A 142,768-nucleotide genomic window follows, 5' to 3' on the forward strand; every position below is an offset into this window, starting at 1 on the left:
GTACCAGGATTGCAGGAGGTGACTACAAGTGTCAGTATTGAAAAAGTGGTCGTATGAATGGACAGACCACGGAGGAAACAAGCCTGGTTAAAGGCCACCCAAGAGAGTGGCCTAGCTGTGGGCATAAAGAAAGGTGTGTAGAGGCCGCCTGAGAAGCGGGCACACACGCTTCACTCGGTCCTTTTTGTTTGCTCCCCCAGTGTGTGAGATGCGCAGGTGCACTCCCCGAGTGTCCCAGCTATGCAAAGAAGTGGCGTGAATTTTTCTTCTTACAAGTTTTTTGTCTCCCGGTTGTATTGCTAAGAGATAAACTGGTGGTTCCTTATGAGAAGGTCGTTAAATGATCAAAATATTACTGTGCCTGGTGGTCCGTCGTGCTAGCCCGCTTTAGCCTGTGGGCTTTTACGTGGAAGCACTTGTGCGTGGCAACCAGACCAGGCTGCTATGCCTCAAATGCACTATGCCCTGAACTACTGCTTCTCCTCTGCAGAAGCTGCAGCACCCGCACATCGTCAAGTACTACGTGTCCTTTGTCGAGAAGGACGAGCTGAACATTGTCCTGGAGCTGGCAGATGGCGGTGACCTGGCCCAGCTCATACAGGCAAGTGTCTGCCGGCCGTCCCAGAAGTTTCGGAGCCTGCCCCGTGCTGACAGCGCTGTCTCCCCCGCTGCAGGGTTTCGGGCAGCAGGGCAAGCTGATCCCCGAGCCGACAATCTGGAGGTACTTCTCGCAAGTGTGTGCGGCGCTCAAGCACATGCACATGAACAGGATAATGCACAGAGGTGGAGCGCCTTTCTCTTCTTCCTCCCCCGTTTGCTGTGCAGTGCTCCCTGCATGGGTGCCTTAAATGAACGCTTAGAGGTAAACTGCAGCGAAAGCGTTGACCCTATGGTCTGCCTAAAAAAACTGCAAGGCACAGCTGGAGCGTGTTTTCTTAGTCGGCCATTAACACGCCTTCCAGTTCGTCCTGCGGGGGCTGCCCTGCAAACGAGGAATTTCATAATTACTTACGACAAATGTACAGCCAGGCATGCCTCTTTTCGCACCCACATTTTTTTTTTTGCCATCTGTTCTGATGTGGAAGCAAAGAGCTGAGTTTGTTCGGAGCGCTGGTCTCTTTCTTTGTCGTCTATTATGCACCTTCTATCATGGTGCTGACGGCATATACTGCTGCTCAGGGCAGGCGTAGCAGAAGGGTTTGCTGAAAGGCTTGTTGGTTTAATGTAACTCCAAGAAAACAGCGCAGTCGATGGGCCTAAGGAAGTGCTTAGTCCCGTTGCCTGTGCTGTTTTCTTGCAGGTGTGACAGTTTAACTCTGAGAGGCACCCTTACACGCAGCTTTTTTGAGTGTACCAGTGCTTGCCGCGGACACTGGGCTGCTCTGTCTCCCAGTTACAACCGTGTTTAAGAGTTGCTGCTTAACCCCGAGGTCAGAGGGATGCGTGCTTGGTGACTTCCACCGAGTGTGGTGCCGTGTGGTCACGAGGGTGGTGCTCGCCTTTGCAGACGTCAAGCCTTCGAACGTGTTCATCACGCGCGATAAGATGGTCAAGCTGGGAGACCTAGGCCTGGCACGCTTCTTCAGCCCCAAGAGCGTCGCGGCAAGGTCTCTAGGCAAGTACCGTATCTTCTAACTCACTCCGATTTCTTTCACCCGGGAAAAAAGAAAAAATGCAAAAGTTATCTTTGTGGGCAAGCGGTTGTAGGTGCAAGAAGTTCATTTATTATCACTTCAGGATAGAAACGCAACACACTGCATGGCCAATGCCTGTCCCGTTTACATAAAACAAAGTGCCTCAGTCAGGATGGTTGCAAAAGGGTGACAAAAAAAAAAGAGAGAAAGAAATCAGAGGGTACTTCCATCGCAAACTAAGCAGTTCGAATTCTCATGCTTGGAGTGAAATCATACATAATTCAAGCAAACCTACATATATCAGAGAAAACAAAAAGTTGCATGCTACAAACATCTGCACAACACTTATATGGGGAATTACAAAATCACGCGGCGGAAACGAGAAAAAAAAAAGATAAAGCTGGCAGTTAAAAAACGGCACATTATTAGTGACAATTCGGATGGTGCATGAACACTATGCTGTACATATAAACGAAGCACAAGTTTCAATGCAAGTTGATCAACAACAATACCACTCTTCATTAAAAGACATTCAAAAGTTTCAGGGCAATGTTTTGCATCAGTTGGTCACCATAATTTGTTCTGGTCAAAGAGTCCAATACTCGGGTCACCTTGTGTTGCAATAATGTTCTTTTAACTGTTAGGTTGGACATAGTTCGAAGAATAAATGGTTGCAGGAATGTTCTTTAACTGTTAGGTTGGACGTAGTTCGAAGAATAAATGTTTTCCTGTTTCGTTCAGCAACCCATGCCTTGCATAAACGGTAATTATAGTAACTGTTCACACTGAGCTGAAGGATTAGAGCATAGAACTGGTTGGGTGGTCGGCTGCAGTGTTGGATATAATTCGAACAGCTTTATTATGTAACCTAGATATTTTGGAAGTAGTTGTGACCATTGTTGTGCCCCAAACAAGAAGACAACAGTTTACGTACAACAGGGACAGCGAGTGATAAATGAGTAGCTTTGTTTGCATTGGAAATGGGACACAATTTCAGTAAAGCAATCGTGTTACTCTCTACAGTTTGTTTACGACTTGCATGTGTTCGGTAAAAACTGAGGCTTTAAAACTGGCTACAATCTCCACACAATACACATTCAAAACTAAATATTGTTTTTGTTTTTTCAATGTGTTTACCTTTTTCACGAAAAATAATGGCCTTAAACTGGGCGGTTCTGTGGCAACATCCTGGCAAAGAAGACAGTGCCAAGGCACCGCTGCCCTGTTGCCCCCCAATATTTTCGTTGCCTGGCACAATGACCGGCATTCAGTTGTTACAAGCCTTTCACTGTCCCCATCTCGGTGCTGTCTTTTGACAGAACGCTTTTAGGTGAAAAAGGCTGTTGAATACAACGAAACAGCTGAAAACTGCTCACAGCAAAGCTGAAGCGACGTTGAGGATCTTTCACACTTTTTGCGGGTACAGGGAACCTTTGAGAAAGACAACGATGGGGCACAAATACCCCTGCCCAGTTGATGGCGGGCTGCCAATTGAACGGCCCTTGGTGTGTGCTAGCAAAAGTGTTCCAGAAATGGCGTCGAGAGCCCGCCATGTGTGCAGTACAGGAGTGTGTTGTGGCTTGCAGTGGGGACGCCGTACTACATGTCACCTGAGCGGGTGATGGAGCAGGACTACGAGTACAGCTCCGACGTCTGGTCGGCCGGCTGCCTGCTGTACGAGGTAAGAGCCCCTCTTCGGGTGGCAGCCGAGCCGGGTGCAACACGGGGGCCCGATCTCGCTGCCCGATCTCCAGGTCGACACTGGCACGGGCCGAGCGAGGATCAGAGTGAATGAAAATAACTGCAGTAAAAGCTTGTGAATTCGAACTAGGTTAATTCAAACTGACTCTTTCGTCCCGGCACAGCCCTGTATATTTCAATTGGGGGAAAACTCCCGGTAATTCGAACCCGCCGGTATCCAGTACGGTTAATTCGAACCTGGATCCCCTGGTTACCAATGCTCCTTGCAGAGGAAATCAGCACAGAGTGATTACAATGTGTTGCAAATCCAGACCAAACAAAATTTATTAGAGATGCAAAACAATGAAACAAACAAACAAAAAAAAAACAGCGTAGCGCGCACACTACACTGCTTCACTTTGCTTCGTTCGTACGGTGTTTGTTCGCTGTACGAGCTCCATGAACAATATTTGCAAAATCACCTGCCACAAACGTGTAGTAGCGCCTAATTCACGATAACGAGTCCAGAGGTGTGGCTTCTTTATGTTCCGCCCACACAGTGTGGCGTGATGTCCGTTCATTCTAGCGCCCACCTGCTAATTCATACTCTGTTTAACTCGAACAATTTTATGCTCCCCTTCGAGTTCGAATTAACCAGCTTTTACTGTATTTAATACTGTATGCAGTTGGGCTAAGTGGGATAAAAGTGCGACAAGCAATTACAGAACGCCTGTCAAGGCGGAACTGAATCCAGGACCATTCTCAGACTCTGTCTGAATCCGAGTCAACCAAGGCCATGGTGACGAAAATTGTGAGAGAAGCAGCAGGAACAGCCCCTCAAGGAACTTGCAGCCAAACAGAAGCAACTTATGTGCATGGTGTCCACTATTCATGCAACCATGGCTGCTATGGAAGATGAAATCAGTCAGCTAGAGCCTTGTATGGAGTATGAAAGAAACTGCCAAGTATGAAAGAAACTGCCTGGGCATGAATCGGGGAATGCTAGAATTTGCAGCTGAGGTGGACAGTTTGGGAAGAGGAGTAATTTTTTGGGGTGACAGCATCGGAAGATGTCAACTCAATACAAGGAAAGGTAACTGCCTCTTCGTGAAAACTTGTTATTGCTGTAAAATCTTTGGAAAGGATACGGAGAGCCAGCTACCCCTGCAGCCCCTGGCCATTTGTTCGCAAAGCTTTTGATTTCACTGCAAATCCTTTCTTGCAGGGGCACACTAAAAGGCACAGAGGTCTCGGTGTGAGAGGATTTCTCAGAAAGAGTGTGGGACTAACGCAATGGCCAAGCTGAAAGTGGATGGCCAGTCTTCAGGAGCACTAACGTTCAGCACGTACGATCATTCTGGGCACTTGTGGACACGTGCAGAAGGGGGGGGATCCACAGCGACTGAGTCCCAGCAGACTCAACGTGCCGTCCGCTGTGCCTGACCGCCAGAGCTGAGATGAGTGGGGAAACCTAGGTGCTGCTGCTGCTGTTCCACCGCTGGTGCTTTAGAGGTCTGCTCGTATCGCTTTGTGCTTGCAGATGGCCGCATTGCACTCTCCGTTCGCCAATGATGCCAGGAACCTGTTCTCCCTCCTGAAGAAGATTGTGAGCAGTGAATTCCCCCCTATTCCAAGCAACCTCTACTCGGACGAGGTGGGTTTTCACAAGTGCTTGTTGTGAGCAGCTGGCCAGCACGCTTTCGGGAAGGAACTGTCGCGGAACAAGAGTCGGGGATAGGTGTGTGTGTGTGTGTAGGGTGGCCACCTTTCCCCGAAAAAAAAAAACAAGAAAACGGGCCTTCGGTGGAAAGGGCGGGGGGCGTGGTATATACAGTTGAACCTCGATATAACGAACCTCGATTTAACGAAATTCGCGATATAACGAATTTTTTCAAGTTTTCTAACAAAATTTTGCTAAATGCATGTATTTTTGTCTCGATTTTACGAAGTAATTTTGTGCGGCGCTTTCGATTTAACGAAGTCACGGCAAGAAAGGAAGAACGAAATTCCGGTCGAGGCACGTTTTATTTTGCCTCTCAGGCCCTACATTGAAAAAATTCAGTACTCAAATTGACTCTTGAAGGCTAAAATGAAAGAAAAGCGGTGAAATCTACGGTTAACAACAATTAAAAGCGAAGAACGAAGCTGCACAAACCGCTAGCGGTCATAGACGGTTTAATAGTGCACCCACTATTTTGACGTCTCCATCGTTGCCTGCGCCAGCGCCCTCTATGCTTAGGCTACCGAAGCCTACTTCAAGCTTTTTTTTTTCTACGCGTCATTGCTCACGGTGCTGCTGCGCTAGGTTGTGCTCGCTGATAACCAAATTAATATTTTGTTCGTGCATCGTTAGGTGAGTCTTGTAAGCAGCATGAGCACTCCAAGAGAAAGAAAAGTGTTCCGAACAAGAGCCTGAGGAAGCTCGGTGAAACTGACAGCCACCGAAGTGTGATGGATGCCATCGATGTTCTGCGGAGGCACGCAGGTGCACACGAATGTTTAAGACCTTGTTAGCGCTGTCAGCATACGAGCGTCACGTAAAGCCCGCCCTGGTAAAGAAACGCCAAGCACTGCTTACGGACTTCTTCACTACGGCTTGAACATCGAGTGCTGGTGGCAATAAATTGCTCTCTTTGAACGTGGTCATCTTCGTTTCACCAGCGTTCATTAGACAGCTGCGGTGCGGAGAAATCAGTTTCGTAAGGGCTCAGTGGGCATAAAAGTAATTGCTTAAAGGGACACTGAAGTGAATTTGTCAAGCTCCCGTTTTTGCTTGCACTGCGTAAACTGGCACAAATTAGCACACTTTTCATCGTTTATCCGGTTGACAAATCGGTAATTATTTTACAAAGCGCGAAAGAAGAAAAACTACCATGCGCGGTTTGCGGCGGCCGCACCAACTAAGGCTGTGACGTTGAGAGGAGGGGCGCCGTGATTGGACGATGCCCAAGGTTAGCAATCACACAAGTTTCGGTTTCGGTTCTGTAAAACATAACCAATGGCTTTGTTGGATGGGCATTCTCAATATCTCAGTAATCATCGTACCGCGCTTCTGCCATGTTGTCGGCTGTAAAATGCACAAGAAAAGCCTCCCAGGACGGCTTGTAGTCGTAGCATTCACTAGCCGAGACCTACGCAGTGCATGAACGCCCTCCGCGTACCCGCAGACGCCCAAATGTCATGCGCTTTTCCCCCATATTTTGAGCTTGCCTCCCTCATGCCTGTATCGTAAAAAGCGTGTTCGCACCAGGCCAAGGGTCTGTTCATTCTGGCCTGTGCCCACTGCCTGCAAGCAGTCGGTGCTTATGGCAACAGCACGCCAACGAGAACTCGCTAGCGCGCCAGTGCCAGCCTGCGCGCATTTTGTGAACTAGTTCGTGTAGCCATGAACGTTGCGGCCCCAAAAAAGGTGAACTCAATATAGAAAACATCGGCAAAAAACAAAAAAGTTAACTTACAAAAAAAAAAAAAAAAAGCACGTACCCACGGGGATTCGAACTCGTGACTCGCAAAAGATTTGCGGTGAATTCCGAGCGCCCCAGACCGCTAGGCCACGGAGCCGGACGCGAAGGCCTTGCTAATATAGGGTATATATTGTACAATCGGTTTACACTTTTATTTAGTTTTGGCATTTCAAGCCGCTTAGGTGACTATTTGTTGTACTGCGATCGTGCAGTAAGCGTCGCCCGAGTTTCCACAGTAGCTCACGTCTAGCAATTGCATTTCGTAGACGGAAAAGCGTTCGCAGATGCGTAGTCGTGCTGCTGACCGCTGTGCTTGTTCGCCCAGCGCAAAAAAGTGCTTCCCGCGCCCTAGTTTTACGCTGTACGGTAAAAATATCAGTTGATTTTATTTGCTTAGTACCTATATTGACTTCGCTGACTCTTCTCCCGCCTTCAAGAGGCCTTATATTTTCCTACTGGCGTACCAGTCAGCGAAGCGTCGCATGTGCAGCGCTTGTGTGAAGCGACCTTGACTTGGAGCTAGATACAGTGTACAAACAAACCAAGTAAAGAAAGGCACATTCTTCCATTCACAAACGTGTCCTGGCTTCGTTTCAACTAAGCGAACGAATTGCGACCAAGCAATTTTTTTTAACCTCCTTGATTGCGACGACCCGTCGGCGGCCGGCGGACGAAACGCTGGGCCGACTGACTCTGTCGGCCGGGGAGCCGTGCAGTAGCGCAGCCGTGGCGCAGCCAATTGCCAGCTCATCCCCTCCTGACGTCACACGAAAACGCCACAGAAAATGGGCGAGCGTAAAGAGAGGAGGACAGCGTTTTCGAATTAGTTTTTCTACTAAATAAAATCGCGTAAACGCGCCTAGAGTGGTCGAAACATGGCCCTGGGGACTCCGGACTACAATTTGCGCTAGTAATCCCGCAATGTTTACATATCACTTCAGTGTCCCTTTAATCGAATTTGGCCGGATGATTTTTAATGTAAGCTTTCCGCTTTCCGGATCACGTAAGCGCTGCTCCACACAGTGAAGCGGTCCGCGTGTACTCCGCTCAACTCGCAATCATGGTTTTATCTCGAGTGTTGTGGTTGAATCACGCGCCCATACTGCGGAGCCCTTGTACATGAAAAAAGTCTTTCGAAAGTTTCATAGCAGCCTTCCGCTATTGGCCCGCCGCGCCTAAGCCTACCACTGAATGGACGAAAAGAGGCGTAACTTCGAACGAGCACCTCGGCGGGGTGAAGTTCACGGGACATGGACGCGGGTTCAATTGACTAACAGCGGCATTTAGTAGTGACCGAAATGAAAAAAGAAAAAGTGGAAACCTAGTCTGCTATCATATTTAATGAGGCGTTGCGGAAAAAGCACCGGTTTTACGATGACACATGAACTACCGTCGGCTATCCGAATTCCATTGCCCAAGTGTTGAAACTCTTAATTCACACAATTTTCGCGGCCAGTTTTAGTACAAATTTCGCTTTAATTGGAGAGGTAACTACATAGCAGTTGTTGCCTGGCGAGGGCCAAAGTGTTAAAACCCCAAACACTGGTTAAATGAACTGTAAAATCGAAACCTCGATTTTACGAAATTCTCGATTTAACGAAATTTGCGGCCCCAAGTACGACTTCGTTATATCGAGGTTTAACTGTATACAATGTTTAATTTGTGTTGAAAAAAAAAAGACGCCATGTTTTTGACATGCAGTGCCATTTATTGTAGTGTTTTCTTAGAAAGGAATCAACATAACATTTGCACTGAAAGTGATTGAGAGCTTGGTTATTGCTCTGTATGTGCTTCACTGAAAAGTAACCGCAATGGCTGGCTGCGGCGGCAGCATTTCGTTGTTTTGCTCCTCCCTTAGGTCCCCCTTCATCTCGGGCAGCGCGCTCGCCCACGTATTTTCTCTGCTCATGTGTCTTTGCGCAGCTTGTCGACACATATTTAACATCTTAGTTATTGAATTGATGCTTATAAAACACCAAAACATATAATCACAGCACGATGGCTGAAAAACTGGCCAATGACGGCTGGTTTTAAGTATGGACCAGCAACCAGCCTGCTATTAAAAAAAAAAAAAACGGTCGGACCGGTCCAAAACCAGGCAGGTGGCAACCCCATGTGCATGTGTGTGTGTGTGGGGGGGGGGGGTCTCGTTGAGAAAATGCAGAAAGATAGGTCGGCAGTCTACAATGCCAAAGGAGGCATAGCGGTATGGTTAGGCTTTTTTTTTTTACTACGATTAGTGAAAAGAACATTTTTAAGTTTACATAAGAAAGGAAGAAAGGAAGAAAAATACGAAATTGGCAAGGCATCAAATCGAAAGGCATGGGTTCAGTCCTCACTGTGGACGCACGTTTTTCTTCCTTTCTTTCTTATGTGAATTTAAAAAATGTTAATTTCACTACCCGTAGTAAAAAAAAATGCCTAACCCTACCCCCCCTCCCTCCCCCCATTCCTCCTTTGGTGTTGTAGACTGCGTGTGTGTATGTATGTGTGTGTGTGTACGTGTGCACGCGCAGCCGCTTAAAAAGCGGTAGGGCAGTTGATGAACCTGTTGCTTCCGGCAGCATGAGCGATAACCGCTGCATCTGCTTACCGCTGTGACGAACGGTTGCGAGAGAAGCACATCACGGGCATAAATGGCACAGCCAACACCTATGTTGCTGCCCTGTTGCCTTTTAAGCGGCAGCGCGCCTATGACTGTTTGTGCGTGGAACGTTTGGGAGCACTGCAATAAAGACGCACAAGCCGGCGTGTCACGTGATGTTTTTTTTTTGTATTCTGCGGGAATCTTCAGTAAGATGAAAAACACTAATACTTAATAAATAGAAATGCGGAACTTGTTTATTCGGACGTTTTGCAAACCGCTCTGCAACTTTCTAATTGGGATTTTTTTTCCTAGCTTCGTTGGTTTAAAAGTTGGCTAATTAAAACTGAATAATTATCTAATTAAGCAAAGCAAAATACAAAAAAATTGTGAGACACTACATACAAAAGTGAGCAACATGCATTTGGTCGTGTCGTCTTACAGTGTATCAACATATTTTTATTAAACTCTGGCTAAAGTTAGCTGAAACATCCTGTATATAAAGTTCAGCCCCCCCTCCCCTCGGGAAAATGAAAACTTGCCGCCTATTCGTGCGGTACATCGGCCGCAAGGGTAACAAAAAGCAAGCAGCAGGAAACAAAGCACTGTGCAGTTTCCAGTGTGAACAAAAACAATTGAATGCCTATGCACTGCTCATGCACAACTAAAAAGACAATTCAAAGCAAATGTATCAAATGTAAAAAGTATAAAAAAATTGGCAAAGGCAGGGGTACGAAGAAGACGTGCATATCATGAACAAAAAAGGCAACAGAAATAATACATGCACTGAAAGGCACTGTTATAAAAAGAAAGTTTTTATCTTTTGTTCAAATTGGAAGACTTTGTACGGGCGCGGCAAGGAAAACGCAAACGGAGATAGAGGGCTCACCACAATTGCCCTTCCACCTTTCTTGGCGGTGGCTTTGGCCACCGGCTGCCAGTTGCATAAACAAGAGTCTGGACGTTGTAGGGACGTGGCCAGAAAGTGGCTGAGGACTTGCCACTGCTTCATCTGTTCTCTTTGATAGTATCCAGAATGTCTGTTTAGTGTTTGCAACGGGAGGTGTATCGTTTTTATGTGGGACCAAGCAGTGTTTCTAATGAACCAAGCTTGCATTCATTGCTATGTGGACAAACTTGTGTTTTGTCTCCATGCCCCCCCCCCCCCTTTTTTTTTGTGGCTAAGTTGAAGGGAGACCCAAATGAATGGTGTGCTGTGACAGTTTTTGAGCCCTGTCGCGTGTGTCACATGACGCGCGACCAGTTGCGGTGAGGGCAGGTGCGTGGTAACATGGGCACGGTGCGTTGTCTGCCAGCCTGCTGTTTTTGGGGACAGGAAAAGTAGTGCTTGCGTGTCATGCCAATGGGCATGTGCTGGCTGGACAGTGCAATCTCTGCTCAAATGCTCTTTGTGCATACCGTGATGAGTCAGGCTCTCCTTGTTTTGGTTGCTGCCAGAACCACAGGGTCCATCCTAAAAGTAAGGAGGCTGAGTATATCCTTCGGCACAATCGTTTAGTATGCCTAGTGTTCTTGACAGCGGTCGTCGACGCAGCGAGCCCAAAGAGTTCTACATCGTTTGTAGCTGTCTCACGAGTCCTTTTCTGGAATCTCGTCAAGCGCAAGCACCTTCGTTGTTGCCCTTTGGTCGAGGCTATATGGTGACTGGAAAAAGTGTGTGTGCTTGTGTGCGTGCGCGGGGTGAATCCCTTGACAGCAAGTGACATGTGCAAGCGAGTGTTGTCGGAGTCAGAACCCGTGGTGTTGCAGTCTCTTGACGCATGCAGCAAGCGCCGTCTCAGCCGCTGAATGGCTTCCGCGCAGACACTTGCACTTGCCGCTGTCCCTTGGGGAACGAATGCCCTTGCAGTCATCAGACAGACAGACAAAGAACTTTATTCAGGTCCTGAGGAACTGCCTTGGACCGCCCCTGTCAAGGGGAGTCCGTGACAGTCGCGGGTCGCTCCCACGCAGGGACCGGAAGGCCGCGACCCTCCGCTCTCTCGCAGGCCCTCTGTCAATGGGCACCCAGACTGTTGCTTTTCGGGGGCGTCTTCTCTTTGTGCCACTTGAACATTGCATCATTGCCGAACGTCTCGGTACAGGGCTTTCTCAGTCTGACGCAAAACTTCACCGTGTTGCAACTTTTGTTCCATTGTTGCCTTAACGCAGCAACAAGACAGAGGTGCACTCTCAAGCACGTCGTCGTTCTGTTCGCCTGCACCCTCACTCCTACCTGCTTATGTGAACTTGCAGTTTATGCAGGAAAGGGTTCGGGAGCCATGGTTTGTGCTGGTTTCAGAAATGTGCAAATAATTTGAGTCAGAGTCAAAATAGCTGAAATTCAGTAAAACTTGGAACTTGTGGCGCAAGTTGGTCTCAACGTTCAGCCAAGGCCTTTTTGCCACAGCATCGATTCCTTCGGTGAGCGGAGGAAAGGCTGTGCAAGAAGGCCGGTGCGCAAGCTTTGTGAGGACGCAGTGCAGCGAGCGTGCTAGCACTGTAGCTCTGGGCAGTGTCGTGTAAAAGCGAATGGGGCACATTCACGTCCTCCCTCGTTGGGCGTGATCACAAGGCTGTTGGTACGCGAGTGACGGGGACGATTGGGTGAGCAAATAACGATGGCCGCCTGTTGTGTGTTGGCAGCTGCGTGCCCTGGTTGCTGTCTGCATGGACCCGGACCCCATGAAGCGGCGCGACGCGGTCTACGCCAGTGCAGTGGCCAGCCACATGTGTCAGCGGTGGTCAGCCCTCCACAGCAGCTGAGCCCTTCTCTGCCCTTCGTGGTGCCCCAGCACGGTGCCCTTGCCGGACACCCAGCGTGACAAAAAGGTCGGGGCCGCACTTGCTGCACTAGCCGGAATGATGAGCAGCAGCCGTGAGCTTGGCGCATTATCGTGCATTTCCCCGGAGAAGTTGCATTTGTTCAGCCGTTCTGCTTCAAGAGCCTAATGGTGTGTATTTTCTTAACGGTTTTTAATAAAGCATTTACTTTATGAAGCTTTTTCTCGTTGTCGATGACCAAGCTATGCTGTAGAAGTGAGTTTTTTAGGAAATTGGTTCATTCAGTCGGGCACTGCATGGTGTATTGTTGCTGTTGCTTTATGCTTTCAACTCTGCATGCGTGGGGCCCTCTGGATCGCCTGTTTTGTCCCCTGAATCAACACAGTGTATCCACTGTGCAGTAGGAACACCTCGATTCTGTTGTCATTGGAGTTTTTTTTTTTTTTTTTTTTTTTTCCTGAGCCCGTCTGTAAAACTTTATTCACAAAATACATTTGGCACCAAAATGTAACCCACGCACTGCCTCTGTAGAGGTTCTGCACAATTCTTGGTCCAAACAGCTCCTAGTGAATAATGGTTTTTCGGAGAGAATCTGTGCTGTCCAGGCATATTGCAGTGATTCAGCTTGAGCTTTAGCGAGAAAGTGGCACATTCATGGTCAATGACTCGTCTCTGCATCATTTTGATTTCAACGTGTAATTGCCAAAAATACAGGCATTTAGTCCAAACCAGTGTGCACAGAGCCTGGAGGTAGATGCTCTACAAACATCAGGGAACCTTGAAGCTGCCCCTTCCATAATGTGAATAAAAAATGTAGCGGGTTTTTGTTAATTGCAGTCATTTAACACCTGGTGTGACCCATTTGGCAGTAAAGTGGAAGGCACGTCAAAAAATGACACCCGATAGCTGCGTCTCCAGGCACCTGCACTTGTGGCTCAAAACAAGACACTGACGAAATGGCTGTACACACATTCTCTTCCGTCTCGCTGCAACAAACAAGCTTGAGGCTTCCCAGCTGGTCAAAACAAATGCTTTGCTCAGCTGGTTCTGGGTTCCAGACGAAACACCTGACCATTTCTGGCACTGTAGCCAGACATTTTTTCTGATCTGTTAAAAGTAGAAGTTTCTTCAGCTGAAAGAATTCATAGAATTGTACGTAAGGTACCAAACAGATCAAGGCCTGTGATCGACTACCGCGAGAAAGAGCACGTTCTACAGAACTGCTTTAATTTAAAGGGAATGCTGTTCTCTATTTCGGAAGACTCTTCGAAGACTGCACATGAAACAAGAAAGAAACCATGCTATCAGAACTAGGGGCGGTAAAGTGAGCCTTGCCTATAACAAAATTAAAGTAGACGACGTGTTGTACAAAATGGGACAATGATGTAAACAGGTTCCTGAAAGGCATGACAATCTATTCGAGTGGGCATCGCCCCAACGGAGATTAGTTGTGACGAGCTATTTCGATGCCTAAATCTTAACGCTTGAAGCTTTGGGGGGGGGAAAAAAAAAAAAGACTTGGAAAGTGTCGCCCTAGTGCACAGTGCCCCACATTATTGCGGTAACGGAAGCTTGGTTAAATTCCGACATGGACAACAACGATATTTCACCGCCCAGGTATAAATTGCATCGTAAAGAGAGATTCTGGGCGGGGAAGAAGAGAGAGAGAGAGAGTTCGTAGCCAAACTTTTCCAAGAGTCGTACCTAATGTTACCAGGTTGCCTGGCGTCGAATGCAAATTGCTCAAGGTATTTCTTTGGTTGGTTTCTATCGCCCACCATCTGCCGACCAAAAGTTCTTCAAAGCAATCAGTAACTTTCCATGTTACTGTAGAGAAGTCTTATAATTTGTTTTTGGCAGGGGACTTTCACATGCTGTCAATTGATTGGAGTAAAAAATTTGCAGAGTCGCTTAGCGCTGCTGCTGAATTTGTACTTGATGTCATTTTTATCTCGGGCACATGATCAGCAAAGGAGGCCTGTCCCCAAATGTTGACAAGGTGGCAGCCAGTCTGCATGCTGTTGTGCCACAAGACGTCAAGGAACAAACTTCAGAGTTTCTTAGGACTTGTGAACTTCTACAGGTGCTTCTTGCCCAATCTGCGCTTTCAGCGTTGGGTTCGTCTAGACGAGGGCGTTTTGCTTTTTTCCCACCTGACGCTAACGCTGGTTCTCCTGAAATGAACGGATCACGTGGGACACGAGGCAGAGTTCTGCGCTCCTTGGAACAAGACGGCAACATGTAGGTTGGGTAGGACGGAAACTGAGTTGGCACGGCTGTTGGAAGCAGCAACTTGCGTTTCATTCCTACCTTGTAATTGTCTGTGGTGAAATGAAGCAAACACACAATGGTCCTGGAGCTTGGCTGCCATTGGCTACCCTTGTCGCTCCCTTGTCGGGAAATGTTCCGCAGCCAGGCATTCCGGAGGTTTTCCTTTGACGGCAGCTCATCGTAGCACAGTTCCGAATTCCATTAGGTATTCGATTCACAAAGCGGCACACAACAATTTTTAGGCATCGCGTGCAGTGTAATTCATTCACAGACTAGTAAACCTAGCAGCAGTCATGAAAAAAAAAAAAAAAAATCCCGCCATCTCCACGAAGTGATGATGATGAGAAGGGCGAAGCCAAAATGCTTATCGGTAAAACCGTGAAACATTCGCCCACACATCATATAAAGACTCGACACGTAGTTATAGGTCTTCTTGACGGCACCATCTGAATGAGTGAAGGACATAAGGTGCGTTCGTAGCCATGCTCGCGTCTCGGTTTGTAGCGCCGTGGGAAGAGCGCCACGTACCTCCCGTCGCGGCCAGAGAGTTGTGGGATCGAAACTGGGTGCCGCCGCGTCAATGGCACTCGACATGTTGTTATAGGTCTTCTTGACGGCGCGCACCATCTGAATGAGTGAAAAACATAAGGCGCGTTCGTAGCCATGCTCACATCTCGGTTGGTAGTGCAGTGGGAAGAGCGCCACGTACTTCCTGTCGCGGCCAGAGAGTCGTGGGATCGAAACCGAGCGCCGCCGCGTCAAGATCACCACTCCTCGCTCGCAAAACTTGAGACTTCCCACCGCTCCGTTGACAAGCCCATCGACGACGTCAATGTTTGTGGTGATCATGTAGGGCTTGTTTGGGACGATGAGAATCTCCATGGGTAAGTTGGTAAACTCAGTGTGTGACATTTTAGCCACCTTGGCCGTCGTCTTCTGCAGAGCGTCTTGTGTCATGTACCCCCGGTACGTGTCTTGAGCTCGCAGACGACGAACGACAACTTTCTTCTTCCTTTCCTCCTTGTTGGGTAGCAACGAACGCGTTGAACGTTTTGACCTCTTCGGCCAATCTTTGGTTGGCTGAAGAGGTCATCCCTGCCACAATCATCATCAGCGGTATGAACACGGCAGCAACGAGGGACGGGACAGGGCCCGAGCAAGAGGAGCTTCGCCCCTAAAAAACGAGGTTTCATGTTGACCGGACGACAGCAGGGTAAGTTTCAAGAGTAGAAATAATGCCACCTTTGCACGAGGCGGTGCGAGCACGGGCAAAGCGCTTACTTCGCCCATAAGCAGCACCCCCACCTCCCGCCGTGCCCAGTGAGTCAACTTCTCCTTTCACAGGAGTTTTTTTGTTCGCAAGACGACTCTGCAGGCTGCACTAAAGGGGGGAGATGGACCGGTTGTGTCACTTGGCTCCTTCGTACCGTGAATTGCCATCGCGCATTTCGTTTTGCATATCCCAGATGGCGCCGTCGCTCCAAGATCCGCTTGCACGTCCAAATTAGCCACCCCATTGGCGAAAATTGTTTTTATTATTTTCAGAAGAAGCAGGTACGTACCGTCGCCGTTTCCGGCGTCAAACAAAATTGACCACAAACCGCAACCTTTGTGTGAAGCTTGAGCGCGAACGGAGCAACGGTTCGCTCATGAAAAAATTTTAAAGGAGTACTGACGTGAAATTTCAAAGCTGAGATAGCAATGTAAAAGGGTTCCTTTGTATATGGAGAGATCTCCCAGTAAGTCTCAACTGTAACCGTTCACTATAACATATCTTAAATCCATTTTAATCTTTGACTGCACGAGAAAGTTCATACATTGCCTCCCGTATTTTACAATGCCAAACCCATCACCCGCTTCCCAATGGGAGTGAATGGTATGCCTGCAGTGCCCGCATGTCGCAAAGCGGGGCCCCAAGCTTAACCGGGCTCATCGGATCATAACTAAATTCGAGAGCGGCTTGTGCCTGGTTGTCAAGGCAACCAATGTTTAAGATTGTCAAAGTAACGGCGCTCTCGCCAGTGATAGAAAACTCAGCAATGCGGCAAACCACGTTTTGCCAATGTTGCCGCTTTCCACCATGCCTAGCCCCAAGATTAACCAGTCATGTGACTAAAACACTGGGAAGGCTAGAAATTGGGGGAGAGTGGCCGGATTAGAACGAAAGGGCTTGGTTGGCCGCGCAGGCCTCATGCGTTTGGCATTGAAAAAATACAGGAGGTGACGGTTCATAGCGGATACCCTTTCACAATCGGTATTGGCATGATGCCATGTGCTCCTCCTGGCCCCTAACTGCCGACGTGATCACCCTTGACGTGGCCAACGTGATGGCTGCGGTTGGCGCGCGCTGCTCGGCGTATGTATCGCGTCACGGGTTTTGGGACTGACATCATGCTGCCAGGGCGCGTGGAGATGGTGGACATGCGCATCCACATCGGCAGTGGTGCGACGAGAATGGTGACGTCGCAAGTGCCCTCCTGTCATTGCGTTTGGTGTTCGTTTAGTCGAAACCAAAACTGACACAAATAAACGAGGCTGTAAATAATTATTTACGCTGTTATCAACCATCCAGTGTGCCATTCTATGATTAGTGGGCTCGTAAGCACCTATAGCAGCGACAAAAAACTTGAAATGAAAATTTTGTGTCAGTACTCCTTTAAAGTAGACGTTCGCCAGCATGAGTGTTGCGTCCCATCGATTGTGGCTGCTTACACGCCTGTACATTAGCAGCCAGTCCTCGACGCCAATGTCATTGGTGCCGCAGAACATTCCCGGATCACGAGGGTGAGTGAGGACGATGACTGGAGGGTTGGCCATGGCTGCTGTAGCTCGCGGATCGGAGGAATGAGGCATCGAAAGGTCACTGAGAGAGATTTGATGGCCGCTCCGAAGCTCTGTTGTCACCGGTGGGATCATTACAGCACCTTCACCATGAGATGATACATCACAGAATACGCGTAAAGATACATTTACAATATTTACAGCAGAAGATGCACCGTGACAGTAGGTGTCGGCACAGCTGAAACTGCCATTCCAAAAGTCTACCTCTTTCTCTTTTCCTAGGCTCACGAGGATTGTGCCCCTTTGTGGGAATTGACCATACAACCCATTGCAATGTATTCCTTTTTTTCTGCTCTATGCTTACCCCCTACGCACGAAATTTGACTTGAATATGCTGGAAAACATTTCTGATTCGCTTTCATGACGACATCTGCCAACGGTTCATAGTATAGGGGGGCCACTTGATTGACACATCTGTTGCAATGCGGGGTGGCCTTCTGTCCTCCAAAGCATGGCACCCGGTCGGTGCAGGCATCGTGCAGAGAGAGAGAGAGAGTAAATTTTTTTTTTCATTTTTTTGATTTTCATTTTATTCATATTTATTCATTTAGCTGCAAGCACTACCCACTGCATTCCTCAAACAGCGGCAGTGAGCTTGGGAGGAAAAGCAGGCAGCCTCCTGTTGGCAAGAAGACCCGAGTCACAGCCTGTGACTTTGCAGGAAGGCAGGGAAAGGCTGCACAAAAATGTGCTCACTATGCGGATGAATGCCAGATGCGAAGACACCGCGAGGTGTTTTTTCCTTTGTCCTTCATGATGCATGCGTGGCACTGCTAAATAGTTGCACATTTGCTCCGTTTCTTTGCGCTGGTTTGGTTCTTTTTGAGAATACAAATGCGAGATAGTACGAATATTCGCAGCTACCCTCTGAGGCTTGTAAACCGAGATTTTGCCCAACGTTCCCTCTGAAGCATCGGCTGGTTCAACTAAGCTTGCCAGGAGGGAAGACCACAAGCCGACATTGAGTCACTCAGAAAGTGCATGGCAATGCAAAGCTCGTCGAAAGTGGCACACAAAAGAAGAAAAAGCGAGAAATGTTTCGTCTGGGCGCACAATGTGCCCAAGCCTTCTGAAGTGGGCCAGCGAAAGCTTTCGGAAGCCCTCGTGAACCTGAGCTATTTCCGAGAACACTCACACGTACCATGTTGTCTTTAAAAGTGCTTTTCTGTTTGAAGTAAAAAGGCGGTTTATGTGAGCCAGCATCACTACCCGATAGCCCTTTGACGGACTGTTTGACCATTTCGGTGATCCATCAGATGACGAATGTGCCCACAGAGGCCATTTTACTGCCCCCGAAAAGTGCTGCAAGCACCTCATTGCCCGTTTCACCAGTGCAGTCGGTTTTGCTCACACACCCACGGGGCAAAGTGCGAGGCTTTTATTGAAACAGCTGGCCCATATTGAGAACCAGTCACTAGGCAACCACGGGTAACAATCTAAAGGCCGACCAGAACTGGGCAGCACAGGAAAATGCTGCTCCGACCTGGTCCTCCACCTTGCCTGATCGGGCCGATTGGTTTCGTCGCACAAGCCCAGCTGGACAAAGGTCACTTCGGCGTGCCACCTTAGCAGCCGGGCCAAGGCGCACCACCTTCAGGACGTTGACTGGGCCAACAGAAGAGGAAGTGTGCCGCGCGTGTTCATTACACGGGGTCACATGAGCGGGCGGCGCCTGATGTACTTGTGGTACCAGAGGAAGGCAGTGGCCGCACTCAGAGAGTACCTGCAACACGAGACCACCCCCCTCATTGGCACACAGCAGCTGCCCCTCCTGCCCAGGGGCACCCCAGGGGCCACAATGGCGAGAGTGCATGGCTAATGCAAGGGCTGCAGCAGCAACAGCCACGTGTTGTCCCGTACATTCTCCGAACGAAAACAGGACACTGCCTAGCAGCAGCTCAGCCATAGTATTTTTTGGGGCACTATGTACGTTTGAGTAAACTTTCCCCATAGCTGGCTCTCCTCACCATTGCGAGTCTTACAGGTGCACCCAACCGTAGTCCATCGCCCCCCCACCCCCGTTCCCCCCATGGCCTTTCCCCTCCTATTCGCTCTCCAGTCTGCGAGTCACCCTCATGTCAACTTTTCTCCCCCTTGCCGCCAGTTTAGTCGTTGCTGCACCTCCAAAGCTCCTTCCGCGTCGACCGCTGCATTCAGTCACTTGGGCGCTGACGGCGCGTGCCTTTAGACGCGGGAGTACGTACGCTTGCTGCGAAATAAAGTTCAATGCATTAGCGGTGACCACAGCCTTGTGCAATGCTTGGTCAAATCGGAGCAGGGTTGCTCGTACGCAGCAGGAACTTGAAACAGCCAAAGGTCCCTGCCTTTTTTGCACCTGAATATAGTTTTACTTCACTTAATACATTTATCTTTTGATTCCTCACAGTTGTGGCGTAGTTAAAGCTCAACTACTTCACCTTTTATAGAGTGGTCGCTTATATTGAAATACCGCTTATAACGAAATTTTTCTCTGTCTCGCTGACCTTCGTTATAACGAGGGATTACTTTACTGTGTATATATATATATATATATATATATATATATATATACAGAAAGATAGGGCAGCAGTCTACAACGCCAAAGGAGGCATAGGGGTGTGGTTAGGCTCTTTTCTTTTTCACTACGGTTAATGAAGTAAACATTTTTTTTTTAATATAAAGAAGAAAGAAAGAAAGAAAAACACGCGCCCAGAGTGAGGACCGAACCCACCCACGCGCCCAGAGTGGGGACCGAAAACACGCGCCCACTCTGGGCGCGTGTTTTTCTTTCTTTCTTTCTTCTGTATATTAAAAAAAAAAATGTTTACTTCATTAACCGTAGTGAAAAAGAAAAGAGCCTAACCACACCCCTATGCCTCCTTTGGCGTTGTAGACTGCTGCCCTATCTTTCTGTATTTTCCTCAACGAGCCCCTCATTTCCTTACTATATATATATATATATATATATATATATATATATATATATATATATATATATATATATATATATATATATATATATATATATATATTTGAGAAAAAGGTTGACCCACGGTTAAAAACAAAAACAGAGGTTTACTGACGTTTTGACTGGAGGACCAGTCTTCATCTGAGGTTATGAAGACTGGTCCTCCAGTCGAAACGTCAGTAAACCACTGTTTTTGTTTTTAACCGTGAGTCAACCATTTTCTTAAATATTTCTTCTGGCTCCTCGAGAAGTTTCTTCTACTGCTTATATATATATACATATATATATACAAACTGCGCCAGTACAACATTAAAGGGGCCATGCAGGCAAAATACAAGTTTGTTTTATTCGAAAGATTTCGTGTTTTGTGGTGCCCCCAGCGCTTGTCCGGAAGCGAACGATCTTTATTCACTGACAAATTAATCAATCTGAGTTAAAATTTTGATTCCCCTTCCAAATCGTGTGTTTTCGTGACGTCTGCAATGATGTCATATGTGCTGGGGAGCCTTGTTTACCGTTAGTCAACCTAGATGGCGCCCCCATACTGCAGCCGACCGTTTTCTGCCTGTTTTTGACTGTATTTGTACCTGGCTTGTTTTTGTCAAGGTGCAAAATAATATTTTCATGAAACATAGTGTTCGCTCGACAAATATGGTCACGTAAGACACTGTCGCTTACGCCAATCAACCAGTGTCACCCCAGACAACCCTAAAGCGCCGCAGTGCTGTGCAGCTAAACCAAGCATAGTGCGCGCAGCACCAACAGCAGTACGCATCGGTACTTCTATGTTTACGTGTGCTTTCGTAACTTCCACTGTTTGTCCCACCATTCTTACGGCTTTAAAATGAATCTGCCCTAAATGTAAGCACAAATAGCTCGTTTGGCAAGCTAATAAAAACCTTCCTAATTTGCGTCTGCTTTTGCCGGCCTCAGCCAATCGCAGAGCTGTCACATATGACATCATAGGTTCTGTTGCGGGAAATGAGCTGGTGGGTCGCACGGCCATTCCCCTTTTTCCTAATTGTGCAGCTTATTTGAGCGAAGCTTACGTTAAAAGTGGTATCAGTATGATTCTAACGAGGCAATCTTTCGAATGAACGAAACCTGTGTTTTGTCTGCATGGCCCCTTTAAAGCGCGTACAACTGCTGAATGTTGTTTGCACTCTCTGAAGATGCACTTAAATGTGCACATTTTCAAATTCAGGAGCCAAGTGTTGCCAACACAACCAAAGCAAATGGATTTTTTTGTGCTTAACATGCACTCAGTAGACTGCAAAGTTTGTACACCTGTCATTTGCCGGGCCTCTTTTTTGACGATTGCCTCTGCAGCAAACAGGCCAGGCCTTATTGTCCCAAGTACAGTTCTCTCTCTTTCTCTCTCACGCATGCACGCGTGCACACGCACACACACACGCCTAGGAAGAGCCCCAATTCAAAGCAATGCAAGCAGTATCCATCGATTTGGCCTTTCAAGAATCGCCAAAGTGCCTCCCACTTGGACTTTCCAAATGGCAGAGCACCAGATGCTACAACTGCCGTGTCGCCTGTTTCTTGATCGTGATTTCTAAGCTAGCAACCACTTGTGCACTCCACACTCAGATGCAGAACCTTGCAGCCCGTTGTGCACAGCAGGGCAGCGAGGGGAGCTAGGCAACTGCCCACTATTCACTCAGCAATGCAGGCCTAGTGTTGCATGCAAAATGACGACCTGCTCACCATGTGATGATGTAGGAAAAATGCTCATTGCGTACGGACACGTTGGTCTGGCCGCCCAGTGGCCCACCTTCCACTGTGCTTTCTGTGGGGAAAGAAGAAAGAAACGTGTCTGTATGGCACCCACGATGGCCCGTGCTCGCTCATATTCACGGGTGGCATTCTGGTGCCATGGAGGAGACTGCGCTGAACAAACACATTGCATGCTGGCATGGAAATCGGAAGGAGTGAAGAGCAATGGAATGGCAGAGAGTGAGGCAAAGTATTTTAGGCAGTCTCACTTCAGCACTAGTGTTGGACCTTCATTGATCATATCTGATGGTAGTCGGAATTACAACCCAACGGGAAGTCTTCACCCATCTGCTCCGTTACCTGGAGACGACCGGCCTCACGCAGTGGCAGTAGTCCGGAGTGCAGTGCCCGGACTGATGTGCCCGGACTGACAGATTTCTAGGACTGGTTGACTGACTCTAGGCCTCTTTAAACCTTCTTCTCTCTCTCTCTCTCTGTCTCTCTCCACTTTATCCCGTCACTCCCCCCTCTTCCCTTCAAAAGTTTGCAGGGCACGATTTTAGCGCATCGCACCTCATTCCCGCAAACAAGGCTACAACAGCGAGTCAGAAGACAATAATAAAGCGCACCTTTATGTTTTGAGAGATAAGTGACAGTGAACGTCAACAAGCATCAACCACGGAGTTCTGTTTTCAACTTCATGCATGTTTTTCCGCATCGCGTGCTTGTCCCAAATACTGTGCTAGCCATAAATGCAAAATCAGTCATTGACAAGATGTTTTTACGTTACGTGGGGGCAAATTGGTGCCTCTCATGATGTCAAACCACCAGATTTCTTCCAGGAAACCTCCCAAAATTGCATATTTTGAAATGGAGGCTGTGCTTCACCGCTTGGCACAAGCACCTCGCGTGCTAACATTTTTTTTATATATCTGACAAACTGTTCCACGCAAGTCGACATTTTTTCTAGGGCGTTTTTTTTTTAATGTTTCCCTACAAAATGCATATTATAATTTTTTTAACAGAAAAGTGTTTTATGCCGGGATCCACCAAGATCTGACTGACATCATATCCATCACAGAAATGACATCACCAGAAAAACGCGGCTGCACCAGGATTTGAGCCGGGTGCTCTGTCGCCGCAACAGGAGGTTCCAGGCGCCTCACCGACTCCGCTATGAGCAGAAGCGCAGACAGCCGTACGAACACGCCATATATCCTTCCTATAACCTCCTCTATTTCGATGGTGCTGCCGTCTAAGAAAGGTGAAGCGAAGTAGTGCATCCCGAGGCTTATGAGCGCCGGCAGTTGGCGCCAGCTGAGCTTGTCACAACGCAACCATCTGCCATACACTCCACAGAGCAGGGACACAGTGGTTGCATATTTGCGAAAGCGACACGCCAGCAGGTTGTCACTCGCTAAGCACACCCACAAGACAGCCGCGCAAGTTATGCTCTTTCACTGCGGCGGACCGTGAGTTCATCAAACGATTCGCTGGCAACCCATTTGGTTTCCTTTGCATGGTTTGCGAGGGCGTGTGGTTTCATTCGGGTTTTTGCAGTGCTCCGGCGCGGGCAATCCAGTGTCTAATGTTGATGCATCTGACGGTGTCATACCGACGAAGTATAAATAGCAATGTGTAAGTTCATATTGATGCAGAATAAACATTCAACTGATCCTGTGAAGGCACATCTCACTTTTGTGTTTTACTGATTCCTATGAAAGAGGGATCAACCACACTTTGTTTTCTACTAATGGGGGTCTGTTATATAAAACTTCTTTTTTATCATTTTTTTTCGACAACTTGACAAAAATTTTGATTTTGATATTTTTTTCGCAACTACGATGTATGAAAACTTAAAAAAAACTGGTGTTATTGGAAAGGCTGTTAAATAATCTGCATTTTGTGTTCCTGTATTTAGTGCCTAACCAATTTTTTTAGCAGAAGAAAAATTCTTTTAATGAAGCCCTAAAAATCAGTTGATTTTCCCACGGTCACAAAAGAGTTAAGCAGCTGCCCAAACAGGTCAAAGGAAGCCACATGCGGGCAGCAGCACGGAAAAGACAGCGGTTGGCGGCGGGCAGACTCCTCACCCGCCACGGCGTCCACGAGGACGGGCGCCGCCCCCGAGGCTTCGGCCATCTGTGCCACGTCCTTGTAGTGCCAGAAGCGGCCGCTGCTCGGCTGCTTGGGCCCCAGGGGAGGTCTCTGCAACCAAGGGGCCACTGAGCAGAGCTGGCGACAAGCACCGCTCGGGTCGCTCATACCGTCTCTGTCATTCGCACTATGCCGACCAGTTCCACCTCGCCGCGTATCTGAAAGAGAGGCACCGAGCTTGGCTTCTTCAAACAAGCACTGGCAAGGCAGTGAAAGCTGCACTCAAGAAAGGCAGCATCGCCACACGTCTTCTAGCTTTCGCCACTTGCAACAATGACAGGTCCCCCCGGGAAGATGAAATGCCCATACCTGTCCTTCTGGCCGCTTGTGCGCAGACGTCTTGGACTTGGGGACCCAGCCACGGTTCACCAGGATTGTCAAGCTTAGGACAGGGGGGATGGAGAGCACGCCAGCATGAGTCCCCCAGTACACTTCACTTGGGATGTCATGTGGAGTGCACTTAGCAGGCAGGGTGACGCACGGTGCCAGGTGTCCCTGGTTGGAGCTCTCAACAGGCCAGCTCATCGGAGCTCACAAAAGAACAGCTTGTACAAGGGTCAACCACTTGGCTCTCGAGATCAGTCTGGACTGGAGCCGCTTGTAAATAGTCTCTTTGGCTTGACAAGGCCTCCAAAGTAATCCTCCCGCTGGCCTGTTCAGTTTGTGAAGGCTTTCACAGCAATGTAACTCCTATCTAGGTCCACTTGCTGAAGGACCTTCGTTGTGACACAAACTGAATAAAGCTGCCGTTTGGAAGAGTTCTACGTATACTTTGAAGAATTTCAAAGCGCTGCAGAAAAACAAGGGACACCACCGTATTTTTGTTCCTCGTTTTTCTGCAGCACTTTCGAGCCCTTGAAAGACACAAACTGACACCTAGGAACCTCCCAATGCCACCACATTTGTTGCTCAGGACACCACCCCAGGCATGCCTGTGGCCTTCACTTGGCACCAGCAGTCCTGACGCGCACACAGGGAACAATTGTGGGTGCACTCAAGACTTGACCGCAGGCGTTGGGCTCACCCGGGCGATTTTCTCAACTCTGCACCCTTCAAGGGGCCCTGAAAATGTCCCCGATCAGGGCAGGATTGCATGGGGCGCCACCTGGGGTGTCCAGGACAGAACATGCGATGCCCCATGAACTGGCATTGCATGTTTTGTTCTGGATACCCCAGGTGGCATTGCTGTCACAAGGTAGTAATCTGGTCCAAGATGGCCACCAATTTTCCTGCAGGCAACAATCGTCTTTATCCATTCTCTAAATAAGTAGGCAATAGCCATTGCCGTTTTTGGTGCTAAGCAAAATAGTCCAGAAAATGTGACCTTTGTGCACGTAAAGCTTGAGTGCTAACAGAGAAGTGGCTTGCTTATGCAAGCGTTTTATAAAGGCACTCCTTTATTGTTGTAACACTCTGTATTCGAAGAAATTTGACATACCCATGAAAAGCAAGCTTTCAGTGTTGTGGGCATTGACAGGAGGGAATGCGAGCACATGGAGACGAGAAGAAGCAAATGCGATAACGTCGCCCCAAGTTTCTGAAAGTGACGCCTCTTTTGCTCCCTTTTCTGCCCGTTAAAATGAGCAGCTGCAACCAGAGAAAAGACCCAACGAGAGCAAGGAGAGGAGGCACTCACTCCCGGTCCCTGAGCTTGAAGGGCGTGATGACAAGGTTGCCCGTCTGCGTGGGTGCGGACAGGACGCCCCTGCGCGACGCTTCCCCCGCCGGCTCAATGGGCGACCGGGGCCCCACGTACATCTCGCGCTCGTGGTCGAAGCTGCCCACGAGCCTCACCCGCCTGTACTCCATGGTGGCCAGCTGGCTGAGGTCCTCGGGCAAGGCGGCGGCGGGGGGCTGCGTGGTCTTGCTCTGCAGGTCCTCAATGAGCTGTAGCTTCCAGCGGCGCCTGCGCACCTGCCACGTGCCCAGGGCAAAGGTGGCCACGGGCACCGCCTGCATGGACAATGAAGGGTTCTCGACAGGGCCCAGCCATAGCACAATCATCACTACTTCATCTGTTTTCCTAATATCTCGCGCAATTGTCCAAATTTTGCTCTGAAATTTTTCCACTGTCATTGGAAAACAGCTGCATTTTGAATCTTTGTTTGTATTTTGATTTGATTGCTTCAAACTACTTAAAAAAGTTTCTCACTTAACTAAAAATTCCTAAACCAAACTTTAGTTAACTAAAAATAAACTAGAAAAAAATTGCGAACCGGTCCAAGCTTCTGAACCGGTTTGGTACGTGATTATGTCGAACCGGAATAAAATAAATTTGCTTGATCCCAGCCCTACAAGCCCAGCCATAGCACAAGAAACGGCCGCAGGGCCCGTTGCCCATGGACCTTGCACACTGCTCTGTGCCACATTCACCGAGGAGGCAGCAACCATGGTACTCCTCGAGACCACCGCCTTTTGAATCGTGTGGCTGCTACTCTGTCAGCCGAACACAACAGGAGAGGTAAAGGGGCGTTTTATGGCTAGACGAGAAAGCTGCTTCACTGGAATGCAATAGGCCTTTGTTCAGTAGGGACTTGCACATGCACGCACTGCCAGTTCCTTATTCTCGGCAGGCAATACAGGCAACACATTAAACTCTCGTTACAAGGGACACTTGAAAATGGTTTGGTTGGTTTTGCTACGTTCACCATGTTATCAACATCGCATACAAGAAACATGGTTACTAGACACACTCGTTTACTAAGCACAACTTTTTTTACACCCCTAGAGTAAACTCTTCACCATTTAGAAGAAACACGATAAAAAGAGAGTCAGTATCCCACATGAAGATCCTGTGGAAACTCCTTCAGATGAAGCTTGGGCCAGCATGCAAAAGACCACAGAGGTTCCACTAATTGTTCAGATGTGTGCTCCGAAGAGCTTATAGATCATGCGAGCCTCACGCAAGTAAATGGTGCCCTAGGGGGGAGGAGGATGAGAGCATTGCAGAGTGGAAAGTGTCAGCAGCTGAGGCTGGCAAACATTAAAGGAATGCTCCAGAGGTATTGAAAGCAACCAAAAAGGCTTGCAAAGCAGACGTCCAGAAATTGAGAAAAAAGAGTGCACTGCCTCAAAAAACAAACTCGAAACCATCCTGGACAATTTCCTGTCAATGTGTTTAAATACACTTTCATGCTGGTGTACAGTAAAGTGACCTCCTCAGTGCTTTCAGAATTTGGGCTTTTAGAATTAGAATTCATACAGCAAAACTGGCTGACAAGTTTTGTTGCATGAACAAACCGGCACATTCTCAGCTTGCTGCAGCCGCCACTGCTTCCTAGCGCTGCCTCTTCTTGTTTGACAGCTCACACACGAAAAAAAAGCTCAAAGGAAAGAGGCTGTCCATGCGGCGAGCAGATGGCTACCAGTGAGGGAGCAACAAAGACAAAACGTAAGGAAAACAGCACTTGGCCCAGTGCCCATAAGTCTCGAGAATGAACACCCGTTCTCGTGGCTTTCACCTGAAAGGAACGGGTGACGCATGGGTGGGGAGGGATTGAGCGACAAGTATGTTTCGTGCCTGGCACGTTTAGTTCGCCGTGGTGGCTGCTAGAATGACCGGTACTGGAACAAGGTCTATTCTTTGGTGGTGGAAAGCACACGATCCAGTAGTAAACAGGTGCTACAACTGCAATTTCTGCGCACTAGTCCCCTATGGATCCCAATGTGCACTACCACTTCTGCAACCTGAAAAGGAATTAAAAGAAAGACCCAAGAGCACGTTTCAGAGCAACTCTCTTCTATCAGAGGGAGGCCCTACGGGAGGGAGTGAGGGTACAGGGCTTCCTTTTTTGCTTTTGCAGCAACACTGACCTGATGTTCAACCAATTAACCGAGTGAAGATGGAATCTATAACTTCATGGGGCATTTCTCGCAGCACTCGCTGTTTCTAGGAGCAGCTAGCTGCTGCTGCAATGCTATGCACAGCACCAACGTTCACAGACACGATGTTGTCGCTTGCAAAAACCACTGTGCTTCATTGGTAAAAGAGAAGTACCTGCCAGCTGTTTTGTACCTGGTTGCGATGCAAGGGCCCCAGGGTTCAAATTTGTCGAGTGCTGTCTCTGCTTTGGATCTATACAGGTTTCCATATGAATGGCCAAAAATGTGCTCTTCAGTGTTTTTTGCACACTACAGTTACTGTTCGGTGTAAATACTATCTGCACTAGTTAAGTAAGTGTGTTACTTACGTATATGTACTGACGCTAGTTACTAACAGAAGGGCACAGACCCTTCAAGCCCCTTTTTGTGCAGTTTTGTCCGTGTTTCTGACATCTCTATTTTAGTTGGATGTCAAATGAATTGATTTATTGATTGATTAGTTACATCTGCCATTAATTTCTCGGACACAAATAAAGTCTCCAGATGTACAAGTTTGCAAAGCAACACCAAGAAATGTTGCAAAGAACTTTGAGCAACACATGCTTGTGCCACAATCCACGTCCACAGTGGCTCAAAACTTGTGTCGCAAGTTGTCCAGGTTCTTGGCCCTGGCCCGCCTGTGCTCACCAGCAGGGAGTAGCCAGCCACGCCAATCTCCTGGGGCACCCGCAGCCGGCCACCGGACTGTCGCCGCACGCTGGCCTGCCGCCACCATGACAGGAGCCCGGCAGTCGCCCGGCCCAGCTGCACAATGGACCCAAACTGCTGAGGAGACCACTGCAGGCACTGCAGCACACCCCATCTCAAAAAGCAGCCGGTGGCCACCACGGCAGTGCTCGGGGTGACCAGAGGGGCGCAAACCGCAATTGGCGAGTCTCAGGCTTTCCTTTGGCTGTTCTAACATGCGAGCACGCTTTCAGCACATACTTTGGACATAAAACATGTTGGCCAGTTCAGAGCGCCTTCTGCGCCACAACTGTGATTGTGCGAGGCTGTCCACAAGAGGCCCTACTTTGCACAGCTGGCCTCGACTGAAAACAGCAGCATCCATGAGCAGGCCCCTCCTCATCGGGAGGGTTTCAAGTGAAGAAAACCACACTTGGCCACCCACTGCTACCCCCACCAAGGACAAAAATGAGGTTTGTCCTAACCACTCCGACTTGCTGGGTCACTGCACTTGGAAGGCAGGGAAAGTCTCGTTTTTTTTATCCCAGTGCGCAAACGTGGCCACACTAATGAACCCGACGTGGCTGCCAATTCAGCATGGTCATAAGCACAAGATTAAGCTTGGCATGGAAGGAAAATATCGTTTTAGGGCGACCTTTCCTACAGGGGAAGCCCGTGCACAGGAAAGTGAGAGACAAATGGCAATTTTCAACCGCTTCTACAGTTCACCTGTGAACATTTACGAAAAGAACAGTCATTGATAACACGCACATTAGCACCTGTTATCTGTGACACTATAGTTCGTTTCAGACGCTGCGTGCAGCACTGTGGAGGCTACATTGTTGTCGACAGTCCACCCACTGAGAGCGCCTAACTCACCGTGAAGGAAAGCAACAATAGGAGCCGAGGCCTTGCGGTTCCACCTGCCCAGAGGGGAGACAGAAATGACCTTTCATGGCCCCCTTCACGGCGAGTTAGGTGTGCTCAGTGGGCGGAATGTTGGCAACAATGTAGTCTCTACAGTGCTGCACGCAGTGTCTGAAACAAACTATAGTGCTTCAAGGTAGCCCAATGTCATTTCAAAAACTACGACTATCACTCAGTAAAATGAAAATTCGATTGACCATAGCTTACTTTCAACGGCTGAATGCCGAGTTATTGTTTTTTAACTCATTAGTTTTGCAGTTGTGATAAAGCCGTGTATGGTTTGCCACTTCACCAAAGGAGAGACGACGTTGAAGCAGGTGGTGCTAAATCTAGCCTGTTAATTATTAATTACTATTAGTAATTACACATAACTGGACGTAACCAGCCCTGTCCAGATGGAACGCCAAACCGCTTCTACACTCACGGTGAGAGCAGTCTTCTAATTTTTGTTCAGCCAGCCAAACCACTACGCCTCACCGACTAGCCAGAGTCCTTGCGATAGTTTCCAAAATGCGCTGCTCATCTGGAGCCACTTTCAGAAAACAAGTGTACGATGTTGTTTCATAGGCCAACTTGTCCGCGGCTTCATTTCCAAGCCCTCCTATGTGGCAAGGAACCCACTGGAATGGAACACTAAGACTGTTTTCATTTAGCTGCTGAAAATTTAATTCTCTTTGGTGACCACTACACCAACCTTGGGTTACCAAAGGAATGAAGAGGACAGAGGGCATGCAACGGAGTGGTCAGCTTGGTTTAAAGAACTTCGAAGGAAAGCCGCTTTGCACACCTCTTTGGACGATGCCATTTTCCCTAAAGGCCATTGGATCACAAGGAGAAACATTTTGCGCCTGATCCTCCGTTTTTTTTTTTTTGTTGTTTTTGAGGGCCACAAGCCTCAGTGACTTGGGTGATTTTCCACGCGTAGTGGCAAAAGGTGTTGATCGAGGGAGGCTAGGTCCATCCGTTAATTAACATCACTACCACCACTATGCGCAATCAGCTACTAATAGTAATTACAGATGACCAGACGGAACTTTAGCGATGCATGCTACGTCGGCCGTTTTATCAGTGAGGGATGGCAGGTCGGCCAGTTGGATCACGATCACGGCGGGCTGCTCTACCCACGAGTTGCGAAGCGAGTGCGCTATCACACAACAGTAGCCACGGCCACACGCACGCACGAAAAGAGAGGGGGAGTCGAACAGGCGACTACAAAGCCAAGAGACGGAGACTCCGGCGTCGGAGGGTTCCACCGGCAGTATTTGGCAGTTGTAGTCCCACGTGCATGGAACTCTAAAAACTTGCTGTTTGGGTTCCGTCCACACAGAGCGCTACTCTTTCGTCTGGACGGAACTCTACACACTTTCTTTAACGCGGCTGTACTACGTGCATTGTAACTACGGCGATTTTCCCCAACGTTCGCCATAGAAGAGCAACAAATAAGCACTGAAGACCAACAACATTGGCCACGATATGCATCACACGTAAAAACAAACAAGGCTTTCGGCGCCCTTCCAGGCAGCTTCCGCGCTGCAACTACAAGCACTCACACATTTCCCCTGCATTCTGCTCGGCTATCGAGTCACCTTTATTGCAGCCTTCAACCAGAAACCGCATGCGGCTGAAAGCCTAAAAGTAGGAAGAAATTTCGCGTTTCCATTGGCTCCTAAAAATGACGTCATCGCTGCTAGTGACGTCAACAGTTGGGTTTGTTCGATTTACGGCAGTGGGCCTCTTCGATTTTCCACTTCTGGCTCCCCGCGGGCTGCCCGCGGGTAGTCCGAGGATTCCCCGAAGCCATAGGGATACACGGGAAAATCGAATGTTGGACTGCTTCTCGGGGAGTCCGCGGTGAGCCCGAGACTGTAAATCGAAGAGGCCCAGTTCTGGCAGCCCGCTGGCTGCCAGAAGCTTGCTCTTATGCAGAAAGTTGCGTCATAATTGGTGTACACCAGAAACCGAAAGATCTCAGGCTAGCCGCAAGGGGCACTAAAGGCAGAAACCTTTTTTTCTGTCGTCTGCTACGGGCCACTTCACAAATATGTTTCGTCGGCGCGCTCGATACAGACGGGCTATATAGAGGAACTCTAGCCCTTTAAGACGGGCCTCTTCCCATCCAGAGTCCACTCTTTGCCCCCATTTTCCATAGGGTGGTTACGATGTTTCGCCGAACATCACTAGAAAAGCCAGGAGTAGTACACTATACCAGGAGGGACAAAACGTGACGTCATATCCGCCAAGGGCTTACTCTCTCTCGCGGAAGTGGTCGGTGAATTCCTCCGACGAAGGGCAAGTGGATGCCTTGCAGTTTAAAAATGGCGCTGTCGATACGAGTGGTGGAGTCGGCGGCAGCATACGTGGATGTTTCGTGAGCATATGGAGCGGCATCACGTTCGACGGGCGTCCTGATATGACACCGCCAGCGAATGCGTTGTGAACGGCGCAAAGTACTGGCATATCGGCCTGCCTGAGAGGGGACTGGTAAGAAGTACCGTAGCTTGTCGCTCGCTGTGATGCATCTCTGGCGCGATTTCACGAAAGGCACTCGATGAAGTCGCGACGCGAGATAAGAGCTATTTATTTTATTGTTTCTAGAGTCTGATTTGCACAGCGACTGACAAATGCGTCGCTTCTTGGCGCCTGCGTTTGAGCGGATGGGAGCGTTCAGTGTTGTGAGAGTTCCTACAATTTTCGTGGCCTAGTGGCGCATTCAGGGTATGCGGGGAATTACGGCGATCATTTCAAGCTTTGGCTTAGCCCCGTCAAAGCGATGGTGTCAATTTTCGTTCCGCCGAAGCTCGAGCTTTGCCACGAGCACCGTTAAATGGGTCACGGTGCAATACGGAAAAACAACACGAGTGCCAAGAAGGGTAGAACAAGAGCGAATCAGTTTGTGCCGGCTAGCTTGCGGACCTAAGTCGGACCCCGTCCAAGTTCGTCAGGACGCACTGGTTCACCTATTGGTGTGCACCACGTTTGTGCACGGTCATTCATAAGGTGCCGTGCAGGAGGGCCGGTGGCAGGCGACTCTTTCAGCTACATGGACGTGCACGTGATGGTTGTTTGTCTGCGCTGCGGTTAATCAGAGGTGCTGATAGCAGCAGTTTACACAGCACTAGAATGATTGTTTTGATTGTTTCTTTTCAAGGAGACGCGTTTTTGAGAACATTGGTTCTCCGCACTCGCCTTTCAGCTGGATGCCCGTGGAGAGCCAGTTGCCGTGTATGGGCAGTTCGTGTTTCTGTGGTGCAGGTGCTGCTCCCGCCCACTAGGCCCCTTCTCCGTGCGTGTTCTCTCATCTCTCCTACTGGTCCGTCCTCGTGGGCTGCATTCCTTCTCTCGTGCCGTTCTCTTTGACACTCCGTGGGGCTGGAAGCAGTTGTTTGATGATGCACGAAATGACAGAAACACCTTGCAAAACTATCATTAGAAATACTGGCTTCTTTTTTTAAACTAAGGTAACAGACAGGCTGCTTATGCAAAATAAAAGTGAAGATCACATCATTGTCATCGTTTTTTTACCCTTCAGAGCCTCTGGCGAGGTATTGCATGAGATGGGGGGGGGGGGGGGGGGTTCTAAGTAGAGCATTCACCAAGGCAGTGGTCAGTCAACGGAAGGCTAAGGTTACAGTGCAACGATTAAAAAAAAAAGCTGCTCAACACGTAAAATAAGCACGCCAGAAGTTAAGTAGAACTTCGTGCTGGGCTAGTTGATGAGTACCCATGGTTTGATGTGCAACAAAAAACACGGTTGGTGAACACCACGTAGACAGGACATTTTGCCTGTCCTATCTACTTTGTGTTCGCTGTTGGTGTTTTTTCGTTGCACATCAAACCTTGGGAAAGGATGTTAAACAGGCCATGATGACAAAATAAGGGTTTGTTTTATTTGGCGTTTCGTGTTTTATAGTGCCCCCAGCGCTTGTCTGGTGGAAAACGATGCTTTATTCTCATAGGAATTAAACATTCTAAGCTAAAATTTTTTTAATTCTCCCGCTAGATTGTGTTTCATGATGCCAGCGATGACATATTCAGGGAAGATGCCTAAAGCAAATGTCAGTATGTCAACTAAGGCTGCTGCAGACTGCAAAATGTCTGTTGCCTTGTTACCGTCTGCTTTTATAGATGGCACGATGATACTGCTCCGAACCACTGTCTGAACTTGCTTTATTTCTGACTGGATATGTACCTGGCTTTTGTTACGGTTGATAGTAATCGTTTGTGAAAATTTGGGTGTGCTCAACAAACACGGTCACATAAATGGCGATGTCGCTTATGCCAATTGTCCAGTCTCGTGTCAGACAAGCTCAATGCGGCCGACGGCTGTGCAGCTTTGGCCGGCATAGTGCGTGCCGTACGCACTGGTGCTTCTATGTTTACGTGTTTGTTGGTAACTTCCATTGTTTACCCCACCATTCTTACTGCTATATAAATAATGTGCACTAAATTTATGCGCAAATCGAGCTCTTTTTACAAGCTTATAATCCCTTTTTAATTTGCGTTGTGTTTTGTCTGCCTCGCTCAATAGCAACGAGCAGCTTATAATGCGCCATAAGTTCAGTGTAGACAAGTAAATAGTGTGTCGCATGGCTGTTCTCTGTTTTCCTCATTATATAGCTTAGTTGAGTGAAGTTTGTGTTAAAAGTAGTGTCATTGTTATTCTATCAAGACAATCATTCGAATGAACCAAACTTGCCTTTTTTTTTATGGCCCCTTTTTAGGTGCCATGAAGACAAAATACATGTATTATTCAAAAGATTTGGGGTTGTATAGTGCCCCCAATGCTTGTCTGGCAGCAAACGATGCTTTTTTGTGCAATTTGTTCACAATTCTAAAAGAAATTTTAATTCTCCCGCTGCATCCTGTGCCTTGTGATGTGAGCGCTGACGCATCCAGGCATGTACTTACAACAAATGCTTGTATGTTGACTAAAGTTGCAGCCATGGCTGCAGTGAACGGCGAGACATATTGTTACCTCATTCACTATCTGTCCCCCTAGATGGCACTGCGGTACTTGCAGGAACGCTGTCCGCACACACATTGTTTTTGACCAGATTTGTACCTGGCGTATTTTTGTTACCGTTGATAGTAATTGCCCTGTGAAGCTTTGGGTATTCTCGACAAATAGGGTCACGTAAGACAATGTTGCTTATGCCAATTGGCCAGTGCTTTGTCAGACAATGCGGAACTGTCGTTAGCTGAGCTAGTTGGTACTGATCTATGATAAGATACGATGAATCACAGCGCAAAAACTGCACAAAGAACACACAGGGGGAGGTCACAAACAGCACTTGTTTGTGTCCTCCCCTTGCGGGCTCTTCATCCAGTTTTTGCGCTGTGATTCATCATGGATTGTGTCAGACAAGCACAACGCGTCAAAAGGCTTTGCAGCTATGGCCGGCATAGTGCGTGCGGTATGCACTGGTGCTGCTATGTTTGCGTGTTGGTAACTTCTATTGTTTACCCACCATTCTTACTGCTATAAAAGGAATGTGCACTAAATTTAAGTGCAAATAGTTCATTCTGCAAGCTTATAATCTCTTTTTAATTTACGTTGGGTTTTGTGGGCCTTGGGCAGTGGCAACGATTTGCCCATAATACGTCGTAAGTTCAGTGCGGAAAAGGAGATAGTACGTCGCATGGCTATTTTCTGTTTTCCTCATTATATAGGTTATTTGAGCGAAGTTTGCCTTATAAGTGGTGTCAGTGTTATTCTAACAATGCAGTCCTTTGAATGAACCAGGCTTGAATTTTGTCTTCATGGCCCCTTCAAGGTTGAAATGTGTTTGGAGCAGCTCTTTTACTGGAGGGGATATTGAATTTAGAAGCTGATCTGAATCCTCATTCGTTAGTGGAAGAAAAAAGTTGTAAAGGCATTTGTTGAACCCTTTAGATGTTGGACACTTGTAAAATTGAGAAGTCTACGCAAAGTTCTAGTTGGTGGAGAAGTAAGGCAGCCAAGTAAGTTAGCAAAATGGAACTACAATTTATGAAGCAGGCAGAGGCGTGCTTTTTTTTAATATCGGAAATGTGATAAATTAAAATCAAAATATTTGACGTAACATCATCACAATAGTCAGTGATGACTAAAAGTCATTCTTGTTTTATGTACGTCTTCTGTTTTCCCAGTTTTGGTGCAGCCTGCAATTCATTCTCCAACCAGGTCGGATGCGAGTGGTCCAGTGTGCTAAAGCATTATAACTTATAACATTTTGTCAGATTGCTTTTGCTTTCCATTGTGGTCTTGTTGGCCACAAATTCATTAATCCACTTTTGATTTGCCAATGTTCTTTTAGTCACAACCACAACAAAATCAACATTCAGGGCATTGTTGAGCTTTGTGTATGATGCACAATAAAGGTCTCCAGTGTGCCCAAATTAATCTGAAGTCCTCTTCTGTGGTGCACCTTATACCCAAAGCCTAGCTTTGGGGTGTGAAACTGCCCATTTGAAAATAACATTTATTGCAATGGTTTTGACATTGACTTTGGCGTTGAAACACTAGAAAACTGGCCTAAATGCTTTTTGTAATGTTTCAAGCCTAATATGTAGCGGTCTGTTTTGAAAAAATTCAGAGACGCATCAGACTGGTTACGTAGGTTATGAGATGATAGCCAATCCCCGTGAGTGTGCATGTGGGAATTGCGGGGGTATGTTGACGTAGCAGAAAATGGGAATTGGTGAATCAGTTGTGAGCTGATTCCCCAATGACCGCAGTTGTTGTCTCTTGACAACGCCTTTATGATCCTATGCTAATGAGTCCTCTGATCCCCTGGAGTGGACGTGTGGGCATTGTGGGTGGGTATGTTGGCCAGCAAAATGGGAATTGGTGGATCATTTGTGAGCCAGATTGCGAATAACCACAGCTGTTATTGTCTCTGGCCAATCCCCTTATGATCCTGCACAAATGATCCCCGCATGATATGAGCTGATCCCCTTGAGTGGGCATGTGAGGATTGTGGGTATGTGACGTACTAGCAGCAAAATGGGAATTAGTGCATCAGCCGTGAGCCGACTGCCCAATGACGACAGCGGTTATTGTCTCTGGCCAATCCCCTTATGATTCCATGCTAATGATCCCCTCATGATATGAGCTGATCCCCTTGAGTGGGCCTGTGAGAATTGTGGGTGGGTAGGTTGTCGTAGCAGCAAAATGGGAATTGGTGTATCAGCCAGGAGCTGATTGCCCAGTAACTGCAGCTGTTACGGTCTCTGGCCAGTCCCCTTATGATATGAGCTGATGCTAATGCTAATTAACCCCTTATGATATGAGCTGATACCCTTGAGTGGACATGTGGGAATTGTGGGTGGGTGTGTTGATGTCACAGCCGAACGGTAATTCTGGAATTGGCCATGAGGTGATTACCTAATGATAGCATGCTATTGTCTGGCCAATCCCTTTATAGTCCCATGCGAATGATCCCCTTATGATATGAGCTGATCCCATTGAGTAGGCATGTGAAAATTGTGGGTGGGTATGTTGACGTAAAATCCAAATAAGAATTCGTGAATTGGCCATGGGGGGATTACCAAAGGATGGCAGCTGTTGCCGTCACTGGCTGATCCCTTTGAGTATACATGCGAGAATTGTGGGTGAGTGTGTTAACATCACACATTCTTTGTTATTAACAAGTTACTTGCAGCTAGTTCATATCAGTGGCATCCATATCCAAATGTGTCCATATATGCTCATCACGATTTTTCTCCTTAACTTTCCACGCAATATTTTAGACCTTGGGTTGTATGAATCACTTCTCCCATAGGCCCAAATGGGGCAGTAGTTGAGCTAATAAAAACAAAGTCAGCATTGTGGTTGGGTTGGAACTTGGGTGAATGTTTTATCGTTGACACATCAATGACCATCTGCACATAAATCCAATCGGCGACATTCGTGATATTGTGTTCATTCTGAAACACAAGTACTTTAGCAGCATTTGTAACTACGGGTGTGCGAATATTGAATAGTAACTTTCGAATTGAATTAGGAAAAAAAAACCAAATATCGAATTGAATATGGAATATCAGTACTATTTTTTTACAGGCCTCAATTTTTCGTTGGTTTTGTGCAACAACAGAAGCTACTTCCATGTTTGGTAGTCGTGACGTTCTTTTTCAACCCGAAAAACATACTTTTTGACTCTCATTCGCAGCAGTGGAGCTGCCAAACCTGGTACTTCAGGAATACGGAGGAGGCATGATACGCATTTAAGGGGGGGGGGGGGGGGGGGGGGAACCCGACTTGCATTGGAGTTGCTGTACTGCAATCATAGGCAATGCCTATACAGTAACTTCGAAGCGAGGTGTTTGCAGGCATGAACAATAGACAGTATGTCACGAAAACACTGCACAACCACAATAACAAACCAGAATGAGGCACCACTTCGGAAGCATGTCGGGAGCACGTGAAGCATGAATGATGCGTTGAAGAAGAAAAGCCTGGAGCCTGCGCTATCCCCTACAGTCTAAAAAACAAAACAAAAAAAAAACATTCGATAAACATACACCAACTGCATTAAAAAAAAGCCATAACCACTTTTGATTTCAACAACATAACTGCTTTTGATTGAAAAACAACAAAAGCAGCGGTGATTACTTTACTGGAAGCTGCCCTAACATGTAAACATCCGGTTGCAGTATTCAAAATGGCAGCTGGAGTCAATGGCGACGGCACAAAATAAAGATTGGAAAAATCTTAGCAATGCAATTGCAAATTACTCCGTGCAGCGGGATAAAATTTACGGCCTGTGCAAGGCGCGCTTGTCGAAAGTGTGATTTGGATGAAACTTGCCAAGCAGATGGTGTACCAATGGTGTGTTAGCGTGTGTCGATATCTGTCGCTTTCGCAGAGCTGGGTACATTCAGAAAATCCACTCGACTATTCAAAAAATCGAATAGTGGATATTCGATTCGCGAGTTGAATTATTTGTGGAGGTACTGTTCGATTTGTATTCGAGTATTCGCACGCCCCTATTTGTAACATTTGACAATCATAATCTCCGATAGCATCAAGTTTCTTGGTGGGACGAGATGGCACAGTGCAGAGGGGAAGGTCTGAAGGTGGGACAGGTCCTCACTTGGACTTGTTGACAGAAATGTCATAAGCGGAACGAAACAAAGACAGTTTGCATTATATCATGCTTTATACCCTTCCAGACAATTCGTATTGCATTGAGTTCACTTTTGGAGATGGGAACAGATGGCACGGCTGGATGGAGGTGAAAGGCAAAAACGCCCGTGTGTTTGAGATTTCGGCACACGTTGAAGATGCCCAGGTGGTCAAAATTAATCCGGAGCCCTCCGCTATGGCGCGCCTCATTGCCTGCATTGCGTCGGCGCGTTAATCCCTACAATCAGTCAATCAAGATGGCACAGCCGACGCACAATTTACCCAGCCGCTGCAGTCGTGTAGGCAATGCATTACCAACACAACCACGTTTGCACCCTCTTGTGTTAATGTGCTGGGGGGGTTTAAACAAACGCTTCATGTGTGTCATGGGTAATCATTGCTTTGAGGGCCTGTGTGTCTTGGTGTCATTGCGCAAGCATGCTCCTGTTCTTAGCCACGTGTAAGACCAGCTTATAACAGCTGGAGACCGGACTCAATTGTAGGTTGTTAATGCATGCATCAGCTGTTGAATGTTTTGTACAATTGCAACTGACAGCGACGCTTGTGTGACATTTTCATCAGGGTCTGGGTGCCACTGTTTCCCCCTCTGGGACCAGGAGCGCCAGGACTGTCTGCGTGTTGTGGGAATAATTTCGCCCAAAGAAATGCTCCCAGTGAAAAGCCGACGTTGTCGTGGTGAAACATGTGGTGTGCGTGGTGGAACGCTCTGCCTGCCCAGGTGGGGCCATGCTGACGGCCTTCAAGAAGCTGGTGGGCGGGGAGGGGGGCTCCCCCCTGCGGCCCCCGTCGGGCATGCAGGCCATGGAGCAGAGCCTGCAGAAGCGCTTCGCCCGGGGGGTGCAGTACAACATGAAGATTGTGATCAAGGGCGACCGCAACGTGGGCAAGTCGTGCCTGCTGCTGCGCCTGCAGGGGCTGCCCTTCAAGGAGGAGTACCTGCCCACGGATGAGATCCAGGTGGCCAGCATCCAGTGGAGCTACAAGGCCACCGACGACGTTGTCAAGGTCGAGGTGTGGGACGTCGTCGACCGGGGCAAGAAGCGGCCTCCCATCCAGGGCCTCAAGCTGGACAACAGTGCGGTCGCCACACCTCCTGGGGTGAGTGGCGCCTCTGCGGGTGGGCGAAGGGTGCGTGAGCGCAGCACGCTGTCCCTGCCCCGACAGGTGCCCGAGGAGGCTGCCCTGGATGCGGAGTTCATCGACGTCTACAAGGGCACCAACGGGGTGCTCATGATGCTGGACATCACCAAGCAGTGGTGAGCAGCTCCTGGCCTCCACTAGAATTCGCAAAGCATTTGGGACTAGGGAACGAGCTGAGCACTTGGCATCCTAGAAACCAGTGTGTGTGTGCATGCTGGCCTCACCCTTGCTCTGTGTGCCACCCAGGACCTTTGACTATGTCCAGCGGGAGCTGCCCAAGGTTCCGGCCAACATTCCGGTCCTCGTTCTGGCCAACCACCTGGACATGAAGCACCACAGGAACATCACGGAGGACCAAGTGAAGTTCTACGTGGAATCAGTGGAGCGGTGGGTCTTGTCCCTCCAGCATCTTCCCGGTGTGGCCAGTGGAGCGTGTCGCACACGAGGGCTCCCAACCATCGCCGGTGCAGCTGCTTAGCAAAGAGGGCTTGGCTGCTGTGCGGGCCCACAAGTGGGCAGCTACGCCCGAGATGACGCAAGCCATTGCCCGATGCTTGGGGGCCCAGGCAGCTGGCCCCAGCGGGGCATAACCTTTGCAGGGACACTGAAGGGAGCATATTTTGTTGTTTCTAGAGGTTGTCACAGGCACAGTCGCCAGGGTATGCTTTCACGGCAATGACTACCAAATATCACTGCACACCGCAGCGGCTGTGCACGCAAGCACCAAGGATATTTCATTCACCTCCGCCACTCAACAGCACCTGTGATGCAGCTCACTGGCTGTGATGCAGCAGCCAATCAGTCTCAAGGTGGTTCAGGCAGTTCTGGCGGTCTTCCGGTCGAGAGTGATCACCATTCGTCATCTCTGTTCCAGCGGTGCATCTCTCTGTAGGAAGCAATGCCAAGTAATTTGTATAATTAGTGCGTCATTCACTATAAGTGGATAAAATGGTCGAAAGTGTGAGGCATTTTCTGCAGCAGGAAACGCTCAGTGCGCATTACGGCCATGGCATCTGCCCATACGGCACACAGTGAGCGGGGGCGGCAGGGGGCTGTGTGCAATGCATAGCAGCCACTGCATGTCACCGCTCACCACGGTGGAGCCTGTGGAGAAAACAAAAGGAGATGCTGGTGTGCATCATCATCCGTGCTGCTCGGGACCACACAGCTGCTACTATGGTCAGCCTCCAGTTCTCTGTGCAAACCGGCCATGCAGGGGCGGCATGCAAGTCAGTGGTGAAACCCTCCCAAAAGGAGGGCTGGGCATGTGCGCAACCTGGGGTAAGCGGAGTGTGCACGTTGGCTGCTAGGAACAGATAGGCACGACGCACTGCCAAGCCTGCCACCCAGTGTGTGAAGTTCAGTTCTCCTGCATCCCAAGCCATGTACGAGTTCCAGGAAACGAAGAGCTGACAAATAACTTTAACACTGATGTTTCTTAATTAAATGCAGTGGCTCAGAGGAGAAAAAAAAAAAGAGCCCGAGACAGTGGAACTAGTGATGAACTGCATCTTTGCAAGCCTACCTAACATCATGGCAGAGTGGAGGAGCTGCAGACGTCAACAAAGATTCTGTGGGCTAGTGCTGCAAGGCTTTGCATTGGACATGGGGCCTGACGTGCAACTTTCTTTGATCAGGCAGAGGTGCTCCAGTGTGCTCAGTCTGTTGGGTGTGTAGTGTGCAGCGCGCCACCCACGGGAGTAAGGAACACCGCCCTGCGTGCAGACCTGAGAAACAAACAAACGCACTTTAAGGCTCGGCTTGGTTACGTCCCGAGGTGATTTTTCTGGGCTCGGCTGGCCGTCGGTGTACACTATGCCATGAAGAACATAACATTGGGAACCTCTAAGTGTACCTCTAAGGGACCTCTCCTTGGGGACCTCTAAGCACAATTTAAATATTGTGCTACCATCATGAGCCAAGGAGAAATTTGTCGTTTCTTCAGACATAATTTCCTTCCATGGGAGTTTGTCAAATTGGCGATGAACCACTTGGGGTGTTGGGGTGATGAGTGTTCTTGAGTATTTGAGGTCCACTGGCTGTCTACATCAGCTTTAGGTGCTTTCGGTCTTGAAAAACTTGTCACCTTCCCATTTTTAAATTTTTTTATAAAAATAGTGGGTCCGCTAAGTAAACAGGTGACCTCCGTCACCTGCTATCGGGGTTGAAAATTTCTGGCGCATAATTGCCAATCATGTCTGCTGCACCACTGCTCATCACAGTGACCATCGCATAGCTACGACGGTGGTGTGCATCAGTGGCCACCCCTTGACACAGACGTCGCCGAGTAGTCGTGCCGCATAGCGCCCTCGCAGGTGTGGTGAGCGGCGACTGTTGCCCCTCGCAGGCCCCCAGGCAGTGCCCAGATCCGCTACGCAGAGTCCTCACTGCGCAATGGCTTCGGCCTCAAGTTCCTCTACAAGTGGTTCAACCTGCCCTTTCTGCAGCTACAGGTGGGCACCTCGCATGCCTCGCACAGCGGGAGAAGGGGAAAAAAAAGGATGGTGGCAATTCTGCTCACCAGGCAGATCATTTCGTTTATTTTTAACCCTCTCTCTATCCGCCATCAGCATTTCCGTCAAAGTTCAGAGCTGGGGGAACTTTCTCCACACAACAACACCCCAACCAAGGCTTAGTTCCTTTTCACAGTCCTTGGCTGGCAAGCTTAATCACTTTTCAGCTAATAGCCTCCGACGTGACTGGCAATGGTGTTGTTCTAAACTCTAGAAGGCCTTACTTCATAACACTCGCAAAATGATTTCTTCCGGGGATGGTATGACGACAACTTGGACGCCTAGTTGTGCCAGAGTGAAATGCTTTTCACAGCCAATTAATTTACAAAATGCTTTTCCCCCAAACTGGCAATGGGCCAGTATGTTGCCCTTCACTTGGGCTGCTACTTGTCACTTACGCCCTGAACGCACCGGTGAACTGCCACTGAGTTTCAGCGCTCGCCCCGGAGTGTTGACGCATTGCGAAAGGATGGAGCAAGGATTAGGAACTGGCGAAAAGGAGTGAGAGGTGGTGGCTGTGTTGTGCAGGTGCGGGGAGTGGCGATGGCAAGGCGCTTGTGCTCTTGTGCTTGCCAGGCTGTAATTTACGTTCAACCAGTCCAGCCCGCTTATAGCAAACACACTGGGAAATAGAAATCAGTTCGTTATATTCGTTTTTCACTATATCTGGACATTAAAGTGAAGACGAAATAAAAAGCATTCAGTCCGGTGTTTGACGGAATACCGTCTGGGCAGGTAAGAGCATGTTTGCAAAGATGAAACGTAGGTCATTGACCAAGTCAAAAAGCAGTTTAAAAAGTTTAAAAGTTCACAATGAGCATTCTCATTGCGAGCAAGGTACCCATAAGGGTACCGAAACTTTTTAAACTGCTTTTTGACTTGGTCAATGACCTACGTTTCATCTTTGCAAAAAAAAAAAAAAGATTATAAAAGGGATACACAGCTACACGTGAATGTTGTACCGTTATTACCCAACTCTTGTGCCTTAGTAGCTTTGGGTAAAGATAGCTGCCTCGCACAATCAGTCGTCACAATAACTTTTCTCGGGGGGCTGCCCTCACCCAGAGGGAGAAGTTAGTGTGACGACTGATTGCTTCAGGTGGCTTCCTTCACCCAGAGGGAGAAATTAGTGTAGCGACTGATTGCGTGAAGCAGCTGACTTTACCCAAAGGAGGAATGAGTGCCTCCTTTGGTTGAAGTCAACCGCCTCATGCAATGAGTCGCTGCACTAATTTCTCCCTCTGGGTGAAGGTAGCCACCTCACACAATCAGTCGTCAAACTAACTTTTCCCTCTGGGTAAGGGCAGCCACCTGACACAATTAGTCGTCACAGTAATACTTGTATGTTGTGGGATGCAAGCCGTTGGCCTTCGTTGCAGTGCATTGATAATTGAAGGTTCCGGAAGAGCATGTGCGGCATCTTACACATTTTCGCGCTTTTCTTTATAGATGAAACACCCCTTGCTATCTTTGTAAATGCTATCTTTGTAAGTGGCTAGAAGTTGGTTTAATCCTCATACACTCTCGGTGCCATACTGGCTGTTTTCAGCCTGCGACAGACAGTTAAGTAATATGAAGTGGTGTCGGGAACTCAGTCTTCTCCGAATCCACTTGAGTCGCTTCGCTTTTCTTTCATCATTGCTCAGGATTTCATGAAAAGCCCACTGCGGAGCTTTTCTCAAGTTCGATTTACACTGCGGGGTACAGCACAATGACCTGAGGACCCTCAAGACCATGAGCAGGCATGCGGGCAAAAAACAAATGGTGGAAACATTGCTTGCGAATCCAACACAAGTTGTTGCTCAGACAAAACTATCACCTTCTAACAATCTCTGCCCATGCAGAAAGCTGTGCGAGGCAATGATGGTAGGAAAATGCGAGCAAACGATGTATGGGAATCTGGTGCCCTCTTGTGGTCACTGCCGGCGTGTGAGGACAGAGGTTTCTGTGAAATTGGGCAGGCACTGTAAATATAAAAGGCCCTCTTCCCGCTCTCTCCGCAGAAACAGCGCCAGTTTGGTGCACATAAGGGGGGAGGTGGGGATCGGAGCAAACTTTTTTATTTTTTGACATAGAGTAATGAAATTTGGTAGGTGCATTGAAAAACACTCCAAATGGTGAAATTTGAAATTTCAGGATGATACCTTCAGTAGTTTTTGTGTTACAGAAGTGTACATGTTGCCCGCTCGTGGAAAGCCTAGCAAGGTATTGACATATGGTAGGAAGTTCAGAATACTTTTCAATTGTAGTCAAAAGAACACTACAGGGTATGACATTCTTCGAATTTTTTTTACACCCTTCATTTTTTTTACAGAGAACATTATTTTCACCTGTACCCAGTAGTATACAGCTGACTCAGCCGTAAATGTCCCATAAAAAAATAACTAGGCCCTAAAATGAAAATCCGAGAATGTCATACCCTGCAGAACTCTTCAAGGATGGAAATAAAACAGACAGTGTCAAAATCCACCCAGTGGTTGCCATGTTATCCTTTCCACGAGCAACGAAGAACTCGTAAAACGCACTTTTGAGAAAACGGCCCTTAAAGTTTACAAAGACTACACGATTTTTCAAACTGCACCAGCAGCATAGTCCTTGCTGTCCTTGCTTGGGGACAACCTCAAAGACCCTTGCCCTTTGATTTGGTGCATCTGGGAGGCCTTCCTGGCCAATTGAAGGTTTTCATGTGCAGGCCTTCAGATGGCAGAAGCACCAGTTTTACACCTAGTGTACCACAAAGTTCACTATGGGCTACTAGGGTACCTATACTTTACTTGATGTATGCCTAATGCATAGCTGTCTCCAAAATGAAGAGTAAGGCATGGTTTCGTTTTATATTAATGTGCCACCAGACTTTCAGCAGATTTCTGGGTGTCATAACCTTGCTGAAGATACAGCTTAGTACATGAGGGTGTTCAGTGTCAAAAAGTTATATCTGGGCATCACAAGCATAAGATGAGCTATTTGAAAGCAGAATATAGTTCTTTTACACAATTACAACATTGATAATTATTAGCATACCATGCTCTTCACCTTCAGGCGAATCAATCATTGCAAAATAGACAACAGAATTGCAAACATTGAAAAAATAGAAAACCCAATCAAAATATCGAAATGTAAAACGCTGCAGCCTTACGGCGTCTTTTCTAATTTATTTAACACTGAAAATATAATTTTGTAATCCCCGACTTCGTTGTACGAACTAGTTTAGAGTCACGGCAAAAGTTTCTCAAATAAGCTGAGTTCATTGCACCCCCCCCCCCCCTTTTACAATCAATCCCCTACGCGCACGTTCCCCACAATCGTAATTTAGGTAACCTTGCTGTGGTTGGCCACTTCGCTTTTCCCATTAAATTTCACTTTGCGTACATCGATTATTATTACTCGCGTGCAATAGCAACCGATCCTGCTATCGGCCGCTGCCCGAACACGTCGTGCCAATGCAGCGCGCGCCGCAACTTCTGGCGAGTCGGTCATTCCATTCTCGAAGCTCGCGAGCTCGTTGTGAAACACAGCAATAACTCAGCGTTTTATAACATCGCAGTGCCCGCAATGCGTCCAAAAGTTCGCTTCACGAACCGCAATTGTAGATGCACGGACCGCGCTTCTCACTCAAGGACAGACCACGGCGATGTCGCGGGCACGTTTTCGATGCATCTTTCGAACCGCGCACTTCCCTATCTGGCGCACGATCTCAAGCATTATCGCCGCAATAACAGTAATGCCACTGTTCAGTACCGCAACAGATAAAACGAGTAAACTGCACGAGTCGACCGGGAAACTTTGAAAACATCGGCGGAGCGCAGTCAGCGTAAAATGCGCAGCAGCGCGGCGGCCATGTTTTTGCTGTCATGGCGACGCCCAATCAGGAGAGCCGTAACAAAAAAGGAGGCCGGACAGCCAATCGCGTGTTACAATCTATCGGTTTCTTCGTTTCACTACCTTTCTCTTTCTGCCGTTTGTGCGTTTATGAGCCAGCGATGACAGAAGGAGCGACCGGGAAATGAAAGTTAAAGAGTCGGCCGATCTAACGCGACCAAGATGGAGGCGCCCAGTGGATTCGTTCCGGAGATACAGCGCTGCGAAAATTGCCGTGTTTTCGTCATTTTGAGAAAATATTTTGCCACCTCAGCCGATATAAATATTTTTCTTTGGCACTTCGCGATCGTTTACGGCAGGGAAACTTTGTGAACGCATAGAATATAAAACGTGCAATCCGAAAATGTGACTTCCGAAAAAACGATTTTTTAGTCACTTTTCACAATCTGATCCCCGCGTCCCCCCATAAATTGCGGTGTGGCAACAATGTGCTAGCAGGTAATACTAGCAGACGATAGGTTTCCAGCCCGCCCTGCTGTTCACCATGCTGCATTTTTTTCCCCCACTCTCCTGCATTCTCTGTGCTGCATCCTTGTGTCGCCTGGTGTGGCGTACTTGTGCGGACGACCTCGCGTCAGAGCTGCCGCTGAGGTAGCTGCTGCAAAGCCCATCGCAGTGCACATAGAACTGCGATCAGGAACGTGCGTGCCCAGTGGTGCGATCATGGCCGCTCTTTGATCGCTTTCCCATTGCGTTGATTACATCTTCTCTCGGTTACCATGACGGAGAGGCTTGGCCAGTTTGCCCTGTACGTGCGTTATTAATGTAAAGTTGCTTTGTTCAAATTACTCCTACTCGAATTACCACGTTCAAATTACTCTTGCAGCCTTCCAGTGGTGTGATTGGGTCCTTTCGGCACGATCCTTTTCACTGTGCACCGTTTGGTTTGTGTTTTTCTTCTTTTTCTCAGATTCGACCCTACATATGTGAACTTGGTGTAAATGTGTTTTTACTAGGGATGGGCGAATATTCGGTATTGTCGAATATTCGATCGAATAGCTCTCTATTCGTTATTCGCTTCGATCCGAATGCAGGTATTCAATATTTTCGAATTATTCGATGCTCCCGAATAGGCAGCTGAAAGCCAAGCTTTTCGGTCAAGCTTTCCGAGAGTTACCCCAGGCTTGGCTCAAGACCCACCGACGCGGACATTTCTATTATCAGTGCCGGCACTTCCGAGTTGCTGCCTTGCCTAGAGGTTCGACGAAGCTCTCGGCCGCCAGCACACTTTAGGTTGAAAAAAAAAAAGGCGGCACTGAAACGACACCGCTCCGAACATCGCGGCACCAAGCCAGCCATGGAGGAAAAAAAAGCTTAGGAGAGGCCCCCAGCTATCCCCGCGCATTGGCAAAAGTGTGGAGGAAGTCACGTGTTTTCGGCGGCCATTGGAAGTCGCGTTAGCAACGGCGTCCTAGCAACAGCCCGCCCGCCGTTCGCCAGTCATGGAGGAAAGGCAGCGCCTGCCTTGTCGTCCGATTGCGAAGATTGCTGCTTCGCTTTGCTGCGCTGTGGTCTTGCGGAATTCGAAAAGGATGCTGCGAGTTGCGACAGCTGCGCCGATGTGAATATGTCATTTAATTTCTACTTGCAAGTGCACCTTGTACCGCGTCAAGCTTTTGCTCCGGTCGCGATCACGACGCGCCTATTGAAGTGCAGATATCGCGAATGCGCCGTCCCGTCGTACGCGCGAACTCTATGTACGCGCGGACACCCGTCAGGTAGATTTTCGGGAAGTGATACACGGTGTGCTGATATAATTCCATCGTCCTATTACCTTAGTAGGTGTCCGTCTGTTGACTGGAAGAAATCTGGATCTTTTTGTGGTCTCGCTCTGGATTTCGCTTTTCAACGCTTCATACTGCGAGGTTAGTGTATGAACGTTTTCAACTGATATCACCTTGAATTTATTGACACTAAGACAAGTTGAAACTTGGCGAAAAAAAGTTTATTGACGCCACCCACCCTCTCATTTTTTTTTTACTCAATAAAACGTTTTGCCTCCTCCTCCTCCTCCTTCGGAAAAAATTCTATCGAAGGCACGCGAACAACGGTAAAAACATTCCACAATTTTTTAGCGTGAAATCTGCATGAAGTACTGCTTACCTATATATATAAAACGGCCGTTTAATTGACTAGTCATCTCTGGGATTGCCAGTGAAACTGCAACGCAAACTTGGGCACTTTCCAGTCCGGTAGCCGCACGGACGGCGTTCGCCCACTGTTTGCGGCGTTCTCCATCGCTTGGGAACCTATAAACGGCGGCGATTGCAAACAAAGGATGAATGCACACCAATGTACAGCAATACTTGTCAGCGGAATGATGCACTAACCGGTGGAAAGTGACGCCCAATTCCTTGGGTACCGATCGCGACTTGCAGCCTGGCACCGAGCATTGCGGCATTGTTAGAGCGAGCCGCTTCGCGAACCTGCTGCGGCCACACTGAAGACGTGTAACAGTGTAACCGTGCGTTTAGGTTCACGGTCACGCGCTGCAAAACGGCCTTCTACCTGCCTATCAGCTGATTTCCGCCGGCGCGGCGCTGGCAGATGCAGACGACAAGAGAGGCGATACAGGATGGAGGAGGCGGAGAAGGTGCACCGAGAGAGAGAGGCAAAAAGAGTCCGCCAATGGCATGGAGGGCCAATGGTCCGCCATTCGACTTACAGAAATGGCGTTTCCGGCTGCGCTGGGTGTGACGTCAGGGCCTCTCCTAAGCTTTTCTTTCCTCCATGAAGCCAGCAGACTTGTACAGGCCGCCATTTTGAATAGGCATGCCGCCATTTTGAATAGGCTCGCACAGCGCGGCAGTACGCCGCACTAAGCGAGCCTATTCAAAATGGCGGCCAGCCACTTGCGCTTTGCTTGGCTACGGCCGAGGATACTAGTGGCTACAATACTTCTTTTTTTTAACGGAGCTTCTAGGCGGCACTTAAACTTGTGAATGAGCAGCCGGCGGAAACTGCTGCACCTAGAGCATGTGGCGCAACAGGCATTTCTTCATGAAAACTTGTGAATACAGCAAAGGAAAGCTGTGTGTAAGATTTTGCAATAAATGTTCAACTGGTAATAGTTTTACACAGTGCTGTGCCTACGTGAGTTCTAATTATTAGAAAAAAATGTGTACATTAGTCAGGTCACAAGTTGCTCATTTGTCTTTGTGATTTGCAATGTGCACTATTCGAACTATTCGATTCGAAATTATTCGACCAAATCACTATTTGCTTCGAATTCGCTTCGAACCTCAAAATCTATATTCGCCCATCCCTAGTTTTTACGTGTGCAGTTAGTATTGTCAAATTACTCCTGTAGGCCCTGGTACATGTCTTCGAGGAATGTTTCCAAGTGGAAGGCCACAATGGATTTGCTAGGTCCACCTCTAGTTGGCCAGAGCCAAGGATTGACGGTGGTGTGGAAGATGCATGTTGGATTGGCATTCTGCAGGCCCCGGGTTCAAATGCCAGACCTATTGTTTTTCCTTCACTTCTATTCTTCTTGTGTCGTTGGCCATTGTTGCAACCATAGCTCAGTCATGCTGGCAACGTTTTTTTGCGTTATGGGGCATTTACCGTAATTACCCGATTCTAACGCGCCCCCGATTCTAACGCGCACCCGATTTTCCTGGCAAAAAAAACGAAAAAACTTGCACCTCCGATTGTAACGCGCACGGGACTTTGTGACCCAGACAAACGAATGTGAGGGAAACAGGCGATTTATTTCCCGAAGTAATCTGACTCATCTCACTCCTCGTCGCTCTCCGCTTCTCCACAACGTCTCGACCTCGGTGCTAGCTTCAAGCGCGTTCGCGATGCCACACTTCTGAACGAACGTTCAACCATGGTCGATGGGATCGTGGCCCACACCTCACACGCCCATCCCGAGAGCTTCTCCAGAGGTGCACGCCTCAGCCGTCCGCTCATTTTGAACGCGTGGGAGCCGCTACTGCCATTGCTGTTATCAAGCGCGCAAGTGGAACGATTTGACGATTTGTGTGAACTCCGATAGAAAAGCCGAAAAATCGTTGCTAAAAGCTTTGGCGCCATCTTGAGATGGTTATGGCGATGGCTGGGACGAAATTTCCGCTGTTTCGGCAGTTTCGGTTTTTTATTTGATTCTAACGCGCATGCGATTTTTCGGCCTATTTTTTCGGAAAAAAAGTGCGCGTTAGAATCGGGTAAATACGGTAATGCTTTCACACTAGAAGGTGGGGATGTTACTTGTGAGTTTGAAGCTATAGTGTGTTTCCATACTATGATTTTCTAGCAGTGCACCACCAACTTGCCTACGTGTCCACTGTAGTGACACTCCAGGAAATCTGAAAATGAGCAACAACAGCTCGGAACTGCTCCAGAGCATCTGTGTAATTAATTTTTATCGCGAGAGAGCAGTGTTGCGTTGCCCAGTAGAGGAGACGTGGGTGCACTAGGCACGTGTAGCAGTGAACGGTGGGCGTAGCGGTGGTGGTCAGCGGTGGGTGGTCGTGCAGCGGGAGAGCCTGCTGCAGCAGCTGGAGCGCAATGGCCAGGAGACGGGGGCCACCACCCAGGAGCTGGACCTGCTGCAGGAGTCCGAGGAGCAGAGCTACGACCTCTTTGTGGAGGCCCTCAACAGCCGGCGCAGGCAGCTGGCTGAGCAGCTCTCCTCGGCGCCCCCGCAGGTGCCCAACGGGCTGCCCTCGAGCGCCACCAACTGTGAGTGGCTGCAGGGGATGATGTTGCCGCCCAAAGGGCGTCTTCTCAACGACCAACTTTCTCGGGATTGTTTGTGCTGTGATGAAATGTTTGGGACTGAAACTGGCAAAGTGGGCACTCGTATATCACTTTTGTGCATGCAAAGTCGCTCTTCCCGCGTGAAACAGCTTCCTAAGCCACTGCTGTGGAGAGCGCCGTGGTTAGTTGGCGGGGACAATGTTGCTACCAACTTGTCCTGGTCAAGCCAAATGTGCCGTCCCCAGTGGGCTGTAGCACTGGTTCATGCAAGAGTAGCGGGGATGGTGAGCATAGCACCGTCAAGTAAAGTTGAACCTGGATATATTATTCAACAGTCTGAACATCCCCGTGGAAGTCCTACGCAAATGTATAGCACTTTTGTGCGCATCTACCCAACTCTCGTTCACCCTCACATTCCACATATCGAGCGCCTTCGCCTGATGGGGTTGTGGGCGATGGTGATGACTTCTTATGCATCGTGACACTCGGGTGGCCTTCAACACCTGCTAGCTGCGCTAGCATGGGAATAGCCTCATGACAGCGGGAACGAAAGGACGGATTGGGTGTGAAAGGCGAAGGAGGAGGGGAAACCGACCGGAGGCGTTGTGACTCAGCGAGACCGGTGCAGGGTGCTGCATGCTTGTTTTGTTCGCGACGCCATGTCTTCGAAGCCGTGGTCACAAAAAAACACAAGAATTTGGATTTAGTGAAGAAGGTGGACATCAATCGAACGGCAGAGACCAGTGAAAAGAAGTCAGTTGCGGGAATTTCGAAATTCGAAATTTTTTGTGGCATGTTTGGGCATGGTACTGCAGCCCAGGTACTGCAGGTACTGCAGCATGGAAGGCAGCCCAGCCCAGCCACTCTGGACTGTGTAGTGTGCGTGTTCCTGCAGCTAATTCCGCAAAGCAGCTTTGTTGTGGTTCCAGACAAGAGGTGTTTGGACACAGAAGACGATGGCGCTGAGTGCCTCGAGAGTGAAGAGCCGTGCAAATCCACACTATATAAGCAGTACCACAGTAATTAAGAACAAAAACACGGTCTTTATTTCTTCCTTTTTTTTTTTACATCAGACACTGCTGCACAGTCTTACGAACTGCAAATTGGGCTTTAACTTTCGTTGTGGTTGTGTTTTGGGGGTGCACGTCTGCATTTATTAGCTTCTAATAGAACGGATGCCACAGATAAAAAGCCCAGCTTATGCTCGTGGGACAACATGATAAGAATGCAAATGGGATATTTTTTTTTCATACCACCTTGCGTTTGCGATGCCGTTTCGTTGCGTATGAGAAACCTCCAGCAGCGTCGTGGCTTGCTATCTCGACATGTTTGAAAAGAGGAAAGGGAAATTGCTTATCTGCACAAGCTTCTAATAGAAACAACTTGCCACGTGGGGGCTCGCTATCTCCCGAGGCGCGCCAGGCAAGGGCAGCTGTGGTTGTCACGTGAGTGTAAACGGAACATGCGGACTAACGGGCACCTTATTTATTTTTTTTTTTTTTCTGTGTCCAAGTTAGAAAAAGGGAACGTGCACTGAGTTGGAGGGCTGATGCCATCATTTTTTTTTATTTCTTGCTGTCATCAAACGATGCTCCAGCTGCACTGATCGATCGGCGGACCCACCAAAAAGCTACACTATAAGTGGTATTGTGCTTTGGGCGACCGTGTCTTAAGTGGTATGCGGAGTTCAACGGGAGGCATACTGGTGGTCACGAAAACTCGCATTATATCCTGTCTCGCCACTATAAGCAATTACATTATAAATGGCAGGAGTGGAAGTGCTCCGCCAATCCGCTTTCCTGCACCACCCTGCTCTAAAAGGCAGGGTGGTGCAGGAAAGCGCTCGAGTTCATTGTTGGTAAATACCGTGTTTACTCGCAAAATGAACCCACTCACGTAATGAACCCTCCCCCCACTTTTATTCTTGAGAATTTACTTTTTTGACACTTTGAATAAGAAATGCAGCGGAGATATGTTTTTATCTCAGCATGGTTGCTGATGCTGTAGACGATCGCAGTAACTTGATATCACGCCACAGTACACACAGAAATGTTAAAAATGCATTCCAACAAAAAGAAATCTTAACACTAGCCGGAAACGTGAGTGGAAATGCTGTGGCTCACAATTTAAAAATTGCGCGCTTGCGGTGTGCCACCTGCTGAACAAAAAAAACTTGCGCGCGGCGTGCGAACAAAGCGCCAAGCGCACTCTGCACTCCTTCCCTGCTCTTTGCTGTTCCGTCTGGTTTTGGCGGCGTGCGAACAAAGCACTAAACGTACTCCGCACTCCCCTGCTCTTGCTGTTCCGCGACTTCGCCATGACGATCCGTGGTGTTGTTGTTCAGCTGTGTTCCGACCGTTTTTTGTGCTCCTGGTGCGCGCCGTACGATGGGCCAGTACATGAGCTGCACTGACGGTTTTAAACTGAAGGTGGTGGAGCATGCGTTGATGCACATGGAAACCGTGCGGCTGGGCAGCATTTCAGTGTTGACCCACTGCGTGTACGCTATGGGCGTAAACAATTTTGGTCAGTGAACAAGGATCGTCATGTGTTTCGTGGGCCCAAAAAAGGGAAGTTTCGGGTGTGAGAAAAGAAGTTTTGGAGTGCCTTGACGGCACGGAAGACTGTGCACTGTGGGCTGACTACGAATGTGAATCCGTGAGTGACTTCAGTGAGGAGGACAGCTCTATGGCGAGTAGGGGGCCACTGGCATGTTCAGAATAAAAAAGAAATTTCATTACCTAATCACCCAGGTGTTTTTAGGAAATGGTAAGGCTCTGCCGCACTTCTCTTAGCAACTTTATTGTGTGGAATTTCAACTTTTACAAAATCTGTTGCAATTTTTTCGCGCATAATGAACCCTCCTCCCAAATTCATGCCGAATTTTCTGGAAAAAAAGTGGGTTCATTACGTGAGTAAATACGGTACTACAGGAACAGAAGACTAACTCCAGGAGACCCACTATCTAAGTCACTCACAAGGAGCAACATCCTTAAAGGAGCCATGAAGACAAAACACAAGTTTGGTTCATTCAAAAGACAGCCTCGTTAGAATCATACTGACACCAGTTTTAATATAAACTTCGCTCAAATAAGCTATATAATTAGGAAAAAAGGGAATGGCCATGCGACCCACTCGCTCATTTCCCGCAACAGAACCTATGATGTCATACCAGCCTGCTCTGCGATTGGTGGAGGCTAGCCAAAGCAAACGCAAATTAGGCTGAGCTTATAAGCTTGCAGAATGAGTTATTTGTGCTTAAATTTAGGGCACATTCTTTTTAAAGCAATAAGAATGGTGGGACAAACATTGGAAGTTACGAAAGCACATGTAAACATAGAAGTACTGATTCATTCTGTTAATACTGGTACTGCGCGCACTATGCTTGGTTTAGCTCATGACCGGCTTTATAAGCCGGTCGTGGTTTAGCTGCACAGCACTGTGGGGCTTTGGGGTTGTCTCGGACAACACTGGCCGATTCACGCAAGCAACGGTGTCTTACGTGACCATATTTGTTGAGCGAGCACTATGTTTCACGAAACGATTATTTTCTCGCAGAACGAAAACAAGCCATGTTTAAATATGGTCAAAAACAAACCAAAGGCAGAAAACGGCTTGCCACGGTATGGTGGCGCCATCTAGGTTCAGTAACGTAAACAAACGCGTGAACGCCGCCGTAGGGTACCTTGATGCTGTCGCCGCCATACAAGGTGGAGACACTCTTTGAACAGTCCCGTGCCGCCGCAATTGGGCAGTGGGCTCAACGCGTTATTCTTTTCGTTTCCCACGAGACCCAGCAATGCGAAACAGATAAGATGATTCAAACTTCGCCAGTAAACCGCATTGCGGCGATAATTTTAGCGCGGTTTGGATATAATGACTTGCTTCAGCGGCGAGCGAGTGACCCAAAATGGCGGCGCCAGCGTATACGTGTCTCCACCCTGTACGGCGGACAGGGTGGAGACACCCTAGGCTGCAGAGCGGTCGGTTCCTGTGATGTCATTGCAGACCACGAAAATACACGATTTAGTGGGAAATTCAAAATTTTAACTGAAATTGATTAATTTTTCAGTGAATAAAGCATCGTTTGTATCCGAACAAGCGCTGGGGGCACTATAAAACACGAAATCTTTCAAATAAAACAAACTTGTATTTTGTCTTCATGCCTCCTTTAAGCAAACTAACATTGTAACTTGAAGAAGAACAGCACAAATGATGGGACAAAGCGAGGGGTTCACACAACACAGCACTTAGGTTGTGTGATCCCCGTTCTTTCTCCTGTTGTTAATGCGTTTTTTTTTTTTTTTCAAGTTACAATGTACCAACCAGCCCATCAACAAGCCCTTCTGCAACATTGATGGACTCCATAGCACAGTGTCACCACACTGAAAACTTGAAAGACAAAATGCGGACAAAATACCATATTTGCTCACATAATGAACCCACTCGTGTAATGACCCCCCCCCCCCTTTTCTTCTTGAGATCTTACTTTCTTGTTACCTTGCATAAGAAATTAAGTGGGAATAGCAAAGGTATTGTTCAATATGTCTTTATTTCAGCATAGTTGCTGATGCCGTCGGCGATCGCAGTAACTTGATATCTCGCCACAGTACGGGCACAAGCACTAAAAACGCAATCTAACAAAAAATTCTCAACAGTAGCCGGAGACGTGAGCGCAAATGCAAATGTGCAATTTAAAAATTGCTAGCTTGCGTAGTGCCTTCTGCTGAGCACAAAACAAACCGTCTTGCATGTAGCGCCGTGAAAGTGCTGCGGTGTGTGAACAAAGCGCCAAACGTACTCTGCACTCCTTTCCTGCCCTGTTCCGCAACTTTGCAATTATACACTCCATAGTTTTGCTCTTCAGCTGTGTTTTGACCTTTTTTAGTGCTCCTGGTGTGCGTCGTACGAATGGCCAGTACATGAGCTGCACAGCCAGCTTTAAACTGAAGGTGGTGGAGCATGCATTGAAGCATATGGAAACCATGCAGCTTGATGGCACTTCAGTGTTGACCCAGTGCGTTTAAGCTACTGGCGAAAACACGAGGTTTAAGCGATGAACAGGGATCGCCGTGTGTTTCATGGGCTCAAAGAAGGCAACTTTATCGGTTTAGAAAAAGAAGTTTTGGAGTGTCTTGACGGCATGGAAAGTGATGTGCTGTGGGCCGATAATGAATGTGAAGCCGCAAGCGGCTTCAATGAGGAGGACAGCACCGATAGCGAGTAGGGGGGGCCACTAACACGTTGGGAATAAAAAAAATTCAGTTAAGTAATTACCTATGTGTTTTCACTGGAAAGCTAAGAAGGTATTGACAGCACTTCTTTTAGCATCTTTATTTTATGAAATTTCAACCTTTAAAAATTTGTTGCAATTTTTTCCCACACAATGAACCAACCACCCAAATTTTTGCCTAATTTTCTGAAAAAAAAAAGTGGGCTTATTATGCAAGTAAATATGGTACAAGTTTGTTTTATTTGAAAGATTTAGTGTTTTGTAGTGACCCCAGCGCTTGTCCTGCAGCAACGATGCTTTAGTCACTGAGAAATTAATGAATTTAACTCTTTCGTTACGGCGGAAAAACGGCCGATTTTGAGTGCTTCCGCAAAACTATTTTTTTTTTTGCTGGAGCTAGTGGACACATTTAGCATTGCTATGCATGTAATTGTAGCTTATAGATTTCTCTTACAAACACATACCAGCAGTTTTGTGAAAGGTACAATTACTTACAGTTTATTAGTCAAATAATCAGAAAAAAATGCACAAAAAAGTATACACGCAACGTATATAGGCGATTGTAATCAACTAAAAATTATTTTAGGAATTTGAAGATATACAAATTGTTCCTACATTTCTTGGCTATGATTCAATATATATATCAGCACTGTACACCAAGTTTTGTATTTTTGTGGGCCCGTCAAACTAGCGGAACTGACGGCTGTGCCACTCCTCGAAGCCACTCGAGTGTAAGTCGGTCATGCATCCAAGCACACTTCTTCGTGTTCTGGCACAAAATCCTTTTCACTTGAGTGGTAAAAAACTAGAAAAAAAAATCCAGCGCTCTTGAGAAGTGTCGCGCATCGCTCCGTAGCGGTAATCTGGCATGAGTGCCAGGCTATCATGAAGGTAATAACGCGATATGACGCGGCACATTTGGCAAAATATCCCTACCGTACGTTGGCCAGACCCTACACCTCAATGTAAAGCCGCAGTCGTCAGATAGGAAGCCCGTTTTGTTTATAAATACAGCGTGACGCCGTTTTCACATGACTCGCCACTACCGCGGGTTCAAATTTCACTCTTGGCGGGGTCTCTGCACGCGAAATATCAACAAAACATAATAAAATCGAAAAATGAGTTGTCAATAAATTCGCCAGATGGCGTTAGTTGTCCGACAGGCGCCGTTTTTAGCTTTCGCGGGACGTTTGAAATCATCGGAACTCCGTGTCCGATTGACGTCATTTTCACACAACTCGCCACTATCGCGGGTTCAAATTTTACTCTTGGCGCGGTCTCTGCATGCGAAATATCAACAAAACATAAATCGAAAAATGAGTTGTCAATAAATACGCCAGATGGCGTTAGTTGTCCACCAGGTGCCGTTTTTAGCTTTCGCGGGACGTTTGAAATCATCGGACACCGGCGTCCGATGGCCTATGGCGCTGTACTGAAAGAGTTATGTTAAAATTTTGATTCTCCTGTCAAATCGTGTGTTTCGCAATGTTTGTGATGATGTAACAAGGACAGGTCTTCCAGCGAACGTTAGTGCGCTGTTTACTCTGACGTGGACTGCAGAACGCCTTTTTTATTGTTAGTCCTCCTAGATGACGCCACCATACTGAGCGAGTACCGCTGTCCATTTTTGTTTTCTTTCTGACTGTATTTGCACCTGGCTTGTTTTTGTTGTGGTAGGTAGTAATTGTTTCGTGAAACATGGGGTATGCTCGACTAACAGGGTCAGGTAAGACAGTGTTGCTTACGCCTATTGACTGTGTCGTGTGAGACAACGTTAAAGCGCCAGACTGCTGTGCTGCTATAACAAGCATAGTACGCACTGGCACTTCGTAACTACCATTGTTTACCCCACCATTCTTACCGTTATAAAATTAATATGCCTTACGTTTAAGCAAAAATACCTAGCTTGTTCTGCAAGCTTATAAGCCCTGCCTAACTTGCGTTTTCTTTTGCCAGCCTCAGCCGATTGCTGAGCTGCGCATATTACGTCATAGGTTCTAGTGCAGGAAATTAGCTAGCGAGTCACAATGCCATTCCCTTTTTTCGTGAATATGTAGCTTATTTGAGAGAAGTTTATGTTAAAAGTGGCGTCAGTATGATTCTAACGAGCAATCTTTCGAATGAACCAAACTTGTGTTTTGTCTTAATGGCCCCTTTAAGTAACTCTTCAGAAGCTGTAATCTTCGAAAGGGTTATAAGGGGTAATGTAGGGTCTAAGAGTGGCCAAAAAGTGTGAGAAATGAATTTGGAGTAACGCAAATTTTTCTGGGTCTCACTAGCACCTGCTTTCAATGTTTTAATGCCGAGTTTAATCGGAAAAGGTTTTCAGCTTGCCTTTGAAAATGCTAAGGGTATTGGCAGATGTCAGGCTTTGACTGCTATGACTCAGTCTGTTCTTCCAAACGTCAAGACACTGCAAATGCGCGCCCTCAAAACAAAAACACTAAAGAAAGAGCAGGATTTGCGATTTTGAGAAACTGTGCTGCCGCAGCTGCTGCTGATGTGGAAAGAAAAAAAAAAAGCCGAGCGCCTGTTTTTGAGTGGCGTTGGTGCTTGAAAGGTAGGTTGTACACGTGGCTTGGTTTTGGCACGCTTTCGTTACACTGGGGATTTTCACGGCTCCCACGGCTGACATTGCCAGTGGCCTCCATTGTGCACCCTTCCTCCGTCCAGTGGGGCTGAGCGGGGCTGAGCGGTGCCTGTTTTGCAGGTGCGCTGTCCTCGCTCGGAGAGCCGAGCCAGGCCAAGGCGGCGGCCCGCAGCGTCTCGGTGCCCAGCTCCCTGGCAGGAGCAGGAGGGCCCAGCAGGCCAGCGGCATCCCCAGCAGCCAGGCCAGCGGCATCCCCAGCAGCCCCAGCATCTCAGCCACCGGTGGCTGCTGGGGCGCCCAGTGCGGGACCGGTGAGCATCGCACTGCGCTCGCGGGCACTTGCATGCAGACAGTGTCGTCAAATGTTGTGCGCTTGGCCACTGCTTCTCAGCTGAGCTTCACGAGCTGGCTTGTCAATGTAAAGGGGGCAGTCTCTGTGCAGTTGCTCTGTGATGCAAAACAGACAAGCTTTCCTGCTGCCTCTACCTTGCTGGCTGATATTCAATTGTACGCAGAGCGTGGGTGACCTTTCAGTATCAGTGAAATTGGGCTGAATATCACAATTCCCGTAATAAAAAAAAATGAACAAAAAAGACTCTACGTTTGTCTCACGTCCTGGTGTGGAGATAGTAAAGCTTCACAGGGTGATGGTGCTGTCACCCCGCTCCACAACCTGTGGGTCCCTTTTTCAGTGTTGACATTGTATGGATATTGTTTTTAACACCGGCTCTGCAAATGTCCCCATAGGCACCAAAATCTTTGTTTCACAAAGGGAATTTCATAATGTAAATCTACACAAGGGCATTGAGACCATTGGGTGGTTGCTTTAGAGCACTCTGGAGCGCTCCAGAAACCAGTTGCGCATTTGGGTGGTCGAAATCAAGTGCTCGAAGCATGTTCAGTTGTTTGTCCCGGAGCTTCTCCGACTGTTCTGACTCCCAAGTGGAAGATGTCGAGGCGAGCGGCCACGTGACACTGGCCGCCGAGTGGGACGATTCCTGCTGCTTCCACAACGGGGCTGAGCCAGCTGCTGGTCATTCGAGTGTTTAGTTGGGCATAGCGTTCTTGCTTTTCACACGAAGGTGGCGGCTGTGAGGTGGCGCAGGCAGCTCTACCACTTTCCAAATGAAACTTCAAGCCACAAACAGAGTGACACGTGTGTGAAAAGAAGCCGCTGATGTGGCTGAAAATGGCAGCACAAACGTGTATTCAGGTCCCTTATGAAGCTGGCTGCTCGTGGCGCATACTGGCCTGACAAGGGTGCCCTGGGTGCAGTTCGCCCCATTGGCTCGAGAAGCCCCTCCCACTGCCGTGGAGGCGGCACTGCCGGGGGGGTAGAACACTCGCCTGGGGAGCAGCGTCTCTCGCTTGTATTGGGAGTGGCCTCCACATCTGCGTGCTCTCAGCCACAGAATCAGAGCGACCACCCACATACAGCATAAGCAAGTATGTGCTAATGGACATTACGGTCGGCAAACTAACTTCTCTATTGAAGCAGTGTGAATGCCTTCAGCATTATACTGGCATTTATAGCTGCAAAAATCTGGACAAGTTGGTCATTTTTCTTATGGCCTTTTCTCAGAAGCAAAGGGACCTTGCAGGTTTTAAAAAAAGATCGTCTGTGCGCATCACTTGATGATGAAACCAAGGACTATGGCAGTTTGCAGCGGGGCATTTTAATGGGTCGCTGTTGAGGAGCAAGGCCTCTTGTGGGGAGGGAGAAGGGAGAGTGGAGTTGGCCCAGTGGCAAAGTGGGGCTCCGACAGCGCCTGCCTCCAGCCAGGCACAACCGGTGGATTGCAGGAACACCTGTTCTGTTGCGTGACGCATTCAGCAACTGAATTGTTCTGGCTCGTTTGCTCGTTTTTCATCACGGGCCTCGTCGTTTTTACCGCAGCATATTTTCACGAATACAGGTTCCCTGAAACAGCAGTCGGCGCTTTTGAGCTTCCGAACACTTGGCAAACATTCAAAGTTTTCAAATTGTGCTTCTGAATTGAAGGGCGTATTTAATATCTATTAATTAGCTTCCATGTTTGAAATATTTGCACACCCCTAATTGAGCAACGTATCATCACAGGCCCTTGCGAGCGCATTGCGAGCACAGGCAAGCACATTGGTTTAAGGCACCGGGATAGGGGTGTGTGAATACTTGAAAATTTTGAATATCCAAGTGTATTTGGCTTCATATCGAACGAATTTTCCAAGTATTTGAATTTTGGAAACATGCACCAGCATTCTCCGCTTGCAGCAGCGGGCTTTCTCGCGCTGCTCTGGTGGAATGCAGCCGAATGGCAAGAGAAAAACATTTTAAAGGGTTTTCAGTTATCAAGGCGCGAAAACAAGTCTTTCTTTCTTCAAGCTTTTCTTTTTGCATTTTGATAATGTGATCGGGCTCAAGATGCTCCAGGCAACACCCCTTACATAAGAAAGCCCAGCTGCATTCTGAGCAAGGAGGATTCTGACATAGTCCCCGAGTCCACGGTTTTCGGAGTTGATGTCTTTTTTATACGTGTTATGTTCCTCTTTTTCATTATGGGACATAAGAAGAATAGCAAACCTGTCTAGCTTCGCACTCCGAGACACCGAGATAATGCTTTCTTGACAGGAAGGTGTTGCCACTTGGGAAGCTGACCCTGCATATACGTTATCACCCACTTGGATTTGTTAACAGGCACTTGCCCTAGGTCTCAATTGGGGTCTCAACTCTTTTTATGCCTTCATATTAGTCTGGATGTGTCCTTCCCCCAGAAGTACCAGTCCTTGGAGAAAGCTATGTTTGCAATTCTTGCATGTGGAGGGACATCTCGCAACTCAAGTGCATTCTAAAAATAAACCTCATGGGTTGTTAGTACAGTAGAACCCCGATTATACGACTTTCTCGTGACCAAGAAAAAGCATCATAAAATGCGGGCGTTGTAAAATCCGCACAACAATTACGCCTACAAATACAGTTTCACACTACGGATCTGCAAGAAACTTCAATGTAAACTACAAAGTACTGCTTTTCAGGGCTGGGAAACCCAAATCACTAAAAAAAAAAAAAAAGTGAAAAGAATAATGCATGCAGATGCCAATCACGCTGCATTAAAACCAGCTTTGTACCGCAGTGCACTGCCGCGATTCCCGCCAGCAAGTGCGAATCGGGGCACACACGATCACGACTAACACGCGCGCGAGCCCAAGCCTGTTAGCGTAACCTCACTGGCGATTCACTGTTGAGTGGGAGAAATGAACACCGGCACACTGCTCCCGTGAGAGCAGCGCAACAAGACAAGAAGAGACACCACCGAGGAGAGGGGGAAAGTGATCTAGCAGAGAAGCGGGCCACTGCTGGAGGGGAGAGAAACGGCAAAGCTATGCTTGGGAGAACCAATATCAAGGTCCGGGGAACGGGCCCACCTCAGCACTTTCATTCTGCCCGCCAGTCGGTCGTGCGCTTCACACGGGTCATCGGATAACGTGGGTCAGGCTGAAGTCATATCAGATACCGTATTTATTCGAATGTAGGCCGGCCCCGATTCTAAGCCGACCCCCGAAAGTCCGATGGCGCGAAAAAAAAAAAAAAAAAAAAAAAACTTGCCTCGAATGTAGGCCGAACAAAAAGGCGAGGTCAGCGTTCACAAAAAGAAAACACGTTTATTGAACAGGAAGATGCGGTGCTGGAACTCAATCAGTTTCTCTTGAAAATCACCGGGCAACTTCTGGACGATTGAGGTTCGACGACGGAGGCTAAAGCCGAAGTGCTTCATGAATTTCTGTAGCCAGCCCCGACTGGCTTTGAAGTGTGCCCGCGATAAGCCTCGTTCCCTTAAAAGCTCCCTTGCTTTTGCCTGGAGCACTTCCGTCATTACTGGAAGGGCAGCTGCTCGCTGCGTCTGAACGAAGTCGGCCAATGCCATCTCCATTTCATGGTGACGGCATTCTCGTGGTTCGGTGATTGCCAACCTCGTTGCGGCGCACGCAAATATCCTCTCCCGTTGCGTCCTCCAACGACGGACATTTTTTTCATCCACGCCGAAGTCTCGCCCGGCTTGAACGTTCGACGACAACTCCGCGGCTAAAACAACTTTTCTTTTAAAAGCGGCACTCTAATGGCACCACTTCTTTTTGCGCTGTCAAAACCAAACGCCACACCGCACGCAGGCCGCAGGCCACTGTCCGCACAATTCAAAATGGCGGCCTATGGCCCTTAAAGGGACACTGAAGTGATTTGTAAACATTGCGGGATTACTAGCGCAAATTGTAGTTCGGAGTCCGTAGGCATTGTTTGGACCACTCTGGCCGCGTTTACTCGAATTTATTTAGTAGAAAAATCAATTCGAAAATGCTGTCCTCCTCTCTTTACGCTCGCCCATTTTCTGTGGCGTTTTCGTGTGACGTCAGCAGGAGATGAGCTGGAAAATGGCTGCGCTACTGCACGGTTCGCCGACCAGCCGACCTACCGATCGAGTCAGTCGGCCCAGCGTTTCGTCCGCCGGCCGCCGACGTGTCGTCGCTATTCGCTCGCTCAATTGAAACTAAGCCACGACACCTTTGTGAATAAAAGAATGCGCCTTTCCTTACTTTGTTAGTTTGTACACTGTGTCAAACTCAGAGTCCGGGTCGCTCCACACAAGCGCTGCACAAGTGCACATGCGACGCTTCGCTGACTTTACGCTAGTAGGAAAATCTAAGGCCAATTGAAGGTGGGAGAAGAGTCAGCGAAGTCAATATAGGTACTAATAAAATAAAATCAACTGAAACTTTTACCGTACAGCGCAAAACTAGGGAGCAGGAAGCACTTTTTGCGCTGGGTAAACAAGCACAGCGGTCAGCAGCACGACCGCACATCTGCGAACGCTTTTCCGTCAAAGAAATGCAATTGCTAGACGTGAGATATTGTGGAAGTTTGGGGGACACTTACTGCAGGAGTGATATACAACAAATAGTCACATAAAGTACTTATAATGCTTAAAATAAATAAAAGTGTAAACTGGTCATACATTACAAATCTTATATATCCAAACACGGCCAGCGCCGGCTCGTGGCCTAGTGGTCTGAGGCGCTGAATCTCTGTTCTGAAAGTCGCAAGTTTGAATCCCCGAGGGTACATGTATTTTTTTTTTTGTAAGTTGCTTTTTTCGTATGCGGCCGATGTTTTCTGAACTGAGTTCACCATTTTTTGGCCGTAACGTTCACTGCTCCACGAGCGAGATCGCAGAACGCGCGCATACTGACAATGACGCGCTAGCGAGTTCTCATTGGCGTGCTGTTGCCACAAGCACCGACTGCTGGCGGGCAGTGGGCCCAGGTCTGAATCAGCACACCCTTGGCCTGGTGCGAACTAGCTTTTTACGAACATACATGAGTGAGGCAAGCTCCGAATATGCGGGAAAAGCGCATGGCATTTGAGAGTCTGCGGTGACGCGGAGGGCGTTCATCCGCTGCGTAGGCCTCGTCTAGTGATTTCTACGATTCCAAGCCGCCCTCGGAGGTTTATCTTAGACATTTGACAGCCGACAACATGGCAGAAGCGCGGTATGGCGATAACTGAGATATCGAGAATGCCCATCCAACAACGCCATCAGATGTCAAGCATGTTGTTTTACAGAACCGAAACCGAAACCGAAACTTGTCTGATTGCTAACCTTGGGCATCGTCCAATCACGGTGCCCCCCCTCCTGACGTCGCAGCCTTTAGTTGGTGTGGCCGCCGCAAACCGCGCATAGTAGTTTTTCTTCTTTCGCGCTTTGTAAAATAATTACCGATTTGTCAACCGGATAAACGATGAATAGTGTGTTAATTTGAGCCAGTCTACACAGTGCAAGCAAAAACGGGAGCTTGACAAATTCACTTCAGTGTCCCTTTAAGTGGCTACTGGCTCGTCTAGTAATGGCTACAATACTTTCTTTTCTGGGTGGCGCTAGCTGCGCACTACTTCACTTGGAAATTGGCGCGTATTTCAAAATCCTCGAATCTAAGCCGACCCTGGAATTTGATATATCAGTATTTCAAAAAAACTATCGGCTTAGATTCGAATAAATACGGTAACAATTTTTCAAAGCATTGTTTCTATGGGGACTTTGCCGCGACTCGATTAGTCCGTCGTAAAACCTGGGTTGTTGTAAAACCCGGGGACGTATAAGCGGTGTTCTACTGTGCTGGGGAAGGGACCCTCGAGCAAGTGCGATGCGAGGATTGTGCCACCGTGCCGTGCAGCCATGCAGATGACGGCTTAAAAATCGGGCTCATTTTTTATGCCTTGCACTGCCCTATACAGCGAGTTCCCTTCCTAGAAATGATGTGAACATACAAGAAAGCACTGTTTAGGTTTCTTTCTTTAGCGAGAAATGTGTTTATCTTAGCTTGTCAAAATATATTCCCTCAATACTCTAATGCTGAAGCATTGGTGGTTGAGGTGAAAGTTGACCTAGCATAAAGTGTAATATCATAAATAAAGCTGAACGCTACAGTGTATCTTCCGTATGTTTGTTTTATGCCACGGAAAAATTTTGCAAACCCTTTTAAACGAGCTTTTTATTTAGGCTGCATTCTTGCTAAGAGAGTATGCGATACACCGGAAAAAAAGGCTTGAGGAGCTACAATCAGAAAGCAAGGTCGCGGCACTAGAAATAAATATGAATAAATCTGAAGAGATGATGATTAAACTAGAGTTCCTGTATGTAGCTCCCCTAGGGGAGCAGAGTTGTGCCTCCATCCTCCATCTTGAGTCCTAAAGTCGTGCGGGAAAGCCACCCATCATGCGTGTAGGAGCTGCCGCTTGATCGCCACGTGGTAGCAACAGTGAGGAGGAGTCAGCTGCTTATCAGCTGAGCGGCCACCGGCGCCGCTGCCCATGGCTGCCACCGCCAATGTAACCACTGCCGCTCACTCGAGCACAACTGATTAAAAACGGGGTCTTCTGCGCAGCACTGAAAGCGGGCTTTCCGGTCGTAGGGTGAAACCTGCGGCATGTGGAAATCACATGCGCAACTCTGGCACTGCGCGATATGCAGGAACTATAGAGTAAACATGCCAAAAGTGCTCCCTTCAGCGTATGCAACGAAATGCTGGAACAAGTCGAAGAGTATGTGCATCTCGGACATGTCAGAGCTGACCCCAATCACGAGAGAAATTCGGCGCGGAATAGGCATGGGCTGGGCTGAGCCCGGCAAGCACTTCCAAATAATGAAACGTAAGCTGCCTCTATCGCTCAAAAGAAGAATATATAGCCCATTTGTCCTGTCGGTGATGACATATGGAGCGGAAACCTGGTGCCTTAGTAAACAACTAGAAAGCAAACTTAGGTCGGCTAAATGGGCCTTGGAACGAGTAATGATCGGAGTAACACTTGGGGACAGGAAACAAGCTTCCTGGATCAAGGAGCAAACTCAAGTAGATGATATCATAGTTCAAATGAAGAACAATAAGTGGACTTGGGCAGGCCATGCAGTGAGACGAAATGACGACCGGTGGACCACCAGGGCAACGGAGTGGATGCCGAGGGATGGGTCTGGAAGAATGGGGAGGCCAGTAACTCGATGGAGGGACGAAGTGAAGAAATTCGGGGGAAAGAATTCACTCCAGCAGCACAGGACAGGAGCGGTTGGAGGTCGATGGGCGGGGCCTTCGTCCTGCAGTAGACCTAAGTAGTCTGAGGATGATGAACCATACTGAAAGGATGCCTGAACAATTCTAAATTCCAGTTTTTCTTATTAACGAGTGCTAAATATTCACTTTGATTTGAAAATATTTGCTTCGCTTCACAACTATTTGAACAAAATCATTGTTCGCTTTGTGTTCCCTTTGAAAACAAAAATCACTATTCGCACACCCTTTCACCTTGAAACATTCCGAGAGCAGAAGCGACCGAGTGAAAGAGCATTATTCGAGGCACGCTACGGCACAGTGGCTTTGCTGGCAACATCGTCGAGTGTGTAAACACTCGTTTCTTAGCTCTGCTGACATGAAAAGATGAATGCTGGCAAGTAATGCAACTCGCATTATTTGTACGTGAGAATATTGAAATAGTACTGTTTAACAGCGCTGTTTGAAATCGCGACATTTTAACGAGCGATTCCTGATTCCTGGTCCGAAATATGAGCTCTAACAAGTTAGCTGTTTGAGAAAAAACTGCAACTCCTGCAGGAGCTGGTGGTGCCTGTGCTTGAATGCAAAGGCTTCAAATGCTGCTTTTGACATATTTTGATTAAAAGTAACATTTCAAACAAAAGTTTGAACAATAATAACCCGTAATATTTGCATCTATATGTTTTCGGCATGCTGTAGGGAGTGCTGGCTGAAAAGTTCTTAAAGCACGTGGTGTGCCTAGACCATCACTAGAGTGCAAAAACAGGGGCTGACCTTCAGCTGAAGGCTTATGGTGAGCTCTTGTAAGAAAACAAAACAAGCACTGTAAAAACAGAGAATGCGTGGTCGCAGTGCACCCACACTGGCGCAGTGCCTCCATGTGCGTCCGCAGCCTGGCCTCCTGCCGTTTTCTTGTCTTTATTTTTGCGCCACGGCCTTGTCGAACCAGCATTGCCACTGGGTAGTGCAGGCACACTACCCAGTGCAGACTAAATAGTGCACTGGGTAGCGCACTAGGTAGTGCGGGCATGCTGGCGCTTGCTGGACGTTACAAAAACAGCGCTGGAAGAGCACAAAGAAGTGGGACGAAACTAGCTCTGAATAACAAGTTTATTTTGCCATGGTGGAATATATACTCTCGGAAGAGTGAGGCCCCGCTGAAGGAAATACAAATACGCTGCCGCAAACTTGTGAGAGAACGCGAAGGGATGGAAAAGTGGAAGCTGGCAGTCTTCCCATATGTTAATGGTGTTTCTCACTGACTGAAAAAAGTTGCTGTGTTTAGCGCTCCCAATATATTAAGTGGGATGTGCAGCAGAGTGAACGGGAAAGGAACCACCGTGAGATTCTGCTTAAAGAAACACGGGCAGCCATTCGTTGAATGAAAATCTGGTGTTCTCTGTGACATCCCACTGTAGGGCGGAAAGTCCTATACGGGCCAAACAGGGCGTTATTTGAATGGCCAACCGCGGTAACATGCAGGCACATTGAAGAAAGCAACTGTATCGTATCTTGGGCGCCGAGCGCTCCATGTGCCGTGCAAGCGTATCGTATCTCAATCCGAAAGGGCCATACGTTCCACATCCTACTTAAACAGCTTATCTGTTATCGGCAGAAAGAAGCCCTTTCCCGAATGCTATATATATGTAAAACCATAAGCTAAGGTTTACGTACCATGGGAGCGGTGGCCAAAACTAGCCACTGTGCCGTCTGATTGCACGACACCTGCTTTTGAGACCACGCACAGAACAGGTGTGGCCTATGAGTGCGTTTCGAATCTCCTTTATCTTCATCTTCCGTTCTTTCTGTGGGTATATATTCCGTCACGGCAAAATGAACTCCTTGTTGTTAGTCAGTGCCTAGTCTGTCGCTTCTTCTGTCCCGTCCAAGCGCTGTTTTTGTAACATCACTGTTTCCGCCTTTCCACAGCCTTTGCTACCAGATTTACATCTTGTTGAATGAGAAACACGTTTCTTGACTACATCTGGTGCTGCACACATGTCTTGCTTGTGAATACTAGCGAGGACAGCTTGACAGTAATGTTTGCATCACCTACCCGCTGTGGTGGCTCAGTGGCTAAGGCGTTGTGCCTGGGCGCGGCAGCCGCTTTTCTAATGGAGGCGAAAAGAAAAAACGCCCGTGTGTACGAGATTTCGGTGCACATTGAAGATCCCCAGGTGGCCAGAATTAATCGGGAGCCCCCCACTACAGCGCACCTTATCGCCTGCGCTGCGTTGGCGCATTAAACCCTACAATCAATCAATCACGTTTGCATCTCCCAGGTCATTCCGACAAAGCAAGCCATCATGTCCAGGCTGTTCAGCAGGAAAGAAGGCATGGGTGAGTGCTTCCTTTCTGCTCTGTCACACCTGAGACCTGCTCCTGGCAGGGGGCTGGAGCTTCACTGGGGGGAGGGGTTCTCCTGATGGCCTGATTCGAAGCGTCTCTGTGCTAGAGTCGAGTTTTTCTTCTCGCCTCGTGGAGCAGTCTGAAGCAGTCGTGACATGCACACCAATTCGAAGATTTCTGCGCAATCAAACCGCTCCTGCACATGTGTGTTACGAAATCAGCTCTGCTCATCAGTCTTATCTGTGGTGTGGCCCCAGTCCTGTCCGACCATTGCAGAAATGGACGTTGGAGCGTCGCCCTAGCACAAGGCGTCATCAAGCACTAGTGGTGCCAGTATCAACAGGTGCTTTCCCTGTGCACCACCGTCCAGCTTGGCTGTCACGCCGGGGGACATGTTTCCTTGGAACGTGTGTTCCTTCGGCGTCGCGTGCCTTTCTCGCGGAGACACCATAATGCACAGCGTGCCTGTCCCATTTCCACCTTCATTGTTTAACACCTTCTTGCCCACGCCTATTCAAATCGACACAATACATCCACGCTTTAAAGTTCAAATTTTGACGTTTTCCCGGTTGAATTTGGCGATTTCCGAGTGCGCTCCGAGAGCTGGCGCAATCTACTGAGTGTTAGAAACACTTACATACTCTGCTTCGTTGGTTTATTTATTTATTTATTTTTTTGCACTTCGCGATTTTTTAAAGCACTGCCGGTGTCATGTGATGGGCGCTCGGGGGATGGAAAGAATGAATGGACAGGTGCCAACACTACTTTCCCGGGGCCGTGGGATTTCTGGGAACTTTGCACTGGATTCGTGATTGCCTTGGGTAGTAACGTTGTAGTGAGTGCAGTGACAATACCCCTGCACTAGTTGCGCCAAACTGCCACATCCTGCCACATTAACTCAAAATATGGTCATCTGCGCCCACCCTGCTCTGACAGGTGTGCTCCGAACGAAAGGGGAATAATCTCTCGAGTGCCTCTTATCGTTGCACCGTTGAAAGCAGCATTGCTTGAGCTACTGCACATGGCAGTCTGAGCCAAGCTAAGCCTGATAGTTTCATGCTGTGTCCTGTACAACATGTGCGCACAATCATTTGCCCGAACTGCTATGATAGTCTTGCCTTGAGTCATTTTGTAATGAAGGGCAATAACTGCATAATTACTACGTTGTTTGGCTGGGAAAAGGCTAGACTAGGTAACAACTCAAAGAAGTTAGTCCTACGACAGGACAGCCCTCGACACTTATTCAACAGACACCTGCTCCGATCGCTTGTTTTTACTGCTTTGAAAAACATTTTTGCCGGCTGCTCGGCAATGTCCCTTCCCCATGTGAAAGCACCAGTGCAAAGCAGCCCTCCGTGGTGCATCTCCCCGTGTGGGGCCTCGAGGAAGGCGACAATCGGTGTGAGTGGGAGCTGCTGTAAACGCAAAGCTTAGCAGGGGAAGATGGGCTGTAGCAGTGGGCCTTGCTCTTCACAGCATTCTTCCTGCAGAGACACGTGCTCATCGTTTGACCCTCATCCCAGATGTATGAATGACCAGAGCAGTCTGTAAGAGCAGTAGTACTACACTCAAACCTCATTATAACGAAGTTGAAGGGGAGCCGCAATTATTTCGTTATGTCCATTATTTTCTTATATCAATTATAACAGTTTACGGCAATGTATGCTCAGTTGGATGTACACCTATAAGCATGCAAAGAAGGAAACCGTCTCGCGGCCCACTGTACTGCTACGCGACCACGCATGCGAAGGAAATTGAATAGAAGACAAATATTTTGCTTGCTCAATGCACACACTGCCTAGTTTATTGTCCGCTAGACACAGCAAGAAAAAAGTCCGTGATGCTCATGTGTTTCGGACATCGCAAGTGAAAGACTTCCTTTTCAGCGGTGACCACCGCTGAAAAGGAAGTTTCTTCGGTTCTCATGGCGACAGCGAAAACGGAATCAACGGTTGATGCCGTTTTGTCCGTCGCCATGGGCATCGAAGAAACGTCTTAGAAGGTCAACCGCATCGAGTGCGGGCGACAACACTGGCACGTCGAACTCGTGGGCATGGTAGACCATGGCGTCTTTGTCGTCACTTGCGTCAGTTTGTCCCGTGACATCTACGACAATAACACGTCGGCATCGACGTCGAGAGAGCCATGCTCCTTGCTCCGCCCCGCTGACTGAGTGAGGAGGATGGCTGGCTCGGCTGCGCGTGTCGACGCGGGAGTTTTAAAACAGCGGTGCAGAAACGAGTGTGGCACTTCAAGCACTTCACGCACCATGGTGAGGTTTTTGTTGGGAGGGGAGAGTGATATTGCTCATTATATCCGTTGACAGGTCTATTTTACTTCGTTACATCGAGGTTTCAAATGCATGGTTCTCTATGGAGATTTAAAGGGGAATTTCATTTACTTCATTATATCCATTATTTCGTTGTATCCCGTTGCGTTATAACGAGGTTTGAGTACACCCACCCAAGCCAACCAGTTCCAAGTTTGTAATCGCATACAGGCATGGTTTTGTTCCCCTTTCATGGTGAACTGCCACCAACCGTCATAATCAGTGTTTGGTTTTGTTTGCTTGCCTTGCCGGGGCAGTGGCCAGGGTGTCTGAGCCGCCCGCCCTTGCCGCTGTCGTGCCAAGGGAAGAAGATGGTGAGCCCCCTCCCCCTTTCCCCCCCGCGCAGTGGTGACGGCCGACGTGCACCCTCCACCGCTGCCGCCGCCTGTCAACCCCCCCGTGCACAATGTGGACGACTTTGTGCCGGACGGTGATGCGAGCTTCAGCAGCTTCCTGGAAGATGCGGACGCCGCAGCGGCGCCTGCCCAGCAGGAGGAGAGCGCAAGGTGGGGGGGCCCTTTTCTCGAGAAGGTTGCTGCAATTTAGGCATGTACTCGCAGGGTGGTCAACCTTTTGGCAGTTGGAGAAGCGGAATCTGCCCAGTGAGCATGTGCAGAGAAGTGTTCGCCTTCTGGAAGTAATGTTTCCAGGGTTGAACAGCTAAGAAAGCAGTTTTTAACAGCGAAGCTGTTTAGCAAATCGTAATTTTTCGTGTCCGCAGCCAAAAATGCCAAGAAATTGCCGAGCACGTGCCCGTGAGCGCACACACGTGAGCGCGGGCCTTGCGGCGACCGCCCGGCAGTTGACAAAACCAAGAAAATGCCTAGCGCTCGCGTGTGCGTGCCTCGCAACGACCGCCCAGCGTCCCCTGTGCACATTCGTCAAGCCAAGCATACCCACTTAGAGAGATTGGCCAAGGTTGTGGCGACCGCTCGGCAGTTCACAAAACTAAGAAAATGCTTAGCACTCGTGTGCGTGCCTTGCAATGACCATCCAGCGTCCTTGTCACATGTTTTTCAAAACAAGCATACCCACCTAGGGAGATTGGCCAAGATTGGCCAAAAAAAAAGACCAGCGTTTGCCGCAATCGTGGCTACACTTGCTCGGAATGAGAAGGACACGTCATAGCGTACGCCCCTCGAAGGTGATGTCCAATGATTATCACTTCCAAAAAAAAATGAAAGAGGCCTACGCCTACAGCAACAATGATGGAGTAAAGGTCGTTCTGGCAGCTAAGATGAAGCAAATCGGCTGCCATCAGGGACCTAAACCTTCGCGATGGTCGTGGAGGTTGCGTACAGCTTCGCTACCTTCAAGTCTTACGCGTTAGTGTGAGCTTCCATCAGTTTTTCCTTTGTGTGACGCGGTATTAAGGTTTGTTGTATGCTTCTGGCTAGCAAACAGTCCCAATTGAACGCTGGAAGCCAACACGACGAGGCAGGAGCCATTTAGGAAAGGGCCAAAGTCAGTCGGTTTATTTTCGCATAGCGGAGCTGCTATGTTGTTGGCACAGGGGAAAAGGCCTCTTGAAGACTTGGCAGAGGGACTCTGCCATGTATACCGTCGCAGCAGGGGTATGGGATGCATGCAATAGGAGTCCCAAAATTAAGTAAAACCAAGAGAATATAAGGTAACAAATATGTATGGAAATAGAAAGATACATGGTTAAATCAGGGGTAAATTTAGTACAGCAGGTGAATTGAATCTAAGCATATGTCGTGTGTTGCCGGTTCTTCTATGCCGTATTTACTCGCGTAATCCTTGCACTTTTTTTCTGAAAAAAATCGATGTGAAGTGTGGAAGTTAGTGGGTGTGATAATTATGTGGGGGAAAAAAAAATGAGCTGAAATAAGATTTGAATAGGTCTTACACATAACTAAGACATTTCCAAGCAGGACTTACCTTCGTAATAAAAGCACAAGGTCGACATGGGCAGGAAGCACAAAACTTTAGTCATTGCAACCAGACCCCCCCCCCCACCTCAATTCACCATTCCACGTTTGGTAGTGGGTAACCCAAGTGTGAACAGTCCTAGTCCGAGTCGGTGCTGCTAACGTTACTGTTAGTTGCCTCATCGTCACCTGGGGATTTCACGTCGGCTTCAGAGGCCTCGTCTCCATCACACACCAAGTGATCTTCAGTCGCATCCAGGGCATATTTTTTTTTTCATCTTCTTGAAGCTCGTGACAGTGATGTCTGCAGCGATCGCCTTCCACACTTCTGATATCCAACTGCACAGCAGCTCCACCAACGATGTCCTTATTTAGCTGGCCGACGTCAGAGCGTGCTGGTCTTCGGCCATCCACTCTGCATACAGCCTTCGAACGTTATCTTTGAACAGCTTTGAACTCGTTGATGCCGAAGTGCTTGCTTGTGGCGCAGTTGCCATGCTCTATGGCGATTTTGATAGCTTTCAGGTTGAAAGCAGCTGTATAGCTGGCGTACCGCCCCATGGCGAAGTAGCACCGAAATTAGCACAGAACAAAACAATGAAAAACTCGAAATGGCGGAAATCGAGCTTTTGACAACTGATTAGACGGACTGCTGCTCCTCCATCAAAGGGACGACTGCGGGCTGCGCAAACTCCGTCTAGTAGCGCGCACACGAAGCTGGCTCAATGACAGTGTGAGTAGCGTTTGAGAGATGGTGCTAGGCTGCCATGTGTCTGGTGCGCCTCTGGATACACCACGCTCTCTGCCAAACAGAGTGGTGGCGAACACATGCATCATGCAGGTTTCGCGAGCAGACTACTTTCGCCATTGCAATTTCGAGGGTGCGAGGATTATTTGAGGAAACAAAAAATCCAAGTTTTGGCAGCTCAGATTAGGGGTGCGAGCATTATGCAACTGCGTGAATTATGCGAGTAAATACGGTATATGGCATTCGCCAAGTCTCTGTGCAGTGCGCGTTATAAGCGCCTACCTGATGTGTCAAAGCAGCAACTTGTCTGCAATGTGAGTGCTTTTTTTTAATACTATGTATAATATTGTAGTGCGTGAGTAATAATGAATTGCTCAATTTATAACGACAACTTTGCCCCAGTCGTCATTTGCACGAATTCCTGGCAGCCATTTGGCATCGCCCCTTGCGAGTGGATCGTCCCCAACACCAGCCCCTGCCTTGTGCGCAGTGAGGACGACAGCTCGGGTGGCGGCAATCCCCTGGTCAGGGGCTTCCAGGATGACGTGGACCCCGAGGATGTCCGGCCGCCGGCGGCTCCTGACCTTGTCGGCCGCCGCCAAGAGTGGCCGCCTGCGCAGCTTGGTACTGCCGCCGCTGCCGGGGATGCACCAGGTACGGCAGCAGGCAGTCAGGGCCTCTTGGAGGTCTCTTGTCACCAGCAGGGGTGTTCTACGTGAGAGCTCGCGCTGTGAGGCTTGACCTTTCTCTCGGTCGGATCGGTAAAAACGGGCTTTTTCACGAGCAAGTGCCAAAACTGTGAAGCGCATTCGCCATCCACCAACCAGAGAACCAAACACGGAGAGTTTTGTCAAGAGGGGACTACAACTGCCACTAGGATTCTGCCCCACGAGCATTCATCCCACTGTGTCTTTCCTTGTGGAAGCTGCAGCTTCGACTCCACGTTGCTTTCTTTGGTAGCAATAATTTTTCTTCAGCTCCTCAAGATCTTGACGAGGCCCTCGCTTTTTGGTGGCATTTGATAATGGCGACATATTTGTTATCCTTCCTTTGTCATCATGATTGTCCGCATTGTTTGTGATTTTGTTGGTGCATGAGTGGTCCCTATGGCCGAGTTCAGTGGTGGCGTAGTTTTGGGGCTGAGCCGTCATCATTCCTCCATCGTACACGTGCTTAGTTTTGCGTTCAGTGGGCCCTCCGCCAATATTGTAAAGAACTTACCATGACGGCAATCGTTTCTCATTGGAAAATTCCTGCACTTTTGTACTTGGTGTGCGCACAGCAGATGTGCAAAAGCAATGAGTTGGGCTAGCTTCCAGCCCTGTGAGATCGTTCACGCTGCTCCTTTTCTCTGTGCTCTTTTTTTTTTTCCCCTGGTCACACCCTGTGGAACGCGTTGCTGCCAAAGGCCATTTAAGAGCGCCACAAATGCCAGACGATGCCAACTTTTTTTCCACTTTGTGGGCGATTTAAGGCTCTTGCACTAAAGGGCAAAACCAGCTTTGGTGGTAATGTTTTGTGTCAGTGTTGGAAGACTGCAGGTGCATTCTTAGGTGCAGCATGTGCAGCTGTGCTCCACTATCATCTGCGGCATTTTTCTTGCATGTGCTCGCTCGCTTGTGATTGTGCTTATTTCTGAACTGAAGCTGGGCAAGTTGGAAGACTTTGTCAAAACAAACGGGTTTCCTTGTTTTGTTTTTCTAAGTAGAATGCAGCTTTGTGTTTGATTTTTGGCCTTACTGTTCAGTGTCTACTTATGAACAACAGGGAGAATAAAATAACAGCGTGATTATCAGTTTTGTTGTACACAGCCATTTCAAAGCTCTTTCAATGCAGTGTCTATCGAGTGGTGCACTGTCTATATACAGGTCGCACCTGTGAGCAAGTACTCGACTGTCAATTGAAAGTTTCCATGTAGCGCGGGTGATAAAATTGTTGTTGACTTATTTCAAGTGCATAGCTTAGAACAAATAACTAAAACATAGCACTTGTGGTAACCCAGGGATACAAAGTGCAAATGTGGCAGACATTTGTTTATGGCTTCTTTGATCTAGAGGCAAAAATTCTACTGTGCTCTTGTTTTCCACGCTTGGATTGATATTTATGTAAAAATGTCCGTGTACCTCTAGTATTTGTTGCACGTGAGTAACCATCGACTTGTGCAGACCATCTGGCTTTTAGCTTGCAAAGGCTGGGGTTCGTGTGCTCGCTGCACTGCATTACACTGCAGTTAGGTAGTTGTCCGGAATGGCACTGTCTTGATGGAGCTGCGTGCCCCCCCCCCCCCCCCTCCCCCTCCCCCCCCCTTGTGCCTCCGTGTGAGGCTTTGTAAGGGGACGTTCACTCAGTGGCACTAGAGCAGAGAGCAAGAATAAGTTGGAATGTAGGTCGACCCCCGTACCTTGCAGCCGAGAAATGGGAAGCGAATTGGGTACACAACATCGTTATATTGAAGCTATAAGCACTCGTTTTGTCTAAGGGGACTGAGTAGAAATGTCTGACATCTTTTTGGACGACTGCTTCTGTCTGGCTGTCTCCCACACAGCAAGTCGTCCTCGGTGCAGTCCGAGGAATTGCTTATGGAGCACTTCTTAAACACTCGCAAGACCATTTCATCAGGAAGCGAGTACCGTGCGGGCATTAGACTCCCATGTGCAGACCGTCGCAAGAGCCCGTCTGTGCAGGCGGCCAGCAGGTGTTTTGGGGTTGTTGCCGGGCGTCCATTCGTAGACATGACACACAATGCTCGGGAACAAAAGTTGTCACCTTGTCCTTCAATTCCAGGAGCACAGTGCGGCACCCACAAAACAAGGTCTTCTGCATGTTGCGTACCGAGAGCTGTCCTTTCAGCTTATGCCAGTGGCAGGCACTCTTTTCGGTGACACTGAACTGGTGCAAGGCACGTCTACACAAGGCAAGGTAGATGTGCCTTGTTGTACAGCAGTATGGTTTGCGACTGCATTCCTTCCTTGGTAAAATGCCCTTCTTGTGCGAGTAAAAAGCAGTTTGATAACTTTTGGTACGTTTGTTATCCAAATGCAGTAGCCGACCGTTTTTTCAGGCTCCAAAAACTTCGGACTTGCTGGAAATTTCGGACTTTCCCGAGAAACTGCCAGTTGTCCCATAGGAGTAGTGACTCATGGACTTTTCGGACTGCTCTTTTATTCGAATTATTTTTTGTTCCCCTTCAGGTTCGAGAAATCTGTCGGCTACTGTAAACACGAATTGCGTGTCACTCCTTTTTCTAAACGTTACGTTATACGGTCAATGATGCGGATATTTTTCTTGCCCTTATGGGGTGTTTGGGGCAGATTTTGCCACAACGAATTTCCACTTTAACAAAATTTTGTTGCACGTCCCGTCAATTTCGTTGTAGTGGGATTCCACCGCGTTAGTGTAAGGCGACTATAAAAACAAAATACGTACAAAAATTCAAAACTCTGCTTTTTGCCGTTAACAGTGGTGCGACCTCAAAGAAAACTGGGTGTGTTCGGATAAGGACAGACGAAGTGGTGCATTTTTGACCATTTTGACCATGACCTTTTTTTTTTTTTTGTAGATTAAACTTTAATATTGTGTAGAACACTGTATCCTCACCATGAAACTGGCATTATTTCGCCATGAATAATCTCACAGCTAATTCGTCGCACGGCCATTTCATTCAACGCTTTTGCGGGTCCGTATTATATATGGGTCCTATTATACGCAGGTTTTTACGGTACTTAGTTTTTGGTTTAGTTCCGGTTCAGGTTGAGTGGGCTCAAAAAATAATGGTTCTGGCAAAAATACCAGTTCTTGGGCTCCGGTTTTGGGTTCACTACCCTGGTTTAGACATTTCCGAAGGTTGGTGCGGAGAACTATTCTTGGCATGAAATGATGGTTGCTGTTCTGTGGGCGACTGGTGCTTGCCAAGGTGCAACAGAGCAGCGTTAGACGGGAGTGGCCAATTTGTGAATGCCTTGTGTGCAGTGAGCCTGAGCCGTGTCTCTCTCTCTCTCTCTCTCTCTTCTTCAGAGCCTTCGGAAGATGCCTACCTGTCCAGGGAAGAGGTACGTGAAGGAGCCGTTTTCCCCAAGGGGCCCCACGTGGGGATCCCACGCTTGTGCGGACAAGCATCTCTCTCCAGCCCTGTAAAAAGCTGGCTTTTCAAGCGGATTATTGTGTTACATCCCTACAACATGCATAAGCATCTTTCTTTTGTTACGTGAAACTGAAGCTGTGTATCTTATATTGCTCATTTCTGTACAGTTGGACCTCGTTAGAACGAACACTGACTTAGCGAATTATTGGCTATAGCAAACTAAATACAAACTTTGGTTGGTCACGCTTCGTTTCAATGACACCTATTCTTTTAGAACGAAACTCTAACCGTGAGAGCCGTGCGCGATATTGGATATAACGAATAAATGTTTGACCATGAGGCTGAGAAGCTACTTGGAAAAACCCCCTGGCGTCCGACACTGCAAAAGTAAATGTATAAAGACGCTTTTGTTCGTGGACACTGTGGAAATCTTCATCCTGCTCAGAGCTGCGAGTAGCCGCCAGGCAAAGATCACATCCTTCCTCAAATAAGAACTTAGGCCGGTTCTGTCAAGTGAACGTTGTTTCGTTGTAATTTCACATTCTCAGGTTCTGGTTCATTGAGCTTGAAATGCAACAAGGAGAAAGGTGAGGGTTACCTTGTTTATAGTGGGTTCGAAGCCTTAAAAAATGCATTTTTGTATCAAGGATTTTTGCGCGAGCTAGGTTGCTTAGAGCTGATTTTTACCTCTATTGTTACAATGAATATCGGATATAATGAACAAATTTGCTGTCTTGATACCACTTGGTGATAACGTGGTTCGACTGTATTTCTTTCCATACCTTCACATCCATGTCTGATAAGTGCCTTGGTATAGCCCCCCTGCCAATTGTCCGGAACTTTCTATAAAAAGTACACATTTTTAGGGTGGTGCATGATTTCATGAGCATTGCTGGAAATTAACACACGTAATTTTAAAAGCAGTAAAAAGCAGAAAAGAAAAACTTACCCGAAAGGTACCATTCAAGGTACTATTGCAGGGCCTTTGGCGTTCTACCCACCGTCCTGGCTCCCATGAAAAGCTGCCGTGGCCTCGAGTGTTTGGCCATCTTACCCGGCTAGCCAGCTGGAGCACAGGCCCCATGGAAAAAGGGGCGAGCGGCCAAGGCCTGTTCCGATGAGTGCTTTAATGGAACAAGGTCACGATGATCTCTCCTGCACAAAAACGGGTACTAGTTTCACTGCGTGCTTAGAGTCCATGGCAAGATATCAGTCCAGTTGGCAGGCAACATCATTGATGCCCGTTGAAGCAAGCGGTGTCGGAGACATTGCTGCTTCTGCTTCCACCGATGATAATGATGCTTCTTATGGCGTCAAAGCATAGAACCTTTTGCGGAGACAGGAATCCTTGAACCGATGATTTCAGCACTGCTTGTGGGTCTAAAACACTTTGTTCATGAGCAGGCTTTTTTGTTCCTCACAGAAGTTCGCTTTCTTCGTTTGATCTCCCGCCCAGTAGATTTTTTTGAAACCAAAGGGACTACTTCTCTTTGTCTTCTGCTTCGCTTTAATCTCTTCGCTGTTACTCCACTGTTTGCGATTTGGTATATCCTATACACCTTGACCCACCACAACCACTGGTGCCGCTTGGATCTTGAATGTGTCCCATTGCAAAAGAAACCGGTCCTAAATTTCTTTTCGTTTGGCGTGGTTGCTCCTTTTCTGCCTTTCTGGCGGCATCTCGGGGATTTCATGCAGTCGACTAATTCAGGGAACCTAAACAGGTGAGAAGCCTGCTTCCTTTTCCCGCTTTCTCTTCAGATGTCCCGTTGATTTCTTCATGCCAGTTCTCGTGGTCGGGCACTTTAAGTGTCATTTTAACCGGGCAAGTGAATACAGTATTTGTTGCTCTGGATGTGCGATCACTAACGTTCAACTCGTCAACGTTGTTTTCTGGCCGCGCATGCCTCCCTGCAGTCACGGTCACTGCAGCTGCTTCTGAGCAGTCACTGTACGTCAGATAGCACTTGGTGTCTTTGGCGCAGAAACCAAGACGGCTGTTTTCAATTGGAGGTATGTCTTGCCAATTCATTTCTCATCCACACTACTGTTCATGTTATTCGGTTACCAGATTACTCCTTCTATTTCGCAATTTTCGTATTATTAGTATTTTTATCATCATCTTTCCAGTGCTGTCCAAGCTTTGACCGAATTTGGGCTTTGATAGACGCAGTGCGAGCTTGCTGGTTAATGCTGGACTCGGTTATTTTCATTTCCAGTTTCACTTCTGCAGATATTACCGTGGCTTCAAAATGAAATGCGCCAAACATCTCTGCTTCAAGGTTGTCAATGTCAACAGTGTTTTCAGCTGCTCTGTTGATCTGGGCCAAGCAATCATTTTGTTCCGTCAGAGTCTTTAAAAGTTAGGTCAATTACTGTATTGTGGTTGCTCGATAAGAACAAAGTCTCCGACGTTGCCTATCAATTGCGTTAGTTGCTCCCGGACAATCCGCTGTCTTTCGTATGGGGCCTCCATGGTCCAGCGTCACAGACGTGTATGGAGACGGGGATCGAACCCATGGGGCAAAGGTCGGCGTGATCATTCCGGCAGGTATGCAGCCGCGAAGGCACATTCTCGGCAAAGGTGCGGCACGAATTGGTCCGGTTCGTTTCTTTTTCTTGAGCCGTTCCCAAGTTCTCCCAACGGGTTGGATCAAACAGTGGCTTTGCAGAGGTGAGAAGGTGGTTGAAATTAAGCCAAAGTATGCTTGGAGTGGCTTACCTCTGGAGGTCCCTTGGTTTCCGGTTTCGGCACCAAAAGTGGGAAAAGGGACGAGCCGCCAAGACCTGTTCTGATGCGTGCTTTAATGGAACAAGGTCGTGATGGGGATGATGGTGGTTATGATGATGATGATTGTGATTATGATGGTGATGACGGCGGCAACGATGATGATAGGCACGAGGGAGGCAAGGCGTCATCTTTTTCAACTGGCCCCAAAGCCGCTCTGGCGCTGTGCAGCCGCCTCATGGTGCATTGCTGTGGAGGATTCTGCTGGCTTTTGGGAAGGTGGTGCCAACCAGGGCTCTGCAATTGCTCCGTCCTCCCAGGCTTGCACTGTGCGCTGGCGTGGCTATTGCCAGCCAGTTGCGCAGTGGCCGCTCACTTGCCCTGTGGTGCAGGAAGCGAAGCTCCGTGTGCCACCTGCGCAGCAGGAAAGGCTTTCCCCGGTGCTTCGGTTTGGGGTCCTTGTTGCTGGGGCAATTAACCCTAGTGACGTGTACAAAGCAAGGCATGCCCTCCTTTTCAGTATTCACACACCTGGGAAAGCACGCCAGTCACTAGTTTGACACAACCTGCCGCATTCACCACACAAGTTGTCAGGAGATTGCCCTGGAGGTTGTTCCGTAAACCGCTCATTATTTGAGGGCTCATAACATACCTAATCTTCACCCTCGATGTGTGAAAAATTGGTAGACCTTTGGGAGGAGATAAGGCTGAAACTATCGGGATGCCATCGTAGTTGGGACCAAATGAAATGCAGTTGCTTTCAAATTTCAGTCTAGCACAAGCACAATAAAACTGACTAGGGTTAGCGTTTCATCATAGTTTACATACATACTGCGGCATGCTTTAGGGAATTGGCATTGCAACTTGCTTTACAGCCGTTTTCCCCAGCAATGGCCTCATGTTTTTCATTTGTTTTAAAACTTCAGTTCCTAAATATGTGTGGTAAAGCATGGAAAGAAACTTCATAGGATGCTTTATTGGACGAGTTGGTTCGTGGTCTTCATTAAAATAAAAGCAGAGTGCAGAGTGGAGACGGGGACAAAGGGGGCACGTCCCCGTCCCTTTTGCGCTCGGTTTTTATTTTAATGAAGGGAAACCTTGCACGTGGTAGGGTGTGGTGGCATACGAACGAGGCCAGAGCTGTTTTGCAGCATCAGCGTTGCTGTGGAGGCACTCATTGTGCCTTTGCCAGATCACGTGTGCTGCTCTGCATGGGGAGCACGTCCATCGAGCACAGGGGGTAGAGCAGGCTGTGAGCCGACGTCTTGAATGCAGATCAGCCGGGAGGACCCTGACGGGACGTCTTCCCCAGCGGCGCCGACCGAGCCGGCCTACTGGCACATGCCCAGTGAGGATCTCAGCTTTCTCGAGAAGCGGTACACGGGTTCGCAGCCGGGTGAGTTGCCCAGGAAGGCCAGCATGTGCTCCCCCAGCTGGGCTGTGCACTCGTATGCATTTGGGTGCTGTTTCTGGGGCACACTCTTTCGTCTGCTGTGGGTGGGAATTGCTTTCGGCGGTAGCAGGGTTCCACATGAGCAAAGTTCTGACGGGGAGTCCCTTCCATTCACCAGAAAGAGTAAGCATCGTGGTGTGCAAATAGAACCCCTGTCGATTTGAGAGCGGCATTTTTTTTCACTTGGGAAGATCTCCACAAAGTGCCACCGTTTGATGTCTGTGCGCAGGCTCGACCTGGAAGCTGGGAGGCGCACCTGTCCCAGTAGGTGACGCACCCGAAGAGGACAGCACTCCCGTCCCCAAGCACAAGAAGCACAGGCACAAGAAGGTGGGACGGGCTCTCTTTCGTGGCCTTGAGGCCCCATGCGCTTCCCTGCTGCAGGTGGTCTTTTTCCCCTTGGCAACAGCTGTGAAGCGTATTGAAACAAGCTCTCGAAACAGACGGACCAGACGAGCTGGGAGCATTGAAGGGCTGGGGCACTACTCGGCCACCTGTTTTGGCAGGTGTGGCATTGCCGGTGCTTGTTTTGTTCAGTCAAGAGAAACCACCCTGGCTACCACAGGCATTATCTGTCATTGCCTAAATTTCTACTTACGCGGACGAATGTGTTTGTGGTGAAGGCTTTCCACCGTGCACAAGGTTCCAAACATTAGCACAGCCCGACTGGCCACCTGTTGAGGGGGGGGTGTGTGTGTGACCACCGGCCACTCGTTCGAGTGGCCGGTGGTTTAACGCACCGAATTCTACACTCGGGTTGAGGTGCACCGTAGTTGAGGGCTCCGCATTAATTTTAACCACCTGGGGATCATTAACATGCGCCGAAATTGTGCGTGCGTGCAAGTATGCGTGTGTGTGTGTGGTGATGGGTGCATTTCATCGTCGTATGTTTTCACAATCATCATGGACTGCAAGCGAATATATATATATATATATATATATATATATATATATATATATATATATATATATATATATATATATATTACACACGCACACGCACACACTGTAATGGTCGGGAGGGGGACCCAACCCACCCCTTAAGAAAATGGAGATTTTCCACCTATGCTCCGAGGTATGCTCCCCAACTGTACTCAAGTACTCAAGTGCTTGCGGCTGCTGCCGTAAGTCATAAAAAGAAAAGCCCCAAAAACACAAGTAAATTTCACCTAATTAATGTATTTCAATTTAAAGAGCAATCTTTATTTTACAAGAAGTTTTGAATAATAATAGTTTACCGAAGTTCAGTTTTTATCTGCTAGGCGCCGCGCGCGTCGAGTTGCCCCTCAGGTTCCACGGAGCAGGGGGGCTAGCGCCGCCCGGATTCTGAAGTGGAGTTTCGCAACTGTATGTATGGAGTAACTCTGTTTACATCTGCATTTTGCGCAGTGGGCTGCAAGGTTGCCTGGCGATTGTAATTGATTACAAGCATTGTTGTGCTCCCGCAATTTTTCATTTAAACATCGGCCCGTTTGTCCAATGTAGGATGTGCCGCAGGGAAACGGAATTTTGTAAACAACTCCAACTGCGCAGTCGACAAATTTGTGGACGTGCTCTACGCCACAAGATCCCTGCCCTCGTGCGTGTTGGTTTTGCGAATTCACTTTTTTGCACATTGCCTTTAGTTTTGAAGGCGCTGAAAACACCACTTCAACATTGTGCTTGCTTGCAACTTTTTTCAATTTATGCGATACGTTATGTACGTACGGCAGCACTACGGGGTTCTTTTTGTCTGGTTCTGCTTTTTCTTTTGGCTTTTCGTTAAGTTTTTTGAGGCATTTCTCGGCCACTGAGACCAACACCTGCTTGGTGTATCCGCTGGACCTTAGGCGTTCAGTTTGCACTTACAAACTTTCCGAGGCGCAGTGTGGGCACGATTTTTTTCACGGCGTGCATCATGCTTGACGTAGCAAGACTTCGTTTTGTAAGCTTTGAATGACATGAGGTAAGGGAAGTGTTGTCCAATTTTTTGCAAATCATCTGTGAGCCCGAAAGGAACCACAGCACATCTAGTGACTGCCATGTCCTTGCCTTATAAATTGACATGAACCCTTTCTCCTCCTGGTTTCCTTTTTCTGTTGTTTGGTCCTGTTTGCAGTAAGCAGTACATTTTTTGTAGGGAAAAAGAACCGCCACCTAAAGAAAACCACTTTTGTTTCAAAAGAGCAATGCACAAGATTAGAATCATACTACACAATGGGAACATATAAATGTTAAAATGTAACAAATTGGCTATCTACACAAAGAACCAATAGAGTGTCCCACTGGGCGAATTGGTTCTCAATACATAAATAAAGCAGTTCAGTGTGTGTGTGTGTGTGTGTGTGTGTGTGTGTGTGTGTGTGTGTGTGTGTGTGTGTGTGTGTGTGTGTGTGTGTGTGTGTGTGTGTGTGTGTGTGTGTGTGTGTGTGTGTGTGTGTGTGTGTGTGTGTGTGTGTGTGTGTGTGTGTGTGTGTGTGTGTGTGTGTGTGTGTGTGTGTGTGTGTGTGTGTGTGTGTGTGTGTGTGTGTGTGTGTGTGTGTGTGTGTGTGTGTGTGTGTGTGTGTGTGTGTGTGTGTGTGTGTGTGTGTGTGTGTGTGTGTGTGTGTGTGTGTGTGTGTGTGTGTGTGTGTGTGTGTGTGTGTGTGTGTGTGTGTGTGTGTGTGTGTGTGTGTGTGTGTGTGTGTGTGTGTGTGTGTGTGTGTGTGTGTGTGTGTGTGTGTGTGTGTGTGTGTGTGTGTGTGTGTGTGTGTGTGTGTGTGTGTGTGTGTGTGTGTGTGTGTGTGTGTGTGTGTGTGTGTGTGTGTGTGTGTGTGTGTGTGTGTGTGTGTGTGTGTGTGTGTGTGTGTGTGTGTGTGTGTGTGTGTGTGTGTGTGTGTGTGTGTGTGTGTGTGTGTGTGTGTGTGTGTGTGTGTGTGTGTGTGTGTGTGTGTGAGAGAGAGAGAGAGAGAGAGAGAGAGAGAGAGAGAGAGAGAGAGAGAGAGAGAGAGCATTGCTGACTCCCCGCCCCCCCATCTCCTAGCATTACTGCTAGTTTCACACTTCTTGATCAAAGGAGTGTTTGTCCTTATGCGTTGCCCCCCCCCCATGCAGTGACATTTAACAAGGCAAGGGGAAAGGCGCTGAAGGCATCAAATATGCGTTCGCACCATTCAATTGCATGGGCCAGCTCTTTTACAAGGAACCACACGACATACATGCATGTTTGCTCATCAGCTCGCTTAGAGTTGCGTATCGAGAAACTCTGGGCAAGCTAGAGAAGCTTGTGAAGGAAATATAATCTCGCCGGTCAACCCAGGTATCTTACTTAAACATCAATAAAGCGAGCATTATGGGCCAAACCAACGAGGCCAGAAATAGCTACCTCCATACTGGGCAAGTCTTGACCACTGCGGTGTGTTGATGCTGCGATCAGGAAGTTGGCACGCCAGCTTGACGGCCCTGGCGCGAATCGTCTGTATCAGTCTGGCCCACGATTCAAGACTTCCGCTTTATTACCATGATTTGTCGCAGCCAGATTGGTGGGATCAATATTTGGATGGAATCCGTGGGCCGGTCAAAAGTGGTGAAAAGTAGCCATGTTGACCCGCCGAACGCTTGAGTACGTGAAAACATAAAAAAGTGTGTAATCTTTATTTAGCCGATTATAAATGTTTATTGCTACTACATATAATTATATGGGTAAGCTTCGCTAATTATTTATTTTTGTGCAGACACTGGACATCACAGGTTTGGCTCTCTTGGGTGCTTGTCAAAAAATTATTCCGCATTAAAAAAGAATGCCAGCTCTTTCACACAGACATTGCTTTGCAGGACAAATGAAAGCTGCAGCCAGACGTCGCATTATGCGGTACAAGCAGTTTGCCTCTGCTTGGGTACAGGTAGAAAATAAAGAAAGCTAAACAGCCCAACTACGTGAGCAATCCAGCATTGTGAAAGTAGCCTGCTGAAAAGGCAAAAGGTGCCGTCTCACCGGGCAGCAATGGCCTAACCTTCTTAATCGTTGCACTCTACAGAAGTACGGGAACCGATTCCTAGAGATGTCCTGCAATCAATACACCTTATCTAGGGGATACTGTCGAAGTGAATGCCGACCAACTTTCTTGATTCTGCGGCGTGCGTCTGGCGCACATGTACAAGTCCGATGTGCCGTGCAATAGCACAGCTAAACTCGGACAGTGTTAAGGTTGCCTTCTGATTACAAAGGTTGAGCCACGACCCACAGGGGGAAAGTTAATTCCTGTTGTTGTCGAGATGTAAAGTTTTCATAATGTGTGGTGATAAAACTATCAGAGTAACTCTACTGGCGTTTATAATCGGAAGAGCCAAAGGGCTTTTGAGAACAGAATTTTGATATCGGGCGATATTTTTTAATTGCGGCGTGTAGAAACACCGGCACCCCGAAAACCTGTTTTTGCTCATATTTAGAAGTTTTTCCTATATTTGCAAACGTACTCTAGGAGCATGCTTGCAAATAGGACAGAGCTTGAATGTAATGGAAAATTAGGTAAACTTGTGAGGTTTCCCTTGAAACAATAGCAAAAAAACTGTCGAGGCACTTATCTGAAACAAAATGGATAATTGGGCGAGTTGGTGAGTATTTATGTTGGAGTGTTACAACGAAGGACATAGAAGAATGCACGAGACAGGCGCCTACTTGTTGCGAGTCAGTGCCCGTTTTGCGCATTTTTCTACATCCTTTGTCCATTCGCGCTGCGACACTTTAACATGAACTTATCCGCAAAGATGGAGCGAATAAAGAAGACCACATGCAAGAGCAATGCAGCTTGTGCCTGAAACAGCGGTGCAAATATTTCACATTATGTCGGTTTGCTTGACCCATTCGTGTCCCAACCGCGATGTGTGCCACCGGTGCAGGAGGACACTGAGCGGAGGCATCGCAAGGACAGAGCCAAGGAGAAGTCCTCCAGCAAGGACAAGGATGAGCCCGGGGGGGACAGGGGCGAGCGCAAGAAGTCGCACCACCACCGCAAGCAGCGCAAGCCGGTCGAGGAGAGCTCGTCGGACGCTGAGCGGCTGGAGGCCTTCCTTGGAGCGGCTGACGACGCCGGCGTGGAGCGCGCTGTGGAGGCCTACGAGTCGTTGTGATGTGCCTGCCGCCATTTCTGTGCAGGGCCTTCTTTCGGGCGAAAATTTCCCCCCCGCTGTGCGAGTGCACAGGCAGGGAGGAGCCAGTGCCAACAGCCTCCGGCCGATTCCTCGGGGTAATGGCACCGCTGTGTGTGCTGGCATGTGCCGGCTGTGCCCCGTCCTACGAAACACTGGCCTCCTAATTGCACCGTTGCGGTGTAATCGGGCGCAGGCACGGTGGTGTCAACGGAAAGTCAACGTGGAATTAGCGGACAAGGTTACACAGTTGAGGTACTTTGGAGAATTCAGAGCCTTCTGGGGTTGCGCTTGTCTGGCCAAGCCGTCTTCATCAGCTGTAGGAAGCCTCAAGGAAACAAAAGCCAAGAATAGTGCTGTACTTAATTGGGAGATGTATTGCTATCCAGTGAGCCAACCAAAGCGTGGTGTAATTGGGACTCTGTCTGCCCTCTGAAATGCCGCGTGTGAATTGAGTAATGCTGTTGGCAAGACGTGTGGGACGAAGCGAGGGAAGTGGGGTGCCACCACCCCTGTGCAGCAGATCTAATTGTGTGTGGCATCAAAGGCTTCCGTTTCTCCATGGAAAGGAGTCTGGTCAGGTTTAAAAGAAATCTCCGTGTTTGTTGAACAACTGCCTTTGTTATTGTTTCGCGATCTCTTGTGTGCTTGCTGAGGCAGCGTATGGGACAATCCAAGAGGCCTAGCTGCATTGGCATGTGCTACCGATAACGTGTGGTGACTTGGCCTTTAAGGTCACTTATTTAGTTCTGAAATTATTAACAATGTTATGTAACGGGGTTTCGCTGCTCTACCAATTCTTTTTTACCTTTGTTTTTGTGCAGTTTGCTTTGCCTTGCTTTTTGCAAGTTGGAATGCGTGCGCCTGTATTTATTTTGAATCGTAACTGCCACACTTTAAGGTGGCATAGAAGCAAAATGCTTCTCAAAATATGCATCCAGTCCTGGTTATCCGTGTTGATACTATTAAAAAGATATTTTGAACGCTTCAAAGGGCCACTCGTGGCAAATAGTGCGAGCTTTATTGCATACAGCCTTCTTTTCATTGCAGTTTGTTTAAAGCTAACAATTCTGAAGAGAACTGCACTGATGTGAGGCACTGTTTTTTCTGTGAGAACCATGTAGGCATCACTGCAGGGCTCCACTCTTCAATACCTGCATCCAAGTGCGGGCAATCACCACTCACGTCTTGCCTGCCACGCCCTTCACATATGTGAGCTGTTTCTGTGAATAAAATGACACAGACAGATGATGTGGACGGCCGTTTGGTTCCTGCTTTTATTTGTGCCTGTCTTAGGTATCAATTCGAGCTTGTTGGTTCTGCATATTTTGAGGTCGAAGAAAGGAATTTACAAACAAGAGTGCAGTGTTTATGAATTCCATTTTTCGTCCTTGTTTAAGCACTGTTTCTTTCCTTTTTTAATTGTAAAAAAAGGGATCTGCTTTAGGTAATTACTGGTATTAATGGTCATGTGCTCAACTGCTATTAATGGCCATGAGCTATGTGCTCAACTGCTGTGAGCGAAATGGTTCCTGTTCAGCAACGCACTTCTGTGACGTCACTGCTGGAGTGGCTTCAGAGACCCCAGCTGAGCAAGGCTGAGAGACAGGGGCATGTTGTTCCCTGAGCGAGTACTGCAACACTGTATAGGGGCAGCCAAGGCGACGACTGGGCGCCTACTCGAACCAATTATTGCTTGCCAAAGCCTTTAGTTAAAGGAATGCGCAACGCGAGGGGATATATAGTATTTTTTTTTTCCTGCTGCGGCACTCCACCGAGGTGCGTGTGATATGCAGGCGTGAAAGTGTGTGAAAGCAAAATTGCTGCAGCAGGAACTCTAGCATTGGCTTGAGCCGTTTGTAAACTGGTACTCTGCCACAGTTCCAGCCTAGACGTGGGGAGACCACTTTATCAGGATATGTCAGGTTCACCACAAATTATACTGAAGGTAATCAGTGAGGCCAAATGAACAAAACCCCTCACAGTGATGCGGCCTGTTCACTAATGCAGGGGTGAGACAGCTGCGCACATTGCGCAGTTTTGATTCAAATTTGTTTTCCCTCGCCAGGCTGCTCCAAAAGCTTGAAAATTGCAAAAATTGCGCCAGACTGCTCCGGAACAGTCGGAGAGCCAAGGATTTTAGCGCTCCCGTCAGTTTCAGTGGGGGAAAATGCTTACTGACGGCATAATTTTCCAGCCCTCCCCCCCCCGAGGTGATGCTGTTAATAGAGGTTTAATTGATTGATCATTGAATAAAAAACCCGCATGCAGTTGAACGCGAGATCCGCGAGATAGTTTTTCAGTTTTTCGAAAGTCACAATGTCGGATTGCTCATGTTATATTCTCTGAGTTTTTTAAGTTTTCTCAGCAAAAACCAATTGAAAGTCCTCTAGAATTAACACTTATGTGTACTGAGGCGACTAACTATTTGTGCAAGTTGATGAAAAAACGGCAATTTTCGGAGCGCCATCACTGGGCGCCGCCATCTTGATGTTGTGAATATTGGAAAACATGGCCGCCAGGTGCAGCAGTTTCTCGGGGTTCAGGCTGAGTGCTCTTCGCCGATTTTTACGGTGGTTTTGGTGATGGCGGTGGCTGGGTTTACATTTAGTCGTCTGATCTGTTGCGGGAAGTTGCGCGACTCGAAATGATAAGTGGGGCGAAGCTCGAGAGGGGGAGATCATCGGTAACCGTAACTCTCCCGTGAAAGTTCGCCCATTACATCATTAAGAAAGACGTAAGACTGTGTGCGTACATTGTACAAATCAACTTTTATTTTCGGAGTCAATGCTCCCAGGCCCAGACCTGGTGAAAGACCCCGCGCCATCGAGGACTACCCCGCACCTCCACCACAATTTGTCACGTAGGATGGGACACAACGGTAAAGAAACTTTTATTTAGAGCGAACTTGTGCCCGAACAAGACGAGAGGAAACGAGCAAAGGTCCTTGCGTCTCGTTCGATCTCCGAGAACGACTGCCTGCGTTCGTGGCGTGATCTCTTGCGTGATCTCCCCCTCGCAGTGCACGTGCGCTCGCGCCTCCGTTGGCGAACACAGACAAGCTCGCGCTCCCGGTGCCGAGTTTGCGCTGCCGGTTGCAGCCGGTTCTTGCGCGTGCAACGCGGCCCACTTTGCGACATCTCCGAAAGCATGCGGCGGTCACGTACCACGAGACACAAGGGATGGACAGACCCATGGCTTTAGGAGCTTCGCCCCTAAAACAACGTGGTGCCCGCTAAAGGCCGATCCACACGGCGGACCAAAACGATTATTTTGACCGCGGTCCGCGCATCACGTGACAGGACGTCACCAGTTCGCGCGGGCCGCCGTTGGTCCGGGCAGGACCACGGCCCTCGCGGGCCAAATATTCGCCGAGGGTTTACCGTCCGCGGTCTCGACGGCGGACCGCGACATCAATCAGCGTGGTCTGACAGCTCCCGCGCCGAGTGGGCGGAGCCGGGTCCAGTTGCGCCAATAGAGAATGGCGCAGGCAGCGCGGCTGTTTCGAAGCGCTCGAAGGAGCCTGTCAATCACCCCCGCTGGGATAGGCGGCGGGCTAGGCTTACAATCGCGACGCATACTTCATCCGCGCTTTTACTAGCGAGTCCTACGACTCTTACTAGTGCAATGCTAGCCGTCATTATCACTTTGTTTCACGCATGTGGACCTCAATTTGCGGGAAGCGTTCGGTTCCAGCGAGCGGTGACGAGCCGTATGCAGCCCGCATCACCCCGCCGTCGCCGCTCGTAGTGTCGCCTTCGTGCGAACGACGCCGGCGGCTGCGTGAGCGCGCCCGCCCGGCTGGCACGCGGGTGGCTGTTACTGTGGGGATGAAACGTTTCGTGCAGGCTTGTGCGTTACAACATGTTGTCGCGGCCAAACGGCGCCTGTGTTCAACCTTCCAGCTTGCGTGTTCAGACGGTCGGCCATTCCCGGTCCGCTCAGCCAGCCCGCCGTGTGGATGCGCTCTGCTCTGGATTCCGCACGCCACAACTTGGTTCCGCAGTCCAAGCTCTTTTCGACACATCCACTTTTTAACCCAGCACGACCTTTTCGGCGCAAGGTAGTCTTCTTCATCAACGTACAAAGCTAACGCCATAGCGGCCAAACGACGCTTGCGCTCTGTTTACATTTAGACTGCTCCAAAATGCGCGCGGAACCGCGAAACCAAGCGCAAAATACACATAAAACATGTACAGCCGGTAAAAGGCTTCGTACTCTCAGCCCTATCCTGCCCCGCCGGAGCGGGATTTGAATAAAACTATTGCGGAATTCTGAAGTCTTAGCCCTTCGCTTTTGCCTCCGACATGTTTGGAACGAGTATGTTTCGGCAGTTTTCGGATGTAGCTGGTTGAAGTTGAAATCGCTGTTATACGCCTCGAGCTTCGCGATCGCTGCGCCGCCTGCCGCCGCTTTTCCGCGGTGTTTGCGGGATTAGCGCTGCGTGGCTGATAGGGAGTCATGCAGTGTTTTGGTTCTCTTTTGCTTCTCTTTGCCTTTCCGCGGACTAAACCACTTGGTATGAAGTCTGTAAGCAAATCGCACGTTTAGGGCACTTAAAAAAACAGCTGCGTCTTGGTAGGGCGCTCGAACGCCAACAAGAACTACCCGGGGTGGCGGTTCTGCGCTCTTCTTGGCCGCTCTTTCGGGCGTCGGCGACGGAAGCAGCATATTACCGCTGTCACCTTCAAACACGTCAGCACGAGTGAATTCTATTTATTGTCGCCTCGTTTAGACCTGATATTGTCACTGTAAGAGGTTGGTGCGTTTTGCAGCGCTGACAACAAATGCGGCTTTGCTTGGAATGTGTGTCGTAGAAAAATGTGTTTCGGGGATGTGATAACCCAATAGCTGACAACAACGTGTGCCTTTTATGTGAATATAAGCCACGCGAAAATGTTAAGTACACTCAAAGGCTGTGCATTGTCAAATATGTGCCCCCTCATGCCTTATAGTAAGAACCAAGGTATGAGCTAATAAAACCACGGGAAAATGAATGGTCTGCAAGTCAGGAATAAATAGAATAGTCGTACGGGAAGGGAAAAAAAAACTGAGTGCAGCTTCGGAAATGCTAAAGACGTTTGTTTGAGCAAGGTATACTATTCACCTGACCAACTAGATGCGAAAGGCACTGGTATTTCGCAAGACATGGGGGGGGAGGGAGGGGCGTGCAGGAGGAGGACGCTCAACTATCGTTTTTTACAAATGCGGAGCGAATCAACGAATGAACGTTTTAATAATCACACACACAAGCTGCGCGTTCACTTTTCATTTGTTTTTCGCCTTCAACGAACGGCTGATCACTCGGCGGACACATTTTTTAAGAATACAGGGTAGGCAGTTCACAAGCGGTACGAGGTGTCGTTGGAAGAGTTGATTGATTGATTGATTGATTGATTGATTGATTGCAGGATTTAACGCGCCGACGCAACGGTAGCGATGAGGGGCGCCGTAGTGGAGGGCTCCTGATTAATTTTGACCACCTGGAGATCCTCAACGTGCGCCGAAATCTCGTACACATGGGCTCGTTGGAAGAGTGTGGTATCTGATAAGGGTCTCTGATTTCGGTTTATGTTAGATTCTGCAGTCTCCCTGTGTCATATGACGATGTTTCGAAGAAGAGTTTGGTCGTGGACGCGGATTACTCTATAAGCCCATCTCCGCGTTTCTCGTCGAGGATAAATGTAACAGATGAATCTTTGCGAGCGCTCACCTCGGGACAAGACGACCCAGCATTAAATTTGTCGTTGTGTGCTGACTCCGGAGTGTAATTTTGCATTATTCATCGTACTTGTTTGGTACAATGTTTACGAAATTTATGCCGCATTGGCTTGTTCAGTGTACTGATCAATATCTGATATGTGATATCGGCAAGCGTAACTTGCGTGCTGTCAGGTATGAGTGCTCCGCTAGATTTTGTAAGCGTACAAAGCCGATTTACATCATAGTGTGTATGACCACAACATGACCATCGGAAGAAACACTGCTTACGGAGACACTGCCACTAAATTTCAGGGCAGCGGAATTGCAATCAGCTACATGCAAATGCCGGCGTCGGGACGCCGGCCTGTGATACACGCCCGGCGCTCATATAGACCTCACTAAGATCGCGTCATAAACGCTTATACTCTCGTAAACACACCACGCTTGCAAACAGAGTGCCTGCTCCACTTTATTCTGTATTTAGAACGCGTACAAACGGTAAATCGCTGTCTTGTACGAGCAGCAAAAGCAACGGCGACAGGGGGCAGCGGGCCGGGGACTCCCGCGCCTGCTTTCGAAACCGGCCGCTAGGGGGATTTCAGTGGCGCCCCTACAGGCCGCGCTCGAGGCGTATAGACAAGCGTTTTACCGGCTGTACGGAGCGGGCGCGAGCCGTTCGTATGGGTTCGCGAGTTCGTCTGGTTGGAAGCACTGTGGTGGAGAGTGTTTCTGGGTTGGACCGCTCTGTCGTCTGCTACGGCGGTCCGCCGTGTGGATGCTCTCGGCGCTGCATCGGACCGCGGCGGGCCGTGACGCGGCATCACGTGACCGATCGGACCGCGGACTCGGTCCGTCGTGTGGATCGGCTTTAATGGGCCTCTCCCGTGGTACGTCACGCGGCGGCCGTGACGTCACGGCGAACGCACGCGCTGGGCATGGCCGGGAAGGGTGGTTGGCAAAACATTCGGGTTTTTGGGGCCGGCGCGCGGCGCGTATGCAGTCAGGCTGCATTGGACGCGCGCAAAGTGGAGTTTTTGTTATGTGTTGGCTTTTCTGATGCCGGTGGGCGGCTGTGCTCTCGGCTACGCAAGTCGTGCGAGCAAAATCAGGAGTATCAGACACATCCCCGTCACCAAAGAGGTAAATTCGGCGGGTATTTTGGATGCGCGCAATGCGCCGAAGAGCCTGGCAGCCATGACAGCCATGACATTTCCCATTCTCGAACTTCTGCTGTTCTTCAAAGCACAATCATACCGCCCATACTGGCAGTCCACGCTGATTAGTGCCATGAAACGATGCTGTTTTTCAACCATCTGCTATCACGCAGCACCAGCAGAAGTTTGGTCTAGTGAAATAGTGCAAGGGGGAGGGGGGGATTTTCTTGCTGCGAAATATTGTCATGTTTTGACCAAGTAGAGTATTGTATTAAAAAGACAATGAATGCGTAACCTGCTTAGGCGACGCCAAATAAATGTTTCGTTGAGCGATCCGCGATAGCCGCCTGCCGGCGCCAGATATCGACCACGACAAGTTTGGTCGTATGGGGGATCTGTTCAAGACGAACGAAGTTTATTGCTTGTAAGAGCAATAAATTTTTACCTTGATCAATTATATTATTTCTTGAGGATGCGGCGAAACAGAGATACTTGCCGTGCTCACATGTAGCATCGTGCCTTCGCCGCGCCAAGTAGCACCAAAACATTAGAAGAACGTAATTTTTTTGTTTGGTGTTAACGTTAGAGCAATGTTCTTAATGTCATTTTTTATAAATGGTTAACTAATGTTGTCAAAAACGCTACAATAATGTTTTGGCAAACATTATTTAAACGTCTACAAAACATTTTTACAACATCTTATTATTGTTAACGTTACATTTCCCTAACGTTGCAGCGAACAATCTAATAACGTTCAAAAAACGTTTAAAAACAATGCAAAACGTTACATCAATTATCGCCAAACGTCATGCGAACAGTAAGAAAGCATTTCTAGAACAAATAAATACATTTGGAGTTACGTTTACCTAACGTTTGCAGAAACAAGCTAGAAAAACATTTTAAGAACAACTAAAAACGCTGCAGTAACGTTTCGTCAAACATTATTGGAACTGTGGGGAAGCATTTCGACAACATATTAATTATGTTGGCTTTACATTTACCTAACGTTGCAGAAAACACGCTTGAAACGATCTTTTAACATTTCAAAACCTTTTCAGAATGTGGACCAGGAACGTTAGAGTGACGTTTTGCCAAACGTGTGGAATGTATATCGTTGAGCATTGTTTCTGTTATTCCCGTATACCGGATACGATATATTTTAAAGCATTTTCAAAATAACAAGGAAAAGTGAAATTTCAAATAAAATTTTATTTCATTTTGCATGGTTAGATATATATTTTTTTATTTGCACTCCATTGCTGCTGCTCTGCAGGCTTAGGAAGAGACTCCATCCAGGGGCTGTCTGCATCTGTGTGGAAAAAGCAAACAATTACTACTGCAGTACGCTGCAGCAGTAGGCTGTTTTTGCGCGAAAAAGTAGTTGCCGCCTAAGGATTTGTTTAGTTAACGAGAGCGCACACACGCACACACTAAATGGAGAGTAAACGAACAAGCAGCTACGCAGCAACTCGTGCTAATCATATGACCAGAAGAAAGCAAGCGTACAAAATTTTGGGTCACCTGACTCCCAACTTGAATCTCCCGAGTTCACTGTTGCTCGCATGCGGAGTCTTATTTCTTCTGCATGGTTCATGTATTTTTATTAGGCAGAAATTAGGATGAAAATCATTTAAATATAAATGCACTATTAAATTTTGAGAATATCAGTTTATTGCTTACCTTGTGGGTTCCTGTAAGCACAATATTTGCAAAGCGGAGCCAGTCACCAAATATGTGGCCCGCTTTCGGCTGTGGCCTGGGTCACACCCGCAGCAGCTGGAAGCATAGGGCGCGACTAGTTATGGGCTGCATAGCAGTTCATAAATTGTACTAAAAGAAATCAAAATACGCTCTCAGAAATTTTATACACTCACCAAATACTACTAGGGAACGGACTCTAAGCCCCTCGGACCTTTTTCTTCTTTTCTTCTTGTCCAACTGTGTATAGATGACAGCTGCCTCAATCGAAACAACAAATCTGAAAATTCGCTTGGTTGTAGAAGCGACGTTTCCTCACCCAGTCCGGCAGATCTTTCACCTAAAAAAGAACACAAAGTGCTAAAAGGTATTACAGATGGGTCACACAAAAGAACACACCCATTAAACACGAATGTGTATAATGGTCCAAGTTTACTTACGTAATAAAGGGAACCAAAGTGGGAACTCATAAACGAACAACTTCGATCCTAGTCTTTCTCAGCACTGAAAAAAGTTGTTTTGCATGTTTTAATACATGCTTGGAGCAGGCTAGGGGAAGAAAGGTGGAAGAATTTGAGCATTTTACAACAACCGGGACATTCTTTTTTTTTTTTTTTTTGCACGAATGCAGGAAGGTTCAGTTTTTCAGTCAAAGCCATGCGCATCATTGCAGCCACTAAATTTGTTAGCGTTCACTTTAACCACGGTTTTTGTTTTTTCACGCTCGGCGTAGTTACTTCGCCATATGAAACGCACCCTGTTATTCATCACTGCTGAGCATTTACAGGATTTTCCAAAAGTAGGGAAGTGCGCCTGGGACCACGCAAGTAAAAGCCTTTCATTCAAGCTGTTTGAAACCGCACCACCGATGGACAGTACTACTAGAACTAGCCTTTTAGCCCAAAGCATGTCGGTTTCATTTCGGCGAACAACGGCTGTGCATGCTCAATGCGGCCGCAATGAAAGCGTGTTGGTTCGAAACTTCTGATAAAGTACGTGCAGTAGACAAGATTCTGCATCCAGAGTGACCTCTTTTGGGCGGAACGGCTCCCTTTAAAGGGAGTGGGTGATCGCTAGCATGACCTAGTACCTCCCACACCTCCTACCCCCAATTACCCCCTTCGGATCTTTATCGGCTTAGTTGAAAGTGGCACCCTGTTATTCATCACTGCTGAGCATTTACAGGATTTTCCAAAAGTAGGGAAGTGCGCCTGGGACCACGCAAGTAAAAGCCTTTCATTCAAGCTGTTTGAAACCGCACCACCGATGGACAGTACTACTAGAACTAGCCTTTTAGCCCAAAGCATGTCGGTTTCATTTCGGCGAACAACGGCTGTGCATGCTCAATGCGGCCGCAATGAAAGCGTGTTGGTTCGAAACTTCTGATAAAGTACGTGCAGTAGACAAGATTCTGCATCCAGAGTGACCTCTTTTGGGCGGAACGGCTCCCTTTAAAGGGAGTGGGTGATCGCTAGCATGACCTAGTACCTCCCACACCTCCTACCCCCAATTACCCCCTTCGGATCTTTATCGGCTTAGTTGAAAGTGGCACCTGCCCTGGTCATTCCAGCTCCTGTTGTGCTGTGCGTTATCGATTTAATTCGCGTTTCCATTTTGATTGGCTAACCCGCTAGCAATTTACACAATTGTGCAATATTTACTTACCGATTTCTATGGTTTCGGAATTGGCACTCATCGTCGATGAACTCCACGGCTTTCCCGGTTTGAGGGTATCTTGAAGACCATAGCCTGCAATGAAAGTGAATTGGACTCTTTACCAGCTGCTATTTACCAGCCTTTTGGGGTGCATTTTTCACAACTCAAGAACGCGCTATGCTGCTTGATCCATTTCAAAAATGTAAGTCGCAAACGAACGCATGTGCTCGAACAGCGCACTTTTTCCCACCCTCTGTGACACCTTCAGCGCTCAAAGTGCCCCTTTCTAACAAAGTTGGCTGCATAATCACGCAGGTTGTTTGGTTGCTTATCGCCAGCGAAGAGAGCTACGACAAACGGCTCAGGTTTGCAGCTTTTAACAATAGCCCAGAAGTTTGACGAACTTTTTGCGATATATGTACACCGTCATACCGTCTACGTTAACCAGCAGCAAAATAGGCTACCAAGGGGTGCATTCTGGCCTGTTCATTTGCAGTGTCGACTATATTCCGAAGTAGCTTGCACCTCTCCACCCCCCCCCCCCCTTTTTTTTTTTTCACGTTAAAGAACCCTGGCGTTCTCAACATGATTATCGCATCGCCAGGCAATTAGGGGCAAAAGTAATGCTTTCTTTTTTTTTTTTTTTTCAGAATTTAGCACAGCCAACTAACGTGAGAAGCACATTATTTTGTTTCGCGCGCCCATGCCGCTACCTCACTTGCCAGACTGAAGTGAAAATCATTGAAGTGTGCGCGCAAAAATCGTTTCCATGCAACGAACCCGTAACATCGATTCTTCCATCAATACTGTCTAGTATATTTCACCAAACGTATCAGGCCCCTTCACACTTGCGACGAAGCGACGCGATTTCGGAAGCTTTTGCCGCCCGGCGACAGTTTTGTCGTTTGGTCTCGGCCAATTTGTCGCCGCGAAAGAAATCGCGTTGCTTCGTCGCTGCACGGGCCTATAAGCAAGAAAATACTCACGAGCTGCTCCTGCACACCTTCCGCAATTCTTGTTTTCCTTGTATGTCGCTCACATTGCCCAAACGCCACCTCTGGCGCTTCTTTTTGAATATCCCGCGATTAAACGGGTCTCGGTTGGACAGACAAGTGAGAAAGATATAACTCCGTCGAACAGGCTACGACTGAACAACGTCTACAACTGCAGTGTGCCAGGTAAACGATCCGGTGCAACGACTGGAGCTGGGTACGTACGGGGTCCTCTTGGCAGTGGCGAGAAAAGACCCCTTGGGCCCTTGCTCTTTTTTCTTTCCCTCTCATATGAGGCGAGAAGGCAGGGGATCTCCAAGCAACTTTCCGCAGCCGCTGTCGGCGGCTGAAACCTGTCTGACTGAACAAAAAGCCGTGGGGGGATGCTACACAAAGAAACGTCGCACAATGCGACGGGACGCTTATCCACCCGCCCTTGGGGACAGCGCCGCGGGGTTCGCCTTTTACATTCCAATGTGAAGACAGGCTTACCTGCTCGTCTCGACTAACAGAATGAGGAGGACTCGCGAGCAAGATTTAACATTATTTCATAAGGCATGACTTTGAACGAAACTGATCGATCGTGATGCACGAATCAAGGAACGCTTCATAACCAAACATGAAATACGAGTTGCTACACGTCCAGTTTTATAGTAGTCCGGGATGTAGGGAGAAAATTTGTCAAAAACACCAGTGAGATTTTTTTTTTGTAAACTAGAGCTTAAAAGTTTTGATTCACTATAGTCAGAAATATCATGCTGCAGGTGCGTACCGAATAACTACTGCTGTGTGGTCACATAACTACAAAAAAGGTTCTTTTTTTTCGTACATGTATGCTTCAAACAAGCGAGTTACCCCTGCAGCCTTGAGCACTGTTAGCGAACACGATTACGTAATTTAATTCTCGCCTGATCGCCGATAAAGCATGCCTTCGCAAGGAACGCCTTCGCACATGGAGCCCTCCCCCTCCCCCGTTAAACGGCTCCGAAAATTACAGTCTCACGACTAGAAATAATGAGATATCATTTCACAGTAAATCACTGGATATTACGTAACACGGCTAGAAAGTGCTGTTTCTAATGTTTTCTAAAATGTTTTCTGAGTGAATCTAGAGCAATCTCTCCCCTGCCCAAAGAACCACAACTTAATAGGAAATAAGCCACAACTAGTAAAATCAATCGGCTTTATAATAGGTTTTGCTCGAAGTGTATTAAAGAAAAACATAACAATGGACACAAATCAGTGGCGTAGCCAGGGGGGGGGTGGGGGGGGGTCTGACCGGGCTTCAGCCCCCCCCCCCCCCCCGAAATATTTCCGGCCGTCGCCGTGCTGCCTGTATGCCTGGTACGTCGCCTGTGAACAAAGCTGCATATCCTTCTCCTTCCAAAGTGCCACTAATGGAAGCATTCACGACTCAATATCTGCCCTACCCAAGGGTGTTTACACAAAACCACGGCCGGACTCGGCTCTTTTTCCGCGCTGCAGAAAGGGAGTCGAGTCCGGCCGGGACACAACGATGCGCCTGAGGGGTGTTAACCGCTGAGGGATGATCGCGGAGGGGGCAGCCCCGAAACCCAAGACGTCTTCGGGTAAGCTCAGCGCACGGGGTGCCAAAAGCATGCGTTGTGTCCCTTTGTACGAGATATGTGGCAACACAGAGAATAATTGGCCGGCTGAGTCGGTCTCAGCAGAGGAGATTAACGCCGGCCATTGATGGTTGAAGACTGGTAGGATGCAGGCCTGAAAGGGAACAGTCAATTTTTGTATGTTAAGCAGAACAACGTGCAAGCGGCGGTGGCTGACCACGGCTGCTCCATCTCCTAGAAAGGGGGAGATCAAGCGGCAGTGGGCACACATTCAAGACTCGTGCAAGGTAACTGAAGAATGCGATGGGGCTACGTAATGGATGAAACATGCAGTTTAGCTGGATGAATGTCGTGCGCGGACAGAGGGCCTTTGCGATTGAGACACAAAGCAAGGTATGCCCCTCTTCCTCGCGTCAGCCCTTCATTCTTGCTTTTTCACGTTTCTGTCGAGCCCGGGAGGGTTTTGTTGGAGTGGGCTCAGATTGCGCGCACCGAGTGTCCCCTTCCGACGGCGATGTTGCGACAATCAATTTCACCCCTGCGATTATGCAGCTTTGTTCGGCGGTATAGGGACCGGGCGGCCGTTGTATGGCACCACCGTCGTTTCAGCGAACAGCGCCGCCCGTGGCTAACCGCTCGTCAGTGGAATGCCGGTGGCGGTCAGTGCAGCGTAGTTGTGCATGGCTTTCTGTCGTTTTTCTGCGGTGCAGCTCGCAAAGCGAACGTAACCCCACGTGCATTTTTCAGATCGGTAAATCTTGAGTGTGGATGTGACGTTTACGAGGCATGCCATGTGTGTTATTTGCGCCCATACTCAGTATTTACAAATAGCAGACGACGCTCAATGCGCCAAGCTGGAGGTCAAGCTGGAAGTGAAAGTTCGTTGCTTCATGGAATTTTTTCATGCCTGCATGCAGTTTCTCGAATCGAGGAGTATATTGCCACTAAACACTCCCACAAAGCCGGTGTGTGCAACCGATCTAGGAATGCTGCGGCGCTGGCCTTTGGCGGTTGATGACGAAACGGCGCCGACGTCGTGCACAAGCGAAAGACAAAGTTGGAGGGTGTCTTCGAAGATTTACCTCAAAACAGAAATTGTGACGAACGACGCTTCCGTATCTTCATTACCTACGGCTGAAACGTGTTTAATTTCACAGAAATACTGTTACTACAGTCATCGGGAATTGTTGATAGAATAAATACCGCATGATAGTAGAATGTTATTGCTTGTCGTGGAGAAGCATTGCTTTACAAGAATTGCAATGGTTGCTGGCTAGTTGGTAAATGGTTTTTCAAAAACCAATTCCTGCGTGGCTGAAGGACGCAAGACAGGAGGGTGCCCGAAACCTGTACTCAGCTTCACAACTGAATGCTGCGGTCGGTTTACAAGCTGCCATCTACGCTTGAAAAATCATGCACACCTCCGTCTAACGACGATGATGGTTTATCGAAAAGCTCTATCGTATGGGTTTCCTTGGTTGCCTTCTGAATTTAAACTTTGACTAGTTAAGCGTCGAATTTGACGAGCACGCTGTTTGGTCTTTTGATTGCAGCGTCTTTGACTTTGACCATTTCCCATTCGATTTCGCGCTAAGAAAGCTTTGTTTTCAACCATCATAATCATTAGACGGAGGGCTAGATGATTTTGCTGTTTAATTTTGAACTTCCATGCCCCCTCTTCAAATCTAAACTTTTTCCAGCGTGTCGGAAATGTGTCTGTGGTGGAGGACTCAGGCTCATGCACCCATATTTGAGGCAACTAATCGCGCGTTTTTGGTGTCTTCACCAGGCATTACACAATTTTTTAGGTACTCTGTAAAGAATACTTAAGCATTAAAAAACACCGGCTGACGTTAACACTGCCCCATTTTTTAACTATCGGTGCCAGCCTTTATTCTACGCAGGTGGTAAAACGGGAAGGGGAGGAGGGATGGTTGTAGCTTGGGCTGTTGAGTTGGTGAATAACTTTCGCTCTTGATAAAATGACCACCACAAACGTGGGATTTCCACTTCGGCTTTCAGGCTCCCATGCTGTCACAGTGTCGCTCACCAAAACCGAAGGTACAAAGCTCATGGTTACAGAAAGTGTAAACTACCGCAACATTTCTACGGCTACACGGTAATCCATCTCGTATGCAGTTGCCTTTCTATTTAAAGCACACGTATCGAGGTATCCCAGGGCTAAGGCTGGCGTGGAAACCGTAGTAATGGAAACCAGTGAAGATAATTTAAACTGGTAGAAATGAATTCTAATATTGCTAATAGTTTTATTCCTACTCAGATCGCGCGGAGCCAGGCGCACAGCGCTGCAAAAAGCGCTCGTGTCAATGTAGCCCTTTCCCAACCTTACAAGCATCCAATAAGTTTGCGTAGCCGTGAGTGCATTTAAGAAGAAAATAATACTAATAATAGTAGTTTTATTCGTACTCAGAACTGGTGGAGCCAAGCGCAGATCGCTGCAAAAAGCGCTCATGCCATTGCAGCCGATACCCAACTTTAAACGCGTCCGACAAGTTTACGTAGTCATTACTGCATCTAAGAACCCAACACATCTGTTTATACTTCGTTCCATCTCACATGTCTGCTCACAACGCCACCAAAACATTCAAAGCACCGAAGCAAACACGACAAAAACAACGGGAGGCTGTGTAGTCCAATGCACCGGCTCATTCCACTGACGAGGGGAGCGCCGAGTGGTGGCGCCACCCGTCCAGCTGCCCGGTCCCTATACTCCCCTAACCTGGGAAACTGGAGAACAGCGGGTCGACAAAAAAGGCGCGCTGCGGCTCCCCGAGCTAGTCCCAGACTTTATCCTAAATGTGAAGGCACGACGGTCACCAGCCCTGCCACAGGCAGACGGCGTCGCGACAGTAACAACGATCAGATGGCGATATTCTACCTCGATCACAACTAAACCCCTCTATTGCGTCCACGGCCGCTTTTTCCCTGGACGGCGGCTGCCCAGAGCAGTGTATATTCAGGGGCCTGAAACACAACGGCAATATGCCGCGAGGATAGAAGCGCCCCTGGTTTTGAGAAGCTCATGTTCCAAGTGCCAACACCCAAAAGAGGCCTCGAATTGTAAGTGATTTTCTTCCAGTGATTAATCCTTGCATGATCATTGATGTCTTTTGGCGATGGAGGTTGTATTGTACGTTAAGTTGTGCAGTGCAGATCAGTTATGCATTCTTCGATATTTAAATAATCATTTCCTTATATTTACACGATGCCACAGTACCTTGCGTCTGCGAGCTAGAAATGTGTATCTCGTTTTATTTCGAACGCAGTACTTGCGTTAGAATTGGTCGTTGAAAGCGTCCACGGTGGAGCGGATAGGTGATTTATAATGAGGGAAAACGTATATTCAACCTTTGTAAACGCCTAAATATTTTATTATGCACGAAGTTGGAGAGGGTTACTCAGAGTGTATCGGGACAGCGTTAGTATGAGTACATGAAGAGTGAAAAATATATTTGTTTTGGCTGCAGTTTTAATAGTTTGCTTTTACTAGGACGAAACTCCATGTGAGGTAGCCGCTGTCGCATTGTGTGCGCGTTATCGGGACTTCTGTTACCGCGTTTCATATCTACGCGTGCACCCCCTGCTACACCCAATTTTAAACCCATAGCAGCGTGCACAGCGCAAGTGAAGGACCTTCGTACTGGTGGCGAAGAAACGAACGTGCCTTTCTGGTAGAATTTTCCTTTAACTCTTCCTGGGATTTGAAGTTCTGTGGACGCAGGAGTATCGTTCTTTCAAGGCTCGATCGGTCGTGCAAGACAACAGAATTTCCAAATTAAATAAACGGGCTACAGACCGCAGGCACTCTCAAGAGCACCCCCGCCTTCCTCCTCCCCTACATACGGGTGCGCGCTGTTGTCTTTCTTCCTGAATCCACAACTGCTACGTATACATTCTAAAATGTTGCATGAAGGACATTTTGAGCAATCGTCAGCATTTCTCAAGTAACCGAAATGACCGAGGAATTATCACGGTAAACAACTTTGCAATTTTTAGCCAATCTATGCTGTCGTAGCCTGAAACCATGCTTCAGTTTCAACATCACGGTCGCTGTCAACCAAGGGAATAGTTTAACTGTGTCATTACCATCCGCTTCGTGCTGATGCATCGTAGTCTTTGGGCTTTCTGTATGCGGGGCCATGCCAATACGCATGTTTTCTTGGTGCACTCCGGAAAACAAAATGCTGACTTGTTTCGGGCATCGCACCATGCCTGAATGTCATGCTGGCTCTGCACAGCTGCCCAGTCCTCCGTTTTCTGGTGAACCAAGGAGATTCCCAACATAATTTCCATTTCCTGCGTCTCTAACGAAAACAAGAAAACTCCTGTGCGCCCTATACATTCCAGAGCCGCCCGTGCTCATGCAATGATACTTTTTTTATCGTTTAGCTTTAAAACCGGCAGTGTGTACTCGGCTGAAAAATGGCAGTGCACGCGTCAGCTACAAAAGTATGTCCCTTCATTAAAGTTTGAAACCAAAATGGTAGGACCGCATTATAACTCTTTCCTCAGATCTCACGACAAAATTCAAAACAGCAATATTTTGCTCAGATTGCACAGAACATGCCTAACTGCAAAGTATGGTCATACATCGCCGTCTTTGCGCGCGTTACTATTTTTTCTTGCTAAATATAAAGTTCGATAGAGCATCGAATAGTGAACTTTGCAGTGACTTGCTCTACCTCACCTGGGAGTGGTAACTAAACGGGGTGGCTGCTCCAGAAAAGTTACTGGATAATACGCGCCTTCAGGCAGACTATAGGGCATTTATGCACGAAGCATTGAAAAATTGACAGGTAATGCAACTATTTGAGAACACCAAACTCATTACAGCAGACTTCACATTTGGGCTGTGCCGAAATGTAAACCAGATCCATTATGTTACAAAGCACAAGCTTCTCATGTCCGCCCAGAAACCTGATAGAAGCTACGAAATGGACTGCGTTGAGACTCAAAACAGAAGCGCAAATTTAAACTGGCATGACTTAACAAATACTGATGGCTGAATTATTCCGCTTTGAGTGTGGACTAATCCTGCCATGTTCGTGCTATTTTCGCCCTTAACAGCGCTGTTATTGCGCGTGATGTCTGTGTGTTTAGGGTTGATATTTGTTAAAATTATTGCTAGATATATAACGCTTCTTCTATGCATAATTCATAGCCTCTCGTTTTTTTAGAGATGAGACCTGCGCTACACATAACGCAAGCGCATAGATTCGATGTATACTGCACAGAATGAGCTCCATTGGCCTTACACTGGCCGCTACTGTACGGGCGTTGAATGCAAAACATTTTATTTTGCATTGTGAACAAAAACAACGAAATAAAAAATCTAATTCTTACGCCTACATCATTTTATTGAGGATATCACACTCATCATACTCCACACGTTGAAATAAAGCAAGTAATTGCATGAAACTATGGCTGTTTAAAGGGAAGCTGAAGCGCTTTCCAAAAAATTTGAGTTAGATTAACAGTTTTATAGTTTCTTGCGCGCTGATTCCGAATATCACATTGAAATTCATCGTACATGAGTCCAAGTGGCATTTATCTTGCAAAAAGCGCGGCCCCGTTTGAAAGACGCGCGCTTTTCGTCTTTTGACGCCCCTGATTGGTTGCGCCCGTCATGACGTCAAAGGAGAACACCCTTCGGCCGCGCGGGTTGTCGGAAGCATTGGGAACGATCGCACGGTTGCCTTTGCGGCAATTTCGCTTGCAGTTTAATTTTCGCACATGACTGGAAGTTTGTTTTATAATTTCCCGTGCTGTTGGTTCAATTATCTTGGAGCTTAAATTTGCTTTACACGACAGAGAACACCAAAGCAGTGACTGTGACGTCGACTAGTGGGTTCCATCAAAATATTTTTGAATTAGGCAACCAGCATAGGGGGAATTTATACCTTATGTTAATATTAGGTACTGCCTTAACTGTTTCTTATTATACACAAAACCATTTATGCCGAAGATTAATGGGCGTTTTATAAACAATCTACCAGCGAAAAGCACGTACGTGCACTGCGCGAAAAAGTAGCGTTCATGCGCTGTAAACGTATATGCGAGACACATCTTGCCGGTACACGCATAAACCAACAAGCAGACTCTGCTTCCGCATTTCCTTTGTTCGTTGTCGCCCACCCCAGCCCCGTTACTCATCCCCGTACACAGACCCACACGCGCGCGCAATTTCGGCAGCGGCGCTACGGCGCCTCCGCGATTGCTAGCTGCACTTCCATGAGTGGCGTCTTACTGCTTCACATGCATTTATTCTGAAAACACTGCAGCATAATAGTGCCTGCTCAGCATTATTGGCTGTAGTAGGGCTTGATTTTCGCTTGTGCGTTGCGCATTCTGCTACAATATTACGGCCACCTCGTTATAATTAACACACAAGTCGGACAAGGCAGTTACGTTGTAGTTACGGTGCTTTAGGTAACAATCACCAAACGTTTGTGATAATGAATCGTTGACCTGTTTCAGCATTTCTAGATTTAAGTATTTACCGCGCTAGTCGGACAGAGGCCGTATATTTACTCTTCGCTCCTAATTTTTTTAGTATCATCATTATATATATCACCGATTATCACTGGAGCACACTTGAGGTTATCTGGTTGTCTTGGTTTTTTTACTTTGTAGGAATACTGTTTACCTCTTAGCCGGGAGAGAACTTCTATCAGGATTGGCCCCTTGTTTTAGTTTCGCCAAAAAATTGTTTTTTTGAACACTGTTCTGAGCCCACAGGGAAAGAAAACCGACGCGTTTAACGAAACAAGTATTTCCTGAACAAATGTGACTTGGTTTCTGGAATGGAACAAAACATCCCCGGCCAAAGTGCAGCAGTATTCCCCATCCTTCATAAATCTAGAATCTAATGTGAACATTCACGTTCGTCGCATCAAAAAAAAAAAAAAAGAAAACGCATTGGAGCGGTTAACAAAGTATTTAACGTAGTGTAGTATATTCTCTGTCATCAAGCACAGCCACCTCGGCTGTCGCTTCCGTATGTTATCAAGCATCCCGGCGTGGCATTATTCTGCTTAGGAATACGGCATGATAACGTATGCCTCGTTTGGCGTTCGTGCATACTTTTTGAACATGAAAATTGTACAAATGAGTGCTATCAACCCCAACAACGACAAGTATCATTCACAAGGAAACACGGCGAAAATAGCATGGCCGAGGCGGCCGATCCGGCCGGAAGTCCAGGTATGACGTTTTTCAGCCGGTTTTCGCCCGCGCTCTTCGGTCTTCCGGCATCGCGCGGCGAGATGGGGGCGGGGCATCGGGCCACTTTTGTTTGCTCATTGCGCCGCTTCTATTGCATGTATTGCGAAAATATTTCGTACACATGAACTATTCAATGTGTACTTGCTGCTAGTCAACTTTTCTTTTAATTCTAAAACCGCTTCACCTTCCCTTTAATGCAATGCCTGCACAAGGTTCCCCTGCGTGCAATGTACGTCCCGTATCACGGGCAGAGATTTGTATCACGCGGTCTGCGGATTTCCGGCCAGTTTACAACTTCAGCTGGCACAAATATAGTCATAATAAACACTAATATTATGAAAGAACCTTAAAGGGCCTTCTAAAGACAAAATACAACCTTGTTCAATTGAATAGCAACTAGCCTTTGGTAACTCGCACAGCTCCATTCCAATCACAGGCGTTTTTTCAACCGAAGCAATGCAACAAATGTCAAAAATCTTCAAATTTAGCGCTGGAGTGAAGTGATATCGGCAGGAGTGGTATATATATAGGCTGGCACTAAAACGTGTTAACTGCACATTAGAATTCAAATGATAAGATCAATGGAGGTCCCTCTACAAACACACTGGAGTGAACAAACAGACAACAAGTTACACGTAATAAAACCACACTTGGGACCATACACCACCGACACACGTAATAGATACACTGAAGTCGCCTTGGCTAGATTACGGATAGGGCACAGTCATGCAACGCACTCGCACCTTCTCACTGCATCTCGAAGACCTCTGTGCAGCAGGTGCGGAGAGGCCCTATCCGTGATCCACATCCTCATACAATGTAAGGCACTCGACATTACACGACGAAAACACTTCCCACAACTACACACATGACATATTCCACCACACCCGTCATACTTCTTAGGAGATGAAGCCATGTTCTCTGTTCAGCGAACCTTAAGGTTCCTATCTGAAGTTCATTTCTTACAACTCATCTCTTATCACCCATAGTTTTACCCCTGGTCCTATACACCAGCCACCGTATTTATCTTTTAACCACTCACGTTCTTCACCCTGGCCCTTTACACCAGACGTGCGCATAGTATTTAACGGACTTTATCCGATTTCCCTCCTTATCAAATAACTTTGTATTTGGCGCTCTTTGCCCATGTCGGCCTTGCGCCATTAAACTTAAACCATCATCATCAACCCTCTACAATCACGCAATCACGTTCCTTGCGCGGTGACTTAAGTCGTTGGGCGCCAGTCGTACAAACAAGATCCTGAACTGTCATAGTGAAATTTCCGCCGGAAAGTGGGCGGGGATTCGCCATTGCTTCAAACGTTTAATTTAATATATCGAATATTCCTTTGAAGTTTGCGATAAACTGGTATCATTCTTGTCGGGACAAGGCGGACTTTTTAATGAACCAAACATGTATTTTATCTTCATAGCCTTTAAGGGCGCTTGCAACTACCGCGCTTTTTTTTTCTTTATGGGGGGGGGGGGGGGGAGAACAACCTTAGCCCCCCCCCCGAACAAAAATCCTGGCTACGCGCCTGACACAAATCGTAAGATAAACTTTTGAAACGCGGCATTAATAAAAACAATTCAGTAAGTGCAGTAAATAGGCTACCAAAATCACAATACAACAATACGTTCAAAGCAAATAAGGCATACAAGAACCATACAGAAGTCGGTGGCTGGTACCAACAAATATATTTTACATGACCTGCTCGAGACAGCGCACCGCTGGCGTTGTCTTATTACCTCTGTTTCCAGAAAACTGCACGTGCATTGCTTACGTACTCAAACGCTTCGTTGTCGTTTTCTACCGTCGTTGACTTCTTCCATCGTGGCACGTTAGGGGCACACTACGAGGAACCATATCTGTTCTTCAAAATGTTTTCGCATCGAAATGCCTGTGAACCGAGACGTCCGTGCATCGGAAAGCCCGTGCGCCGAAACGTGCTTCACCGAAATGTCCCAGACCCGGTCATAGCAGTAACAGGGAGACACTGTGATCGGATGATTCGTTTCATATTAGCTCGATGGTATAGGCGCCAACCAAGTGGGCGCTGAAAGGCTCGATCTTCCCGCCCTCTTCCCTCAACCCTCCCCATTTTTCGAGGGCGTCGTGTCTTTGTGCCGCACACGAGGATGGGAAAAATATGGGTATGCAACTTTTCAACAACAAACGCAACACAAGGTGTTAAACGAAGTACGCGTAATTCGAGGCTAAATATTGCCCTTCGGCTGATTATCAGGAACGAATACTTCCTAATCGTCTTGCCCTTGCCTGTGTGAAGAATTCTGGCTTTGAGTTAGCAGAATGTCTGCAAGGCACAAAATGGGAAAAAAGGAGTCATTTCAATTACATTTGAACCAGGATGTAACGAACTTCCATGTGACGAATTCCTGGATTTAACAACGTTTTTCAAATCCCCATAGAACGAAGGCATGCCAGCAGTTACACCTTGATGTTACGAATTTGCTACGCTGATGAGCCATTGTTTTTTGCACGTTTTCTGAAAAATTGGCTGGAGATATGCACTAATTTAGCGAACATTGCCCGCACTGCCAACTACCATGCGTTTCCAATGTGAGTATGGTGTCGGTTAGGTGCTAGGCCCAGCTGTCGGTGTGTATAGTCGCGCGTCTCCACTGCTTTCTGAGGTGTAGGTTCGTTGGTGATGAGTTCTTCTACTAGAAAACGAAAAGCTTTGTCTTTTCAAGACAAGCTCGCAATTTAAGGTGCCGTCTGCGCCGGCAAGTAGGATCAACGTTGTCGTCCGGTACAGTATCCCAGCTAGCACCTTCTCAAGAAGTTTGAGTGCAGCAATTAAATAGCATCAAGTTCGCGAAAAGGCGCCGTTTCAGCATACGTTTGTTCCTTGAGACTGGTTAAGGCAGCGAAGAATGTCAAAAGGCAAAATTGATACTTAAGTTACGCTTGCGAATACAGGGGTAAATTACCTTGATTCTTTGGACTGCCGTGTACTGAAAAACTTCGTGCGAAAGCAGAAGCCGCAAATAGCGCATTTTTTCACTGTGAAATAAAATTCTGAAGGGAGAGTTCACGATCCCTGATGTCAAGTATTTTTATTTAGTTTCTGCTTCATTTACGCGTGCCTTAAATCGAAACTTGCATATAATGAAGACCTGCATGAAACTTGCATATAATGAAGACCTGCAAAAAAACGAAAAATTGAATTTTTATCAACTTCGTTACATCCAGGTTTAACTTTACGGGTAACTCTGTATTTCAACGTGGTGTGCGCTTTTACATGGCGGATAAACCTAGACTTGCATCAAAATTGACGAATTGATTACGTCTGCCGCAAAGGAAAGTTTTCAAAGTTTCAATTTTGTCTCCTAAATATTTTTATGAAGTTTCATCAAAGGTAGTGCAGTTGTTAAACATTATAGCTTTTGCAGTAAATTAACAAGACCGCAGCAGCAGTCATCAAAATATTTAGGCAGCAATCGTGCCCGCCAGCGCAGCGCAATGGGGAGGAATTGGAGCGACAGCGGAGTGACGTTAAAAGTTGAAATCCACTTTAGAAATACAGTTATGCAGCTACAAAGGAAGGCTGTACAGCTTGGTTAGATACTTCACAAGGGTTCCGGTGCTTGACTTCACCTTGGGTCCAGCGCCCATAGACATCATGCAGTCTATTTCCCGACTAAACTGATAACCAGGAGGCTAGCCGTTTGTAGCGCGAGCGTGAGCGTAGGGTATCATCATATGTGAGCACTAACGCGCTCGTATAGGCTCGAGGCAGGAGCACGGATGTATGGTTAGCAACCGCCACCAACATGTTACGGAGAGGAAGACGTGAAAGGAAGAAGTATTTACAAGGCGTATTCACACCCGCTGTGGTGGCTCAGTGGCTAAGGCGTTGTGCTGCTGGGCACGAGGATGCTGGTTCGATTTCCGGCCGCTGCGGCCGCTTTTCTGCTGGAGGCGAAAAGCAAAAACGCCCGTCCATACAAGATTTTGGCGCACGTTAAAGATCCCGAGGTGGTCAAAATTAATCCGGAGCCCTCCACTACGGCGCGCCTCATCGCCTGCGTTTCATCGCCGCGTTAAACTCTACAATCCATCAACCAACAAGGCGTATTTACAGAACAGAAGGCCCCGCGCAGACCAAGAACGCCAGAGCTTCGTCTACTTCCTTTTCAATACATGTACACCTCAGAGTCGATCTGAGCGCGCCCAGCGTCTTGTTTTGGCTACAATTAAGCACATGTCCGAGCAGGCTAGGCACTGGCGTTCGTGTCTCCTTCCTCTGTGGCTGACGCACCATAACAATACTGTTGTACTTTATATGGCTAATACGAAACAAAATAACGCGAAACTGCGGTGTCGTAGTTTCGCGTTGCATGCGCAGGGCAACTCTGGCTTTCACTGTAGGTGTGAGTTCGTTGCAAATCTACCAGATCATCCAATGGGTGTTAATTCGATCGCCGCATTGATAAGAAGTAGGTCTCACATTTCTGTTTTCTGCTTCAATAGCGCAGAATTTGCGGTGCAAACGTGACAGGGATGTAAAAATTACACATAAAACTATCAATTCCTATTCATTTTTCCAGTATTACTGTTTTATAAAATAAATTTAGCTTTATGATGCTTACTGAAAATAGTTAAAAGCGTGTTTTCGTGTATATTTGAAGTAACCTGCATTTTACTTGCAAATCGTTGTTTCCCGGCAACAAGTGTGTTTCTCGATGACGCAAAGCACCTTCTGCTGCTCTGTGTTGTCGCTCTTTCTTGCGCTCGGTGCAGATGACGGACAAGAACAGGCTTTTGACGGACTTCCCCTGCAGGTCGTGAGAGGGGGAGCAAGCCCCCACCCACCACGCGCACCCGCATGAAACACGCCTTGCAAAACGAGGGGAGGGGCGGTGGGCAACAATAGGACTGGTCATGAATGGGACCGGTTGTTGACGGAGCTATTCGGGTCCTTCAATGTCTCTGATTGAACTGAGAGAGAGAGAGAGAGAGCGATCTTTAATGAAGTCTGGCGATGTTAGCTGGGCTAAAATGCCTAACTTGCTACGCCAGTTGATGACGGGATGAAGATGATGGCGATGATGTTCAAGAAGTTGATGCGTACAGATACGGCGAGTTATTTACAGTGACTGGTCTAGACCTGTGTGTTGCAGGTACTCTATCAGAGCTTTGGTAGCCCTTAAAGCTCGTTTGGGACAAGTCCATGGTCCTAAAACGTCCTTTAGCTGCATGTCCACGGAAAGAGGCAGTCCCAAAGTCACTGCGAGGGATACTCTTTGAGCGCTGAATCGAGCACATTCACAGATCAGGTGCTGCAGGGTTTCTCGCACATCACAGTGTGGGCAGAGTGGCGACGTAACCTGTTTTATCTTGAAGAGGAAGTTGCGCGTGTATGCGACATTCAACCGCATGCGATGTAGAATTGCTTGTACCCGCTTGGGGAGTCCTGGTGGCATTTTAAATTTGCAGTTGGGATCTATGAAATATAACGGTGCGTAATGACGTGATACGTCATCCCAGGCTGCACGCTGCATGTTCCATGCCACGCTGGATGCAAGTATAGATGCATCTTTCGTGGAGAATGGTATAGCTATTGCCGATCCATTATGCTTATGCGCAACGGATGCAGCAATGTCCGCCTTCACATTGCGAGTTATCCCACAATGGGCTGGAATCCACTGAAGTGCAATGTGATGGTGCGATTGGAGAGCTTGGAGATTTAAAGCGTGTATGTCACACACAAGCTGGTCTTTTGGAAAAGATGCTAGACATTGAAGGGCAGCCCTTGAGTCTGTGAAGATGGCCCACTCTCGAGCGGGTTGCTTGACGATATGAGCGAAAGCCACCCTCAGAGCTGCAAGTTCGGTAGCCGTAGTTGACGTTCTGTGGCTGACCATGACACTGATGGTAGTACGGGATGACGGTATCCACACCCCGATAGTGGATGATGTTGACGACACCGACCCATCAGTGTACACATGAGTGTGGTCTCTGTATATCCGCGACATGTAGTCCAGGGCGAGGAACTTTAGTGCGGGAGCCGGAATATACTCCTTCCTCGTGATACCGGGCACAGTAGTCGTGACTGGTATGGGCGGGAACATCCAGGGCGGGTGCTCAGGAGGAGAAGGCTCTTGATATACCTTCGGCAGAAATTCACGCACTTCTTTGGCCCAGCTTGTCGCTAGAGGATGGCCCCGCTGTCTTGCCACAATCCGCAGACGCGCACGAAGCAACTCCTGCGCGCTTAGAGCGAGTGGTGAGAGCTGCCTGCATTCTGTCAGCGTTCCGATGGTAGAGGTTGTCTTTGGAACGCCAATGCAGACCCGCAGGACTTGTGCTTGCATGCTCTCTAGCGCTTTGACAGTTCCTTTTGATAGAGGGACCAAAGCAGGGATGCTGTAACTCATCAGGCCAACGCAAAGCGCTTTGTATACCCGTAGAAGAGAATTGACTGAACAACCGCCAGTGTTGGTGGAGAGCATGCGGAATATGCGGGCGAACGAAGTAATCTTGTCCTTGAGGTGGCGAACATGAGGCGACCAGGTGAGATTACTATCAAATGTCACTCCCAAGAACTTGTGGGTCCGGACGTATGGAATTGCGATCCCTCCAACAGTGAGGCCGTAGCGCGTAAGGTCACGCTTTGTGAAGGCCATCGCAGCACACTTATTCCCTGAAATCACTAATCCTCTAGTTGCCAGAAATGCTGCAATAGAGTCAATTGCCCGCTGCAGTCTTGACCGTAACACTCGCCTATTGCGGCCAGAACTCCATATGCAGATGTCGTCGGCGTACAGGGAGATTTCTACCGACTTTGGCACGCATTTCTCCAGGCCAACTATGGCAATGTTGAAGAGTGTAGGGCTCAGCACCCCACCCTGGGGAACACCTCGGGTCACCTGATGTAGCGATGAGTCGCCCATGCCGGTAGACATGTACACATACCTATCGGAGAGGTAGTCCGATAGCCATGCGTACATGCGGCCCCTGATGCCTAAAGACTTGAGCGCAGAGCGGATGGCTTCATGCTCGACGCAGTCATACGCTGACTTGATGTCGAGGAACACGGCAACAGCAATGTTCCGCTGACACTTTGCTTCTCTTATGCTATTTACAAGGGCGATGACGTTGTCGAGGCTGCTACGACCCTTGCGGAAACCAGACATCTGTGCCGGGTATATATTTCGGATGGTCAAATCCCAGTCCAAGCGGAGCAGCACCATCTTTTCCATCAGTTTCCCGGCACAACTCAGGAGCGCTATGGGTCGGTAAGACTCGATGGCGGTTGGAACTTTACCTGGCTTTAGGACTGGGACAAGGCGAGCGTGTTTCCACCTTGGCTCTAGACGACCAGTTTCCCACGAAAGATTGAAGGCATGCAAGAGGCAACTTCTTCCCTTTTCACCTAGATGCGAGATGGTTGTGTAGGTGATGTCATCCGGGCCTGGGAAGCTGGATTTCTTGACAGAAGCCAGTGCAGCGAGCAACTCTGCCATGGAGAATGGCTCGTCCATTGGGGACACCGGGCCTGAGCATCCTTCGTTGGGGGGAGAGTGTGGCGGAAGAAGAGCTGCTGGCGCTGCAGTAATTCTCCTGCAGAAGGCGTCAGCGACTTGGAGGTCACTGGTGTTCGTGCTCAGTGAGATGGATTTGAACGGGTGCAGTTGAATTTGCGGGGTCCGCAAACTTCTGAGGGAACAAAGGCAACTGAGGGGAAAGTCGCCTTCCCTGGGAAATGTTTAGCGCGGACTCGCAGCGGCCAAAAACCACAAGTCTTGCCCGATTGGGGCTGTAATTTATCCTCCTCAACATGCTGGCGGCTGGGCTCATAACACAAAATAAACACGCGCGCATACACACTTACAACCGTTGTCTCAGCGCATCTCCGGCGTCAAACTGCAGTCAAGCACTGAAATAATGTGGCTGCGATTTTTAAAAGCATTGGCGTAGCCAGGATTTTATACCGGGGGGTGTTTGTTAGCCTCCCTTCCCGCCCTCATCTGAAAAGCTTTCCCACTAAACTGCCTTTCTGTCTCTTCGTCACGATGTCTGCTAAGAACAGACAGTTGGTTTCATTCGCCTAGAGCGTCCTTTTTCTTTATTTCAAGCCTAATTCGAGATAGCTAGGTGATTGTGTATACTCTTTCAGCCAATTTTAACAATGTAACAAGCGGGGACCTTATTTCAGGTCATAACATATAAGTTACGCCAGCGCTCGCGAGTTGAAGAAGTGGAAGGGGTTCGGACACAGGAAGCGCGGCACATTTACGCACTCGGAACAATTTCAAACAGCTGCCTCTCCCTGCACGTTGACTAGAGCTCTGATCTTTCTAATGTCAGGGGCCCAAGCAGACATCTGTCCTCCTTAATTGCCTCTCCAGTCATCGACCAAGGCTTGTGACACTTCATCGAACCTAGTTACCATGGCGCAACGCATGCTTTAGGAGCTGTGATGGGAGGTAACGGAGGTTGCGTGAAGGCTGCGGAAAAGATTAAAACGAAAAGCTGAGAGAGGCACGCGTCGATCGAGGGAAATAAGATAAAAAGGTGGCCTCTTTGGTACGAAAAAATATATACGTGACTGGCTGAACGAGCATGTGGCTTCCAGTGGTCTGTCAGCTTAAGACTGGTAAGGAATTGTTGGCCCAAGCTGCCAGAGCTGCTCAAACGAGCCGGAAGTTGGCCGCGGAAGACACACCAGGATAGCAGAATCCATGGCGACACGCCGACGGCACGAGATGCAAAGTTCCATATATGTGAAATAAGGAAATAACCCAAAATATCCTTATCCTTTTAGTATGTCAAAATGATGAAGAGGGAGCCAGAAGAACCGAGCGGTACGCGCTGGAGCCTGGAAGCGTTATCTGGCGCGTGCGATTCACGTTAACACGAAATACCCATCCTAGATGACCCCCCCCCCCCCCTTCCCCCCGCCCCACCTCCCTCATGAGAAATTTCGGGGAGAGGACGTGTTTTGACCCCCTGTACCACATGAGGACTTTGGTAAAAGCCAGTTGTCGTATTGTGCAATTAGTTTGAACATTTCTTTAATGCTTCAAGCATAACATTACTCTGTCGTTGTAACCTAAATGTTATGCTTATGTTTAGATATAATATGTTACCTGACAGTACTACCTCGAGCATTTTAATAACGTTAAATTTCTAAAGTTATTTCAACGTTATGCCTTGAACATGGTAATAATGTTGCAATAAAGGTGTTACCTATAACGTTGCTGTGCGGTTGCTTCCTAACATTATAATAATGTTTACATTTTTACATCCCATTAATGTTCTGCCGTGAACATGCTCTGAACGTTATTATAATGTTTGAATTTTTACATTACTTGAATGTTGAGTCCTGAGCATTGTAATAACGTTACCATTTCTAACATTGGTCATAAGTTGTTTCCTGAACATGCCCTGAACGTTGTAATAATGTTTGTATATTTACATTACTTTAATGTTGAGTCATAAGCATTGTAATAACATTAGAATTTCTAATATTGGTTTTAAGTTGTTTCCTAAACGTTAAATAAATGTTGGGAACAAAACGTTAACATACATGTTTGACGTAAAAATAACGTTTCTAACATAACATAAACATTGAATGTTTTTTTTTAAACGTTACATAAACATTGCCACGTAACCTTTAACGTTATTTAAACTTTCGCAACTTCCAGATAACGTTATTCTAATGTTCTGTGCTACTTGCGAGGTGGGCCGCTCACGCGTCTACAAAAAACTCGAAAACTCTGTTTGCCCCACAGTGAACGGACTCAGGGAAATTTAATGTATTCTTCTGTTGCGGCCTCCCGCCGCTGGCGTATGCAGCGGGCGTACAAGGACCCTAACTTTAACTATCATGAAATAATGACTACGGATAATTATTTCAGTGCCACTGTCGCAAGCTATAACGCACTCACCATGTGTGGCTGCTACGTTACTCTCACAATGACGATGAAACGTTTCGTGATTTTGCTAGGGAAAAGGTAACAAAATAATCGGTCACTTGCTTAGACCACGTATCATCGCGATATTTTTATTGGAATAGTTTTTGGCTTTTGCTCTTTATATTTTTGTTCCCTTGCGGCTTATTTTGACTTACCTTTCCTTCGACATAAAATCGTGCGTACGCCACTGCCTCCGGGTGACGCAAAGAGACCAAGAACAGGGAGCGTATACGCTGCCTGAGGCACCGCGCGACCTCGAAAACAACCATGGATGAGCTTTCCTTGGTTAGCGTCCGCACACGAAGCATCTTAAAAACACATTCTTGGAACGCGTAAGAACAGCACCAACCTTCAGAATGACTCGTAAGGCTGTTCTGTCGCGCACTGATTATCCGGAAGCGTCACCCGTCAGTTGACCGTACGGTACACGAAAGTGTTGCGGAGGTTGTAGGTGCAGAAAGCTACATGGAGGTGCGACGGCCGCAGCCAGCATAGCTAGACCCCGCACCTGTAATGTGGGCGGCCAGCGACGGGCCGAACCAACGGCATATCGCTCCTTTCGGGCGCCGCGCGGAGGCCGGGCCGTCGGCGCAGGCGCGTTCTGCCAACCGACGCCGCATTTCGCGGCCGCCAGCAGGCGCCACCCGTCGCGCACGTGCGCTTCCTGACGTCACGATTTTACATACAGGGAGAGGTCCATTCGCCGGGTTTCGGCCATGAGTGTGAGGCGCGGTGCGTGCTTGAAGTGAAATTTTGGACTCATTGCGGTGTTATAAAAGGCTGAGTTATTGCTGCCTTCGTACAGCGAGCTTGCGAGCGGTGGGAATAGGACGATCGACACTGCAGAAGTGGCGGCGCAGGCTACATCGCTACATCGCCGCAAAATGTTCAAGCAGTGTCCGATAGCGGGACGGGCTATTACTGCTCGCTAGTAATAATGGTTCATCTATTTGACGTGAAATTTAATGACAAGAGGGAGGTTGCTAAACATACCGACGTTGCGACGACTGTCACCTCGCTTTGCACAACTTTTGCCGTGGCTCTACACTCGTGCATAAAGCCCAGTCTGGGATTTAAAAAAAATAATTTCAACATTCACATGATAATAAAAATGCCGTACAATTGCGTAGTTTTTCAGTTCCATATTCTCAACGGTGCTCCACGCTATGTATTCATAGAGTCCGAGAATTTAAAAATACTTTGTAAAAACGTAGTGCAGTTCGTACATTGGGATAGTCTGGTAGAAAAAAAAAACTTTATTGAAAGGCAGTGTTATGTCCGTTCAAAACCGATTAAAAAGTGCACTATTTCCCCCTGAGTTGCCAAAAAATGATTTTTTATGCCTCTAAGGTGACATAATAGATGTTCTGCTGCAAATCTAGGTTCTTCTGCTCCGAAATCGAGATTTCGCTGCTCCAAAATCTGATTCAGCTGTCTCACCCGTGCTAATGTCGTTAAACACTACCACAAATGGAGTAAGGTTTTGGGCTTGCACTGCGAGCTGAAGATGGCAGGAATTGAAAATGACGCCTTTTTGAGGGTAGCTGACCATAAGTTGCTGGCATCTCCCGAGAGGGTCGTGTGACAGGGCAACAGTTTTCATATTGGGGAGCCTGAGATGCAGCAACTCTGGCCGCACGGTTTCGCCAGATCCGTGCATGCTGCAGTGGGGCTGTTCAGCTTCGCGTCATCCCAAGGCGATTGTCCGAGGAGCAGGAGCAGAATGGCCCAGACTTGATCCGCTGGGTCGGAGGACGCTACTAGATACCAAGGGCTCTTGGCCGACGTCTAGGATCACCAGGCTCTCCCAGAGAGAGAAATAACTTAATTGGGAGAGCCTGGTGATCGATCCTAGATGTTCACCAAGAGCCCTTGAGCTAGCAGCGTCCTCCGACCCAGCGGATCAAGTCTGGGCCATTCAGCTGGCCGAGGACACTGCCAGAGCCCAAGGGCTCTTGGTCGACGTCTAGGATCACCAGCCTCTCCCAATAAAGTTATTAATAAAGAAAAATAACCTTTATTAATAAAGGGAAATGGCTTATTAATAAATAAAAATAACTTCATTGGGAGAGCCTGGTGGTCCTAGACATCGGCCAAGAGCCCTTGGGATCTAGCAGCGTCCTAGATCCCAAGGGCTCTTGGCCGATGTCTAGGATCACCAGGCTCTCACAATAAAGTTTTTTTCTTTATTAATAAAAGTTATTTTCCTTTATTAATAAAGGTTATTTTTCTTTATTAATAACTTTATTGGGAGAGGCTGGTGATCCTAGACGTCGACCAAGAGCCCTTGGGCTCTGGCAGCGTCCTCGGCCATCTGAATGGCCCAGACTTGATCCGCTGGGTCGGAGGAAGCTGCTAGATCCCAAGGGCTCTTGGCCGATGTCTAGGATCACCAGGCTCTCCCAATGAAGTTATTTTTATTTATTCATAACTTTACCGGGAGAGGCTGGCGATCCTAGACGTCGGCCAAGAGCCCTTGGGCTCTGGCAGTGTCCTCGGCCAGCTGAATGGCCCAGACTTGATCCGCTGGGTCGGAGGACGCTACTAGATACCAAGGGCTCTTGGCCGACGTCTAGGATCACCAGGCTCTCCCAGAGAGAGAAATAACTTAATTGGGAGAGCCTGGTGATCGATCCTAGATGTTCACCAAGAGCCCTTGAGCTAGCAGCGTCCTCCGACCCAGCGGATCAAGTCTGGGCCATTCAGCTGGCCGAGGACACTGCCAGAGCCCTTCCCATCGCGCTACGGCCGCCTTGCACCTAGACACAGACTGCTGGGGTCGAATTCTCTACGCCGACGGGGTGTCGTTTTGAAACGACGGGGTAGCTCCATGCAAATTCATGTGTTCTGGGGTTGGGGCCATCGCTTTGGGGTTCCCTGCAGGTAGAGTGAGCCGCAGAAAAGTGCTGTGGCAAGGGCGCGAAGCGGCAAGTGAAACGACGGGGGGGCAGTGGGTGTCGCTTCGCGCCCTTGCCACGGCGCTTTTCTGCGGCTCCCTCTACCTGCAGGGAACCCCAAAGAGACGGCCCCAACCTCAGAACACATGCATTTGCATGGCGCTACCCCGTCGTTTCAAAACGACGCCCCGTCGTTTTAGAGAATTCGGCCCCTGGTCGGAATCCCTTCATATTACTTGTTTGCCCTATGCACATGTTTTTTTTTAAAGGAAGCACGTAGCGCGTGGCTCACGTCCTACAGAGCGCGTATTAAATGACAACACGTTCGCGCACCGCCGGCAGTAAGCCACGCTTACAAATTTGCACTACCGCGCGATGGGTCGCTGAATGCGCCAACCCACTGACTTGTGAGCGTACGTAGGATTACAGTGGCTAGAATAGCTAGTGTGATTAGCGGCATGCAGCGGCGAAGCTCTCGTCTGCGAGGCGCTTTGAAGCCGCCGATAGGGATCCGCGAGGGGGCGCCCGTGATCGTTTACAAGAGCAAGGGAAAGCTACTATAAGCCATCAAAACAAGAATAGAAGAAAAGGCAATATCGGCCGCGTGGAAAATGAGCAGGATAAACTTGGTGTACAAGGGCAAAGGAGTCAAGACAAGCCGAGTTCGGATGCCAGTAACCGTCACGTCAGTGCTGTACAGGTTAGCAATGCAGGCAGTGAAGTTCGAACTAGAGCAGTGGGTGGAAGAAAATAGGATATTAGGAGAACGTCAAAATGGGTTTCGAAAGGACAGAAGACTCGACGACAACTTATTTGTGGTGAGCCAATGCATAGAGGTGGCGAAGATGCAAAATCGACCTTTGTGGTTAGCCTTTCTGGACATTAAAGCGGCGTATGATAATGTACACAGGGAGAGGCTATGAAGTATCCTGGAGAACGAGGGAAATGGGGCAGAATTCATTAGCTTGCTCAGGGAGCTATACCGGGAGAACCAAGTTCGAATAGTGTGGGAGGGGATAACATACAATAGGCCTGTATACACCTACAAGGGTTTGAAACAAGGATGTTCTCTCTCGCCGCTGCTGTTCATGTTCTACATGGCGGGATTAGGAAGCTAGAAGTCAGTACGCTGGGGTTCGACTTATTATACATGAAAAACAAGCAGGTGGTGGAACAACGGGTTCCGGGACTAATGTATGCAGACGGCATATTATTGATGGCGGATAACCGGATAGGTATGCAGGGCTTGATGGATATATGCGGTGAAGAAGCGACGCACCTAGGGCTATCCTTTAGCAGAGAAAAATCGGGGATCATGGTCTTTAACGACGGCGCGGAGCACAAAACAGTATCAGTGCAGCAAGTAGAAATGCCATTGGTGAAAGAGTATAAATATTTAGGAGTATGGCTGAACGGCAGCGAAGATTACACGCAGGCGCATGAGGCGCACCTTAAGACGAAAGGAAGACGGAACGCGGCCATAATGAAGCATAGAGCCCTCTGGGGATACAGCAAATACGAAGTGGTAAGGGGAGTCTGGAAAGGGGTCATGGTACCAGGATTAACTTTCGAAAATTCGGTTCTGTGCATGAAGCCAGAGACCCAAGCCGGCCTGGAGGTAAATCAGAGGGTGGTAGGCAGATTGGCCCTAGGGGTCCACAGCAAAACTACAAATGAAGCGGTACAAGGGGATATGGGCTGGTCGTCTTTCGAGGCAAGGGAGGCGCAGAGCAAGATAAAGTTTGAGGAACGACTTCGTGACATGGAGGACGATAAATGGGCCGCGAGGGTGTTTAAGTACCTGTATATGAGGAGCGTGGACACGCGGTGGAGACGGAGGACCAGACAGTTGACGAAGCGGTACGGAAATTCGGTAGGGGAAAGTGGTGTGTACACAACAGTTAAAAGCAGGTAAAGGCAGCAGAGACGACGGAGTGGGCACAGAGCATGGAAGCGAAAAAAACCCTGGAGACTTATAGGGCAGAGAAACGGGAAATTAAGAAGGAGGGATTCTATGACAATACGAGAGGCAGTACTTTGCACTTCGAGGCACGGGCAGGGTGCCTGAGAACCCGGGCATACACGGGTAGCTACAGGCAGCAGGATGAAACATGTGCGTGCTGCGGCAGTGATGGGGAAACTATAGACCATATTGTCAGGAACTGCACAGAGATACGACCACCGCGGGGTGAGGGGGAAGCGACGCTGGTGGAGGCTTTGGGATTTGGGGCGAGGGTGAACCTCAACTTCAAGGTCATAGAGGTGACGAAGAGGCGACTGGAGTGGTGGTGGAGGAAAAGTAGGGAAGGGATGAGTACGCAGGCGGAGTAATCATACGGATGAGAATTTAGAACAGCGAGGGGAGAAAAAAACGGGGGTGGGGGCGATGAGTTTTTAAACAGGGAAGAGAGGGAGATGGGAGGGAGGATGCAAATCTATTAGGTTAGCTGGGAGTAGGGCGAGTAGGCGTAATAAAACTGGCAAGTCGGTTGCTGACAACCGACGCCCCGATTCAAAGGGAAAGCCACTAATCATCATCATCATCATCATCACGTCGCCTGGTGAGGCGCGCGCGGATCGTCTGCAATGCGATTGCCGCTTTGACCAGAGAGGAGCACCGCTTGTTTCGTGTGCCGTAACAAGTTTAAAGGTGCATTAGTTCCGCAAAAGCAGAGCCACAGTTTTGTGCCGGGCCGCTCTACGGTGTACAAGTCCTGCAAAAAGAAACTGTCGTTGTTTGGCGTTCCGAAGGACACGCGTCTGTGTTGGCGCAGTGGCGGCGAGAAATACCACTTACTGAGAAGCGGCTCAAGGAAAACACCGCTGAGTGCGAGCTACACTTCGGCGAAAGGTACATCTCCCGGCACATTGAACATACCGTGAACGGAGAAGTTGTCTCAAGCTACAGGGGTAGGCCTCGGTTGCCCCCGGAAGCTGTGCCCACGCAATTTCCAATCTCCCGAAGTACCAGCCGAAACAACTTCCCTGAGCAGGAAGTGTCAAGCGACAAGCGCACCCGCGGCCCCACCCAGCATGAAAACGCTAAGGATGGTGACTCACCTGTGAGTGCAGAGTTTGAAGAACCCCCATTCTCCTTTTCTGTCAAGAACTTGACCCTACCTCGGCAAAATGGGGAACACCACACGCTGAGTGTTTCGCCCTTCACAGTGGCTTACAGCGTGTGTCGCACTGCGATGGATAAAGCCAAAGCCCGTACATGCCCCCTTCCAAACAGACTGAAGAAGCGTGCCACTCTCCCCATCCATGACTATCAAATTCGTTTTGTTCCTCCAGCTGCACTTTTACACGAAGGCATTGAAAAGGAGAAGGCATGCCTTTTCGTGAAAAGAAGAAGCACTTAAAGCTCAACTGCCTCACGTAACAGCAGAATCGAAGGTCGAAAACGCTTTTCCGAAGACAATTCGAGAAAAAATGCTTGAATTTCTTCACACACATACAAAAAGAACTACAGCAGCGAAAGGCAAGGCCCATTGCGCAAAGAAAGTTGATGGCTTCCAGCCTTTGTAATTTTGAACGAATCATGAGAAATTCACCAAAAGTGAGCAGTTTTTGTCTGTTTGTAACGAGTACATCGAAAATAAAATGCGTGTTTACCAGTTACCAGTCCACAATTCTCTGATTTGCGTCATAAGTGTCCAAGCCAGCTGGCTATATTCGGCTGTCAAAGCGCGCCCAGTCGGCTGTAAACTTCGATTGTAGTAGTTTTTAAAAATACGACATTCATTGTATCTCAATTTGCGGGACCACGTAGAATAGCTTTTAAAGAGGCTTTCTCGATGTTGTGATGCACGCGAATAAATCCGTACTCCATATCCCGCCGCCGTCGCAGCGAACGTACGTGATGATGATGATGATGATGATGATGATTCCTATTGGTTTCCCCTTTGAAGCGGGGTGATGACATGTCATCTTACCAAACAGGACTGTTTTACACTCTTGGTTTAATACTAGCGCTGCTTAGGGCAGGCACTAAAGCTTATTAGGCCCGTAATACTTTCTTTTCCCTTTTACAGGTGGTAACTGCCCTAGGCAATATTCCCCTCTCTGCTTTTCGTCCACCAGCATTCTAATCTTCTTTTCGTCCCCTCGACAGCCTTGAAGTTAACTTCCTCTCTGATACCCTTAAATCCTAGGGCTTCTGAAAGCCCAATATTCCCTTCATGTAGATTTGGATGGATACTCTCACATTCTAACACTATGTGCCGCATAGTTTCTGTTTCTTTTCCGCAGACCACGCATACCCCATCATTTTGTGAATACTTCCCCACAAAACTCTTAGTTCGCAGGCAACCTACTCTAGCCTCAAAAAGCAAAGCACTGTCCTGGGAATTATCGTAGAAATTTTCCTCTCTGATGTTCATCTTCTCAGCCTTGTACATCTCTAACGACGTTTTAGCTTCCATTTTTTTCCTCCATTTATTCGTTTCAATCTGCCTTGCCTCTTTTTTGGTTACCTTGGCTGTTTTGGATTCCCCACTGTTCTTTCCGTATTTCATCGTTAGCCTTCTAGTCTTTCTTAACCACTGCGTGTCCACGCTTTTCAAGTATAGGTACCTAAAAACCTTAGCTGCCCACCTTCGTTGATCCATTGCCCTCAACCTCATCTCAAAGCATATTTTACTCTGAGCTTCTCTAACTTCAAACGACGCCCAGCCCATATCTCCCTGAACTGCTTCGTTAGTTGTTTTTCCATGCGCGCCTAAGGCCAAACGTCCTACCGTTCTCTGGTTTACTTCAAGCCCTGATAGAACGTCTGATTTTAAGCAGAGTACAGCATTCGCAAACGTGATACCTGGAACCATTACTCCTTTCCAATTTCCTCTTACTACTTCATATTTGTTATACCCCCACAGAGCTCTATGCTTCATTATAGCTGCGTTTCGCTTTCCCTTAACCTTAAGTTGCTCCTCGTGAGTACTTAAGTAGTTATCCCCTTCGTTTATCCACACTCCCAAATATTTATATTCCTTCACTCTAGGTAATTCGCCTTGCTGGATAGACACTACGTCGGTGGTAGCGTCATTGGAAACCATTATTCCTGATTTTTCTGCACTGAAATTTAACCCGAGGTCAGTGGCTTCCTGGCCGCAAATATTTATTAGCCGCTGCATATCGGTTTGGTTATCAGCTAAAAGAACAATGTCGTCTGCGTATAACATTCCCGGAATATGCTGTTGTACCACTTCGCCTTGCAGCATATGGGTTAGGCTAAACCCTACTTGACTTTCTTCCAGTTTCTTTTCTAACCCTGCCATGTAAAGCATGAACAGTATTGGGCTCAAAGGGCATCCCTGTTTCAGTCCCCGATGGATGTTGACCTGCTGGGCGCATTTCTGTCCTTCCCAAGTAAGGTGCACTCTATTGTCTTTATAGATTGCTATAAGGAACTGTACTACCTCGTCATCTAATCCCTGGAGTTCCAGCCTTCTCCACAGCCGTTCTCTGTTTACGTTGTCATATGCCCCTTTAATGTCCAAGAACGTAATCCATAGTGGTCTATTCTGTGATTTTGCAATTTCAATGCATTGCGTTATCACGAACAGATTGTCATCCAGTCGCCTGTCTTGTCTAAATCCATTCTGCAGTCCCCCAAGTATTTCATTTTCTTCCATCCATGCTTGAATTTCTGATTTTATCGCCTGCATTACGAATCTATACACCACTGACGTTACTGTGAGTGGTCTGTATGAATCAATACTGGCTTTGTCTCCTCTGCCTTTATATATTAAATTCATCCTACTTTCTAACCAGCCCTCTGGTATTTGTTTGGTTTCTATCACCTTATCTATTGCCCTCATAAACGATTCCTTACTTTTAGGTCCAAGTAGGTTTATCAGTTGCATTGGTATTCCGTCCGGGCCCACTGCTGTCTGGGGGGGAAATCTTTTGCTCTGCTTTTTTCGAATCAAGGTTGCTCAAACTTATTTCCCTTTCCGCAGTCTTTTTTGGCGCTGATGTTATCGGTGCAGGTTTCCCTACCACTATTGTCCTAAACTTCTCACTAATCACTCGATGAATATGCGCCAACGCGTGCTCTCCTTCTAAATGTTCCCCCTCCTCATCAATCAGGAATTTTTGATGGTTATCATTTTTTGAGCTTAGTGATTTTACATGGTTCCAAAACTTCTTGGATGCGCTTTTGTCCTTCCGTATTTCTGCCATCCATTGTTCGCTTTTCTGCTTGATCTTTGCTTGCACCATTTTTTGCACTTCTAGTTTTTTCCCACGGTACATATCCCACTTCTCCTTCACTACCTCCGGTTCCATACCAGTTCTTTTTGCTTCTCTATGTTCTCTCGACGCCTTTCTTCGCTGGTCAATAGCCTCTTTTATTTCCTTATTCCACCAGCTTCTCGGCTTTCTCTTCCCTTTCCATCGGTTTCGTTCATTTGCTTCATTCATCTTACCCTTTATGAACGCAATAATTTCGTCGTAATCCCAATTTTTGCCTGGGTATTTATTGATTTCATCTTCCAATCTATCAGCGATAATTTTTAACTGCTCATTATTCAAATTATTTCCTCCTATTGTACCTATTTCTGCATTTGTCCGGGTTGCGCCTCCAAAGTGCAAGCTAAACCGCTTGTGGTCGCTTCCTAAGCTGTCTGTTCCATTTTCATCTATCCTCATTTCCCGCAGCCTTCCGTATACTGTCTCGGATACTAAACTGTAGTCTATGCTGGACTGTCTGTTACCGCTTTCCCACGTTATTTGTCCGTCACACTTGCTTTCCGTGTTTACTATTACAAGTCGGTTTTCCTGGCATAGATCTATCACTAGAGAACCGTTGTGGTCTGTGTATCCATCCAAACCTTCTATATGGGTATTCATATCTCCAACTATGATTATTTCGCCCGAATCTTTGAACTCGTTTATATCTCTTCTCAAACAGTTTACAATTTCCTCATTTTCCTCCCTAGCACTACTTCCGGTCCACAGATACACCACTCCTAACCATGTATTTTCCCCCTCTATGGTGCCTCTAACCCATAGATGCTCTTTACAACTTTCATGCACTCTCTGCCAGTCGGTCCCTTGTTTAATGAGCATGCCAACACCTCCCCCTTTCTTCATTCCTGTGGTTCTGTTGCAACCTACCCAGACATAATTGTCTATGATAGGTGGGGCTTCTAGGTCCCGGAGGTGAGTCTCGGCTAAAACGTACACGTCTATTCCTTCCCATTCAAGTTGCTTTTGAATTTCCACCCACTTATCTGGCTTTATGCCTCCCTGCATATTTCTGTAGCTGATTAAATATTTATTGCATTTGTTTTTCCCTTTCCGCTTACGGGGTCTGTTTTTGTCTTTTACAGAATTGTTTGCTCTATTGTTTCCACTTAAATGGCTTCTGTCCACGCTCTCAGTTACGTCCGTAGGTTCTCCGTTTAGCTCTAGGCCTGGCTGCCTCCCAGCGTTGAGTGTGCATGTGTCCCTCGCTTCTCCTTTGTCTCCTAGTTTGCCTTCCTTAGCTGCGCGGGGCCCCCTAAAAAAGCTGCCGCTCTCCCACCTAAGCGCCACCCCGCCTTGTTTCCTAGTCTGGGGCTGAAGTGAATCCCGTCCCACTGAAAAGCTTGCCTATGTCCGATGCTACCCACCACCCTGTTCACGTCTATCACTTCAAGCCCAAGTTCCCTGCCGCACCTCACGATCTCGCTGTTAGCAGCGAGTACTACCCGTTCGGTGTGCACGCCCTGCTTCATCACCTCCGGCACGGTGCAGACTGCAATGCGCACATTTGGGGCCGTCGCCCGCCGGTCCTTTACCCCCTTCGCTATCTCCTGGCCAAGTTTTCCCTCCTCTCCCTTTAGAACATCGTTAAGCCCCGCGGCAATCACCACAAGGTTTCTAGCTTTACTAGACAAGGCCAGCTGCCCCTTCGCTGCAGTCATCACCGTCTGCATCGTTTGACCTGGGAAACACCCCACCTTCACACGCTTATCCCCCTTTACCCTTTCCAGTATGGCAGCGCTGCTCCTCTTCATGTTACAGTCACCCGCAATGATTACCACGCTATCATCTGCCACGTGCCGCTCTTTACTGGTACCTGGGTTATCGACTGGTTTGTCTGTCCTATTTCGCAGCACGTGGGAGTAGCTGTTGCCTATTGTTGCTTCCACCCCCGGTGTCACCTCGGCGCATGCCTCCGCTTCGCTGCATGGGCCGAGGTGGTCGTCATTTGTCGGCGAAATGACGCTCCTTTCTAGCTTCCTCTCAGCTGCTTCTAACTTTCCCTCAACGGCCCTCCGTTCATCGCGTTCGTTACTTAGCGCTGCCTCCAGTTCTGCAAACCGCTTAGCTAACCCCGAGTTATCCGCTTCTATTCGTTCTAGCCGCGACACCACTACGCATAACCGACACGTACCTGCCCCTTCGTCTGCCTCGCCGCCATCCCGCTGAAACTCCTCTGCGTCTGCGTGCCGCGGACAGCTACCACACTGTACCAGCCACGTGTAAGCTACCACTGTACCACGTGTAAGCGTGTGGCAGCGCCACCTGGATTTTCCTCCAACAGCATCACGCGGGCGGGGGCACGGTCACCACACTTTTCTATTCTAGCCACTGTAGTATAGGATGCATTCGGCAAGCTTCGGCTGCGCATTCCCACATTCCGTTTAAAGGAGCCATGAAGACCACTGATCTCTACTTAGTTGCAGATCAGTGATGAAGACAAAACACAAGTTTCGTTCATTCGAAAGATTGCCTCACTAGAACGATACTGACACAACTGTTAACGCAAACTTCGCTCAAATAAGCTACATAATTAGGAAAAAAGGGAATGGCCATGCGACCCACTAGCTTATTTCCAGCAACAGAACCTATGATGTCATACTAGAATGCTCTGCGATTGGCGGAGGCCGGCAAAAGCAAACGTAAGTTAGGCAGGGCTTACCAGTTTGCATAGTGAGCTATATGCCCGTGAAACATACTGAACATTCCTTTTATGACACTAAGAACAGTGGAGTAAACTGTTGAAGTTCCGAACGAACACGCAAACATGTAGGCCAATGCGTACGAAACTACCGCTGGCCGAGCTGGACATCTCATCGTCCCGCAGACGAATTTTCGGGTTCGATGCTCTTTCGGGCCAACGAACTGCTCTAGCACGCACAGCCGCGACCTTGCTTGGTATCTTAATCCCTTGACAGGAGGTTGGCCGTCATATCGCCAACCAGCAAATTTTAAAATAGAAACGAGGGGAGTAACGAACAGCAAGCAGCGACGAGATAGTGCCACTCGTCGCAGTTTCGGAATGGTGGTCGTGCTGGCTTGCTGCTGTCGTTATGAGCTCGTTTTCAGTTTACAACCACTGAAAACTTCAGTTTGGTAGAGTACTTTACAATTAAATTTCGTTGCTGCGTCCTGAAATACCCATGTAGTACGGGCAAATCGACGAGGGAGTGCGACATCCCCGCCGGTGAAGAGATCTTCTTTCATGTGCTGCCCAACGACGAACCTCGGCGAAGCAAGTGGCTACGTTTTGTGAACTTTGCAAACGGAGGAGAAAGAGAGCTAAAGGAAGTACGACTGTGCTAGCTTCATTTCCGAGGAAGTGATTGCGGCAGGGACCCTACCGTTAGCTCACTCCTGGGACATGCCGCCGCTCGTCGACGACTTCGTCAAATCGCCGTCAAAGCGCGATGAGCTTGGAAAAAATTGGGCCCATCTCCCCGCGAGGGGGACTCGAGTACATGCGTCGCATTGGGGGTGGGTGTATTGCGTTAACGTTTAGTGTTTCGGGAGTTGGTGGTAGTGAATGCGTTGTATCAGCAGCTTCTTGACGTAGTTTGAATGAGTCAAGGATATAAGGCGCGTTCGTAGCCTCCCATTCTGTGTCGGCTTTGTGGCGCAGTGGGTAGAGCACCATGTACATTGCGTTCCGCCCGCAGGGTCGAGGGATCGAAACCAGGCGCCGGATAGTATTTTTTTTATATAGTGTATGGGGAGGGGTGCGGACTACGACTACGGACGTCAACGCGGGTGACATCGTGAGTTACTGAAATGCTCTGCATTTAAAAGAAATATACCGTACGTGCGCGTCAGGCTTGTCTAGGGCAAGCGAGCGCGCGGCTTCGGAACATGCTGGTGACATCTGCTGATAGCGGCTGCGTTAGAGATACCTTGCCATTGCGCGTGCGTGGATCTTGAACAGCCCCTGGCCGGTCGTCTTTCAGCTTGGGCCTCTCAAATTTGCAGACGCCAGCACCCGCAACGGGCGCTTCTTTTCTGCGTGCCAGCCGTAAGCGGTGACTCCGGAGATCAGTGCGTAATTTGTCGCGGTGCATTATCACCCCAGGGACTTACGTAATCGCACAGCAGGTTCGACCGAAAGCCTTGCAGTGAATTCTTGTTGCGTGCTTTCCGTTTGGTACGCTTGAGATTTGAGATTCAGAAGATTGGCGCTCGTTGCTTTAGGCGATTACGTAACTGCCTGTGATAAACGCGTCAAACGGCGTCTATCTGGCCTGTCACCGCTCATGGCTGGCACTGGGGAAGACCAGCGCCCCTCGTGGGTGGTGGCATCTGCAAATGAGTGGTCCATGTGAAATGACTACCGGCCCGACCCTGTCCGAGATACGCGCACGCGCAATGGCAAGCTATATCTAACCCAGCAGCTATCAGCAGATGTCGCCAGCACGCTCCGGAGCCGTGTGCTCGCTTGCCCTAGACAAGCCTGACGCGCACTGTACACACCGCGCATTGACGCTCGTATCTTTCTGGTCGGAGCAGAGAGCTCGCGCGAACGGATTTCCATACATGACACCGGCCAACTGGCATAAGCGATACTGCTACTGAAATTGAACTATTATTAACCGTAATAAAAATACGGCACATACGTACCAGTCTGTATTCGTCCGTCGTGACGGGGCTGACGAGGCAGCTGTGCCGACGGCTGGGCGTTCATCTGTTGTGAGTATCGCGGAATGGGCGAATGGTCGCTTTCCGGTCCACCCCATCCGTGTATCCCACAACTCCTGCCGCTCGTGCACTTAGAAGTGGTGTGAGGTTGTTAAATGCAAGCCCGAGCTCCTCGGCGAGAGCTTTGTTGTCCGGATCAGGCAATACCATGACTAGGGATGCAGGTGTACTAGGTTTTACTAGTAATTTTAAAATGGCCGCCGTCTCCGTTTTGGCACGAGTTCGGGTTCCTGTTTGATTCCCGCGTGTGGGTGCTGTATGGAGTCGACATACTAGGTATCTGTTTCATGTACCGGCTCATATGGCGCCATTGTTCACGCCACGAAATGTACAATTTAGTGGGAGATTTAAAAATTTGGCTTAAATTGCCCTATTTCTCAGTGAATAAAGCACCGTTTGCTTCCGGGAAAGCGCTTGGGGTACTATGGAATACCTAATCTTTCGAATAAAACAAACTTTCGTTTTCTCTTCATGGCTCCTTTAAGCCCTTACCACGACCATCAAGGCCGACACTTTTTCCGCTCTGATCACCATAGAGATAGTATACTGACTCTAGAGGGAAAGCGCGCCGCTGAGCCAAGGAACCGTAGGAACACAATGGCAGACAGGAAAGAATACTCAGGAGAGGCCCCTAGCACCCCAATGCATTGCGATAGGTGTGGAGGAAGTCACGTGATTTTTCTTGAGCCCATAGACAATGTTGCTTACTTGTTTACAACTGCGGCGGCCAAATTTGGGCGAATAGCACGGACAAATTTTTAAGGCGCTTGGTATGTGGCTGCCTCGCTACGCTTGCAAACCAGCGCAGTCGCTACGACAAACGTTTTTAGATTCAGTTTGAAAACTCCGTCGTCGGAGGCGGCCTTAACTCGTACCCCGGCCGCAGCGGCGCTTACGTCGCGTCGAGATCGGCGGAGCGAACCGCTGCCGCCGCCGGCGACCTGCCGGCAAAATCCCCTTCGCTCAGCGTTGGCGAGAGCCACAGTTCGTTCTTTGCTCACTTTGTGTTTCTTCGTTGTGAAGTGAAGTGAAATTTATCGCTGCTGAGATGTAGCGCGCAAAGACCGCAGTGCTGTACGACCCCAAACAATGCTCCCGTCGTCTGCGTTCGCCATCCCGCGAGCCTGTTGCTATGACGACAAACGCTACTTTGCCAGGCTTAAGAGCTGAAAAATCGTCCTTCTATCTCAAAAACGAAGGCCGTTTTTCGATTGAAACTTCGGATGAGGGTTAGAATGGGCAAATTGAAGGCGAAATCAACAGCTTAGAACATGACATCGCACCGAGGAATTAGCGACGAAGCTGTTTTCGCTTCGAAGCGGGAGGGCAGGGCGACGCCGTGTTAGTCAAATCAAACCGGAGACAGCAAATGATGATGGGATAGAGTGCTGGGCTCCGTGGGCTCAAGTCATGGCGGGACTCGGCTTCACAAATGTGACGTCAGGGCCTCTCCTAACCTTTTCTTTCCTCCATGATACAACAATTTGAAGGTTGCCAGCTGAGATTTTGCTTACTAAAAACGGCGAAAGCGATGGGTATTAATCTGGCAACGTGCTGCTGTGGCGTTTCCGCGTCTGGCTAGTGAAGCATGCCGGGAGAAATTGTAACATGGCGGCCCGCTGGCCAGGTGGATTTTGTGTAGCCGGCGTCGACAGCATTTCGTAGTTTATCTCCTGAGGGTAGGTAGCCAACGTGTTTTCCGGTTTAGCGTGTGACTTATATGTGCTGAGACTATTTGAGCAAGATGTGGCAACACTCACACAACACTTGCGCGCAAGCTTGAATGCGACTGATCGCATGGGCGAAGACGCCAAGGAATCAGCTGATCCGTACTAAGACGCACAGAAAAATTGAATCTCCGTCATGATCTCCGTGCATTTTTGCACTGCGCCGCTTTCTTTGCCATTCGGTGACATTTTGCGAGGCGCTCAGTGCTTTTCGAACGAAGTGAAGTGAACTGTGGCTTTAGCTGAATGTGAAACCTTTATTGACACACCAAAAACCTTATCACATGGGCCAGCGCTAATATTGCCGGTGAGTCGCGGTCCCTTTGAAGCACAGGAACGAAAGAGCGCGGTCGATCGCCCCCCAACGGAGTGGCAGAATGCATGCCAAGGGAGTATGCGAAATACAGTCAGCGGCGTGTCCCGTTTTCCTTTGTGTCTGTATTCGCCAAGTTTTAGCTGCCTTCCACCACTTCAAAGGAAAAGAAAGCGGGACTGCATGGGGGCGGCAATTTGCCGCACAGAGAGCGCGAGGAGAGAACATTGACTTATTGTGACTGATTAAAAAAAGAAACCGCATTTCGTTACCAATTTTTTCGTTCTACCTTCACGAACGTTTGCGCGAAAGTTTGCACGGAGAGCTGTATAAAGTTCCATGAATAAAACAACTGAAACAGATGGATTATGAAAGCTCCTTTTATTTCTTTTCCAACGGGAACGATCACTGGCTGCCACTCCGTAGCCTGTAGTGAACTTGCGGTAGTCAAGTTCAGATCGGAATCGCTGTTCCGGCGTCGGTTCAGGGGCGATAGATAAGGTGCTTAACGTGAAGAAACGAATGACGGCCTCGCAAGCGTCCGGGGAGGCAGTTTCTCAGCGCGTGCATCCGAGTTGTTTCAGTTGTACACGTTTTTCACGCACGCATATAAGATCTGAGCTGGAGACTGCAGACACACACACTGCGCTAGTCAGGCGCAAGGGCCTCGCCACTTCCTAGCACACTTAAAGAAAATCGAAACCAAAACTGAACTACACCCTCACTCTTTGTTCGCTAATTAGAGCCTAATTACATAAAAGCTTTTTATAGAGGTAGTTTTATTTACTGAGGTAATTATGCATAACCATTTTACTTCAGTTCATTGTTTTAGTTAAATAATTACTGAACAACATTTTGGAGGGCTGAATACAATTGCTCTGGCAACCATGGGAATTGTATCATGTCAGCGCCCACGATTTGTACGGTCTCGGAGCTCGCATTACCCCCCTCTCATATTACGTGCTTGCTCCATGCAGTACCTTCTATGAGGGGCGAGCTTGTATGACGTGTAAGCGCGGCTACCGCAGCTTTTTTGTCAGCCCTTGAACGTAACCCGACAATGCGCGCCAACCAGCGCAATAATGAAATATTAGTTTCCATTTCATGCCTCTGCGTGACACTCGCAAGTTCTTTTCAAGCCGCGCAACAACACGAGAAACGCATGTTGATCAACAACATGAGAAAGGCGCGGCTAGATGAGCGAGAGCAAAACAAGTGGCCCGATCGAGCCGCAGTACGTACGATGCCGGCGCGCGCGCCACAGAATTAATAAAGAGTTACTGCCGATCTCCTTATGAGTTAGTAGTAACCATATATCGAACGCAAGAAGCCAGAGACCACGCTACCAGTGACGGCGTCGCATGCAGTACGCCGGACAGCACACTGCGCTTGCGAGTTTAAGATGATATTACGTTAGATATTAGGAACTATTTTCTCACTTTGACCGTCCCCTGTTTGCACTGTTAAACTTCATGTTGCAGTAAGGCGGCACGAAAGTCCACTTACCGATTTTTAAAGTAGTTTCCACGCCCGAAGCAGCCATGGCGCCGACTGAAAAGGCAGCGGCTGCATGTGTCGGCTGCTGCGCACGCTGTCCCCAAGAAATGCCCGCTTGGTCGGGCACCGATAGTTACAAATAGGCGGCGCCCAGCATAGGTCGGCGTACTCACTCGTGAGTGCACTCATTTGTACTTATTTGTACTCAAACTCACGAGTGAGTATGATGATGAGTGAGTACACACCCAGCTTAAAAAGTGAGTACGATGACGAGTGAGTACAGGGGTAAGTTCACTACTCGTGAGTACAGTACTCATGAGTACACTACTCACGAGTGTGAGTACTCATGAGTACAGCATGAGTATGAGTACTCTGGAGTATGATTACTCATGGGTAGTACTCATGAGTACCCAATACTCATAAGTACTACTCGTGAGTATACAGTACTCATGAGTACAATACTCACGAATACTGTATTTTCGAGTACATGCACTCGTGAGTAGAGTAGTGTCAACAAGTTCTTTGACGAACTTGAGTCTGGACGCGCGTCTACGAGTTGCAAACATTTAACGGTGCCGTTGTGCAGCTTAACTCTCAAGGATGGTAAAATCAGACGACGAAAACTGTGCCTCTATCCCAGTTTCCCAGGAAAAACGATACGCGCAGCGCACGAAACGCACCAGAGGTGACGAACAACATCCAACTTGGGCCGGTGGAGCTGACCACGGCGAACGAAATGCAAAGCGCTTGGAACGCGACCAAGCCAGCACACGCAGGAAACCGCTATTTGCGACATCCTCCGCTCCCGGTGCTGCTATCCGGACTTGGCCAGCGAATGTCATAACCGCAGAAATCAACCTTGACACCAGCAACAAATAACCCAGTGCACGCGATTCAACCCTACCGGAACGTACGTGCTCTTTGGCACCCGCTGCTCCAACCCGAGTCCAGCGAACGAACGACATTACACTCGTGCAGGTAGGTCCGTCAACGAGGAACGACACGGCCAGCGCTTGCGGCACGTCCTAGCCGGAACGTACAAGGTGACCGCCACCCGCTGCTCCGATCGAGACTCACGCCACAAACCCGACAAACCGCGAGCAAGCGGACTCGGGACGAACGGAACGCTTTCGAGCCTGCTTGTACGGGAGAGATAGCGATTTTAGCATTCTTGAAACAACGGGCTAAGGAGGAGAGCTTGAGCGACGACATGGACACGGCAAGAACGCCAACGAATGAGCCCGATCCAGACGAAGGCATCGAACGCCCTACCGATGAAGTGACGCTTACGACCCTCTTCCCCACCACAACGGTTTCACTTTCGAGGCAACCACGGCGAAAGCGAGAACGGAACTTGTTAGATGTGTAGAAGTATGGATGGCCGAGCGGTAGGAAGTGACTACCGCGAACAGTAGGCCGGCCATCAGGCCCGCGAGAGACATGAGAACATGCCGAGCCGTTTGCCCAGAACGAACTGTCTTTGTTTTCCCAAAAAGGCCACTCGCCGCTGTGCCAGGCTTGCACGGCTGAACATAAAACTATCAGTGCCGCGTGGGGGCGCTGCACATGTGCTAACATTGTAACACTCCTCCCCTCTTAGGAGGAAGACTATGGGGAGTACCTATTCACTGGTTTCCTAGTCCTCGTGCTACGTCGCAACTTCGGTGTGCTAGGCGTAGGCACGACAGAGTCACTGTTCACGTGCACACCACTGTTGAGCGCAGTCCCGTCATTGTCCATGGCACAGCTACTTCCAGAGCAGCTATTTCCAGGTGGCTGTTCCTGATGAGGCACTTCCGGAACAGCTGGTGCACGGAGAGGCGGCGGCTCCAGCTGTGGTGGAGCTGCAGCGATAGCAGTTTCAGGAGAAGTCAGATGTGCGTCTGTCTGCACAAGGCGTAAGTGGTCACTGTGTCTGTTTCCCAAGGTGCCATCTTCAAAACGGACACTGGCTGATGACGCAGTGACGTCCACAACACTGGCAGGCACCCAAGGTGTACCCCTGCGAAAGTTTCGCGCATACACGTCATCACCTGGCTGCAGTGATGGGGCCTGCCGGGACCCTCTGTCGGCATACAACTTTTGCTTGAGTTGTTTTAGAAGTACAGATGCCTGCAGGATTGGCCTCAAGACATCCAACGGAGTCTTGAACATTCTTCCCGTCAAAAGCTCACACGGTGGCCGACCTGTAACTTCATGTGGTGTGGACCTGTAGTGGAACAGGAACCTGGAGATCTGCGTTTGGAAGTTGCCAGAGCCAGACTTCTTGAGTTTGTTCTTCACAGTTTGTACAACTCGTTCAGCTGCACCGTTTGAGGCAGGGTGATATGGCGGTACGAGCATGCGGCGTATTCCATTTCGAGTTAAGAACTCAAGGTACTGGGCACTGGTGAAGGCTGATGATGATGATGGTTTGATGTTTATGGCGCAAGGCCAACTGGGGCAAAGAGCGCCAAAACAATATTCGTATATGAGAGGTGATACCTTAAACACTAAGTAAAATCAGCAAAAACAAAAGTAAAATCACAAAACGACAATGAGCATGGCTGGTATAGGGCCAGATTTCATGATGCGTGATAGGAAATGAGGTTTAAAAACTTCACGTCCGACAAATACTCAATCACACGTTTCACGGAAACAATGGCTTCGTCACCTAGGAAAAACGATGGATGTAGGGGAATATGTTGTCTGTAGAGTTCTCTGAACTGTTTGTGTCGTGTTGTGTGAAGTGCCTTGCATGTGATTAGTATGTGCACTACGGATAGGGCCTCTCCGCACCTGCTGCACTGGGGTCTAGAAGATCCCGTCAGCAGATACGAGTGCGTCGCATGGGTGTGCCCTATCCGCAGCCTACCCAAGGCGACTTCCGTGTGTCTGTTGTGTGAGTCAGATGTGTACCGTCCCAAGTGCGGCTTTATTACATGTAGTTTGTTGTCTGTCTGTTCGTCCCAGTGTGTTTGCCATGTTCTGCGCAGGTGTTGTCTTATGTGAGGCTTGAGGTCTGTGTAGGGTATCGTTGTAATGTCTACAGTGCTCCTGAGTGCAGCTGCAGCGGCCCTCTCGTCTGCCAACTCATTCCCAGCGATCCCTGCGTGTCCTGGGACCCAGCAGAGGAGCAGCTGATGCTTCTGCGCATACACAGACATGATAGTGTTAAATACAAGATTAACTATGTGGTTTTTGGGGGGTGTATGCGATGACAGTGCGCGAACAACACTCAAGGAATCTGTGTAGATGATAGAATTTGGAATATGATTTTCAAGTCTGTGTCGTACAATCAGTAAAATTCCATATGCTTCTGCTGAAAAAATTGTTGTGTGGACGCTCATGGTTCTGGCTGCAGTGAAATCCGGACCATGAGCAGCGCAGGAGACCATGGTGGAGGTTTTAGACGCGTCACTGTAAAATTCTGCAAGTGGGTATTTAAACTGCAGAGACAGAAAGTGCTGCAGTATTGCAGCTCGCGGTACCCGATTTTTGTCAAGTTTCATAAAAGAAAGGTCGCACGACACAGGACGAACTTGCCAAGGCGGTAAACTGTTTGAAAAGGATGACCTGTACACATCTAAAAACGAAGCACTGAGATCCGAGGCTCGCTCTTTCACTCTAAGTGAAAAGGGAAGAGGAACGGATGGGCGATTTACAAAGAGCAGAGATGTGGATGTGTCGTTAAAGACAGGATAAAAAGGATGATTATTCAGCGATGAAATTTTAAAAGCATAAAGCAAGTCCATGTATGTTCGTTGGTTCTCAAGGCTCCACTTATTAATAAAGACTCTCAGCAGGGCTAGTGCGGAAAGCACCCGACGAAAGACGAAGGCCCAGGTGTAGAACTGGGTCAAGAATTCGCAAGGCTGTCTTAGTCGCCGACCCATATACCACACTGCCATAGTCCAAACGAGACCCAACCAAAGCAGTATACAAGCGAAGCAAGAGTTCTTTGTCGGAACCATTGGATTGGTGGGAGAGAACCTTAAGTATATTAATTGTTTTGAGACATTTATTTTTAAGTTCCTTGATGTGGGGAATGAATGTGAGTTTGTGATCAAACACCACACCTAAGAACTTGTGCTCCTTATTCACAGGAAGCGACACGCCATTAAGAGTAATGTCTGGGTCCGGAAGGACCCCGCGCTTCCTGGAGAACACAACGCAGGAGCTTTTTGCAGGATTCAATTTAAACCCATTCTTGTCTGCCCAGCCGGCAAGCTTCTTGACACCAAGCTGGACTTGACGTTCGCATATTGACATATTACATGATTTGAAAGATATTTGCACGTCGTCTACATACATAGAATAAGAGATTGTTGGTGGCACTGCCTTTCCAAGAGAGTTCATCTTTACTATGAAGATGATGATGATGATGATTAGTGGCTTTCCCTTTGAATCGGGGCGTCGGTTGTCAGCAACCGACTTGCCTGTTTTATTACTTTTACTTGCCCTACCCCCAGCTAACCTATAGATTTGCTTCCTCCCTCCCATCTCTCCCTCTTTTCTCTTTTAAACTCATCGCCCCCACCCCCCTTATTTTCTCCCTTCGCTGTTCTAAATTCTCGTCCGCATGATTACTCCGCCTGCGTACCCATCCCTTCCCTACTTTTCCTCCACCACCACTCCGGTCGCCTCTTCGTCACCTCTATGGCCTTAAAGTTGAGGTTCCCCCTCGCCCCAAATCCCAAAGCCTCCGCCAGCGTCGTTTCCCCCTCACCCCGCGGTGGCCGTATCTCGGTGCAGCTCCTGACAATATGGTCTATAGTTTCCCGATCACTGCCGCAGCATGCACACGTTTCATCCTGCCGCCTGTAGCTACCCGTGTATACCCGGGTTCTTAGGCACCCTGCCCGTGCCTCGAAGAGCAACGCACTGCCTCTCGTATTGCCATAGAATCCCTCCTTCTTAATTTCCCGTTTCTCTGCCCTATAAGTCTCCAGGGCTTTTTTCGCTTCCATTCTCTGTGCCCACTTCGTCGTCTCTGCTGCCTTTACCTGCTTTTTAACTGTTGTGTAAACCCCGCTTTCCCCTACCGACTTTCCGTACCGCTTGGTCAGCTGTCTGGTCCTCCGTCTCCACCGCGTGTCCACGCTCCTCAAATACAGGTACTTAAACACCCTCGCGGCCCATTTTTCGTCCTCCATGTCACGAAGTCGCTCCTCAAACTTTATCTTGCTCTGCGCCTCCCTCGCCTCGAAAGACGACCAGCCCATATCCTCTTGTACCGCTTCATTTGTAGTTTTACTGTGAGCCCCTAGGGCCAATCTGCCTACCGCCCTCTGATTTACTTCCACGCCCGCTTGGGTCTCTGGCTTCATGCACAGAACCGAATTAGCGAAAGTTAATCCTGGTACCATGACCCCTTTCCAGACTCCCCTTACCACCTCGTATTTGCTGTATCCCCAGAGGGCTCTATGCTTCATTATAGCCGCGTTCCGTCTTCCTTTCGTCTTAAGGTGAGCCTCATGCGCCTGCGTGTAATCTTCGCTGTTGTTCAGCCATACTCCTAAATATTTATACTCTTTCACCAATGGTATTTCTACTTGCTGCACTGATACTGTTTTGTGCTCCTCGCCGTCATTAAAGACCATGATCCCCGATTTTTCTCTGCTAAAGGATAGCCCTAGGTGCGTCGCTTCTTCACCGCATATATCCATCAAGCCCTGCATACTTATCCGGTTGTCCGCCATCAACAATATGTCGTCTGCATACATTAGTCCCGGAACCTGTTGTTCCACTACCTGCCCGTTTTTCATGTAGGATAAGTCGAACCCCATCGTGCTGACTTCTAGCTTCCTTTCTAACCCCGTCATGTAGATCATGAACAGCAGCGGAGAGAGAGGACATCCTTGTTTCAAACCCTTGTAGGTGTATACAGGCCTATTGTATGTTACCCCCTCCCACACTATTTGCACTTGGTTCTCCCGGTATAGCTCCCTGAGTAAGCTAATGAATTCTGCCCCAACTCCCTCGTCCTCCAGGATACTCCAAAGCCGCTCCCTGTCTACATTATCATACGCCGCTTTAATGTCCAGAAAGGCTAACCACAAAGGTCGGTTTTGCATCTTCGCCACCTCTATGCATTGGCTTACCACGAATAAGTTGTCGTCTAGTCTTCTGTCCTTTCGAAACCCATTTTGAAGCTCCCCTAATATCCTATTTTCTTCCACCCACTGCTCTAGTTCGAACTTCACTGCCTGCATTGCTAACCTGTACAGCACTGACGTGACGGTTACTGGCCTATACGAGCTTGGGTTTGTCCTGACTCCTTTGCCCTTGTACACTAAGTTCATCCTGCTCATTTGCCACGAGGCCGGTATTGCCTTTTCTTCTATCCTTGTTCTGATGGCTTGCAGTAGTTTTTCCTTGCTCTTTGGTCCTAACTTGTTAATCAACTCCATCGGTATCCCATCCGTGCCTGCCGCGGTATTCTTGGGGACCTTTTCCTCTGCTCTTTTCCATTTCAGCTTGTCCCCATCTATCTCCAGACATTTCGGCCTACCCGCCGCGACATCTCTCTGTCGCTGCGGGGCCTCTTCATCCACCTTACCGAACTTCTCCGTGATGATTTTGTGCAGGTATGCTAATGCTTCCTCTCCCTTGAGCATCTGCCCCTGCTCGTTTTCTATAGTACCGCCTTCTGTGGGACTCGTACGTTTCCCTAATGCCTGCACATGGTTCCAAAACCTTTTCGGCGCGTCTCTACCCCTTCCTCGTATTTGCGCTACCCATCGCTCGCTGTCCCCCTTTATTTTCGCCTGCACTAATTGCTGCACTTCCTGTTTCATTTGCTTATACTGCTCCCATTTTAGGTCCACCTCCTCCTCTCCCCATCCTCTTGGCCTGCCTGTGCTCTCTAGACGCCTGTTTACGCCTCTCTATCGCCGCCTTTATTTCTTTGTTCCACCAGCTTTTGGGTGTTTTTTTTCCTCTCCATCGATTGGCCCCCTCTGCCTTGACTATTTTTTCCTGCATAGTCTTGATGAGCCTGACATATTCCCACTCTTCTCCAGGATTTCTTTCTATGTCAGCCTCTATGCTTTTGGCTATATCCGCAATTTGTTTGCTGTTTAACTTTGTGCGCTGCCCCGGTCGACCCGTTTTTTCGCCCCCCAGTTTCCCAAAACTCAGGTTTATGCGCTTGTGGTCACTGCCCAGACTGTGGCCCCCTTCCTCATCTATGGTCATTCCATCCAACCATTCATAAAGTTCCTCTGAAATAAGGCAGTAGTCAATGCTCGACTGTCTCCTACCACACTCCCACGTTATTTGTCCCTCGCATTTTTGTTCCCTATTTACTATGATCAGCTTCTGGTACTCACACATATCTAGCATTAGATTTCCGTTGAAGTCGGTGTACCCGTCTAGATCTTCAATGTGGGCGTTCATGTCCCCTACCAATAGTACCTCCCCGGAACGTTTCAAATCTTCGATGTCCTTTTTTAGACACGCCACCAGTTTTTCGTTTTGTTCTTTGCTATCCTTACCCGTCCACAGGTAAGACACCCCTAAAGCCATCTCCCTACCCTCCACTATCCCTTTCATCCACACATGTTCTTTACAGTCTTCTTTCACTCTCTTCCAATTAGTCCCCTGCCGTACCAGCATACCTACTCCTCCGCCTTTTCTCAATCCAGCCGTCCTGTTACAACCTTCCCATACATACTCTCCGATTACCGGAGGTTCCTCCAAGTCCCATAGGTGCGTCTCGGTCACAGCGTATACCTGGATATCTTCCTCTTCTAGCTGCTTAGTAATCTCCATCCACTTCTCTCTTTTCCTGCCACCCTGCATGTTTATGTACGCGATATTCAGTTTTCCCCCTGTCTTCTTTACACGCCGTCGTCGTCCCTTTCGTTTGCCTGCCCCGATCTGCACCGACCCCGCTATCTCCTTTTGTTCCTTGCATTTGTCTACGCCATCTTCGCAAAGGCCTGTGGGCCCCCTAAAAAAGCCACAGTTCGCGCCGCGTGTCGTCTTCCGATGGCTGCTCCCACCTGCCCGTTGAAATGCACTCCGTCACGCTGGAACGCCCTTTTCCGGCCCATCCATCGGACATCCCTGTTGATGTCTACGACAGCGAAACTCAGCTCCTTGCCCAGCTCCCGTATTTCTCGGTTCACCGCTACCACTTCCCTTTCCACATGTACCCCTCTCCCAATTATCTCTGGTACTGTGCTCACGACGACCTGCACATGTGGGCACAGCGCCCGAAGTTCGTTCACCCCCTTTTCTAGCTGCTTGCGCACTCCCGCGCCCCTTCCCTGCAGAACGTCATTGGTTCCTCCTGCGATAATCACTAGGTTCTGCCCCTGCATATTTTCCCACATTTTATCCTTTGCCTTTTCTAACACTACCCTGACCGTCTGCCCCGGGAACACGCCAACCTGCACTCTCTCGTCCTCTCTCACCCG

At 48.2% G+C, this 142,768-nt stretch overlaps 3 protein-coding genes and 1 long non-coding RNA gene across 11 annotated transcripts in view; 2 read left to right on the top strand and 2 right to left on the bottom strand.

Moving 5' to 3' along the window:
- Positions 1–12,362, top strand: part of LOC144179992 (serine/threonine-protein kinase Nek7-like) — a 23,381-nt gene extending 11,019 nt beyond the window's left edge. The window contains exons 3-8 of the mRNA XM_077708407.1: positions 491–601; positions 675–783; positions 1,508–1,615; positions 3,221–3,315; positions 4,855–4,968; positions 12,009–12,362. Coding sequence (XP_077564533.1) covers positions 491–601; positions 675–783; positions 1,508–1,615; positions 3,221–3,315; positions 4,855–4,968; positions 12,009–12,128 — 657 coding nt within the window. The 3' untranslated portion in view covers positions 12,129–12,362. The remainder of the gene's footprint in view (positions 1–490; positions 602–674; positions 784–1,507; positions 1,616–3,220; positions 3,316–4,854; positions 4,969–12,008) is intronic.
- Positions 12,363–18,594: 6,232 nt separating this feature from the next.
- Positions 18,595–31,259, bottom strand: LOC144179971 (surfeit locus protein 1-like). 3 transcript variants are annotated; one of them, XM_077708387.1, is made up of 8 exons: positions 31,149–31,259; positions 28,597–28,713; positions 25,724–26,040; positions 24,397–24,469; positions 24,198–24,245; positions 24,024–24,138; positions 21,922–22,003; positions 18,595–18,981 (listed from the first exon to the last, which is right to left on the bottom strand). In XM_077708387.1, exons 1-8 carry the CDS (start codon positions 31,242–31,244, stop codon positions 18,912–18,914), a joined length of 918 nt encoding a protein of 305 aa, XP_077564513.1. In that variant the 5' UTR covers positions 31,245–31,259; the 3' UTR covers positions 18,595–18,911. The 3 variants fall into 3 exon arrangements, with proteins under 3 accessions (XP_077564513.1, XP_077564525.1, XP_077564519.1); XM_077708399.1 differs by having other exon boundaries at positions 31,113–31,231; XM_077708393.1 differs by lacking the exon at positions 31,149–31,259 and adding an exon at positions 30,350–30,382.
- Positions 31,260–31,838: 579 nt separating this feature from the next.
- Positions 31,839–88,260, top strand: LOC144179935 (rab-like protein 6). 5 transcript variants are annotated; one of them, XM_077708366.1, is made up of 15 exons: positions 31,839–32,043; positions 32,756–32,872; positions 39,408–39,787; positions 39,854–39,945; positions 40,076–40,216; positions 42,177–42,282; positions 50,706–50,910; positions 58,872–59,062; positions 68,606–68,663; positions 71,348–71,507; positions 74,132–74,295; positions 77,656–77,690; positions 81,726–81,846; positions 82,133–82,233; positions 86,761–88,260. In XM_077708366.1, exons 3-15 carry the CDS (start codon positions 39,416–39,418, stop codon positions 86,989–86,991), a joined length of 1,977 nt encoding a protein of 658 aa, XP_077564492.1. In that variant the 5' UTR covers positions 31,839–32,043; positions 32,756–32,872; positions 39,408–39,415; the 3' UTR covers positions 86,992–88,260. The 5 variants fall into 5 exon arrangements, with proteins under 5 accessions (XP_077564492.1, XP_077564486.1, XP_077564499.1 ...); XM_077708360.1 differs by having other exon boundaries at positions 32,756–32,845; XM_077708373.1 differs by having other exon boundaries at positions 32,815–32,872.
- Positions 88,261–95,090: 6,830 nt separating this feature from the next.
- LOC144180001 (uncharacterized) lies at positions 95,091–99,418 on the bottom strand. 2 transcript variants are annotated; one of them, XR_013324340.1, is made up of 3 exons: positions 97,230–99,418; positions 96,005–96,068; positions 95,091–95,904 (listed from the first exon to the last, which is right to left on the bottom strand). It is a non-coding gene; the product is annotated as an uncharacterized LOC144180001 (long non-coding RNA). The 2 variants fall into 2 exon arrangements; XR_013324339.1 differs by having other exon boundaries at positions 96,005–96,113.
- Between the last annotated feature and the right edge of the window lie 43,350 nt (positions 99,419–142,768).

The sequence above is a fragment of the Haemaphysalis longicornis genome, unplaced genomic scaffold (genome assembly GCF_048455015.1).
Source record: "Haemaphysalis longicornis isolate Haplotype H1 unplaced genomic scaffold, Haemaphysalis longicornis Haplotype H1 scaffold_1, whole genome shotgun sequence".
NCBI classification, from domain to species: Eukaryota; Metazoa; Arthropoda; class Arachnida; order Ixodida; family Ixodidae; genus Haemaphysalis; species Haemaphysalis longicornis.

Excerpts from the sequence above, each read along its gene's own strand:
- LOC144179971 (XM_077708387.1), bottom strand. The coding sequence starts at position 31,244 with ATGACGTCATTTTTAGGAGCCAATGGAAACGCGAAATTTCTTCCTACT. Across the intron at positions 26,041-28,596 it reads TGGCTGGCTACTCCCTGCTG|GCGGTGCCCGTGGCCACCTT; the intron begins GTGAGCACAGGC and ends TTGTCCATGCAG. Across the intron at positions 24,139-24,197 it reads TAGTGCGAATGACAGAGACG|AGACCTCCCCTGGGGCCCAA; the intron begins GTATGAGCGACC and ends CCTTGGTTGCAG.
- LOC144179935 (XM_077708366.1), top strand. The coding sequence starts at position 39,416 with ATGCTGACGGCCTTCAAGAAGCTGGTGGGCGGGGAGGGGGGCTCCCCC. Across the intron at positions 40,217-42,176 it reads TACGTGGAATCAGTGGAGCG|GCCCCCAGGCAGTGCCCAGA; the intron begins GTGGGTCTTGTC and ends TGCCCCTCGCAG. Across the intron at positions 59,063-68,605 it reads GGGCGCCCAGTGCGGGACCG|GTCATTCCGACAAAGCAAGC; the intron begins GTGAGCATCGCA and ends TGCATCTCCCAG.